Here is a 144,179-nt window from a genome sequence, read left to right on the forward strand (position 1 = left end):
AATCTGCACTATTCATTAATGTGTTTGCATTTTCGAGTTGGTGTACATGATAAATATAGCCATTTGCGTTGATATATGCAATGCAATGGACTATTGTCAATTTGACGTGTTTAATTTCCATACCGTTGTGCGTCTATGATAGAAATCATACCTTCCGCATTTTACTATTTTTCAGCCACTTGAGCGAGGCATGATCTGTCCGTAAAAAGAAATGTTTGACCATACAAATAATGTCTAAAAATCACGACCGCTAGCAATTCACGTTTAGTAGTACAATAATGGCCTGTTTCCTTGTTTAAAATTGGCTAGAATATGCTATGACATGTTCTTCACCATTTTTAATTTGCGAAAGTACATATCGTTCCCCTGTTTGACTAGCATAAGTATCTAGTATGCAAGTGTTATCTTGGCATGGGAACGAATGCGTCAATGCAGTTGTTTAGCATTCCTCAAATGTTTAAAATTCCATTCCACATTCATCGGCCGAAATAAATTAGTAATTAAGCTGTGTCAAAGGATAAGCAATTGTTGTGAAATATGGTATGAAACGCCGGTAATAACCCGTATACCCTTAAATAACTTCACAATTCTTTTACATTTTGGATCGAGTATAACAATTCTGAACCGATTGTATCTTTAAAATGGCCGCACTTACTATGATCCGCAGAGATAAATTATATGTCCCAATTCGACATCTGTTTGCAAAAAATAGCATTTATTCGATTTCAGTTTAAGTTTCGCTTCTCTAAGCACTGAAATACTGTTATCAATTAAACTGATCATAGATACCAGGATTCACATTTTATATTGACGCCAGATGCGCGTTTCTTCTACATAACACTCATCAGTGATGCTCGAATCAAAAAATGTTTAAAGGCCAAATAAAGTACGAACTTCAAGTTGAAGAGCATTGAGGACCAAAAATTCCTAAAAGTTTTGTCAAATACAGCTAAGGTTATCTATTCCTGAGGTAGAAAAGCCTTAGTTTTTCAAAAATTCAAAGTTTTGTTAACAGTTAATTTTATAATTATGAACATGATGATAACTCAAGTCAACACAGAAGTGCTGACTACTGGGCTGGTGATACCCTCGGGGAAATATTACAAAATATTTTCCGTAGATTATGACGTCATCTAGATAGCAAAGCCAGTGGTGCCATTGTAAACTACTAATACATACTAGTTCATAACATTATTCATGGGTCGGCTTACACAGGCAAAATTTGCTCACATTAATTTCACATGAATCTCACATGAATCTCACATGAAATTCACATGAAAAATTTCACGTGAGATTCACCTCAAACGAGCTTATACATGAAACTCACGTGAAAATTTTCATGTGAATTTCACGTGAATTGAGATTCACACGATTCTGATGTGAATTTTTTCACATGAATTTCACATGAAATTTAAAACAAAAAATTTTGATATTTTTCATGATTTTAATTCAATTTGAAAATTAAGATGTTACTTGAAAAACTCTATTTATAAAAATCATGTGAATTTCACATGAACAAATTTATGTGATTTTCATGTGAATTTCACATGAGTTTCACATGAGATTCATGTGAAACTCACAAAAACTGATTTCACGTGAGTTTCACGTTTAAGCTCGTTTGAGGTGAAATTGATGTGAATTTCACGTGAGATTCACATGAATTCAATTTCACGTGAAATTGATGTGAGTGAAATTTGCCTGTGTAATGTAGCTGGATAGTTGCATGAACCCATAGGCATTACCAGAAACTGATACAAACCTTTGCATGTCGAAAAGGCAGTTTTGTGTTTGTCTTCTTCGGTAACCTCTACTTGAAAATAAACGGCTAGATCACCGCATGAAAACCAATTTCCGCCGCTCAAGGTATCAATATACGGCAAAGAAAAGGCCTCTTTTACTGTTCTTTCATTAATTTTCTAAAGTCAACACAAAAACAAATTGAATTATTACTTTTCTTCACATTGCCCAAGAACTACAGCTGGGTTCGATTCAATTGTAGTCAATCATTCGTTTTTAATTCTCCTCAAGAACAATCTTTTGTTTCAAAGCTACCCTTCGTTGTAATATCTTTATATGTTTTGCATCACTTGTATCTATATGTTTAGTGTTTTTACTCTATCAGTTCGCCCAAGGGAACCATCAGGACAGACAAATATATAAGTATTCATTTTGTTAAGATATACCTTTTTTCACTTGTTTTGTCTTTTGGAAAATAAAAGGTTTTTATTATTGAGAATAAGGCGACTGGATGGTTTTCGCAATAATAAGAACTCGCATTCTGATAGCTTAAACATTGATTTGTATGCAGGTTTTTTTTTCGAAATCGTGAAAATTAAACTCGCATTGTTGTCCATTCTTGAAAAATCGCAATAATAAATGCACGCAATAATTTCTGAATTTACAGTACCCATTTATAAAGACGGTTTTATCTTCTTTTCATCTTTTAAGTCTGATGATACTTTATCTAACATTGATTTCCTGGATAATACTCAGGCATGTCAATGTCTCTTAAAGTATTAACTTCTTCTGTCATCAGATTTTGAATATATTTGCGACTCATCATTTAAAAGTCATTTCAATTGTCATCAGCATGATCAGGTGTGTAATCTTTTCACCTTGTTTCAGTTTAACTGGTTTAAAAATAAAATTCATGATAGTACCTGCATGGGTATATTTTAATTTTATCAACTAGGCCACCAAAAGACCATTACTTTTCGTACAGTCTAATAGTTCGATAATGTCAAAATCATCTACAAATAAATCTCTCTTATAAGCCTCAATATTCATTTCAGTATTTGCAAGAATGTGTATAACTATCTGAATTCTTGAACTCTGGGGAATATTCTCTTTTAATAAAAGGATACTCTTACCTCTAACACTAAAACATTGACTTGACATTGACTTTTAATTGAAATATCAATTGCATTTTGTTCCAAGAAATTCATCTTTTTGATCCCAGATGATCTTTTTATATCAGCTGCAATAACATATTGTTGAACTAATAAACAGGAACCTATTTATATATTCAAACTGTTTTTGTCTTTAACGCTCAATTAAAGCATTGCCATTGGCACATGTGGCAGTTTAAAGCATTGTCATTGGTAGTTGTTAATATACTATCGAGGCTAATCAACTAAGAACTTAATTTTATGTCTTATAAATATCATATATAATATCTTAAGAAATCAGGGAAACTGGTGATCATGCAAGTATCAACAAGAAAATTAACATCAATTTTGATTTACTAAAAAGAAATCTGTAAAACTGGTGATCAAGTATCACCAAAACAATTAACCATGTTAACATCAATTTTAATTTACTAAATTTATCTGAATTATCTCTTATATGGATTTGATATGAAACCAGCAATTTTTTGTATGTGGCCTTCCTAAAAGAATTTGCTAGTATATAAACAACTCGGGAGGAGCACTTAATTCATAAATACAAGACAAGACTGGGACGTGCTGTAGGGATAGGTAACATTTTCCAGCTTCAAAATATTTAATTAGTTATGGAAAACTATCAGAAATATATATGAAAAGATAATTTTTTCCGTCTTTCGTCTTTCTTTGTGTTCCCGGTTGTGTTAACATTCACAAATTTTCCCTCGTTTAATTGACACTTTAGTATTAATTAAGGTCTTTCCCCTACGTGAGGAAAGACCTTATTGTTTTTCTAATGTTTTTTTTTCTTTTTTTTTTCCTTCCAGCATTTTTTTTGGCGCGCCCTCCAACCGCTTCTATTGGAGTTATCAATACCAAATTTAAACCATCGATAGACCTTATTATGAACTTTAACCAGATGAACTTTTGTAGGATTTCATTATCCCCTTTAGAAGCTATCTCCCTTTTATTGATTTTTTTCAACATGGCCCCCTCGTTGTTTTTAAAGATATCATGACCTTATTTTGACAATAGGTAGGTCTCATCATGATATATTACCATATGAGGCTGAATAGGATTTCATTGTCCTCTATCAGAGTTATATCCCCTTGAATCAATTTTTTTCTTTTGCATTTTTCTCAAAAAGTATTTGAGATATAATTGATTTGAAAACGGCAACATTTACAGGACCAGATGGCAATGTTAATGAACATATACAATCATTTTGTTATTAACCCTTATAAGGAGTTATTCCCCTTGAAAAAATATACACAATTTTTGAAAAATTGTATTTCGAGACCCGGAAGTCGTAGAGACTTGGGACCTACACCAACAATCTTAAGTTCATGTGACCTTCAATTTGCACCCAAGGTCAAAGGTCACCGAGTGCAAAACAAATTACGCTGCAATTTCAAGCTTGCATATTAAGAAAACGATAAGAGTTTGCTGCATACATACTGCGTATGAAATGTTCCTCTAGACGAGCTCTACATTTTATCCATTAAGCTAAAAAATGTTCGAACGTCTTTAAAAATAATACGACGCGATGATTCTTAAAAGTGTAGAATTGTGGGTATATCTTTTTAATGGAAACAGATATCAACCTACTATAAACTGTAAAGATGATCAGTAACTCAAGACCTTCAATTTGATGTCAATGTCGGGTCATGATGAAATTTTACCTTGACCTTCAAAATATACTGTGACCTTGACCTTGTGATATGTGAAAGGTCAAGTGTTCCTGAATTGAATGGTGGTAGTCCTATGTCTCTACGACTTCCGGTTCTCAAGTTTGGTAATGCATCATATATTTGATGATTCATTGTGACCTTGATGGACTTCTGAATTGTCCCAAATATCTGCTGTAGTTTTAGAGATAACTCTGTTTGAAGTTTTGTGAGTGGAGGCATGTAATTTTGAATCAACAACAGGTTACCACCTAAAATGTTTTAGAAATTGAAGAGTTTAACATGGTTATATGATTGACCAAATACCAAAAACATTCAATGAAAAAAACAAACGAAAAAATCAGTTTGAAATTTTTATGTTTTGCATTGACTTTGTGAGTTGCATAAGTTCTATTTGTATAATTAATATTGCATCATTTTTGGCACTTTCCCAAATGGGGTCATTTGATATATCAAATTAAACATGTTAAAGGTCTTAATGAGCTCTACTTAAAAATAAAAAATTCAAAGCCCTTTTTCATCCCAGGGGGAAGGGTGGGGTCATTTAGTGCAAAAATTCAAACTTCTCAGATGGTTAGGTTGTCGCATCAAATGAAAGTCCACCAAGTGTACATTTCAAATATCAAATTGACGTCCCCAAGGTTTGGTGGGGTCATTAAGTGCAAAAATTAAATTTTCTTTTAAGGTAAGGTTGTTGTACATCAAATGAAAGGCCACACCGTGTGCATTTCAAATATCAAATGCCTGTCCTCAAAAAATTAGTTGGTTTGAGGTTATTAAGTGCAAAAATAAAACTTTCTAGAACACAGCATTGTCGCATATCAAACGAAAGATCATCAAGTCAACGTTACATATATCGTACTTCTGATCTCGAAAATGTAAGATGATGGGGTCATTATGTGTAAAAAGAAAAAAAGTTTCAGAAGGTATGCTTGTCTTATATCAGACGAAAGGTCGTACAAATTACATTACGAAAACATCTTTTTTAAAGGAAAGACATTTCAATTGTTTTACAAAACAATTGAGATACTAGTTAGCCTACACTTTTCCACGCAATATATGGGAAAAGGATACATTTTTATTCACACAATATATATGACAAGGTAGACATTTTTAAAATCTACATCATATTAAAAGGGTGGGGTAGCACAGCATACGACTGTGTCAATGGCACATGGGCAGTCGGAGATCACCCCCAGTTTTTGGTGTGGTTCGTGTTGATTAGTCTTTAGTTTTCTATGTTGTGTCTTGTGTTCTATTATTTGTCTGTTGGTCTTTTTCTTTTTAAACCATGGCGTTGTCAGTTTATTTTCGATCTATGAGTTTGACTGTCCCTTTGGTATCTTTCTCACCTTCTCTATATATACATACAAATATATTAAAGAAAGTCCCTGGGTAGCCGAACTTAAGCAACACACCTTATAGTTTAAATGTTAATGGTTATCTTTATAGAATTTTGAAATCAATTAATGGAAATGACAGACTGTGTGTAAGGGTTGATGATAAAATAACAGAGTTTTAAACATCTGAGGTTGGAGTAAGACAAGGCTATATTCTAAGCCCTAGTCTTTTAAAGATATTTCTAAATTATCACCCCACCATTATTAATCATAAAACAGATTCAGTCACTTTGGATTGCGAAAAGATTCCTTGCCTTTTATATGCAGATGATCTGTTATTATTTTCAGACACCAAAAAAGGTCTTCAACAAAAGCTAGATATTTTAGATAACTATTGTACTGAATGGTATATAAAAGTTAAGGTTTATGACCCTTTCTGTAGCCATTTTTGTACGAACTTTTCAAACTGCAATTGTATAAAAACTACAGATATAATGAATAATGGAGATATGCCATTTTCTACATATACCAAGGGGAAACTTGATGCAAAGCATTATAATTTACATTACATTATATTTGTGTGAGCATGTTAGATGTGTGCTCTTGTATAGGGTCACAAATATAATTATTAAGACTAATAGTGTTTTTATTTTATAATCCTTTCCCTTTTTATTTGATACGGGTTCAGTTTAGCGTGGATATAAGCCCACACTGACTAGCTAATGTGTGTGTTGTTCCTTTGGTTATGGATTCAGTAAAAGAGCAAGATGATACAAATCCTAAAACTATACTGGTATTAAACGTCAACTTCCAGTCAATAAGAAGGTGGACTGATAAATCTTATTGAAAGCACAAAGCCAGAAGATATTATATATACAGGAATGACAGGAACTAAAGTGGAGGGGGTACTCATAGCCGTGAATGACGCATACATCAAATGATCATCAGTACCAGAACTGCAAACCGACTGTGAGATTGTTTGGTGCAAGATGGAGATTATTGGGCACAAAACCGTCTATCTCTTCAGTTATTACAACTCTAAAACATCAAACGAAAAGGGATATACTGAATATGGAATAAGCATTGAAAGAGCTAGCAAAATAAGAAATGCTTTTATCATCTCAGCTAGTGATTTCAACCTACCAGGCTGGGACTGGTCTAGCAAAGAAATAAAGTTGCACACTCAATGCGTTGCAAATCACGAAAAGTTTGCTGACATATTGGATGATAATGGCATGGCACAACTTGTAAACAAGCCTACTAGAGGACCAAAGTCACCAGACCTTGTTGTAACAAATCATCCAGATAGCTTCATGAGAGTTGAAACCTTACCCTGACTTTCTGACCATGATATCGTTTTTGCAGAAGTGAATCTTAATCCCTGGAAATGTATCCAAAACCCGAGGATTATACCATTATACAGGAAGGCAAATTTGGAAAATATGAAAGTTGACCTTAATAACCTACATAAAGGTATCATCTCAATGAATGAAAAGAAAAAGGGAGTAAATGCACTGTGGACACTCTTTCGAACTAAATTGGAAGAAAGCATAGGTAAAAATGTACCAAAAAATACCGATAGAAAGAAGGATGATAGTCCCTGGATTACAACTGACATTAAACACCTAATAAGAAAGAGGGATAGATGGTATACGAGAATGAAAAAATCTGGAAATGGAGGCGACAAAAACAAATTCAAAGAACTAAAACATCGCACACAGAGAGAAATCAGGAAAGCTTACTGGAATTACATCGACAGTATAGTCTCACCACCAGACCTGAATAAACCACAAGAAAAACCAAACTGCATGAAGAGATTCTGGACCTTTATAGAGTACAATACCACCCCTAAAATATAATGGAACTCTACACTCAGAACCAACAGAAAAAGCAGATATACTCAACGGACAATTTCAGAAAGCCTTTTCAGACAAAACCAACATATCAAACCAAGAATTCCAAAAGCAGTGTAATATGTCTGGTAACTTTCAAAACATCTCTGACATCAATATAACAGAAAATGGTGTGAACAAACTTCTGAAAAACCTAATTCCAAATAAAGCAGCTGGACCAGATAACATAACACCTCGAGTCCTTAAGGTTCATGTGCTATGCCTTAAATTTTATACAGATGCACAGGTTTGTCTGTACTCAGAGTAAATTTTGAGGTGAAAAAACGGACATTTTAGCCAAAGGGTCCACATGAACCTTAAACATATCTTACAGGGGAAGTGCCAAGTACTTGGAAATCAGCTAACATCTGTCCAGTGTATAAGAAAGGGAAGAAATACGATCCAATTAATTATAGACCAGTTCCACTCGCCTGTATATCATGCAAACTAATGGCCAGGAGCATATTGTAACTAGTCACATTATGTCTCATGCTGATGCACAAAACATCATGTATCCACTACAACAGGCCTATCATGTGAGTCACAACTAATTGACTTTATCGATGACATAACTGGCTTCTTAGATCAAGGTAAACAAACAGATTGTCTCATAATGGACTTCTCAAAGGCATTTGATAAGGTTAGTCATAGCCTTCTCATCCACAAACTAAATCATTATGGGATAACAGGTAAAACAAATCAGTGGATAAAAAACTTCCTCAGTAACAGAACACAGTCAGTAGTGGTGGAGGGAGAAAAATCAACCTCAATACCTGTGGAGTCTGGCGTACTCTAAGGATCTGTCCTTGGACCAAGTATTTTCCTGTTCTATATAAATGACATGCCCCAGAAGGGTCCGATCAACTGTACGACTGTTTGCCGATGACACAATTGCGTATATGTCACAATCTCATCCGATGCAGATTCAGCAAATTGGAGCAGTATACCAATCCGTATGGTGATAGACAGAAATATGCTATCCTTATTGATGAACATAAAAAGAAACAATAACTCAGTAGAATATCAAATCCTGGAACGCCAAGTTGCAATGAAAAATGAAAAAAGCAACATATTTATAAATAGAGTAGAGGAAGCTCTGACAAGTACGGGATGGAACCGGTCGAGAATCTAATGAAACACCCTAAATCAAAGGAAAAATGGAAAAGGATAGTTAGATACCATCAAAATAAATGCTGGCATGAAATATGCCTTGAAGACCAATCCAATAAAAAGACATTGGCATATCTTCAAATACAGGAAACCCCATCATTTATGCTGCATAATATCTGGCAGCGTACAGGAAACAACCCTACAAATGTGAACAGGAGAAAAAAAGAGTAGACTAATAACACAAACGTATATGCTACATGAAGAGACATGTATTGTCGAAATGCGCATCTGGTGCAAGAAAATTGGTACCGTTAATTTTTTTACTACAGACAGTTAGGTCTAGACACAATAAGAATATATTCCCAATATGTACATTGTGAAGAACAGCAAATGAAGACATAGAACACTTCATACTCTCATGCAATAGACATGCGCATACGAATATTATCTAATCAAAATTAACCATAATCTGCTTGGCTGTTTACCTACATGCATTGTTAATTTGGCCATTTTACAACATAGTGCTTTGACATTCTAGTTTCCTACATAATCATTTACAGCATATAGTGCTTTAGTGTACCTAAATTTCAAATATATCTACATATTCTGCAGATGAACGCATATATCAAATATTAACAGCATGTTCAAAATATAAGACAGTAAATTTAGTGCTTACCTATAGACTGCTATAAAGCTAATGTATATAACATATTTTTAAAATGAGCAAATACAATATGTTACAAGTATCCTTTTTTCAAATGAAGAGTAAGCATGGACTAATCCAATTGTTCAAAATATTTGAAAAATTAAACAAAAGCTCTCGGTTATTAGACTTTTGACGATGCGAATTTAGGCATGGATGCAATTAATTTAGGTGCTCCTCATTTCCGAATCATTGATGGTTTGGAGGTCAGTTTAGACCAATTTTTCTATGATTCCATATGGATTCAAAATTAAATTGGTGAAACCATATAATAAATAATGATACATCTACAAAATAAACATATAATGAAAACCTTTGTCTGAAGTATAAATAAATGTAGGTTAAAAACTGTCAAATTAGGTGCAATTTGGGTACCCTGACGTTATTCGCACACTTAGCATAAATTAGCAACTAGTATTTTAGGGACTTATCAATTTTTATCTGGGAGGGTGGGCTGGTCAAAATGTAGGGGGGTCAAATTTTTTTCTGTGTGTGGAAAAGGGGGGTTCAATTTTTTTTTTATAAATTCCAAAAATTCAATATTTTTTGCACATGGAAAAAATTAAGTATAGTTAAGATACATCATGAGACAAAATGTCAAGAAGAACATAACAAAAGTCAAATCGAAATATATGGTTAACACCAATCATATAAAATTAAGTTAGACATCACAAGACTTTGGTGATGAAGGAAGCTGCCTTTTTGTGTCATATAAAATGCATAGGTGCTTCATAACCCGAATACTTCAGTCTTTATATTTCTTTCACTTGGATCACTAAATAAGCATTACTGCCAAGTTTTTTTTTAATCAGCTTAATAGTTTGAGAGAAATTAATTAAGTATAAAATAAAACGAAATCAACAGCAATTTGTGCAAAATTTCAGCCAAAAATTCAAAATACGTTGCATCATGAGAGAATATAGTACAGAGCAATAAATTCTCCAATAATTGATTAAATATTTATCTATTCTAGAATCATTCTACATACGATACAAAAGATGAAAGATGATTCCGTGATGAAAAACACCACTAATGTACTTTTTTGTTTTCATTACAAGATCCCGCTGGGTCCTTTATACCCCTCATTCCCTCAAAGTTTGTACTTTTAAGGCAAATAAAAATTTTGAGGTTACTATCACACATTTATTAATTAAATGTGACAATAAATGAGTAATTGAATTATTCAAGCTGAAAGTATGAACTACACCATATAAAAGTTTACCGACTCAATAAGGCCTAACATTAAACGTTTAGTTTTATGGAGCATTCAAGAGAGCCTGAGCCGGGAAATATGTAATAGATCCCTCTCAGTAAATAATGTGTAGTTACTGTTTCAAAAAGTTAATTTACTTTCTAATGCTTATTTTTTTCAGAGTTACTAAGAATCAAGTTTTTTTTTATAGTCCAGTATACAGGAAATCAGAAAAAAAAAAGTCAGAAAAAGTTCAAAGCACTGGCTTGCTCTGCATGCCTACTTATATTCATGGAAGAGCCATATATTTCAAGGCAAAATATGTTTTTGGACTCAATCCACTGAGAATATTTCATGTTTGCACTATTTTTGTGAAATAACATAAGTATTTTGCATGTTACAATTTTGGTATGTTTAACTTAGAGGGGGGATCAAATTTTTTAAATGTTTTTAAGGGAGGGTCAAATAAAAAAAGCGAAGTTTTATGGGGGGGGGGGGGCTTTTTTATTTGAATCTAGATAAATAGCAGCAAATATTGAAACATTGTAATTTACAACTGTAAGTGATTTATATTTTTTTTCTTGACGCCAAAGTATTCCTGTCGTTATATTTTTTCTTCTTGTCTCTTTTTGGCCCTACTTGTCTCAAAATTATTGACAAGAGTTTTAGTGCACTAGTTTTGATGACGAATCTAAAAGCGGGAAATTCGTCCTGTGGGTCAGATTTTTCCTGACCAAAAATAAACCCTGTGGACGTAAACAGCATATCTATACGTTATCTGTATGTAAGAAAAATACCTTACATAGTTTTTTGTCGTGCAGTTTATATCCACATTTCGATTTTAGTAAGTTTTTGTTGTTTCATTGTAAAACATTTTCTGTTGACTATCTACGGATTTGGCGGAGGAAGTTAGTTAAAGTCGCCCCAGTTCGCACTCGCCCCCAGCTGTGGAACCGAAGCCTTTAGATCCTTGTGATATTTTTTGACAATTTGCTGTCCGAAAATTGTCAAAAAATTTATCATGAGTACCTAAGAGCTATATGCCTATGGTTGCGCTGCTCACTTGCTCGATGATCCACACAATCGCCCCCCCTGATTTTCCCATTTTTCCCATTTTTCAGGTTTTAAGGTCACCTGTCCCTGTCAGTAGTCCAAATAATTATGACTTCTTGAAAGGCTATTATATTTTTTTCTTTGACGCCTTACAAGTTGACTGATTGACTGTTCCAGTTGTTTTCATACATTTGTCATATAAGGTCAGAGTTGTTTTTATGTAGAAGGTCTTAGTTGCCTCTAGTCCAAATAAATATGACATCTTGAAAGGCTTGAACCGCTCAGACAGTCCAGGAACATGCAAACACTCTCATACCAAATTCCATCCTGCAGAACACAAATAAGACAACAATCATTTTTCCCACGCACAATTAAAATCTGGAACAGCCTTCCCTAGTCCAAATAATTATGACGTTTGGCAAGGCTATTTTTAATTTTTTTCTGGGACGCCCCATAATTATTTGGGGTACTGAGAAATGCTTGCAAACTTTTTGTTTAAATTTTACTATTTCACATTTTTGAAAGACTTAGTTTTCATATGATTTGATCTTATAATCGTTCTATCCGGATTGAGGAGAATTATGATATCGAAATAAATATCATCAAGTGAAAATAATAAAGAAGAAATAAGAAGAGAAACACACCCAAGCCATTTCTCAATTTTATACATCGACCTTCCCTACGGAAACGAAATATTTTTTTTTTTTTAAATACGGTAAAAATGTTGATTTTTTAACCCCCTCCCCCCAAGTGTACGTTTTGTACACTTTGGAAAATGGTTGACAATTATGGATGACCCCTTTTAAATCTATAGATTGCATGTATTATTTCGTGAATAACCGCTAGAAAAATCTGTTTATATAATTCTTTTAATTCTCCAAACCAACATTTGTCATTTTCAATTTACATGTTTTTCTCGTATTAAGCTACCGTCAAATCCAAAGTTGACATTTCGTAACTAAGGAGCCACCATGTTGACTTGCTGGAATCAGTAATATGAGAATAACGCAATACAATAGGAAATTAAACAAAACCTAGTACCTCAAAAATCAATTTAAATACAATATTATACGAATTTGGATGGCTCACGTAACAGAAAATTTTCAACCCTAGCGTTTTCATTTGTATGACGTCATGTTTTGAAATGACTTAAATGCGCCAAAATAAGTAATAGACATTCACAGAATTTTTATTTTGTTGATTTCTTTGAGCTCTTGTGCATTACTTCTTTTTATTATGCATCCGAATAAGAATACAAGTTTTTTTTCTTATTTTAAAAACAATAAAATCGGCAAAGAGTTTGCAAATAGGTTCCAATACATTACGATTTACAACTTTACGTGGGAAGTATATTGTAACAGCCATTATTATGTATCTCTCTGAGTCTGCGCTAAGTATAGATATATCGAGAATTTTATCAAGGTGTTGTTTACAATGCGAAAGAAGCACGTCATATTAGAATAATTAATAATCATTTATATGGTTTAAATCCTCTTTTAATTCTTTGGCTGAATTTCCATTATAGACTCTCAGGAGTTGACTTATTGACAGTCTGAGTTGTCTTATCTGTCAGTTTGACTTCCCTTGGCCAAGTTGTACCATATTTGTCCTCATTTGTTAAAATGGCTGACATGGCTAAACATAGAATACAGGGGTAAAATGGAAGTTTTGTCTATTATTTTGAAAATCACACCAAATAGAGTAAATCTGAAAGGGGCAAAAATATTCAAAAAGTTTACCAATTGTTCTTATTATACTTCACGTTAAAATGCCATATTTTGATTGGCTAATACGAGGGTGTCATTTTACTCTATCACATAGCTGAGAGGGTGACAATTTTTTTGAATGTTACCCTCTCGTCTTAACCAATCAAAAATCGACAATTTAAAGGACAATGGATTGAATTTACATCAAGTAGTTGAATACAATGCTTAAGTTTTACGTTTTGGATCAAATTTTATTATTTAACTGTCAAAATAAAAAAAAAACATCTTGTTGTTTATTTCTAACACTCGTAACGTTGTTATGTACGTGACGTCATAGAAAATCCTTTTGAAATAAAATTAATCTGAAAAAGACAAAAATGGTAGGACGTTCAGTATAATAAATTAAATGACACATAGCTTAGAGGGTGATAGAGCAGATTGGTACCCCTTGAAAAAGCATTGTCAACCTTGGCTTCGCCGCGGTTGACAATGTTTTCTCGGGGTACCAATCTGCTCTATCACCCTCTCAGCTATGTGTTATTTATATAATATACCATTGTATACATGATATATAAATATCAAACTGTCAGACCACTTCTTTTAAGAGTAATTGCCCTTAATTGACAAATTTTATGTTTTTGGTTATTGCGTAAAGCTATTATCTTGAAAACTATATTGGATAGGGAGAAACTTTCAATTGCAAAAAAAAAAGGATCAGCAAAACAAGTTCTACAATTAAATAAGTATGCCTGGTCAAAACTTTTAGTTGACTCCTTATTAGATTTGTTGTCCTTTCATGACAAATTTTTCCAAACTTTTGCCATTTTGCCTTATATCTTAAAAATTATAATAGATAGTATAAGTTGTCTTTATATAAATAACCAGTGTAACCAGTAAATTGCAAATCTGTCTCCAAATTTGTAGATTTGGGCAAAGAACTAGACCGATTTTTTACTGTGAATGTAAAATTCAAGATTGGGGTATGCCCCTGAAATACCTTTTAAAGCTGACCGTGCAAGGTCTGTATAGCCAGTTAAGGTCGTTAAAAACTTCCTTTGTGTTGAAATACCTTAATGTGGATGTTTATGCCACTGTCGTAGCAGAGGGGGCATTCAGTTTTACACTTGTCCGTATGTCCCAAAGTTGGTTTCTGTTCTCTAAGGCCAAAATAAAAAGATTGTATGTTTGCCCAAACGCGACCGACCCAAAATAAACCTGCCGACTCAAATTCTTTTTTTGACGTTTTAAGAAGATTTTTTTTTTTTTGTGGATTCTTTTCGTGTCCGCTCCGTCATTGTATAAAACTTAATGTTTGTCGTCTTTACGTTTGAAAGTAACTGTGAATAAGATTAAAAGAAAGCGAATAAGAGACGCATTTAATCGATCTTCGATGTTCTCTGTTTTTATCTTCTGATTTAACGAACGAAAAGAAGTGAAACATGTGAAGTGGCAGTTTTTTTTACGCTGTTATTGTCTGTACTAACAAACCCTTACCTATATGCTCAATGTTAATTTCATCGTGTAATCGAATATCTGATAAGAATATTCAGGTAGATTTGTTCAAAACCATGTGCAATCGAATATTTTCAATGTTACTCTGACAGGAAATGGATCTGGAAGTTGCGAATTTACAGTCTTGCAAAAAGATTTTGTTTTTACTGAATAAAAAGGAATTACTTCTTGAAAAATTGTTGTCTTTAATTATAATCTTCCTTTATCATGTGAATTAGATGCCCTTCTATTCAAATAGTTCAAATTTACAAGTCTCAGTTGACAAGATCAGTACGTTGCTGTTTGGGAGAATTTGATTAAACTATAATTGCTCACAGAATCAGAAATATAGTCTTAACTGAATGTAACTCTTTCTGAATAATTTAGAGCAATGTAAATCCCCTTTGACAAGAAAAATCTGGCTTTTGTCAGAAATATTTTTTTCACATGTGCAAAAGTAAACACATGTTATGGTTGGATTTTTATACAAATTTGTGAGGAAGCCTCAAAACCATGACCTAAAAATAGTCTTCAAGTTCAGAAAACGTTAACTTTATGCAATTATATTTTATCAATATTGATTATTTAAAAAAATAAAATTATAACAAATACGCTTTTAGTTTGGAGATTCTACAGAACATGTTTTGATCTATTTATAGCCAAATTAGTTTACCTGTGTGATAATGTAAATATAAAAATTTGTTTTCAAAACATAAAAAGACAGAAAATATTTTAGGACATTTAATCTATTTTAAAAGATATATAGGATTTAAAAACTGCAAACAAATTAAATCATTACATAGTCAGCTGATATTTTTTTTACACAAAGATCTTGTTGATGTAACTGTTGAAAAATTAATCACTTCATAAATCCACCAGCCCTTTCACACATTTAGCAATTGTCAGGGTTATAAACATCTCAGGATACAAATCATAAAGTAGACTAATTTATTTATAGAGGTTTTAAATTCATGGCTTTTGGTTGACTCTACAAAGGTTTGACGGGGAAAAAAGATGTACTGTTTTAAGATCTGTTAATATTTTCATGCAAATTCTGAAGAAAAAAAAAAGAAATTGCCTACCTACCTACCCACACCCAGTCATCTTGGGTCGGGTTTGGGCAAAGTGAAATATTTTTAATTGTGGCCTAACTTTAGTTTACCCCATATGCAACCATATGTTATGAAACTTATACTCAATGCTTATTACCACAAAATACAGATCAAGTTGGAATTTTGATGGTATCACTATTACTGTTGTAGAGATATTCCGCTTTACTAATGGAAACAGTGGCGTAGCTAGTTTTTTTTTTACGTGTACGCCCGAACTTCGGCGAGGGGTTCTGATGGTCCCAAGCGGGTCTATTTCATAGCATTGACCCTGGGAATTTTAACGAGTTATTGGGAATGAAATACCATTCCTATCATTAAAAACTTTATTAAGGTGCAATATGAGAGTTCGTTAAGGGTTTTGCAATCCGGCATTTATGAGTTCTTTACAGGATTTAAAAAAAATAAAACATTTTCTTTCGATATTCTTTCTTGAGCTGTAATGTTTACTTTTGCCAAAGTTTCATGAAAATCAACATTATCAATAAAGATTTAAAAAAAAAAAAATGTAAAAAAAACACAAACTGTTTGTTTATTTCTGTCAATATAATACTGTTGGTTTTTGTTTTCTGCTTCAGACATAAATCATAAAAAAGCTTCTGCCCAAACTTTCATAAAAGTTTTGACAAAGAAATTGATGCATTACAACTAACCCCTCTTTGTATCCACTAGGTCTTAAAGAAATTCATTTTATCTGTAAAATTCGGGAAAAGTTAACATATAATCAATGATAATTTTATCATTATTCTCTGGATATTCTTTTGATAAAAAAAAAAACAGTTTCTGTCCAACTATGGTATAATTTCATGAAGGTTTGACAAAGTTATTGATACTAGTATTTAATTTTTTAACCGTATTCCGAACCCTATTATTTACATCGCCAGCGAAATTTAGGATCTCTGTCCTGTTTTTGCAACTCAAATGTCACAGACTGGAAAAAATGCAAGACCCATATTGAAATTCAGCAGATAATGTATGATAATTTAAAGTAAAGGAAAGTGAGAAAAATTTTCTGTAGATTCAGACTTTGACAGAAAATATACAAATATAACTTGATACTATTTGATTAAAAAGGTAAATTTCGTCACTTTTATTCAAAATTTACAAGTCACTAAAAGAAGAATTGCCAGGCTAAAAAAATATGCTTTTAACCAGTTCTTTTTATTTTCTTCAGATCAAATTTTTATTTTATCAAAATTCAAGTGTACGCCCGGGCGTTTTGACGTAAACGTAGCTACGCGCCCGATTACTGAATTATTTGTTTCTGTTCTCTAACTTAAGTGCTCAACCAAATGTTATGAAACTTTATACATATTACCTCAAAACTCAGATCAAGTACAAATTTGGGTAGAGTCACTTTTACCGTTTATCAGCTATGTACCCATATAACTTTATATGATATGCAAGCAGGGGCATCATATGTGTCAAATGAACACATTCACCATTTATTTCATCATTGTTTGCACTAAATACTTTTTGGACTAAACACTACTATGCTTTGTTTTATCTTGTTTTGTGGGAATTTAGCAACTATTATACAAATTACAGTCCCTTATTTTACTATTTAACTAACTTTTATTTCAACTCTGAATTATTTTAAATATTGGAATTTGCATTTTTAATAAGTTCCATGTTTATTCTGTATTATAATGTTTTGAACGGCGCAATGAATTTTGTATAGATAGTGTTGTTTGCGGCACAGTACATTCTATTGAAAATGTGCTATCTTTTTGTAACTAGTTGGTGTTGATAATGGTACCTACTGTTTAACTTGATATCAAGATTTAGACACAGGATATATTTTTAACAAGCATTGGCATACAATTTTGTTTGATCCTATTATGTTTGATTATATTATGTGTAACAATTATTATTATGTTATATTTTTATTTACTTCATTCCAACTTTGCAGTCTAATTTGTACTTCTTTCAACAACATTCTTTAATATTAATAATATTTATATAATTAAATATATATTTCAGATGTAAAAGGTATGATTACAGAAAAAAGAAGTATGAAGATTTTTTAAGACAGTCCAACATTCCAAAAGGTAAAATATTGTTTTTAGACTAACAAATATAATCCCTTTAATGTTTGTAGGTAATTCAGCTGATCTGTATAAATTCCATCTGCATGCCTTATACAATGTTATATATAATGTATAGTTTTACAATGCTAGATAAAAACTGTTGAGGAAATATAGCACCCAGCCACCGAAAGCTTTATAATTGTAGAGCCTAAGGTTGTGGAATGGTCTTGTGCGTCCGGCATAGTGCAAGGCATTTTGGTGCCAAGATATCTCAGTAGCATGAGTTCTAATCTAGACCAGGGAAGAAAAAAAGATTTGATTCCACAAATTTACAGATTTAACATTTTTGGGCTGTTATTTAAACAATTTTAATAACAGAATGTGTTTTCAGCCTTATATCACCCTCACTGGTGAGCCAATTGATAAAATCTGTCATAGAGTTCAGTTGTCACTGGTTAAGACGTACTTATAATATGATCATTTCTGTGACTGTATCCTACATTAATTTGTAATATCCTCTTAGTACGATAGATAATTCAGCTAATCTGTAAAAATTCCATCTTCATGCCTTTTATATCATGTACTGTGTTACAACACTAGATTAAAACTAACCAGGAAAGGTAACCCCAGGCCACCAAAGGCTTTATTATTGTAGAGCCTAGGTGGTCTAGTGATCTAGAGCATAGTACAAGGTGATTTGGTGCCACGATATCTCAGTGGCACGAGATTGAATCCCAGCCAGGGAAGTAGAAAAATTTGCATCAGCAAATTTACAGATCTAACATTGTTTGGTTAATATTCATAATATATATATATATACAAGTACGTCTGAACCAGTGACAACTCTATGGCAGATTTTATCCATCAGATCACCAGTGATGGTGAAAGAAGGCTGAAAACACATTCAGTATAATAATTTGTCTATATATCAGCCCAGCAATGTTAAATCTATAAATTTGCAGTTGCAAAGTTTGTTCTTCCCTGGTTTGGACTCGAACTCATGCTACTGAGATCTTGTGGCACCAAATCGCCTTGCAAGCACTATGCCCGACGCACTAGACCACTTAACCACCTAGGCTCTACAATAATAAAGACTTTGGTGGCTGGTTGTTACCTTTCCTTGTCAAATTATATACATCGGACTAGGCAGAGGCGGATATTTTTTTCCTTAAGGGGGAGGGTTCTTATGGAGCTACATTTATAATAAATGCATTGAGTCTATTTGTTACAAGTATCACTCCAAAAGTTGGCTTGCCAGGGCCCCCCACCCCCTGTAACAAAATCTTGGATCTTCATACATAGTTCAGGAACTAAGTGGCCTTAAGAAAGTAACTGTGGGCACTATGACTTCAAGTATATAGGTATGGAATTTCCTATATCACAATGCTTATAAATATCATCATTATGCCAGAGAAGAACCAATTGTTTGATGAAGTTGTTTACGCAGCTGAGTGATTGACCTTGGGTCGACCAATGTAACTTATTGAGTAAACTTATTCTTTAAAAAACAACTTGCATACTCAAACAATATAATAGAGGGCTCAGGAAGAGAATTTTACACAAGATATAGAAAACCATTATGATTTACAGTCCAAAATTGAAACGTAATAGTTCAATGTGGCTCCGAAATGGTCAAATCTCATCTGTGACTTCTGGGGTATGGCAGACAACCTCCTAACCTCATGTCTCATTTATAATTACCTGTGACCTTTAGAAATGTTCAAAACCAACTTGCAAAATTACTATAATTCCAGATGTCAATAAAAAAATAAACTTGGTGTTTCAGGAAGTGGAAGATTTTATGATGCATTGTAATCCATGCAGCAGACGGGATGTGGAATCCAAGTCCACAAGTTGGTGCATTGATTGTGAAGAGGGTCTGTGCAGTAAATGTTTGGAGGATCACCAAGCAATTAAACTTACTGGAAGCCATCATGTTATAGACATGAAGGAACAAATATCCCCTGAATATTATGAAATGTTGTCCACATCTAATTGCAAATGGCATCACGACCTACAGCAAGATGTCGTCTGCAAAGATCATGATGTGATCTGTTGTCGTCAATGCTTCCAAACTAGTCATAAGTCTTGTAAAAATGTCTGTCATCTAAACAGGGCAGCAAAGGGAATCAAGCAATCTGATTGGCTCAAAAAATTAGGCCATGATTTGAAAGAAATGGCAAAAGTCAGTCACAAAATTATTGAGGAAAGAAGGGTGTCGAAAGAAGAGTTAAAAAATCAAATAAAGAAAATAAAGAAGGCAGTATCCAATATCAAGTCCAAGTTTATTCAGCATATAGATGATTTAGAAAAAGATTTGTTGAGTGAACTAGCAACTGTGGATAAAGATGGAGAAGAAGAGTCAGGAAAGGAGAAACAAGAGTTGATGAATATGGAGAAGGAAGTACAAGCTGATCAGACTGCCTTAGAGTTTGTAACCGCCAATGGTTCTGAAAGTCAGATATACTCATTTGTTCAAAATCAGTCAGAAAAACTAAAAGAAAGAGTGAAAAAGCTGCAGAAAATACCACCGAATTCAAAAGTTAATATTGAATTGCATGAAGCCAGTCATGAAATAGAGGGTATTAAATCATTAGGATACTTGTCTGTCAACTATGAAAAAGTTACTAATCCCTTAAGTGTAGAAAGCTTGATTGATAATGATGAGAGCTTATCTAGAACTGAAAGCAAAGATTTTCCAAATCTTACATTAGAAAAAGAAAAATGGATCGATCCTAAAGACTTCCTTGCAGAAAATGAAAGAGTAGATGATATGGATTTAAATGTACAATGTGCCACAGTTACAGATGATAATTATATACTGGTAGCTGGCATACTAGGATTGGTTATCAATGGAAAGTACAAAACAGTCTTACAGCTTGTTAAATATGATGAACACATGAAATATTTGCAGCAGTACCGTTTCTTTTCACTTGATAGAATCATGTATGATGATGCTAAGATATACGGTATATCATCTATTCAGAATTCAGATAGAGTAGTAATTGTCTATCAGAAAATCTTGAATAGGGAAATGTTATTTGCAAGCAAAGCAACAATGAAAAAGACAGGGTCTATAAATCTTGACAATTATGGTTATACTTCTTACAGAAATAAAGTGATATTAGATTCTAACAGCAAAAGGATTTTTCTATATACTGAAGAAAATGCAGAGAAAATTTGCTTATTTGTGTTTGATGTTCTTGGTTGCTGTGTTCAGGAATTGGATTTCGACTTGCAATTTGATTCCTTCATTGCACAACCTAACAACACATTTTGGGGATTGTTCAATAACACACTGTATGTTTCAAAAGAAGATGGCACCGAAAGCATGTCATATAGCCCGTATGGTTTGAGTGCTGTGACAATCGATCACCATGGTAACCTGTTCATGGTGATGGAGGATGGTATCCAAGTTATGCATCCAAAGAAGAAGTGTGTTCATCTGGCATTTACTGAACCACTTGTTTATAAGGATGATAAGAGTGAGGTTATTGGGTTTCATAGCTTCAATAAAAGTCAAACAAAACTGTTGTTAGTGACAATAATCAGCCCAAAAGATCATAAATTCAGAAATTTTGGAAAAGGAAATGAACGTGTACCGAATAAAGCTTTTCATGTGAAATTGATCTCTGAGGGTGATAAATGAATCGACAAGTTGAAGTACTGCAGTGTTATACTCTTAGGATTTTTTTATTGAAAATTGTTTAAATGGTGGACTAATTAATAAGTGTATAACTCTATCATGATGAGTATCACCAGAGTACATAAATTAATAACTTGATCATGTTGATGGGATTCAGTAGTATTATAGTTTTAACAAGTTTTTAGTGTTATAAAACTTTTTACACTTAAATATCTAAACAAAATAATTTAAATAAGGCACTGGTTTGAGGTTTTTAGATCATCTTGCCCAATCTGAGGTACTAGTTGCTATTATTTAAAGGTTTTTCAACCCATGACCATATATGGTATTTTAAAAAAAAATCTAAACCTTTTATACAAGTCATGTATGTTGATCTAAACTTTTTAGTTGAAAAATTGTCCCCAAATACCACCCATCATATTTTATAGCCTAATTTTATTTGAAATGGATAAAATTTTAACTAAAATGACTGATGAAACAGTGTGTTTCAAAAAATATTCCGACTGAATATCATGGAAAAGTCCTTATTATTGTCATTATGACTCTTCCAACTTTGGTAATCTTCCTTATATCATTAAAATTGAGTAAATTAGACCCCCAAACTAAAGTGAAATGTTGTGTTTGTTGTCTGCCTTCAAGTTGGCTATTTCAATATTCCAATTCCCAGTACACCAGTTTCAATAAACAGTACACTACCAGTAATTCTGGTATAGAGGAATACACAGTTTCCATGGTTGTTTAAATGTATGTTGTTCTTACTTTATTTTCAGATTGTCAGGCAAATTATTGTAGTGTTTTTAAGATTTCTTTGTTGATATTAGTTTACCTGTCAGAGTTACTGAACATCTGTATTTTTTACTGCACTATTAGTGATAGTAGCATTGTAAATAACCAGCAAAGGGAGGCTATTATATAATCACAATAAACATGATAGTGTATAAGATTTTGCTCTGAAACCTTCAATATAACTTCACGGTTCTCAGTAATGTTCTGGGAAATTTTTAGCTTTGAGAAGAAGACATTTTATTGCTGTTTAATTTATCATTCAGTTTCCATGACAATATAGAACAAGACCATGACATAATATTGAGATTAATTTTTTAGCTTTTTCTATATAATGAAATGTTTGCTAAGTGGATACAACATTTTCCGATCTAGGGCTCATGATCTTGCCTTAATGAGAACCTAAACTTTAAAATGAAGAACAGCAATAACACTTTTCCTTATGTTTTGTCAAGCTAATGAAAAATTTTGTGTCATGAATTTAAACACTGTTTTATTAAACTTGCGCTAGATCTCTATTGTGGTTTTTATCACTCTAAGAATTCTTTTGAAACTTTAAATGCGGATGTGCTTATTAAAAGGACATCTTGATCTCTTGTCAGACCCTAAAGTTATGCAAATTTAACCTTAGTTTTTGCATGTTTTGTTTTATACTATATGGGTGCCATGAGTGCTACAGTATGCTTCATCATGTTCATCAGATGTCATTAAACTAAATGTAGATTGTAAGATACTAACATAACGATGGCCATAAAAGTAGGACATCTTGGTCTGTTGACAAATCCAAATGTAATGCTCTATTGCACATAGAAAATTTGGTACTATTCTGAAATTTTTAAATTGGAATAGATTACAATAAATACTCATTACATTCCTGTAATTACTGTTAATATAAGTGTAATAAAACAATAAAGATAGCTTATAATAATCCTATCTCTTCAACTGGCATCCATCTTTTTTGTAAACTTTATAAAAAAGGAAAAAAAAGATTTTTGAAACTGCTGGACCAATTTCAATCAAACTTGAGTTTTAAGTATTTATAAGGTATCTAGTATGAAAGTTGTGTATTTGTTCCTGTCATAGCTCAAAATAGACTTTCCAAAAAAAATGCTCAGAATGTGGTCAATCTATCGATACTTCCCATTTTTACCAAAGTTCCCATATGAGTACTGCAATGTAGTATTTGCTATAAAATTACAATTTTTTTTAACATTCATGTTATTTTATTATTAAGCAACCTGTGACATAGCAACAATGAGTTTTATTCATGTATTTTATATTTATGTTTTGATCCGGTTTTTTTTTTTTTAAATTTTGGGGAGTTCTCAATTTTTTATGCACTTTTTGTTTTTTGGTTACTGCCTTACTGGTAAAGAAATTACCTCATTTGTTAAAAATGATGTTATTTGTTATAATGTTATTTGTTATAATGTTATTTGTTATTATACAAATGTTATACTGATGGATATAAAGTTATGTTTTTGTTGATCGTTTTGAAATGCTTCTTTTATGCTTATGCCCAATTACTTCAGTAAAGAACGACTGCTTCACAAAAAGGTATCATTTTGAGTTACAGACACAAAATAGAATACTGTAAATTCAGAAATTTTTGCTAGCATTTATAAATGCAAATTTGATAGAACCAACCCAAATTTAAGATAAATTTGTATAACGATTTCAGGAAAAACTGCATACAGATATGTGTATCAGATATCATAATGCTGCATGGTTCTTATTATTGGGATACTCTCCAAGTTGCATTATTTACATTTATAAATACCTAGCAATGATTTCTGAATTTACAGTATACATTACGATACTGATATAGTTACGATACTGTTGTCAGGTCATTAAAGATTGCATATTTTGGCGTTAATATTGATTCACTTATAGGGTCTTTGCATCAGAACTAAACAGATTTATTCAAAAACCAGTTGTTGGCATGACACAGGTTATGTTTTTCTCATATATATATATATATACTAGAACACACCCGTGATATCACGGGTCCGTGACTGAATTAAAGTATATAACTATGCGCAAGCCTTATTTTAGTATTAGTATTGTCATCTGATAAAGTCATGTCGATTATAAGATACACAGTTTTTCTCTGCTTTCAAGTCTTTCTGTTTGAACCCGTTGAACTGGAACTTATCAGTTATTGGTAATATTGATTATTTAGAAAACAAAAGGTCCTGGAATGGAGTATTTTTTAATCAACAGCATTGTCCTATATAAGTTATAAATAAAGTTGAATTCTTTGCTTTGCTGTTTTACGTCATGCCAACTACTGAACAAATTGAAAACTGTACCGGCTATACGCCTTATTTTTAGTCAAGATTTTTAGTATTCGTATCGTTATCTTAGAAAGTCTTACTGATTAAAATACTACAATAGGTAACAATTTGACAATTTAGTAGTGTCAACCCTGTGGTTATGACCGGTGTATATAGCATATTAGTCCTGAATACAACGTTTGGTGGTGCGCCTGTCAGATGCGGAACGTACAGATAAGGTAATAGGTAACAGGTGAATATACTATTGGTATCGGTAGCGGACTCGACCCGGAACTTCTTAATTATTGGCAATATTAATTACGTGGAAAACAAAAGGGCCTGGAGTGGTGTAATTTTTAATCTACACCTTTGTACTATATTAGTTATATATAAAGTTGAATTCTATGATTCGTCGTTTTTACGTGATGACGGCTGACAAATTGGACCTCGTAATTTTAGTATTATAGATGTTATGATGGTATGATACTAAACCCCTAACGGGAAGGATTGTGCCTGATGTTCATATGATGAAATCATAATCTTTTAGTCAGTTTAATTGAAGTCTGGAGCTGGCATGTCAGTTAACTGCTAGTAGTCTGTTGTTATTTATGTATTATTGTCATTTTGTTTATTTTCTTTGGTTACATCTTCTGACATCAGACTCGGACTTCTCTTGAACTGAATTTTAATGTGCGTATTGTTATGCGTTTACTTTTCTTCATTGGCTAGAGGTATAGGGGGAGGGTTGAGATCTCACAAACATGTTTAACCCCGCTGCATTTTTGCACCTGTCCCAAGTCAGGAGCCTCTGGCCTTTGTTAGTCTTGTATTATTTTAATTTTAGTTTCTTGTGTACAATTTGGAAATTAGTATGGCGTTCATAATCACTGAACTAGTATATATTTGTTTAGGGGCCAGCTGAAGGACGCCTCTGGGTGCGGGAATTTTTCGCTACATTGAAGACCTGTTGGTGACCTTCTGCTGTTGTTTTTTTCTATGGTCGGGTTGTTGTCTCTTTGGCACATTCCCCATTTCCATTCTCAATTTTATTACAAATGACTTAAAATAACAAACCAACAGTCAATCCCAAATTGTTGAACAGCAGAGGCATATATTAGAAGTAGTAATTCATCTGGATTTATTTGATAGAGGATTGCTGCTTAAAGAAACCACTTAAATATAGTCCCTGTCAACTAGTCAAATGGCTCTGTATCACCAATAGAAACCACAGGCTATTAATAAATAAGAGCCCTGTTAAATAGTCTATCTGCTTTGTGTGGATCAGCCTGACCAGTGTCTGCCTCACACAAAAATATACAAGCATGTCTCCTGTTGACATATCAGTTTACTTATGGTTAAGCTAAAGTAATATCTTGGGAATTTTTGGTGGAAATATCATCATGATCATTCTGTTTTGGTTGATTTGAAAATATTTGGCTGATATGACAATGAGACAGCAGCTCATTAACACAAAAGACATCTAAAAATCAGCATACTATCTTCAACAACAACTGTTATGCAGACTGCATGTGCAATATGCAAAGACCTAAATTTCTTGCATAGATATAAGAAAATGTGGTATGAGGTGCCAATAATACAACTCTCAATCCAATTCACAATGTGTAAAAAGATAGATAAAGTTGGAATTCCCTGATTTTCACATTTACTGTTTATAGAGTTGTCAACTGCTTACTTTTTATCCAGAAATTAATGTGTTCATTTTTAGCTCACCTGGCCAGAAGGGCCAAGTGAGCTTTTCTCATCACTTGGCGTCCGTCGTCCATCGTCCGTCGTCGTCGTCGTCCGTCGTTAGCTTGTACAAAAATCTTCTCCTCTGAAACTACTGGGCCAATTTTTACCAAACTTGGCCACAATCATCATTGGGGTATCTAGTTTAAAAATTGTGTCCAGTGTTCCGGCCAACCAACCAAGATGGCCGCCATGGGGTAAAATGCAGTTTATGGCTTATAACTCAAAAACCAAAGCATTTAGAGCAAATCTGACATGGGGTAAACTTGTAAATCAGGTCAAGATCTATCTGCCCTGAAATTTTGAGATGAATCGGACAACCCGTTGATAGGTTGCTGCCCCTGAATTGGTAATTTTAAGGAAATTTTGCTGTTTTTGGTTATTATCTTGAATATTATTATGATAGAGATAAACTGTAACAGCAAAAATGTTCAGCAAAGTAAGATCTACAAATAAGTCAACATGACCGAAATGGTCTTTTGACCCCTTTAGGAGTTATTGCCCTTTATAGTCAATTTTTAACCATTTTTCGTAAATCTTAGTTATCTTTTACAAAAATCTTCTCCTCTGAAACGACTGGACCAAATTAAACCAAACTTGGCCACAATCATCATTCGGGTATCTAGTTTAAAAATTGTGTCCGGTGACCTGGCCAACTAACCAAGATGGCTGCCATGGCTAAAAATAGAACATAGGGGGTAAAATGCAGTTTTTGGCTTATCACTCAAAAACCAAAGCATTTAGAGGAAATCTGACATGGGGGTAAAATTGTTTATCAGGTCAAGATCTATCTGCCCTGAAATTTTGAGATGAATCGGACAACCCGTTGATAGGTTGCTGCCCCTGAATTGGTAATTTTAAGGAAATTTGCTGTTTTTGGTTATTATCTTGAATATTATTATAGATAGAGATAAATTGTAAACAGCAAAAATGTTCAGCAAAGTAAGATCTACAAATAAGTCAACATGACCAAAATGGTCTGTTGACTCCTTTAGGAGTTATTGCCCTTTATAGTCAATTTTTAACCATTTTTCGTAAATCTTAGTTATCTTTTACAAAAATCTTCTCCTCTGAAACTAATGGGCCAAATTAAACCAAACTTGGCCACAAGCATCATTCGGGTATATAGTTTAAAAATTGTGTCCGATGACCTGCCCAACCAACCAAGATGGCTGCCATGGCTAAAAATAGAACATAGGTGTAAAATGCAGTTTTTGGCTTATCACTCAAAAACCAAAGCATTTAGAGCAAATCTGACATGTGGTAAAATTGTTTATCAGGTCAAAATCTATCTGCAACAACAAAAGAGAGTTTTTAACGACCTCAGCTGGCTATACAACCCTTGCACAATCAACTGAATTTTGCAGAAATCATTAATAGGATAGATTGCCCTTATATGATAATTTTTTATTACCTTTTTGGTTTTTTTGGCAAAGGGGGAGCAGGGGGTTGCGCAACAACAAAACAACTTCACAACTTTCTCATTACTTTGCATTTCTCGTTAGATAAATTTTACAAAATTCTCCCTTGAAACAACTCAAATTTAAACAAACTTGGTTTAAATCACCACTAGGATATCCAGGGACCACTGTGTATGATGACCCTGCCTGCCCACATGGCTGAAATAAAACAGGTTTCAAATGCACTTTTTAGTATTATATCTCTGAAACTAAACGAAAGTACAACAGTTGCATTTATCATGCATCAATTGTAAATAAAAATATCAGGTGAGCGACACAGGGTCCTTGGACCCTCTAATTTTTAATCTGGTGACCCTACACTATTTTCATAAACATTTTTTTTTTCGCATTATCAATCTCTTTTCAGGATCTCCACTTGAAAAATTTAGTTACTGTGGATTCATTTAATTTTGTGGATACCAATTTTTCATGGATTGAAAAAACATTATTTTTTCCTGGATATTTGAAATTGTCAGGTTTTTCCGAAGTCTGCCTGTTTTGAACCTTACATAAAAAAGGGTGCTTCAATAAAATTTAAACATTTAAATTTGTGGTTTATCTGTAACCACAAAATCTACAAAAATTGGTATCCCACAAATAATAATGAGTCCATAAGTACATATTCATATTTATTTCCAGTAATAAGAAATGCAGTCCCAGAGAACTTTGAGCACCTTTCCCATAGCTCCTGTACATAAGACAAAGTTGTGTGCTGCAGGATTCTTAACAGTAGAAGATCTTAAAGACATCAAGCCTTCTAGTCTGTCTAAAGGTAATGTAGTTATAACAGTAGAAGATCTTAAAGACATCAAGCCTTCTGGTCTGTCTAAAGGTAATGTAGTTATAACAGTAGAAGATCTTAAAGACATCAAGCCTTCTGGTCCGTCTAAAGGTAATGCAGTGATAGCAGGTAAGTCTCATTGGGGTCTAAGCGTGACACAGGATTGCCGATTTTTTGTAATTGTGACACGTGAAAGTCAAATTATTGTGCCGTGAAAACTGGAAATGAAGTCTAGCAGGACACGGGAAATTACAAAAAAAATGAGAATTGCTTGCGCACATAGTGTTAGCTAGATACGGGAATCTGACAAAACAGTAACCGGGATCAGAACCCCCTAATGAGACTCCCTAGCAGTGCCTCAGATCAAAACTAGGAGTGCATGAAAAATCTTCAAACAAGAAAAATCTTTATGACCCTTTGATATATTTAAGCTTTTCTAGAAGAATTATGTCACGTTAGTATATTCCAGATAAGATTTTTACTTTTGAAAGAAAAATTTATTTGCTGTTAAAAAAAATTATAGATACCAGTGACTGATCAGTTACTGATTTGTTCATGACTGTACGATTAACTTTAGTCGTAATATTGTATGGGAAACTGATCGTATGACAGATGCAAATTTGTCTATAAAACTCATCAGTTTAAAAGTCAATTACTGTAGTAATTAATATGTTTATTTGTGAATATTTAAGCCTCTAACTTAAAAATATTAAGTTCAATTAAATTGCTCTTATAATTGGTCGACTTGAAATCAATGTGACTTAAAAAGAAGGGAACAATTTTACAGTTGACATCAAGATTGGTCCACTTGAAATAAATATTCAACTTTACCTAAGATTACTTTTTCATTTGTAGAAACTGGCATAGGCTTGGAGGAATGTTTGGAAATCATAAAACTTGTTAACGATGACACTACAAAGAAGTCTACAGTAAAATCAGCATTTGATATCTTACAACAGGAGCAGACACTACCACCTATCATCACATTCTCTGAACAGATTGATGCTATGTTAGGTGGAGGAGTACCACTGTGTAAGATTACAGAGTTCTGTGGTGCTCCTGGCATAGGAAAGACACAAATGTGGTAACTATAGACACGAAATATCTTCAAAACAAAATCAGTTTTAGTTTATGTTGTATATAAATGTAGGCTTAGTTTTATTCAAGTATTTTCTAGACCTAGACACTGAGTTATAATAAAACCATTTACTAACTGAATAACAAACATGCTTCACAAAATTTAATATGTTGTTAATAATGACAAAATTGAACATTTCCCTTTTATAGTTCAGGAGTTACGGTTCTTGATTCCTTAAAAAATAGCACATTATGTCATTTCAGTGCAAGAACTTGTGAACCATTCAACAAAACAGATATCAAATTTTAATGTGTTGTAACTGATTACAAAATTGAGATCAAGGTTGATACGGATGATTTTCACTTTTGACCTTCAGGAGTTATGGCCCTTCATTGCCTATACAATGACACAAATAAATATTGTGAAAACCTGGTTTGCTATTATTTTGACAGCCTCTTGTTATGTCATAATTTAACTTCTGTAGTTTTTATACGACCCCAAAAAAATTTTGGGTTCGTATATTTGTATGATGTCGTCGTCTGCATCGTCGTCGTCCAAACACTTTGGATTCCGGAAAATAACTTTAGTTTAAATGAATAGATCTTAATGAAATTTCTTCAGAAGGTTCAATACCACAAAAGGAAGGTTGGGATTTATTTTGGTGATGATGGTCCGAACCGTTTAGGAATAAGGGGCCCAAAAGGGGCCAAAACAAGCATTTTTCTAGTTTCAGGATAATAACTAATAACTTGTTTACCAGTATTTCAATTGCTCTGAAAGTATACTGCAATGTTTTAAATCACAAGTAGAAGGTTTGGATTCATTTAAGGGGTTATGGGGCCAAAGTTTAGGAATTAAGGGCCAAAAAGGGGCCAAAACAAGCATTTTTCTAGTTTCCAGACAATACCTTGTGTGTAATTGCATGGATCTCTCTGAAATTGTACCACAATGTGCCATATAACAAAGGGGAGGCTGGGATTAAGTTTTGGGTTAATTGCCCAAAATATGTAGGAATTAAAGGCCAAAAAAGGGCCAAAAAGAAGCATGTTTCTAGTTTCCAAACAATCATGACAATAACTTGTGTTAAAGTGTATGGATCTCTCTGAAATCGTACTACAAGGTTCAATATTACAAAGGAAAGCATGGGATTGAGTTTAAGGGTTACTGCTCCAAGGGGGGGTTTCAATAAATTGGGGGGGGGGGGGTCTCAGTTTACCATTTTTTTAAGGGATTTTTTTTTTTTTTCAACATTTTTCAAATTTCAAATTTTGAAAAGTTTCAATAAGAAATATTGAATTGCACAGTATTGTGCAATAGATGCGTTAGATCTTTAACCACATTAATTTTGTGGCAAAAACCTATATTATGTCAAAAATTTGATCACAATCAAAGTTCAGACGGTATCAAGCTTGAATATTGTGACCAAATTTGCCCCAACTGTTCAGGGTTCGACCACTGGGGTCGTATAAAGCTGCGCCCTGCGGAGCACCTGGTTGTATTTTTGTATGTCCTTCTAGCATGCAGTTAGCAGTAGATGTACAGATACCAGAATGTTTTGGAGGTTTGGATGGTGAAGTGGTGTACCTTGATACAGAGGGGAGTTTAATTGTGGAGAGATTAGTAGATATCACCACGGCAACCATACAACATTGTCAACAAATTTCTCAGATGGAATCAGATGAAGGTCAGTTTAGACTATAGGCTACTGTAAATTCGGAAAATTACTGCCATCCTTTATTATTGCGATTTTTGAAGAATGGAAATAAAATACAAGATTTTATATGCATCTTCAAGAAAATCTGCAAACATATAAATGTACCTGATATCAAAATGTGAGTTCTAACTATTGTGATATTAACCCAGTCATTATTCGCAATAATGAAAACCTCGCAGTTTTTGCGTTTTCAATATATAGAATGTTAAATTAATTACAAAATTGAAGGATTCCAATTTTCACAGGTTGTTGAAAAATCATTAGATCAATGAAATTTTGATACCCCATTATGAAGATTGGTACACACAGACTTATATATAAATCTTTTTCAAAGTATTGTACAAAATTGGCTAAAATTTAAACCTAAAAAAATTGAGACAAGGTAAAAACGAAATAATTTGTTGTCAATAAATAGAAGTTTTCTTTGGCTATTTCTCCAAACAAATGCTTATGGAGGTGGAGTAAATCTTAAATGAATGTTGATGTCACCATAAATAAACATCATGTACTTCAGTAAGGTGCCAGCACTTAAAAGACAACTATACACAAAAAAGGCCAATATATTGATAGCTCTAGAACTTTACTCTTTTAATAAGTAAACAAACAAACATTTTTTCATAATTATTAAGAGTACTGTTGAAAAAAATGTTAAAACTGTTATTTTTCAGAAACTAAATCCAGTATGTCAGAGTTTACAACAGAGAAAGTATTATCCAGGATACACTACTATAGATGTCATGACTATGTGGAGTTGTTAGCTACAGTTCATCTTCTACCAGATTTTATCAAGGATCATCCTAAGGTTTGTTTTCTCTTTCTACAGTTTTATTTAAGGATTATAGTTAGTAGTAAACACAGGATCATCATATGTCGGGAAAAAAATCAGGAATCCCTTTATAGACACCATCAAAGATCTACCATCATAACCAAATTCTCAAATAAAAAAACAAAACAGAATAGATATGAACTTATGAAGGTTTCAATATCGAGTGAATATTAAGTAAAATAAAAATGCAAATATATTGCCAATTATATACACAATAATTATAATTGTTTGACAAAGTATTAATTTAGTGATTATCTGTCCATTATATACAGGTTAAGCTGGTTGTAGTAGACAGTATAGCTTTCCACTTCAGACATGACTTTGATGATTTTTCATTGAGGACAAGACTGTTAACATCAATGGCACAGAGCTTTATTAAACTGGCAACAGAATATAAAATAGCTGTAAGTATTTGATTAATGTTGTACATTATGGTTCACTGATATGATATGTCTTAGTACTTTTTTATAAGCATGCAGACCTCTCATGTGGGAGGAATGAAATTGTTATTGACCTGCTTTGTAGTCAATCCAACGACCAACATTGCTTTTTAATGCTTTTCTGCATAGCTGACAGCCTTTCCAAGTAAGATTTGTCTCTTTTCTGCATATCAGGCAGCCTTTCAAAGTAAGAGCATAATGTATGCAATTGCCAGGATGTTGGTAGTGTCAAAAGATTGAAAATGATATACGGCCAGATTAAAACAATGTAACCATCACCTGGCCTTTGCTTAAGAAATGCGAAATTTCATCGATTTGAAATTTATTTGTTTCCATAGATCTCTATACATTGTCATTCAAGAAGAAACCTATTAAGAGACATTCTAATATGACGTCCTTAATACGCTTTGTAAACAAAGCCGTGTTCTAATGAGCACAAAAATATATTTGACACATGCGCACAAACTTACTGTTTATATTAACTTTATTTCCATCATTATCCTTTAAAATATATATATTTAAGCAGCTAACATAAACTTGTATTATATATTTTTATGAAACAACATATATTTACCCTGCTCGTAGTTTTTAAACTTATCAAATATGAACTGCAATGCACAGACTCCTTGAGGAGGAAACGGGAACAGCCAAACGTTTTTACGGTTATTTCACACGCTTCGACCTATAAAAATACTGTATTTGTCCTATTAGAATCGAAATAATTCCTTCATGTCATGCTAACGCTCAGTGTAAAATATCGACAAATATAATGCCTACCCATGTTAAAATGAGCATAGAGCATGACATGAAGGAATTATTTCTTAATTTTGACTTATATCAAGCATCTCACTATTACAGTTGATTATCAATGGTTAAGAAATTCTTGAAATATGCATTGAAACAGAACAAATAATAAATGAAGGAGTTAACCAAAACAAAAATTTTTTTTAACTTGATAAATAAAAAAAAAATAGTACCTATAAGAATTCAGTATTCATTCATTTTGTTAATAACAATTTCCAACTTTTAAAATGAAAAAAAAGAGAGAATTTTGAGATACATTTGTAATCATTTAAAATTGCATAGAAATTAATATTTAAAGATTTGCTACTGAAAGACTGTCAGAGTAAAACAGTTCTTGAAGAGAAAGATTTACAGTGGAAGATTCCAGTGTTTAAAATGAAAAATAATGGGAGGCTCCTATTGATATCAACAATATATGATTACAACAGAACACCTTTAGAAAAGGGGAGATAAGTCACCATTATTATTATTGTAGGTTGTACTAACTAACCAAATGACTACAAAAGTAAAACATGGAGAGAGTTCACAGTTAGTACCTGCTCTAGGAGAAAGTTGGGGACATGCCAGTACAGTGAGAGTCATTTTATACTGGGAAGGCCAACAAAGATATGCTTGGTTGTATAAATCTCCATCCAAAAAAGAGTCTACAGTTCCTTACCAAGTCACAGTAAGTCTGAAAGGAGGTTATCAGTTGAATCCTTCAACTTAATTTTTTTGAAGAAGAAAAATATATTTGTGAATTTTATACAATCGTCGTTTATTTGTGCTGGTAAATAAATCATTAGTGGCTTCATGATTTTGTATATTATTTTTATTAGGCTTCAAAGGAGAGGTGTATACTTGTTTATGTGTTTGTGTTTCTGTTCATCTTTCTGACAAATAAAATTGTTGTTGTACTCAGGGACAGCAAATCAAGGGTTTCTGAAATTTAGTATTAAGCTTCATGTCAGTATGTTTGCATGTTATACTGTGTGATGGGTTTTCACTTCCATCGCTGATCAAATTCATATTTACCAAAAACTAAGCCATTCATTAATAAACAAAAGCTCTCAGTTCAACATGTTTTCATTATTTTTAAGGATTATGGGGATCTTATGAAATTTGAAAATTTAATTTTATTTGCAAGGAAAATCTAATTCTCAGAGATAAAAAAATGTTTGTTATTGCATAAAAGTATTTTTTCTTGTTACAGATGGGTGGAATTCGAGATATAGTAGAAAGTCAGGAATGTGATAAGAGTGAACACAATCTCCAACAGCCAGCTAAACGACAGAGGGTCACATGATAAAAATGCGTTTAAATGTCTCAATTGAAATGTCAAATGTCAATTATGCCATCCTACTTTATTGTGAAGGTGCGTCTTCACTTGGCCAAAGAAAGGAGATTTTTACAATTATGAACCTAAAGTTTACTACTGCAGTGTAATTACTGTTTGTTTATTATGGTGCAAGTTCAGTTATCAACTATATACTGTATTAATGACTAGGTCACTATGTTAAGTCCCATTGTAAATACTGTTTATTTTATGGTGTGTGTTCAGTAATGAAGTAAGTACTAGGCTTATGACCAATGTTAGACATTACTATTAAGAATACTAAATGTTAATTACATTTTGTTGATTATTAAAATCTGTTGAACAATTTTTCTTTTTGTTTAATTTTTATGCCCCACCTACGATAGTAGAGGGGCATTATGTTTTCTGGTCTGTGCGTCCGTTCGTTCGTTCGTCCGTCCGTTCGTTCGTCCGTCTGTCCCGCTTCAGGTTAAAGTTTTTGGTCAAGGTAGTTTTTGATGAAGTTGAAGTCCAATCGACTTCAAACTTAGTATACATGTTCCCTACGATGTGATCTTTTTAATTTTAATGCCAAATTAGAGGGTTTACCCCAATTTCACGGTCCACTGAACATAGAAAATGATAGTGCGAGTGGGGCATTCGTGTACTGTGGACACATTCTTGTTTATTAATCTATTGAAGCTAAAGTATGAAAAAGGGATATAAGTAAAAGTTTTGTGTATTATTACCCCCCCCCCCCCCTGCTTTGAAAAAAGGGGGGGGGGGGTATACTGTTTTACCTCTGTCTGTCCATCAGTCCGTGCAATGAATATATTTCATTGCATTTTTCTCAGGAACTACAATATAAGGATTTCTGAAATTTGGTCTCAGGGTTTATATAAGTCTGCTATACTGTTTGATGTCTTTTCAGATTCATCACTCGACAACTTCCTGTTTACCGAACACTTGTATTATTTTACACATGATGATAACCAAGTTGAAAATTTTCGTCACATTTTTCTCAGGAACTACAATACAAGGATTTCTGAAAGGAGTTGGTCCAGTAAGACCCCTTTTTGGCCCCAAAATATAGCGGTTTTACAAAATTGTTAAAATGTATACTTTTCGTTATTTATTGGACAGTAGAATGCTTCTGCTACATAAATATGGGCTGTTTTTGATAATACTATGTTCATATATCGAGTACTAGCACCATTAAATCATGCTAAATTACTGAAATCTTCACAATTCTAGCATTTTGGTTAAATTTTAGACGGTTTCCGTGTAAAACGAAAGTGGCCGCATTCCTGTTCATCCAAAATATTTAAATGCAAGTTGTATTTGATGATAATACATAACAAAAAATAAGGTTCAGGATGAACGTGGATGCGGCCACTTTCATTTTTGACAAAAACCATCTTAAAAGTGACATTTTTTGGCATATTTGGTAGATTTTTCATATTTGAGCTTGAATGGGAGCAATTTTAATGACTAAATTACTTAAAATCTTTCACATAAATTAATTGAATCAAATTAAATAGACACTTAAGTGATTAAAAAGTGGTCAACATCTTTCGTCAGATAAACCTGAAATTTGAGGCCAAAATCAGTCCTTACCGGAACTTCTCCTTTGGTTTCCGGTTTCAGTCAGCTATACAGTGTGATGCATTTTCAGATTTATCCTTAAGCCTCACACATTATAAAATATGCATTAACCTTTATATGTAAATGCTTCAGTTTAGCAGTTTCTGTTGCTCTTTTTTCCCTGACTACATACCCAGCTACCATCAGATGAAATTATGTTAGCCTTAATTATGTCCATACTATTTTCAACACTAAAACCAAATAAACTGTGGATTATTTATTAGTCAAGGGATACCCTTTTCTTGGTTTTGTGGGTACCGGTAAATCATGAATTTTAATGTTCAAAGATGTACATTATATTCTACTCTTGTGTGCAGACTTTGGCAAAACTACGAAATAAAATAACCTCAAACGTACATTTTTCCTCAAATGCACAAAAAGCTATCCATAAAAATAAATTGACAGTATTTTACCTTCATACTGAATTAATATTTCACACAAAATACTGCAAGGTTCTGAACAACACTTAGTTTTGAGGATAGACAAAATAATTCTCATCAATATCTTATTTTATATAACAGTCAAAATTCTTATATACTTAATATAATTTTATTTCATTATATGGACAAATAAAAATACAAAATTCAACAAATATAAATAAGTCATTGATAGTCCGCTATTTCTTTTTCCCCTTTGGTGAGCCTCTAGCACCTTTTCCAGATTTTGTCCCTTCTGTAACCTCTAACTTTTTATTGAGACTATCTTCTGTGCTTTTGATTTGTTCTTCAACAGAAGTTTTCATTTTCTTAATTTCGTCAGATAAGTATGTCTGTATCATTGTACGTAACTCTTTCCTCGCTTGTGATTCTTCTGCAATGTAAAATATTTTTGTGGTGTCAATTCATTTTGAAGTATTTTCTTACAAAATTGATGTTTTTTCATGGTATAATTGCAATATTTTTTTAATGTAAATAATGGGTCTGGGCAATTTAAATAATAAGTATATATATACATATATATTTGTATGCAGATTTTCCAAAAATCCCAATAAACAATCTTTCATTTTTGTCTCCCTTCAAAAATTGCAATACATGTTGTAATTATGAACACAATAACTTCTGAATTTACAATAGACTTTAAGAGTTTTTTCATAATTTGGAATGTATAAAACTGTAACACCTAAAGCATTGCATGGACATTTAATGGTCAAAATTAATTTAACACCATGTCTGATATTAGCTCAAATACATGTAGATTTCAAATATAATTTATAAATTACGAAAATCAAAATTGTTGTCATGTGAAAGATCTTGTCTTCCTTTGATTACAAAATTTTCGATTCAAACTCCTCATAATTCATGGAGGCAAAACAGTATATGTGCAGTATACATCAATGAAATGAGACAGCTACCAACATTATTCACAAACAAGATAGAAGTTGATAATTGGCTATAAACTATGTCAAGCTACAGAGCAAAAAGTAGGATTTTGATTTTAGAACTAAATCCCAATCACACTTTTATATTTCAAATCTGATCTTTATGGTAGAATAGTGAATATCAAAAAAGAAAACTTTCAAAACATTGAACACTAATTTATCAAAGCGACTGGCCAGAGTTAGCTACATTTACTTGTATATAAACACAAAATAAGACTACATGTACTATGACCTATACATGTAACATAGACCAATCAGCAACAATGTTAGATATTTGATTACCTGGTTCAGGAGTTTTTTGTTGTTCTGTAGTTGTCTCCCCTTCTGTTGGTTCAGTGGTCTGTTCAGGGGAAACCTCATCTTCTGGTGGGCTGGTTTCATCAGCTGTAAATGTATATAAATATAAACCTTTGTGTTTAAATTTGAATCAACACACTATCAAATAACACATGTAAATTATGTTCTGGTATTACCATTTTTTTTTAGGTTTGATCAAACAAAAGTAGTTTCATGTATTGCCATAATTTGTATTCAAACCTATATTAAATTTGTAGCTTTCTGAAAATTCAAGTTCATGGTTTTTGTATACTAATGCACGAAATCTATAAAAAGTGGTATTATATAAATAATAGTGAATCCAGTTTATTAACTGCAAAATTGCAAAACATTTAAAATTGTCCTGAATATGCATAAAATAATTTCCACTGGACATTAAACAATAAATCAATCTATTAAAGAGTAGGTTACATTTTCTTTGAAATTAGTAGAACTGTATGAGTTCTCTAAGTTTCCATCAATTAAAAAAAATGTTACCATTATAAATTGCAGTATGAATTATAATACTCTGTCAAAGACAAAAATAAATAAATGCTTGGGGGAACAATTTTATACTTGCCGGTCTGTTAAAGTGAAAGCTCTGGACTTCAATACAATACATATTTGTGAATATGTGATTTTCTACTGTTAATATTATAATTCAATTTGGTACTTTATTTAGGGGATTACTGGATATTAAGGGGAAAATCAGTAATAATACAAAAAAAAATATGTAAATATATGAATATGATGCAAGATATTGGTTTTGGACTTGGACTTGATGTGATAAGCCCTTCCCAAGCTTATAAGCCACATAAAAATTAGTTAATAATTTTTTTAACATTACATCCACGTGGATTTATTCTAACAGGGGTTAATAACCGAATATGATACAAAATAGGTTATTTTCTACATTTTCCAATTTTGTCATGTAGGAAAAATTAAGAGTTTCACTCAGTGGGACACAAAGCAGTGAATTCTAACTTTAGCATTATCACAAATTAAGATTTTATATTTCAGTATAATCAAACAAATATTTTTATGAAAATGAAATCAGATCTGAAATTCCAAGGAACAATTTGTATACAGTTCAGAAGACTAACCATACATTTGTTTTTAGGAGACTGCTTTAAAAAAAATCAACAAAAATTTACTTTTTTTGAGAAAAAAACAAAAAAAATATTGTTTATTCATCAATAAAATTGAGAATGGAAATGGGGAATATGTCAAAGAGGCAACAACTGGACTAAATAGCAGACAACAGTGGAAGGCCACCAATGGGTCTTCAATGTAGCATACTGTACTTCTTACAAAAAAAGGGTAAAAAAATTACTATAATTTCTGCGGAAATACTGGCTCCTTGCATGCAAATGTTCAACACGCTCTAAGAAACTTTTTTTTTAAACTATCTACTCCATAATAATATCTAGCAAAACTCTATATTTCCTAGAAGCTATTTCATTCTATACCTGTACCATTGGCAGTATATAAAATAATATCTTCATCACCATCATCATCAGCTAAAATGTTTATAATATTGTTCTAACCATCACTTTCATCTTACGAAGCTTCTCATTCCAATATTTTTTCCTCTCATTAAATAAGACTTTTGACTCTGGAGAATATAACTTTTGAACCAGTAACAGAACTTAAATGCCCAAAACTAGTACATTTAAGATTTTGGTGCTGACTTGTTAGCAACTGCAAATTCTGGTACTCAGTCTAGTAAGAAACCTAACAGAAGTCAAATTAGGCTTGTGTTCACTGCAATTTGGGTAAAATTAACATTTTTCAAAGATTTTGTTGTGAATAAAATTCAAACTGATTTTTTTCCCCAAATTGCACTGATTGCAAGTATATTTTACTTCTTTCAGTTGCTTCTACTTGACCAAGTTTAAAATTGCCTATTTTTTTCAAAAATTAAAAGGGGCAGTATTAAGCAGAATCGAGATGAGAAACTAAATATTTTTCTTACCCATGGTAAAAAACACAGACATGTTAATACAACTATCAACATACACATATATCCACTATTCATGCAGGAAAAAAATCTACTAATGAGTTAGATTACATTAATTCATGCATTATTACTATTATACTTTGAGAATTTAGATCATTACAACAAATTTCAAAGAAATTCAAACCCCTCCACATGTTTCTGTAATAACCTCTTCTGGTATGCTTGATACAAAGTTTTGGAGGCAAACTATATGTAAATTAATCTTATGATCCAATACACATTTAATAATGTCTCAATAGGTAATCTGGAGTCGATTTCACAAAAAAACTTAAAACTAAGATTGGTCTTAAAAGTCATGAACAAATCAGTATACTTACGATCAATCTTAGTCATAAGTTTTTTTGTGAAATCGACTCATGGCCCCTTGGTCATAAAACTTTAATCCTTATTCAGAGTACAAAATTTATGCTCATAACACCAAATTCAACATTTTAATTCGTTGATTTCTGAGTCTCAGTACAATAATTGAGCATTGAAGTTATATGACTGCCAGGCATTGTCTACTTATCCAGGCTTTACCCAATGGAGCTGAAAATAATTTTTGTTTTGCTACATAATTTGCCACCTTAAATTGAATGGTAAATATTAGTGCCCGTTTTTTTTACATGTAACGGGAACAGTCCACCAGCTGTGATGTCAAGTTCAGTCTTTATGATGAGTAAATATATTTTACAAATTTCTATATGATAATCATAGCTGAAACCCCCCCCCCCCTTTTGTGAGAAAAATTGTGGTTTATTATATATGAAAAAAACGGACACATGACTAGAGCGGACAGTCAGTGGGGCCCCCTTTTAAAAATATCTGGATCCACCCCTGAATGTATAAATTGACTGCACAACTAGCACACCTGCAGTATAAGGACCTTCATTTGAGAAAAGTTATCAAGGGAAGCAACTCTGCATATGACGGCTTACCTTCAGATGGTGGTGGTGTGACAGGTAATCCAACATAAGATAGAGAAAGGTCTAATCTCACCTGTAAATAAAAAGTAACATGTGAGCTGTGTTGGATAGAAATCGACCTTATACAAATTAATATCAATACAAGTATCTGTTAACTTATTTTGGGTTGACAATTGACAAAATCTGTACACAAAGTCTGAAACTATTAGAAAATTTAGAAGTTATAAGAACACTATAAAATAGAACCAAATTCGTCTTTTATAAGGTATTGGAATGTTCCAAAATCCATCGACGTCTCATCAGGACGTCGTGATTGGGTGTTTTTAAGCTCGGGATTTCGGGATGGATCGGGGAATTCTTTTTTCAAATTTCGGGAAGTCCGGATTTAAATTTCTTAAAATTCGGGACCTCAGGATTTCATATCTTTATGCCTGGGATTTCGGGATCAGGACCCCTCCGACCCCCCCTCCCTATATAAGGTTGATTTCTATCAGATGCTGCTCATAGTATTATTAAAATTGAAAATGGAAATGGAGATGATGTCAAAGAGAAGATACAATGCTTTAAATTTAAAAAGACATTATCGTATTACATGTTAAACTTCTCATTTGGAATGTCCTATGACTGCAACAGAAACAAATCTTTATAGATATTTTCAAATGACACCTATTCAATATAAAATTATTATGAATAGATTTTAAAAAATTATCTGACACCTCCTAGAACGCCATTGAAGACACATTTAAGAAATTTCAAAGATTTATATAAATAACTTCTTAATTACAATTTTTTTTCTCTCCATAAATTTATGATAATCAAAATTTTAATAATCTATGCAGATATAAAGAATTCAGAAATTATCACAAAAAAATGTGCATGTATCAAAATCATAATAATAAACTTTTGCAATTCATAATTTCAGTACTAAGTGATTTTCCTTCCTAAATTTTTTACAATAGCCTTAAGGTGGTACCCAGCACTTTCACTAAAATTAATTTGGCTCGTTTAAATTTCTTAAAATTTTGACAAAGTATGTATATATCATGTATATACTTTGTCCCTTTGACAAAAATATAAAAATTTCAAATAATTTGAACCAACCGTTTTTTTTCAGAAAAATTACACTGGTTATATATCAGTTTGACAAATACTAATTTTGATCATTTAGAAGCTTAATATTCCCTTAACAACATAACGTAATTAAAACATTTAGCTGATTTTACAGAGTTATCTCCCTGTAGTGTTAGGTACCACCTTAATTACATTTCCCTTCCATGTAGTCCAGGATTCTCAATAACAAATATCGTACTGAAGATGCATGAAATATTTGCCACTGGATTTTAAGCAACCAACAATCAATAAATAATAAATGCATGCCATTTTCCAAGCTGTTGCTTTCTTTTTGTATATTATATTATTGTCCAACTGAGTGAACATTACAAAAGGATAATAAAGTGTATACTTACCAGTGGTGTAAAGGCATATTTGTACATTTTGAAATGTCTGAAGTATGTATTGACTGTATATTCTGTGATTTTTCTGACTTCATCTGCATTAAATAACTCAATACTGTGGGGTGGTCTCTGTAAACAAATGAATAGTTGGTTGTAGGTATAAACTCCTTTAACTTACTATTGTTATTGTTTATATTATGTAATTTATGTATGGTGGTCTCTCTCTATATATAGGGTCCTATATATCTTTGTCTGGAACATCAATTAAGTATTTCCTATTACTTTTATCAACTTATAAAAATGTATTGTAAATTTCAACAAGATAAAAAGGTTATAGTAAAATGAAAACACATTATTAATATTAAAGCTCTATATTGACCAGTCTTGTCAAGTTAGGAATAGGTTGAATATAGATAGCATAAACTTTATCTTTGTATGACATTTAGTAAGCTGTCTTATTGAATATTTTTTATTAAACATGTGTATATATCCTTTTTTAAGCTAACCTGGCCCAAAGGGCCAAGTGAGCTTTTCTCATCACTTGGCGTCCGTAGTTAACTTTTACAAAGATTCTCTTCTCTGAAAGTACTGGGCCAAATTTAACCAAACTTGGCCACAATCATCATTGGGGTATCTATCTAGTTTCAAAAATGTGTCCGATGACCCCAGCCAAGATCTATCTGCCCTGAAATTTTCAGATGAATTGGACAACCGGTTGTTGGGTTGCTGCCCCTGAATTGGTAATTTTAAGGAAATTTTGCAATTTTTGGTTATTATCTTGAATATTACTAAAGATAGAGATAAACTGTAAACAGCAATAATGTTCAGCAAAGTCAGATCTACAAATAATTCTATACGACCAAAATGGTCAGTTGACCCCTTATGGAGTTATTGCCATTTATAGTCAATTTTTAACAATTTTCAATTTTCATTAATTTTGTAAATTTTAACAAAATATTTTCCTCTGTAACTAAAGGGCCAAGTTTATTATAGATAGAGACAATTGTAAGTAGAAAGAATGTTCAGTAAAGTAAGATCACCAAAACACTATTTTGTCATGAATCCATCTGTGTTGTTTGTTTAATATGCACATACACCAAGGTGAGCGACACAGGCTCTTAAAGAGCCTCTAGTTGTGTCTTATAAGAATATATTATTTATTTGTTATTAAATTTTATTTGCTCAAGATATACAATATTGTCCTATCTATTTTTCCAAAAATAACAGGATGATTTTCAACAGAAATAAAACTTACGTTGACAGCATGACACAGAACCATTTCTTTAAAATAGTTAAATGTCTGGTCTACATTTCCAAATGGAGTCTCTGAAAAATTACAATTGTAAATATCACTATCTTCAATGCATACCCGTAGCCAGGGGGGTTTGAGGGGTTCGGACGAACCCCCCCTTGAAAACAAATAAGCACTGTTAAAGTCAATGTTCTGTTCGAATTGTGACTGTTAAAGTCGAGTTTGTGAGTCCAAGGAACCTCCCCTTAAAAATTCCTGGCTACGGGCTGCAATGCATGTCAAATACAACAATTTCTCTAAGATGGAAATGTTTTCAATTACTGCACTTTTCGTTTAACTATTAAAACAACATCATTGCCATGAAAAAAGTGACTCTGTGTCATAGTAAAGGGGGTTGTAATAATGGGGAAATAAAAATTTTGTCACACACGGGGCAACATTTTTTCTCTGATTGTTTACAAAACAAAAAAGTTTAATCAAACAGAAGGGGGTGAGGGATCTAAAAATGTATGAAATTTTACAGCTACAGATATTTCTGACGTGGGAAATTATTAATAAAAATTTAGAAACTAATAGTAAGGTTGTTCAGTTGGCCAACTTATTAAGAGAAGACAAATAGTAATTTATTTAATTATACATGTATCTAGAAACAGAACCTTCATAATATAATTTATTGCTATGTGTACAAAAAAGTTGTCTTATTTGTAAACACAAAATTAAGAAAACTCAATGGAAGGCGAGATAATTTAGCTCTTTTAGCTAATAAAAATCTTAGAATTATAAAAAATCATGTGCTCTAAACTAAAATCTATAATCCGCAATTATCCAGTCAAATATCTTTAAGTCTGAAGGAAATTAATAAAAAATTTGCCTCCAAGAAATACTGTATATAAAAAAGAAGATGTGGTATGATTGCTAATGAGATAACTATCCACAAAAGATCAAAATGACACAGACATTAACAACTATAGGTCACCGTACGGCCTTCAACAATGAGCAAAGCCCATACCGCATAGTCAGCTATAATAGGCCCCAATAAGACAATGTAAAACAATTCAAACGAGAAAACTAACGGCCTTATTTATGTAAAAAAATTGAACGAAAAACAAATATGTAACACATAAACAAACGACAACCACTGAATTACAGGTTATTTTCGTGGGTGTAAAATTATGTGATTTTCATTAAATAAGATATCAAATTTATTCGTTCATAGTGTGTTAATTTACGTTTTTTGATTGAGTTAAGCCTTCCAATTGATATTTTATCGTGTGTTTTTCTATGTTGTGATGTTATGCTATTATTTCAGAAAAAGGGAGAAGGTTAGGTACCACTAAAACTTTTAATCCCGCTGCAAATGTTTGCACCTGTCTTAAGTCAGGAATCTGATGTACAGTTGTTGTCGTTTGTTTATGTAATTTATACATGTTTCTCGTTTTTGATATAGATTAGACCATTGGTTTTCCCATTTGAATGATTTTACACTAGTAATTTTGGGGTCCTTTATAGCTTGTTGTTCGGTGTGAGCCAAGGCTCTATGTTGAAGGCCATATATTGATTTATAATGGTTTACTTTTATAAATTGTTATTTGGATGGAGAGTTGTCTCATTGGCACTCACACCACATTTTCCTATATCTATATATACGAAATAATTTGGAGGTTATTATCTTGACGGATTCAAAACTTTTATCAATACCTTTGTATGTTCACTTTTAATTTAGCGGAATTTATTTTGGTGATTTTGTTCTATCGGTGAAAATCTAAACCCCACGAAAATTACCTGCAATACGGTATCTTTTACATGTTGATTTTGAATGGCATCAATTCCATAAGAAAATAGATAAACATACCAATACAAACTTCATGGGTCTTCTTCACAATAGAGAACACAGCAGAAGTTTTCTCTCTGTTAAAATTATTTTCTCTGGCAAACATGATTGTATAAAAATACAGATCCATAACAATCCCTGTCTTTATATTGATCCTAAAGTCGTCCAGGTGGAATATGTCAGCTAGAACTCTGGAAAAACAAGAAGAAATATAGGTAAAACTTTATATTGGTCCTACAGTCATCCAGGTGGAATATGTCAGCTAGAACTCTGGAAAACAAGAAGAAATATAGGTATAACTTTATATTGGTCCTAAAGTCGTCCAGGTGGAATATGTCAGCTAAAACTCTGGAAAAACAAGAAGAAATATAGGTATAACTTTATATTGGTCCTAAAGTCGTCCAGGTGGAATATGTCAGCTAGAACTCTGGAAAAACAAGAAGAAATATAGGTATAACTTTATATTGGTCCTAAAGTCGTCCAGGTGGAATATGTCAGCTAGAACTCTGGAAAAACAAGAAGAAATGTAGGTATAACTTTATATTGGTCCTAAAGTCGTCCAGGTGGAATATGTCAGCTAAAACTCTGGAAAAACAAGAAGAAATATAGGTATAACTTTATATTGGTCCTAAAGTCGTCCAGGTGGAATATGTCAGCTAGAACTCTGGAAAAACAAGAAGAAATGTAGGTATAACTTTATATTGGTCCTAAAGTCATCCAGGTGGAATATGTCAGCTAAAACTCTGGAAAAACAAGAAGAAATGTAGGTATTATTAGTTACATAGTGTGCTAGTGACCTAATACGGTATATATGGGGTCAGTAAATTCCATATGGGGTGAGAGCGAAGCTCGAATCCCCATATGGAATTTACTGACCCCATATATACCGTATTAGGTTACTAGCACACTATGTAACGAATTTATCTTACCGACTATCTTTACGTGTGAAATTTAGACCTATCAAAATGAGCAAGTCCTCAATACTGTTAGCATTAAGAAACTACTTCCATTGATCCAACAAAAACAGATACTAACAATAACAACTTGTGAGGGTTAAATGTGTTATATGAATTTATTTCAATCTTAATCATCAATTTTTTCGTCTGTTGAAACCTTTACGATTTTTTTCTCAGTACCGTTTTGTTTTTATAAAGGGACGTAACACCACTACTAACCGTGTATGAAATAAGCCCCGCCTCCCTACTACCTTATATGGAATATAAAGGGACGTAACTCCACTACTAACCGTGTATGAGATAAGCCCCGCCTCCCTACTAACCTAATATCAAATATACACGGTCTCCACGAGGGCGCTTTTAACCAATCACATTCCTAGAAATGTATAGGAGGTAAGATAAAACTTTATATTGGTCCTATTAAAGTCATCCAGGTGGAATATGTCAGCTAAAACTCTGGAAAAACAAGAAGAAATATAGGTATAACTTTAAGTTATAGATTTTCATTGTGGAATCAATGAATTAGTTTTTACAAAGGAACCTTTAGGAGATAACTGTATTGTATTTTAAGCTCCAACGGCATCAATTGGGGATTTGATGGTCGCAAATTAAGTTTACTGGCAACGTTTTAGCGGAGACAGTAAACATGTATTTGCGACCATCAAATCCCCAATTGATGCTATCGGAACTTAATATACAATATTGTTATCTCCATTCTAATGAAACTGATAGAAAACAATGTTAAAACATGTATTTAAAATCTGTCATATGCTGTCTGCGCTTGCGCGTACGTCCGATAGCATCAATTGTCAATTGATGCCATGTAAATAAGTGACGTTATCCAATCAAAATGAATTTTACAAACGTTGTTGCATTAGAATTTGGAATATGTGTTCCTTAAATATGTTAATACATGATAATAAGATATAAATTGCCACCAAACACTCAATATTTTTCAGTTTGAATATGGGAATCTAGAAAGTGGGTTCCTGAAATGTGTTAGTAACCTTTATAGTGTTTCTTTAAATTAACTTGCATTACATGTATGTAACCAATGGAGTCAAATCTCAAATCCTGAGTATACAATGATAATGTTATTTTTATGAACACTAAAAGTACAAATAGTTTAAAATAAATAAGGAGATCAACACATACCAGTAAGTACATTTTAAAGTCATATGAAACGAGTGCCTGGTGAAAAATAATGTTTATCCAATTCTGGAACCAATGCATGTATATATCATAAACTTAAGTCTTCTATGCACAATTTATATTTTTTTAAGCATCCATATCGTATAATTGTCAAAAAAATATTCTCTTGGCTGTTATGATGTGAAAATATGGTAGCTAATTAATTGACGTGTTTTAAGCTGTTTACTCGAAGCAAACAATTAATTAACAAGAAAAATGAATTTGGAACAAACAAACTTTAACATGATATATCAGAAGTAGGATATAGTTATTAATGTTACCTGATGTCATATATTGTTATTTTTCAAATAAACTTACAGGTGATTGTTTTATCACTTAAATTACATAAAGTACACTTGACTGAAACCAACTAAGGGAGGAAAATGCATAAATGCTTAGTTACAATATTTAAGTGATGTAAATCTGAGAAAATACTTATTTCAAGGCTTGTGTTTCAATATCTTGAAGATGTGTTTCTTTTATATGGACAGTTCTTCAAATATTTTCTATAATAATACATGACAAAATTGAGAAACACTTTCTGTATAAGCAATGTACTTACTGCCTAACATGGTCAGAGTTCAATGATTCACTGATGCGATCCACATCATCAACAGTTAAGTCTGCCCTGTAAAATAACAAATAAAAAATGTATCATGGAAAATGTCAAACTTTTTGTCCCTGGTCAGTTTTAACTGAATCAACAGACTAGATAATTCAATAGACATGCAAACCGGTAATTATCTCCCTTTAGCAACAATTTCTCTGCCATGGTATAGAAATGGGAAATTGTGAAGTTGAATTTTGTTTGAACCAATTTTATTTTAAGGCAATTTTGAACAAGTTGTATATTCTGTAAAAAATGATATGTTAAAACAAAAGAAATTAAAAGTTTTCTCAAGACTGATTCATTGTATATAATTTATATATATAGTTGACTGACTATAGTACACCATAATATGTTTCATCTATGTATGACAGGCTTATAAAAGTTGTACCTACCATACACAAACTTTAGCTCTGTGGTCTCTTGGCTGGAAAAATAAAAATAAAGATCAATATACAATGTTTTATAATTCACAATTTTGAAATTACAATATCTTTTTGTGTTAACCTGATATGGCCCTTTTCAAGGTGTTGTTGACTGTTTTCCGAGGTCAATTTAAGCTGTTAACTGTTTTCAACCCTCTTTTTTAACTGTTATCAGCATTTTTGCATTTTTTGTTAACTGTTTTTGCTAACATCAAGGTGTTGTTAACTTGTTAACGGACCCCCTACTGCACCCCCCCCCTCATACAAGGTGCACAGCATGTAGTAATTTAAGGAGTTCTAGTGTAGGTATTTTTTTACCAGTACACAAGGAAAATGATTATTCGTCTTCAAATATTATAGTAACGTTGAACTGTTTATTCTATTCTATAAATAATTATGACATTACATTGGAATTACAAAAATTACTGGTGCTTTAAAATAAACTTCACCAAAAAAAAAAAATTCTCCTGATAACCAAGTGCATTTCATGGACCGCTTTGAGGAACATTTCAAATTTCTGAACTTGACTGTCAATGTCTTAATATCAGTATATTGTGTTTTTATTTTGTATTTTTTTGTCTTTTGTAAAAGCTCACAAGAGGTAATATGTTATTAAATATAATATTTTGTAATAATTGTTATGACGTGACATGATGTCTTTAAATAAAACTCTCTGCATCTACATGTCGTCACTCTAAAAGAGTACATCGACCAATCACTCAAGTATAGAATTTTACTTTGACATCTTCCAACATGACTTTGTAAAATAACAATTAATAAAAATAGTTCCAAATTGTGCTCATTTATGTACAGGTGCTGGTTAAAAACATCATCTATCTTTTGAATGTGCTCGTTAGCCACTGCAGAGGAGCTTGGTGAGTTTGGTCTTGAATTCCTCACTGCTCTCAATCTCTAATACTAAGCTCGTCTGGTAGTTTATTCCAGTCTCTGATGGCCCGAGGAAAAAAGCTGTGCTTGTAAATATCTTTGTTTGGCCTGATTTGTACATATCTTTTAGTGTTTGGTTGATGGAGTCTTGAAGTTCTTCTTGGTTTTAAAATGTGCGATGGAATTGGAATAGCAACCTTTTCACGGATGGCTTTACGAAAGAGTAATATACGTGCTATTTTTCTTCTTGTTTCTAAAGGTGTCAGGTTCAATTCTTCTAGAAGAGTTGTAACTGTTCCAGGCTCTCTTGAGTATTAGTTGCTTTTGATAAAGCGTGCTGCACAACGCTGGACCATCTCAATCTGATATATATGTTTTTGTAGGTGAGGGTCCAATGTGCTGCAAGCGTATTCAAGGTGAGGTCTGACAAGGACAAGATAGGCTTGTTTCTTGACTTTCTCCGGACAGGATCCAACATTTCTTCGTATAAAGCCTAGTGCTCTGTTTCCTATTAATAGTGACAACTTTATTAACTTGTTTGTCCCATGACATTGTGTTGGTAAGTTCAGCTCCTAGGTATGGGTTTGATGATACTGATTCTAGGATATGTCCATTGATGTTGTAGTTGATGGCTTGTCTCTTTTTGGTTATTGTACAAATGGGGTAAGGACATAACATTTTGACGGATTGAAAATCATTTGCCAAGTTTTGGTCCACTTTACCATTTTGTCAAGGTCTTCTTGTAGATGTCTTTTGTTAAATTGCTAGTTAAAGTAAGCTATCGTCTGCGAATAGGCGAATCTTTGATGTTATGTCGTTCCCGATGTCATTTATGTATAGAAGGAACAGCAATGGTCCTAAAACTGTTCCCTGTGATACGCCGGATGTTACTTTAGCAGTACTTGAACTTTCTCCTTCCAGTGTGACTTGTTGTTCTCTTTGTGTCAACCATGCTACTAACCAGGCAAGTATGTTTCCGTCAATACCGTATGATTCAAGTTTTTTCAACAACTGCTGGTGTGGTACTGTGTCGAATGCTTTACTGAAGTCTAATAGAAGCATGTCAACCTGTTGGTTATTATCCAGATTTCTAGTAATGTCCTCTGATGTTATGACAAGTTGTGACTCACACAATCTTTTTTGACTTGTCAATTAAAGGACTCAAGCTACACATGAAATTACAGGTCAGTATCATACATGTACACTTATACTATTTTCTAAAGTTTAATACGGTGTATCTTTGGGAATTTTAGGCATTTCAGCACATGGTTAGCTCTGCATCTAATCAAATCAGTTAGTTATATTCAATTCAGAAAAATTAACATTCTACTCAGTCTTCACAACAAACTTTTAAATCTACAGGCCCGGAGCTCAATTTTTGAAAATTTTTAGTTAGATTCTGTTGGCCTGTAGATATGATTTTTACAGGCCTGAGAGCAATTTTACTAACCTGGGCTGCCACTCAGCATGAAGACTGTATACTTTGCAAGAATTGTGGAGACTACGTATTTTTTTGATATTGTTTTTTTTAATAATATGGGTATGAAGTACCCTATCACAGTAGAAAATTCAATAAAAAAAAAAAGTCGGGGAAAATTTCCCAAATTTTTCATTGTTCTAATGAACTTAGAATCGGTCAAAATTTTTTGTCACGTTTTTGAATTTCTGGATCTGCGCAGAAATTTACGTCCGTTCCGGTCTTGTTTGCATGAGACTTTGAATAAAATGTATATTTATCAGTCTAAATACGGAACTTAATACTTATTCATTTTAAGAAATTGTTTTTTTATAAAAAAAAGAAATGTTATCTGATGACAGCGTTTCTTTGTTTACATTGAATATGACGTCATAACATTAACTTAATTAACATCACAAGTAAAATCCTGAACAACAAAACCAAAGTCAGAAACGTTACGGTATTTCCGTTTCTCTTTTTAACACGTTTGATATAAAAAAAAAAATCATATATGATACAGACTTCGTCCCCATTCACAGGTAATGCCTGCCTCATATTATCATAATCACTCATGACAGGAACATATATATTGTTAGATATATACTGTTCCCAGCTCATGACAAGTCAGCTTATGCTTCTTGTGCATAACAGATGTTTCAATTCTGTTCCTAATTTTTTGTACGGGTGTGTAAGTATTCAGTGAACCCCACATTGTCATTGACAAAGATAAGTGTTTGTGTATAAACAGCAGCAAATTTTATTCATTTGCATTTTATCTGGATTAGTGAGTAGATGAGGAAACAGTCATGTACCTGTATAAGTTTAGGGATTTCTTGGCCCTGCATTTCTTGAGATTCAAGAAGCATTTTGTAAAAGTTTTTTTGTCAGATGTCGGAAGTGCAGTTGCTAGGAGAATGAAAACTTCCGGTATACAATAATAACTGACACAATTCCGGGAAATCGTTCATTCCGGAGTTGTAATGATAACGTAAAACCGCACAGGACACCTGTTCACTTATCGATACACATTCGGTGTGCTGATTTAGTTTATTCTGACGGGCATTCATGTTTAGAAAGAGGGGCGTATTTCTTTTAATAAATTGTTAATTCTAAATTTCTTTGTTTTCAAAATTCCAATAGGGAACATTTATATAATTGTAAACGTCTCAAAAAAATTGGTTTATTCAAGGATTTGTATAGTACTATACAAATCCTTGGTTTATTGATACAATAATGACAATAATGAGGGAGAGGACAGGGATGTACCCTTCTTCTCCTTTCTCCTTTTCCCCATTAGAATAAAACATCTCCTTTTGAGATATTTTTTCTTGAAATATTAGATCATTTTTTCAAAGGAGAGATATTTTATTTTTTCTCCTGTCTCCAACTTTTTCTCCTTTCTCCTACCCCCTTTCTCCCTGTATCCCTTACCCCTGTCCTCCCCCTCAATAATGAATTATATAATTCTAAATTTCTTCAATGCATTTAAAAACAATATTGTTCATTGCAATGTTATACTGGGACTATATTACAGTAGTATAATAGTCCGAGGTTAAATTGATATGCTAAAAAAAATCTTTGTCCGGAGAGCAAAAAATGATGCATGCACTTAGACACATATGAGACTACTATAATTTTGTTAAAGAAGTCTCAACTGAAAATCTACAATAAAATGTCACGTTTTCCTATATTTGGACTTCATTTGTTCAAGGATTTGCTTAAGGTAGCAAATACAAAGATTTTTCATCCCCAATCAGACATCTCTAAACTGATGTAATTCCACTCATCCTTCTTTATATTTTATATATGAGGTACCAAAAGAAAAAAGAATGATTAATCTTTTAAATTGTGATAATTTCTTTATGACATAAATTATTACATAATTAATTGTTATGCAATTAGTTGCTATATTGTGATGTCCATACTTGAATGAGTTTCGCTTCTTTGTTATTCATAGCATCCTGATTTTTTTTTATAGATTCTTGCACAACACAGTTTGACCTCCTAATACCAATTATCATTAACTTCCCACTAGTGATATACAGTCACCTTATCACAAACTAAAATATGAACCAGGTGCTCCGCAGGGCGCAGCTTTATACGACCGCAGAGGTCGAACCCTGAACAGTTTGGGCAAGTATGGACACAACATTCAAGCTTGATACAGTTCTGAATATGGGTTTCCTACACAAAATAAATGTCAAATATATTGCAAAATATTGTGCCATTCAAGATTTCTTCTTAAAACTTTTCAAAAATTTGAAATTTGAAAAAATAAAAATTGAAAACTACTACCCCCCCCCTTTTTTGCAATTAGTTCAAATAGTTATCAAAGGTACCAGGATTATAATTTAGGACACCAGATGCGCGTTTCGTCTACATAAGACTCATCAGTGACGCTCATATCAAAATATTTATAAATTCAAACAAGTACAAACCCGACTTTCCTTTAAACATATAAGTAGTGAAAGGGAGGTAAATCCAAACATTGTATGTTAAATGTTTTTGAATTACCTCCCTTACACTGCTTCTAAATGGTCTTAATTGTCCATGGACGAGAAAAAAATTAGTCCCCCCCCTATTCCAAAAATGTTTAGCTGTAACCCCCCAAAGTCAACATTTACTATCTTTCATGGTATAGAAACTGGTGGTATGATTTCAAAGAGATTCATAACACAAGTTATTGTTTGAAAACTACAAAAATGCTTATTTTGGGCCCCCTTTTTGGCCTCTAATTACAAAACTAATGGGACGATAATCCCCAAAATGAATCCCAACCTTCCTGTGGTATTGAACTTTCTGGTAAACATTTTAAAGATCCATTCACTTAAAATAAAGTTATCTCGCTACATTGAAGACCCATTGGTTGCCTTCGGCTGTTGTTTGCTCTATGGTCGGGTGGTTGTCGCTTTGACATATTCACCATTTCCTTTCTCAATTTTATTATTGTCCAGAAAAAGAATGCCTCTTCAGACGACATGAAAGCATTGTCAACGCAAATATTTTTTTTCCGGTCGTATAAAATTATTTAAAATTTCAAAGTCAATAGACCATAATTGAGGGGGCGGGGCAAAATAATCTCTGTGGAAATGAGATGTGCCAATGCTAATACAACTGCATACCAAATATCATTGACCTACAACTAGCGGTTCACCATAAACTGACCTAATCACAAGCTTATACATCGAAACTAAGCAAAAATTTTAGTCAATAACCCTAATTGAGGGGGCATGGCCAAATAATATCCATGGAAATGAGATATGCCAATGATTAAGCAACTGCATACCAATTATAATTAACTTACCACTAGTGGTTCCTTATAGTGACCTAATCACAAACTAATACATGAAAAATAATTTAAGTTTCAAAGTCAATAGACCACAACTGAGGGGGCGGGGCCAAATAATCTCCATGGTAATGACATGTGCCAATACTTTTACAACTGCATACCAAACATCTTTGACCTTACACTAGTGGTTCTTCATAAACTAGACCGAATCACAAACTAATACCTTGTTGACACTGTTACTGGAAACAGCACACCAATGTCTCGCTTTTTGACTCAAGCGAGACAAAAACTACCTCTACCAAAATCTTCAACCTGAAGCGGGACAGACAGACGGACAGACCAGAAAATATAATGCCCATAAATGGGGTATAAATATGTGGAAATATTTAAAATTGGGGTATAAATATGTGGAAATATTTAAAATTTAGACAGATACAACCAGATGCTCCGCAGGGCGTAGCTTTATACGACCGCAGAGGTTGAACCCTGAACGGTTGGGGCAAGTATGGACACAACATTCAAGCTGGATTCAGCTCTAAATTTGGATTGTGATTAAATAGTTGACACAGCATAGGTTTCTGACACAGAATGAATGTGTTCTAATGAACTTAAAATTTTTGTTTTCTCTTAGAGCAATTCACTATGCTGTTGAATATTAATCCTCTCAAAAAAATGTTTGAAGAAATTTTCTTTTTTATTTATGAAATTTCAAATGAGAAAAATTGAACCCAATTTTTTTAATCACATCCCCCTTTCCCTTATTCCAAAACTAATCTCAATTAAAATTTCTAATGGAGTTTGCAACAATAACTACTCATTTAAATACATCATAAAATATTAAGATGTAAAAAAACTGCTTGTTATCACTGAATGGTAAAGATTATTTTAATTTTATCAGTTGGTAGTAAAAGTGAATATACATTGTATATTGTATATAACAAAGATTTAAGTTGATTCTGGACAAAGAAAGATAACTCCAATTAAAAAAAAATCTTGCTATTGCACAATATTTTGCAATTAGATATTTCTTGCTTACAATTCTGGACAAAGAAAGATAACTCTAATTAAAAAAAAAAATTGCTATTTCACAATATTGTGCAATTAGATATTTCTTGCCATTGCGCAATACTGTGCAATTGAAAAGACTTGCTATTGCACAATACTTAATATAATAATTTTAGATCCTAATTTGGACCAACTTGAAAACTGGGCCCATAATAAACCAGGTGCTCCGCAGGGCGCAGCTTTATACAACCGCAGAGGTCGAACCCTGAACAGTTGGGGCAAGTATGGACAAAACATTCAAGCGTGATACAGCTCTGAATTTGGATTGTGATCAAATTTTTGACATTACATGGTTTTTTTTTACACAAAACAAATGTCAAGATTTTACAAATCAATTAAAAATTTCTTCTTCAAACTTTTTAAATCTAAAATTAAATAGTTGACACAGCATAGGTTTCTGACACAGAATGAATGTGGTTTAATGAACTTAAAAGTTTTTTTTGCCTTTGAGCAATTCACTATGCTGTTGAATATTAATCCTCTCAAAAAAATGTTTGAAGAAATTTTCTTTTTATTTATGAAATCTGAAATGACAAAAATTAAACCCCCCCTCCTTTTTTTCACATCCCCGTTTCCCTTTTTCCAAAACTGATATCAATTCAAATTTCTAATGGAGTTTGCAACAATAACTACTCTTTTAAATACATCATAAAATATTAAAATGTAAAATAAAGTGCTTGTTATCACTGAATGGTAAAGATTGGTTGGTAGTAAAAGTGAATATACATTGTTTATTGTATAAAACAATAAAAAAAACTTCATCAGCAACATTTTATATTGGCAAATTTCCAATGAAGTTATTTACATAAAGTTATTGGCAAATAAAAATAGAAAATGACATCATAGTCATGTCTGGCAAATGTCCAACATACATTATCTAAAAACATTTTAGATAAGATAAGGAAAAAAAGCTTCATCAGCAACATTTCATATTGGCAAATTTCCAATGAAGTTATTTACATAAAGTTATTGGCAAATGAAAATATGAAATGACATCATAGTCATGTCTGGCAAATTTCCAACATATATTATCAACTACTATTCTATACAAAGAAAGATAACTCCAATTGAAAATTAATTGCTATTGCACAATATTGTGCAATTAGATATTTCTTGCTATTGTGCAATACTGTGCAATTGAAAATTTCTTGCTATTGCACAATACTTGATTTGGAATCCTGATTTGGACCAACTTGAAAACTGGGCCCATAATCAAAAATCAAAGTACATATTTAGATAAAGCATATCAAATAAGCCCAAGAATTTAATTTTTCTTAAAATCAAACTTAGTTTAATTTTGGACCCTTTGGACCTTAATGTAGACCAATTTGAAAACTGGACCAAAAATTAAGAATCTACATACACAGTTAGATTTGGCATATCAAAGAACCCATTTATTCAATTTTTGATGAAATCAAACAAAGTTTAATTTTGGACCCCCATTTGGACCAACTTGAAAACTAGGCCAATAATTAAAAATCTAAGTACATTTTTAAATTCAGCATATCAAAGAACCCCAAGGATTCAATTTTTGTTAAAATCAAACTAAGTTTAATTTTGGACCCTTTGGACCTTAATGTAGACCAATTTGAAAACGGGACCAAAAATTAAGAATCTACATACATAGTTAGATTCGGCATATCAAAGAACCCCAATTATTCAATTTTTGATGAAATCACACAAAGTTCAATTTTGGACCCTTTGGGCCCCTTATTCCTAAACTGTTGGGACCTAAACTCCCAAAATCAATACCAACCTTCCTTTTGTAGTCATTAACATTGTGTTTAAATTTCATTGATTTCTATTTACTTAAACTAAAGTTATTGTGCGAAAACCAAGAATAATGCTAATTTGGGCCCTTTTTTGGCCCCTAATTCCTAAACTGTTGAAACCAAAACTCCCAAAATCAATCCCAACCGTTCTTTTGTGGTCATAAACCTTGTGTCAAAATTTCATAGATTTCTATTAACTTAAACTAAAGTTATAGTGCGAAAACCAAGAAAATGCTTATTTGGGCCCTTTTTGGCACCTAATTCCTAAAATGTTGGGACCAAAACTCCCAAAATCAATACCAAACTCCCAAAATCAATACCAATCTTCCTTTTGTGGTCATAAACCTTGTGTTAAAATTTCATAGATTTCCATTCACTTTTACTAAAGTTAGAGTGCGAAAACTAAAAGTATTCGGACGCAGGACGACGACGACGACGACGACGCCAACGTGATAGCAATATACGACGAAAAATTTTTCAAATTTTGCGGTTGTATAAAAATTTTTGGATTCAGCATATCAAAGAACCCCAAGATTTCAATTTTTGTTAAAATCAGACTAAGTTTAATTTTGGACCCTTTGGACTTTAGTGTAGACCAATTTGAAAACAGGACCAAAAATGAAGAATCTTCATACACAGTTAGATTTGGTATATCAAAGAACCCCATTTATTCAATTTTTGATGAAATCAAACAAAGTTTAATTTTGGACCTTGATTTGGACCAACTTGAAAACTGGGCCAATAATCAAGAATCTAAGTACATTTTTAGATTCAGCATATCAAAGAACCTAACTGATTCCTTTTTTGTCAAAATCAAACTAAGTTTAATTTTGGACCCTTTGGACCTTAATGTAGACCAATTTGAAAACGGGACCAAAAGTTAAGAATCTACATACACAGTTAGATTCGGCATATCAAAGAACCCCAATTATTCAATTTTGATGAAATCACACAAAGTTTAATTTTGGACCCTTTGGGCCCCTTATTCTGTTGGAACCAAAACTCCCAAAATCAATACCAACCTTCCTTTTATGGTCATAAACCTTGTGTTTAAATATCATAGATTTCTATTTACTTATACTAACGTTATGGTGCGAAAACCAAGAATAATGCTTATTTGGGCCCTTTTTTGGCCCCTAATTCCTAAACTGTTGAAACCAAAACTCCCAAAATCAATCCCAACCATTCTTTTGTGGTCATAAACCTTGTGTCAAAATTTCATAGATTTCTATTAACTTAAACTAAAGTTATAGTGTGAAAACCAAGAAAATGCTTTTTGGGCCCTTTTTGGCCCCTAATTCCTAAAATGTTGGGACCAAAACTCCCAAAATCAATACCAACCTTCCTTTTGTGGTCATAAACCTTGTGTTAAAATTTCATAGATTTCCATTCACTTTTACTAAAGTTAGAGTGCGAAAACTAAAAGTATTCGGACGACAACGACGCCAACGTGATAGCAATATACGACGAAAATTTTTTCAAATTTTGCGGTCGTATAAAAATTAAGGGATATATAATTTGCAGAGAAAAAAGTAGGAGAGTTAAAAATAAATTTTCAATGTCTCAGAAACCTAATAATAATAAACATTAGCATAAACATAAGCATTATGTGGTTGGTTCCATGAATTTTGTGTGAGAGTAACAAAGACAGTGTTTCACTCTCGTAGCTAAGAAACCCAAAAGGTTGACTGGAATATACTAAAATGGTCATCCTTTGGTCTTCTTTCTATAGACATCGTTCAGCGGTTTGATAAGTTTTTTTGTGTTTTGGTCTTGTTTTACTTTTCCAGTATGCAATGAATACCATATTTAATGCATGGAACAATTGTAAGGTGCAGTGCACCATCTGATCTTGACCTCATTTTCTTAGTTTAGTGGTTAAAGTTGTTTAGGTTTTGGTCGGTTGTTCTAATACTATATGCAATAGCCAATAGGTTAACTATATTTGGTGTTTGAAAATAATTAAAGATTTATGTCATGTTTAACTTGAACTTATTTTACAGTTCATTGCTCAATGTTATCTTTTTAATTTTTTGGTCTGTTTTTGGGATACGATTGCACTCAATTTTTGCAGTCGTATAAAAATAAAACACAATAGGCCTAAGTACATTTTTCATACACTTTTAACCGTGATTGGTTATTTTGTAACTATGCAGATTACTTAAATTACATTGTACATGTGCAGTTGAATTAGTTTTGAAAATAATATTATCCAGCTACATGTATACATGTGTAAATGAAAACAATGATTCTTATTCTAATTGCAAAAGGTAAACTGTATGGAATGATTGTAACGTGTGTCTGTCAGACTATTATAATCAGACCATGACATCATCATTGGTCAAACAAGCTTTCCAGGTAGAAGTTTGTTTCTAAGATTCATACAATATGCAAAAGGTCAACTTTATTTAAAGAATGTAAAGAACTGTCTAGCTGGGTTTATCTGACCTTGGTCTCATTTTCCTGGTTAGATTTAGTTCTCGTCTTTGATGTGCTATAAGGTCAGCTATTTTCACAGCATATTTGGTGTATGGAATGATTGTAAGGTGTACTTTGTATTTCATGTTTGGTTTATCAGACCTCGACTTCATTTTTATTGGATCATATAAATTGATGTGATAGTTTTTGTATTGCTTTATACTTAAGACTACCAACATAACATCAATGGTATAAAGTGAAGAAAGTTGAGTGCACTTTTGTCTTCCTACTGGGTTTCAACATAGAAATTAATGCTTTTTTTTTTAAATTATGAATTAGCATAAGTACTAGCTGATTGAAGATTGTTTATGTAATGCAAATATTACATGTTTATTTAGAATTGTCGCCAAGACAAGCTGATAAAAAAGATGGCAAATATATATACAAAAGCTTTAATACATTTCTAATCTTCTTCTTGGCATTTATATACATGTATATATGAAACACAATTTGTTGACATGATTAAACAACAGGATGGAAATATGTCCCACTGACATGGAGGGAAACCCTTAATGAGTTATGTCAATTTATCAATGTAAACCGTTTCATTTTCATATATATTAATACTTCCTTTGGAAAACAGATTACATGAGAACATTATCTGTTGTTCTAGTGGGTATCGCTAAATCAGTTCTTCATGTCAACATAAATCAACCTATTGCAGATCTATCAGTCCGATTATAACCAATGCTTTGCAAGGGGTTAAACTTTAAAAATTTAATATCTGTAATCATTTGTATGAGATGTCTAATGTTGGTTTCAAATTTTGACATATGTGATGAGTAGCACAATAAACCTTGAAGAGGCCTTTCTAGTTAGGGTTGCTGTCTATTTGGTGTTAACTCGCACGTCTTCTAGTATGTTTAATCCAAACCCTTCAAGTTCTTCATTTCTGACACCCATAAGTGTTAGTAGTAGAACAAAGAACATTCAACAAGTATACAATATAAAAGTTTTACTCATGATATCTTTAGTATAACTGAATGATGTTTTAATGACAATGGCTGGCAAATCTTCATGATGATAAAAAAAAAACATAGTAAAAGAGATAAAATGTGGACAACAATAAAAGTCATGTCTAAGTCAATGTCTAACGATTTAGTATGGCTTTGGTCTTCTGTCACCTCTATCACCACCAGGTCTGAAAAATAAAAATATTTTATCAGTAAATTTAAGCTATTCAGGGTATACAAGCATTTTATATTTATAACCAATAATAAAGTATTTGTTGTGTATATTTTCTCTGGATAAGGCCAAAAAAAAATATGTCGGTTTCCTGCTGCCCAGGCAAATAAATCAGGGTTGTCGGTAGGTTGGGATTTTTTATTTTTTTTTATTTTTGCACTCCGTCAGATTTGCAGTTGGTTAAATGTCATGTTTGGTTAGGGTCCTGTACCCCAAAATGATTTAATCCCTTTAAATCCTTGCTTTAATTGAATAATCCTCCCAGTGCCAACATTTTTTAAACCTTAATTGTAGCACATTTGTGCTGGGAGCAGCCATTTTGATTGTTTGGGCATAGTAAGATACAGATCTGGATTGGACTGGATACAATTTTTTTCCAGGTTTAAATAAAAAGATCTAGGGTCGGGGGGTTTGAGTCAGGGTTGGCCGGGAAACAGGAAACAGACATATATTTTTTTTGGCCTAATAGCAATTTGAATATGCTTTATACATTTGAGCTGCATACTAATTTTATTATTCGTAATTATTTCTTGACAATTTTTGTTAAATATAAATCTTCCAAAATTTAAATAATGTCAAATTTCTGTGTGTGCTCCAAGATTTTATATCCCACTTTTTTCATGCTATAACACCAAACCAGAAAATAGTTTCATGTATATTAATATTCAAATCAAAATACATAAATTTGTACATGTGCTTTAATTATTCATTTCTATGCCAGTATAGAGCAGTTGAAGCCTAAATTAATGTCTAACCTGTCTCGTCCACCTCCACGGTCTCTTCCTCCTCCAAATCCACCGCCTCCTCTGCCTCCACCACCACGTCCACCTCTATCTCCTCCATATCCACCACCCCCTCTGCCACCACCGAATCCTCCACGGCCACCTCTATCACCACCAAATCCACCTCTTCCTCGTCCTCTATCTCCCCCTCTACCACCACCGAACCCTCCTCTACCCCGTCCCCGACTACCACCATCTCCACCTCCCATTCCTTCTGGTCTGGCTGTGTTACATCGGTTACAACTATCTCTCCAGGCAAAATTGTTGTTACCACAATCACTGAAAAATAATCACAAAATTATTTCAACATTATCTCATGCCTTTGTAACTGAACAAGTTTTAATTTCAATGAAACAATTTGTGCATAAAATTTTCCAGTTTGGCTTTTGACATCATTGTAAGTAAATGAATATTTCAACTTATACTTCCAACAATATAGATTTGGTTATGTAATCACAAAAATTCTCTGCCGGGAACAATTTCTTGTTTTTAAATAAACTGACATTATGCATTTTATGGACCACAGCTGCTCCTGCATGTACAAATTATCAGGTTGTCTGCGTATTGATTTAGTAAAATACCAGCTGCATGTCACAAAATGAAGCTGCTTGTTGAGTGAGTGCAGTGACCAAGTTCAAAAAGGTTTTATATTGGGTCGATTATATTGTATACAATATCAATATGCAGATAACCAGATAATCGTATCTTATTTGTGTATTTTGCATGATAGAAACAATATGTTTTTTGTTTTCTTCACCAGCAAACCAGTTCAATCTATTCAACATCGCTGACATGTCCAGGTCAACATTTTTGATTTCACAAAGCCGTGATATACAATTTTATTAAGAGCAGAGCAGAATGATAGTCAGTGGGACGACATAAAAATAAATAACATCTTACCCGTTGGGACATGTCCAGTCACCATCTCTGGAAGGTCCACCACTGCCGCCACCTCCTCGGTCACTACCACCACCACCACCACCACCTAAAATATAAACAAATCAAAGGTTTTAACATGACCATTCATATTTGTAAAGCAACTTTTGGTTAAAGCATATATATAGAAAACTGTGTTTCATAAAACCTGTATGCAACTTGTAGACCAAATAACCACCATTCAATCAGAGGAATCTAACAGTATGAAATTATCGCAAATGTCATGTAATCAAGTTAAAATCCTATAATATATCGTCTCTGGTAAGGCAACTTCCAAATAATCCTATAAAACAATCAAATGTAGAAATTGAGGATTAATCATTTGTCTTTAGATACAAATTATTGTGGATTTCCCAGTATAAACAAAATTCTTGAATTAAAAGTATCAGAAGTATAATTTTTATTCAAATCGGCAAAACCACCAAATCAATATTCACTACAATACAATTTTTCTTCCATCCACAGAAGAATAATAAAATTGAGAATGGAAATGGGGAATGTGTCAAAGAGACAACAACCCGACCAAATAAAAAACAACAGCAGAGGGTCACCAACAGGTCTTCAATGTAGCGAGAAATTCCCGCACCCAGAGGCGTCCTTCAGCTGGCCCCTAAACAAATATATACTAGTCCAGTGATAATGAACGCCATACTAATTTCCAAATTGTACACAAGAAACTAAAATTAAAATAATACAAGACTAACAAAGGCCAGAGGCTCCTGACTTGGGACAGGCGCAAAAATGCAGTGGGGTTAAACATGTTTGTGAGATCTCAACCCTCCCCCTATACCTCTAACCAATGTAGTAAAGTAAACGCATAACAATACGCACATTAAAATTCAGTTCAAGAGAAATCCGAGTCTGATGTCATAAGATGTAACCAAAGAAAATAAACAAAATGACAATAATACATAAATAACAACAGACTACTAGCAGTTAACTGACATGCCAGCTCCAGACTTCAATTAAGGCAGAGAAAAAAAAAATCAATGTTTCCGGTAACCCGACCGACCCTGTTTTTTAGCCCCCGACCCTAACTTTTTTATTGGATCTTCAAAAAAAAAAAAAAAAAATTGTATCAACCGACCCTGTTTTTGACACAGGCTTCTGATAGATGACATAATATTTTTTCTCTCTTGCTTCTACTTGCATAGAAAGCCAGTAAAACATTTTATTAATGTCAAAAGGTATTCCAAATAGGTTAAAATCCAAGAAATTTGCACAGCAGGTGCTTCAAAAACATTGCAAATGGCACACTTTCGGTTTTTGAAACTAACTACGGATCCGGACTTGGAAAAACCATGATAATTTTTCGGATTTCATTTACGATGTCAAAAAAAAAAAAAAAAAAAAAAAAAAAAAGAATTCCGACCTACCGACCCTATTTTTCAAAATGATGTTACCGGAAACACATATCTTTTTTTTTTAGGCCTAAACTGACTGAAAGATTATGATGTTCATCATATGAACATCAGGCACAATCCTTCCCGTTAGGGGTTTAGTATCATACCATCATAACATATATGAGAAGAACATAACAGTATCCCAGTAGTTTTACCCTAGGCACATGTTTTGATCACTTTAACACCTGTAAACAAATGACAATATTTCTGTCATACTTTACCCTTACCTCTTCCTCCTCCATATCCTCCGCCTCCTCCTCGGCCACCACCTCCTGTAAATGCACATATGTCTAGCATGAGGTCTAATTATACGCAATAATAACAGGATGTAACTACCACTAGAAGTGATTAATGAAGTAAAACCCCTAAAATCATGTTAAAACAAATAATCACTTGCTTGCCTCAACTCTCGAAAGAAAAAATTGGGTTCATCTACATGAATTACCACAAGTGATTAATGAGTTCTAATTATACTTAATATTTCACAACAGGACTTGAGTACCACAAGAAAGTGATTTAAAATGTAAAATCCCTAAAATCAAGTTAAAATAAAGTATCACTTGCTTGCCCTTAACTCTCGAAAGCAAAAAAAATAGGGTTCATCTTACATGATCAGCCTGTAAGGCAGGTCTTTGACACTAAAATTTTGGTATGACCTTATTTTCTTTTGAAACTACAATCTGCCCTAACATGTATAATCTGTATCTAAAACCCTTTCTTTGTCAGTCAATTTACCCCTTATGCTTTCCATTTAATGTCCCTAAACTAGTTTTCAGAAATTATAAAAGTTTTTACTTTGTAGACTTCCCATATATGTTTCACTGCAGATTTCAGCAACCCTTAATGATGAATTTTCAGAAGGAAATATAGAAACTATTTCTTCCTTTGATTCTAGGACGTTTTTTACCGAACATCCAGCATAAAATATTTGGGCGGGAACAACTTCCGGTGCTTTTATTGATCTTAAATGTTCCTACCTCTTCCTCCACCTCCTCGGCCTCCCCCTCTGGTATCAAAGCTCTTCTGTACTCTTCTAGCTATCTCAACCTTGATAATACCACCATCAAAATCTTTTTCTATAAAAGAACAATATTCATTTCAAAATATGATTCTAGAAAAGGCTATTAATTGGTTTGGTGAATAAATAAAAATACTTTTTAGCAAGACATTTTTTTTGGCATAACCAGTCGCTTATTTATTCGATTGAAATGAATGTGAGGTTAGAAACCAAACAATTCTTTTTTTTTATCATGGGTTGTGACCATTTGATGTATGCAACATATCTCAATTTTAAAGTATGTTAGTTGACAGGGTATATTTTGTAAGTCCCTTCCTAACCTTCTACAGAGACTGTTTGAGAATTAACTCAAGAGTACATTGGAGGTCCAATTTTTTTCAAGTATATTCTTGTAAACTCGCAAGTTTTTTAAAATGCAACAACCCATATTTAATTAGAGTGCCTCTCATCTATCAAGGATTTATTTCTTGACTGTCAATAACAATTGTTCTTTAAATCCTTTTCTATATTCTTAAGTCAAAGATCTGCTTAACATCTTTGCTATTCAGTGAGATTGTTTTTCTAGTGCCATCAGAAGATATTAGGGATAAATCTTATAAGAAACCTACCATTGAACCAGTTGATAGCTGCCTGTGCTGTAGCAGAATCATCATATGTGATGGTTGCCTCTCCTTTTGGTTTACCAGACATTTTATCTTTGTAGATCCATACCTTTGGTTTACCAGTTCTTTTGTCCATCTACCAAAAAAAAAACCATCAGTAGATTATAAATTTTTATAGTTACATACAAAGTACCATACAACTTGAAACTTATGTTGTTATGAATCATAGAAATGTATGGATGTATTAGAACATTCAACACTCGCATGGTTCCTGATGAATATAAAATGACATTTTCATAAATGATCTCTTTTTGATACAAGTAGAATGTGTAAAATCAACAGAATTTGGACTAAATATATTTTTTTTCCTGTGCTGTTTTTCTTTTTTTCAAGATACTAGGATATCAGAACTTCAATATTTGGCAGGGGAAAGATGTATTGATTTGACATTGTTTTTTTGGTGTCTCAATGATTTGTGGTCAGTGCCTATGTAATTTTGTATTCATAGGTTAAAGTTCGGTGAAAACTTTTTAAATCTTTATGTACTTTTTATTATATACATGTATATTCAAAAGCAGTATATATATATATATGTACCTTGATGACACCAATACTTCCAAAATGGTTTACAAGAGCATCTTCAGTGATGGCTTCATTCAATCCAGTAACAAAGATAGTATCTATCATTTCTGTCATTTCACCAGCACCTGGAATGTAAATTATTAGTATGTTAAGTTGTTTTTCTATCAGCTGATGTAGTAAAGAGAAGCGAAACATTTCCAATAAGCATTTGAAAATCAGCGTAAATAGCAAATAAAGCAAGGCCAAAATTTGACCGGGTCAAAAATAAGCGCCCAGGGCAAAAAATTATATTCCTGGTCTGTTTGCAAAGGGTAGACCCGGGGATGTGAAACAGACATTCTGTTTAATATGGCCTAAGAAGCAAACTTACACTTGCAATTAAAAGTATTGGCAAACAAGAAGCAGGTGTCCAATAAATCAACCAAGAGAAAATTTGATGGATATATTACTTTTTACCGTTTTGCACAATCAAAATCTGTTAGACTTCTTTTTAAACATGTGAAACATTACAGTAAGATATATATTTATATATATACTAACCTCCTCTATCTCCACCTCTGTCTCCTGAAAAACAGGTAGGATTTGATTAGCATTTTAGAATCAACTTCATTAAAACCAATATCAATATGCAATATTCACAAGTACTTTTTTCTTCCTCTTTAACATATAAGTAAAACATGTCCATAAAGACTTATTTTGGAATTCTGATATAAAGAATTAAAAAAAAAATTATTTCTAAATTGAAACTAACAAGTGTGTCTTCAAGTGTGTCTTGCATATTAAGATTGGTAATTGGTACCAATATGATTGTAATACAAATCCTGTGTCCAAGCTTTGATAACAAGAACCTGACAACACTATTTTAATTTTTTGTTCTTATTATTGCAACAGCAGCCAATCAATACTCCTACATCAACATTTTTAAATGTGTCGGCAATTTTAACATAACTCAGAATCAGGAAAGGTCTGTTAAACACACTGTACAATTAAGCCTCGTCAGATTCTTGAAAGCAAAGCCTGGACACATGACCTGTATTTTTATCAGATTGATTTTGTACATACATTTGTTAGCAAGATTGAACATACCAAATAAAATCTACCAAAAATATTGACAACATTCATCAAGTGATAACACAAAAGTTCTATCTGGAATTATCGTTACTATGATACATAACAACCTTTCATGTACAAGATACATAACTCAACAAAAATGTTTTATGTATGTATATGTAGCAACTGGTCGTCAACTTGAAGGTCTTTTTGAAAGTTTGGTGAAAACATGGTATACATTTGTAAATGTACGATTTTAATATAGAAACATTACAAGAGGCTGAATCCCTGTAACTCACTAGAAATGTTTAATTTTTCAAGGTTAAGAAATTTGAAGACAATACTGAAAGTACATGTAACAAATAGGTTTTGTTGGTACAAAAAATACCCAATCTAATACTGGTTTTATTTTCATTGAACAATATGAAATCAGAACTAATTATCCTGGGAATACCAGATTAGCTTTACACTATGGAGGTGAGTTACAGGGTATCCACATATCTAAACAACCCTCTACAAGTCTCATTAGTTAAGTAAATTCTATAAACACGGAAGTTATCTATTAATGATCCATACTATACTAGCACTGAGTTTCTACACCATCACACTTTTGTCAAATAAAAACAGTTTATTAATAATATATATAATTTGTAACATAAAAATTGCTAAGTACTGTGGGTTTTTTTATTATTCATTGGATGCCAATTTTCGTAGATTTCGCGGGTAGAGGTGAACCAGGAAATTATATGTTCAATGATTAACAATTCTCTGTAGGTTTGATATTAACCTTCTGAAAACAAAGAAATAAAATATCCACAAACTTGTAGGCTCTTTTTAACCATGAGAATTGGTACCAACGAAAATAAAAGAATCCACAGCATTAGTATAATAATGGATCAGTAATTGCATTTTTTACAGCTAGTTTTTAATTGAAAAAGAAGTTTAATTTTGGTATGTTCATTGTTATGTAAAAAAGTACTTATATATATATATATATATATATAGCAACTTAATAGTAATTCCAATTAATTTGTCAGATGAAAAGTCTGACCCTTATATTGTAAAACTAATGATTTTTTTCAATCAGAAAGCAAGGTAAAATAGAATAACAAATTAAGTACTTTTTCATGTTAACTTATTTATAATAATATATAGATAATACACATGTTTTTATATGGATTTCATGTACAACAGGAGCCAATAACTTAAGAACACATTAGTACTCAACGGTCACACCAATACTTAACCATCTTCCACACTTTTTTAGGTGGATTTATTTCATTCAAAGTTATATCAAACCTGTTCGCTCGTTTATATATCAAACCTGTTTAGGATGGAGTTTTGACCATTTATTATTAAATCTGCCATTTTCCTATCGCTTTATGTTTAATTAATACCAGGTTTAACCTCATACACATTTTCCCTGTTCATATTGTAGGGCCGACATATATATCCAGATTGTACTATAGATTGCGGAGAGATTTAATATTTCCTGACACATATTACTCATACCATATTTTATCATTTCTTATTTTTTTCCCATGACACTTCTCGAGTAAGAACTATGTGTTTTATGACAGTCGATGGTATCACCAACTGATATAGTCCTTTTATATCTACATTTACATTGACAACACTTTATATCATATATATATAGACGCCCATCTTATTTTCACAGAGCTGATATTTGTTTCAATGTTGCGCTCTGTAAGTGATATTTCTAAATTTCTACTGGCTTCAACAGGCCACACTTTATGATTTTTCTTAGTAGTAACATTTGTCTTAACAACTTCAATCTTGATATCTATATCCCATATTATTTTATAACTGCACTTGTCTATATCAACCTTTTGACAAGAACATTATCAACACATCAATTTTCCCTGATTCATATATTTTTATCATGATTCATCAATAATAACTTGCACTATCTTTTCTATTCCTATTTTTTGCATAGCTTTGTGATAATTATCACTTCAAGACCTCATTATACCAGTACTTCTAATTTGTACTCATGATTAATATTCCACTAAATTCAAAGGAATGCTAATCATCTTTCATATAATCTTAAATTGTTCTCCAGTTATAGAATGTACATTATTGTAGTCAGTTCATCACATTTTGTATCTGTAATTGTTTAAATGTCAGTCATCACTTTATCCTCCTCTGAATAAACTTCTGTAGTCTATTTCAATCTATTGATGATTTTCATCACTTGATTCCTCTAGTACTTTAATGTCTAGAATCACTTTAAATTGTAGCAGGCAGGTCCACATTACTCCAGAATTTTCCAACGTTGTTTTGACACAAGAAGCTTTATATTCCATCTTCCAACCTTCATTACTCTACTTCTTCATCCATCATTTATAGTACCAAAATTCAAATTTGTATAATTTAACATAGCCATAAGCAGTTTATTTCAATTTATAATATAAAAGTGGTTTGTTTCTTTTTATGGCAGTGAAATCTTTCGAAGTTTTGAATGTTGGTACATAAATCTCTCTTTCACAAAATTAAGTATAAACAACATAAATACACTATGTATAAAATATTGAGTGAATAAACTTAGCTTTTTTAAAATGAAATCAGAAAATTTTACTCAATTTTTATTTCTCAATTAGATAAAGATAAACCCCTTTCTATTTAACCAGTGTATTCACTCAGTTACTTCCCCTGCCCAATAAATATTAACATATCCAACAAAACTACATTAATTATCAAGTAAACAGATGAAGCAATGCAAATGCAGCATCCATTTCTTTTAAGATAGTTGCATGTAATTGCAACACTAAGAGAAAACTTGGAATAATGGTCAGTGACAAAAGCTTGACCTTTGAACTTACCACCACCAAAACCTCTGCTGTACCCTCCACGACTACCACTGAAATATATTGATGGGGTCAGTATCGATCACGCCCACAAGATGTGGACGGATGATACTGCCATATCCTTGTAGATCCAAACAAGGTCTTCTTTTGGTTTTGATGCTAAATACTAAATGTAGACTGTTGCAAAACACTCCCAACCTATCTATTTTCAGACTCCAAATATGACTATTCTATTTTTAGTCCAAATATGACTTTTTTATTATTTCTCAAAATATGACCTTTTTATTATTTGTGTCAACTTCATTTTCATGTTTATCTGAAATAATTAACCTCCATACACTTTAAAATAATATTCTTGTTCATACCCTTTTCAGTGGCTCTGGTATAGGGGAAATAATGTATTATGATATAATTTATTACTTTTATAATATTTAACGAACCCTTTTATGTTGTACTTAACATAAAAGATTGTATATTTTACGTAACCACCTTTAGTATTTTTCAGATAACTGTCATTATTCTCCAATGATTTATACACATTATATGGTATCAACTAAGGGCTATTCCAGAAAAAAATGTATGGGGGGGTTGGAAGGCACATTATATTAATAATACATGGGTGATGGGTATCAGAGCAACTTTTCACACTATAATTCTCAATTACAATTGTCTGGGTGGCGGGTGCTGACAAAAACTGCCTTCCAACCCCCCCATACATTTTGTTCTGGAATAGCCCTAAGACTTTATATCTCAAGTCTTTTTCTTTCAACTCATTCTCTGACCTATCTAATGATCAAGGTGTGAAACCTTTAAAAAAAAAAACCTGCACAATAGTTAAACCTTCAATTCTTAGATATGTAATCTCTTTTCATTTTAACCCAATTTAGTTTACAAATCAGGAAAAAAATAATTTATCAATTTAAAAGAAAATAAAATTCTTTAAGACCTACAAAAGGAACAATCAAAAGGTTAATCGATGATTTTACCAACATAAACAAAATAAATGACTTTCTCCAAACCTGACAAAAACCCTGTTACTGTTAGTTTTTATCTGATATGCGTGTCCCTGCACATTTTCCAAAAGCATTAATGAGAGGCTTAGTTTGGCATCTTCCTAAATGACCCTTTATTCACAAGACGATATTCTATTCAAAAGAATATCTGCATGCATAAAAAAGAAACATGCCTACATAATGTACCCCAAGAAAAACAAATTCCACAAATACTGTTCTACAATGGAGATTAACCCAACAAGTGCTGTGGATTATTTTAAACATGTTAAACAATTCAATTGTATATTAAAAGTTTGAAAGTTTTTTTTTTATTTCTGAGGTAAAATTTAAGTGGCCTCCTAATTTCAGGGTCACTTTCATAGTAAAAACCCTCTTTTCAATTTTCTTAATCTATTGCTCCTAATTTCCAAATGTTTTGGTAGGAGTCAGTTTATATGGAATTCCCCTAATTAAAAGACTTTAAATAACACCAATATTACCACCAACACTATTATCAAACTGACACTTTGTAGTTTTATTTAATTCGTATGTACCAGAGCCACTTTTATATAACCTGGAATTTTTTGTTATTTTTACACCTGAATGGACTCGCTGGAAATGCTAACTACACCTCTTAATAACCTTTATATAAATATATAACATTTAATCTCAGCTTTATACATTTGTACCAATTAAATAGACAATTTCATGTTTTTCAAGATCTTACAGAATATGTTTATTTCTGCTTTAAAGGGTGGTTTTTAAGAATTTCATTTATGAAACTGGCTTTGACTTTGATTTTACAGAGGATAGCTGATTGACCCGTAATTGACTGATTTAGAAATTCAAGAATTCATTACAGGTTCAGACATAAAACTACCAATAAAATTGGAAAGAAAATGAAAAAATTTAAAGTGGGTTTTGAGAGAGAACACGTAATCTTTTTCAGTGACTGCTACTTTTCAATAAAAATTATACATTTACAAAATTCCAGAGTCAACTAAACCTTTTTCTTCTATAAACATTGGTTATTTCCTCTGAAAATAAACCCATAGTTTTTTTATATAGTAAATTGATGCATATTATAATATTTTGAGTACGAATAGAACATTGAGATGTAAAAAAAAAACCTGAACACCAGGACAATGATCAGAATAAAGTTTTGTTACTTGTTAGCTCCAGCGAGTCCTTCTAATTTCATTCACAATACTAATTTGATACCCCCTACATTCTATGCATTTTGCAACAAAGTACACCGTTTATACAACCTTCTATGGTAAACCTGTTGAAAAAATCTTAGGAAATGGCAGAGTTATAGCATGTTTATAAATTATTTTATACATATATATGTGTATGTGTGCAATAACCTGATAATTTAACCCTTGTGATGTTTCAAGATGTATCACAGAACAACCTTTGTAAATCATAATTTTATACCCGAATTCTAATTTGTACTTGCTATGTTTCTAACCAATTCAACCAATTATCACTATCAGATACTATTACCCAGGGTGGCTTTTTAAACTAAGTTACCATATAAAGGAATTACCTTTATAAATATATGGATTGTTCACCCCTAACTTAATAATATAACTATCGCTATAGTAACCAATTCTTCAACCAATAATCACACAAGTGTGGAAAGTATTATACTAATATTTTTTTTAATGCAAGTTACATATTAGTAACATTCTACTCCTTATTTTTCTATTGTTTAAAACCAATAGTAGCTGTACTGCATACCTCATCAAGCTCATAGGACTCAGAATTTTGTATTTTCCCCCGAATAGTTTTGTTGTTGTTGATCTTAATGATAATATAAGAAACCTACCCTCCACCTCCGTATCCTCCTCCTCCTCCGCCATCTCGGCCACCACCTCCACCGCCTCCTCTTCCTGTAAAAATAAGTCCAAAACATAAATCTCATCTCACGCTTGTCAACACAAAAAAGTATTACAAAAAGAACAAAATTTGTGCAAGATAGTGGTTCAAAACAATGATAATCAATAACAGAACAGAGATTATTTGAAACTATTAACATGTTTCAATATTTCAGCAAATTTTATATGCCAGATGAAAGATTCTTAATTATTTTACCTAAATCTTCATTAAACGAGTTACTTTTTAAAGATTTTATATATTCAGTCTCATTATTGATCAAAGTGGATTTTTCTGTGAAAAAAATATTTATTTGCAGCTACTTGTAAGATGGAAGCTGTAATTTTGTTGTCTACCAAGAATGATCTGTATAATGACAAGACCTACCTCTGCCTCCACCGTAACCCCCTCCTCCCCCACCACTTCCGTAGGATCCACCAGAACCCCCGTATCCACCTGATCCTCCCCCACTGCCGTAAGAGCTACCACCTCCTTGTGACCCGTAGTCACCACCACTGCCACCTCCTCCACTACCACCACTGTAGCCACCAGTCTGGCCCCCGTAACCACCAGACTGTTGTTCATAGCCAGTGGTAGTGGTAGCCTGTCCACCGTAACCTCCTGAAGAGCCATATGATGAGGTATTTTGTTGGTACCCTGAAACAAGATTTGATATTTTAGCTTTGGTTCACAGTGTGACTAACCTTCCTCCAGAGGAACTAGGGCAACAACAATACATTTGACTTAATTGTGTAGTTGACATATATATACATGATTATTGTGGTCTCACATATAAAATACATAACAAAGATAACTACACAGCTCTCAGATATATTATTTATAACCTTTTGTTGAAATTCATTCTATAAAAGTACTAAGCCATACTTGATTCAAAGAAATAGATTTTATATCTGATTTAAATACCTGGTAAAGTATCAATTTATCAATGTTATTACCTTGCTGACCATACTGTGCAGCACCATCTTGTGGCTGTGTTACTCCGTATGCAGATTGATCTACAACGTACAAGATACATACATAACAAAATCACAATATCAAATGTCCATGTCAACAAACGTTTTTTATTTCTCAATTATATTATAAACATTCAAGTGCACAATAAATTTGTTTTATGCAAGGTTCGACATTTGTTGTTTTTAATATGACCATGAAAATAGACATCATTTCCTCCTGAAAATAAGGAAGAGGCTAGATTGAGTATATTTGGATATCACATATTCACAATAGAAAGATTTCTAATTATCAATTTTCTATCTCAATGATCAGGGATAACAAAATAATGTCGACTCTTGTATAACTTTAATTACTAAACACAACACACAATACAATACAATGTCCACCATGTTTGGTTTTACACAACATACACTACATGTCCACCATGTTTGGTTTTTACCAGTCAGTTAACTCCTGCTTTTCACATAATAGCTTTTTATTACCTGTGGTTGCATACTGTTGTTGTCCATACCCTGCAACTCCATAAGCCTGACCACCTCCTTGTGATGCTTGAGCTAAAACATTAATGAATACCCAGTCATTTTTATTTCTAACATTGTTGTTTACCTATTGTGTACATGTAGGTTACCTCAGCTACAAGTTAGGATGACTTTCTGAAAAGTTATGTATATGATGCTTACAAAAATACATTTCATAGGATATCAGTTCTAGCTTTGTGGTCATACAATTTCTACTACAATATATATATTAAAGAAAAAACTTCAGCACTAAAAATAACCAATATTATGTTTAAAGAAACAAACAAAGTCAGATATCCTTGTTGCAAATAAAATTCAGAATTATTTTGAAAATTGAACTTTGATCTATGCTAATGATATATTTTGTTTAATGCAAAAATTAAAATTTAAGAAGCTCAGATTATATTGAACAGTGAATTTACTTTTGTTTAGTAAGATTGGAAGAGCTTAAGAAAATAAGAACAGTCACCTAGAACTTTACGAAATGGATGTCAAGTTTCCTATGAAAATGTATTTTCAAAAAAACAAATACTTTAGTGTGAAGACAAAATTAGTTTTGTAATATGACTGTTACTAGATCTGTACAAAAGGTAAGTCAAAAACAAATGTGCAGAAATCAAAAAAGAATATTTTCCAATTTAAACAATTCACCATCTTTTATATATTAAGGTTTAAAAAAAAGCAAAAATACAACAAAATTGGAAGGCAAAAACAGCAGAAATATACATGTAGTTACAGAAAAAAGCATCAAGATTTGGAAAGAAGGTAGTGATAGTTTATAGGAATGTATTGTATGTTAATAAAGTTAATTATATGAAGATTGCAATTTGACTCATGAATTTTTAGACACTTTTGTTGCTTGTTCTATATTAACCACAAAAAAATATCACAGAAAGCAAACAATAATGCTATAGCAATTAATAAAAGGAGACATATTGCAACCCTTAAAGAGAGAACAGATTTAGCGGTGAAAATCTAATTAAAAGGAGACAAGCACAAGCCAAGATGGTGAATATTTACCAGTTGTTTGTCCGTAAGTAGCTGCCTGTCCATAACCAGCTGCCTGAGTAGCTGCTGGTTGTGCTGTCTGTCCATAAGCACTAGCATCATAACCTGTGTAACCTGCAGGCTGCTGGTAGCCAGCCTGAAATGTACAACAAAAGGGTCATAAAGTTACAGTTTCCACTGTTAGTCACCAGTCACATGCCCCATGCAAGTAAAATTTTATTCGAACTTTCTGACACATAAGAAAAAGGTCTGAATATTGGTTTTCTGATGCAGCAGCTTTTTTGGACGTCTAGAAGTGTACAATGTATGATTGGAAGAGCAACACTACAATTAAAAAAAACACATGTTTGGAAATTGTGACTTTTTCCAGTTTCAGAAAAACTGTTCAATTAGTCTATTATTTTTAAAAATTAAAGTGGGTTTTTTTTTGCAATATTTTTTATTTAAAGCTTGGGCCTACTTCTATTCGTCAAGCTCGGGTAGGTAGAGTTTGTTGAATCTATTGAATGACAACCGAACCTCCGGTTCAGTACACAAAAATAATTAACTTTTCTTGTGATAGTCAACTCGATGGAAGAGTTTTTACTTCGATTCGGAAAGGTTGCTGGCATGCGCATAATCTGACACTGATATTTTATCTCTAGTCAACCCGAATTGGACGAATCAAAGTAGGCCTTGCTGAGTTTGCTCGTCTTAATATAATCACTGGACTAAAATAGATTTGAGAATTATGCAATACCAGTCTTTTCTGATGTTCATTGCCATGATGCAGAGTTCTTGAAATCTTTTTTCCCCTGGTAGTCCTCACTATTATTTCTATTGTACATTGTGTTGGTCCTTTGAAAATTGGTGGTCAACTCTTTAGGACTACAACTTTTCAAGAACTCTGGCCATGTTTCTAATCACAAAACATTTACATACCGGTTGTGTTGGTGGTTGTTGTGTCTGACCATACTGTTGGTATGTAGCTGTTGAGTCAGCTGCTGTTGCTCCATAACTACCATAGTTGTAGCTGTAAAACAAAACAAAATCTTAACTATTGTAAAATGTTTTTGACAAGAAGATTGTATACACAATTCAGAATAGATGTTTTGTTCCTATACACAGCCATCTTTAAATATTTGGTGACCACCCTAAACCCCTTTTCTACATTAAGTATTAATGCATTGCAAACCAGATGCTCCGCAGGGCGTAGCTTTATACGACCGCAGAGGTTGAACCCTGAACGGTTGGGGCAAGTATGGACACAACATTCAAGCTGGATTCAGCTCTAAATTTGGATTGTGATTAAATAGTTGACACAGCATAGGTTTCTGACACAGAATGAATGTGTTCTAATGAACTTAAAATTTTTGTTTTCTCTTAGAGCAATTCACTATGCTGTTGAATATTAATCCTCTCAAAAAAATGTTTGAAGAAATTTTCTTTTTTATTTATGAAATTTCAAATGAGAAAAATTGAACCCAATTTTTTTAATCACATCCCCCTTTCCCTTATTCCAAAACTAATCTCAATTAAAATTTCTAATGGAGTTTGCAACAATAACTACTCATTTAAATACATCATAAAATATTAAGATGTAAAAAAACTGCTTGTTATCACTGAATGGTAAAGATTATTTTAATTTATCAGTTGGTAGTAAAAAGTGAATATACATTGTATATTGTATATAACAAAGATTAAAGTTGATTCTGGACAAAGAAAGATAACTCTAATTAAAAAAAAATCTTGCTATTGCACAATATTTTGCAATTAGATATTTCTTGCTTACTATTCTGGACAAAGAAAGATAACTCTAATTAAAAAAAAAATTGCTATTTCACAATATTGTGCAATTAGATATTTCTTGCCATTGCGCAATACTGTGCAATTGAAAAGACTTGCTATTGCACAATACTTAATATAATAATTTTAGATCCTGATTTGGACCAACTTGAAAACTGGGCCCATAATAAAAAATCTAAGTACATTTTTGGATTCAGCATATCAAAGAACCCCAAGATTTCAATTTTTGTTAAAATCAGACTAAGTTTTATTTTGGACCCTTTGGACTTAAGTGTAGACCAATTTGAAAACAGGAAAAAAAATGAAGAATCTACATACACAAGATTTGGTATATCAAAGAACCCCATTTATTCAATTTTTGATGAAATCAAACAAAGTTTAATTTTGGACCCCGATTTGGACCAACTTGAAAACTGGGCCAATAATCAAGAATCTAAGTACATTTTTAGATTCAGCATATCAAACAACCTAACTGATTCATTTTTTGTCAAAATCAAACTAAGTTTAATTTTGGACCCTTTGGACCTTAATGTAGACCAATTTGAAAACGGGACCAAAAGTTAAGAATCTACATACACAGTCATGACAGTTAGATTCGGCATATCAAAGAACCCCAATTATTCAATTTTGATGAAATCAAACAAAGTTTAATTTTGGACCCTTTGGGCCCCTTATTCTGTTGGAACCAAAACTCCCAAAATCAATACCAACCTTCCTTTTATGGTCATAAACCTTGTGTTTAAATTTCATAGATTTCTATTTACTTATACTAATGTTATGGTGCGAAAACCAAGAAAAATGCTTATTTGGGTCCCTTTTTGGCCCCCAATTCCTAAACTGTTGGGACCTAAACTCCCAAAATCAATACCAACCTTCCTTTTGTAGTCCTTAACATTGTGTTTAAATTTCATTGATTTCTATTTACTTAAACTAAAGTTATTGTGCGAAAACCAAGAATAATGCTTATTTGGGCCCTTTTTTGGCCCCTAATTCCTAAACTGTTGAAACCAAAACTCCCAAAATCAATCCCAACCGTTCTTTTGTGGTCATAAACCTTGTCAAAATTTCATAGATTTCTATTAACTTAAACTAAAGTTATAGTGCGAAAACCAAGAAAATGCTTATTTGGGCCCTTTTTGGCCCCTAATTCCTAAAATGTTGGGACCAAAACTCCCAAAATCAATACCAACCTTCCTTTTGTGGTCATAAACCTTGTGTTAAAATTTCATAGATTTCCATTCACTTTTACTAAAGTTAGAGTGCGAAAACTAAAAGTATTCGGACGACAACGACGCCAACGTGATAGCAATATACGACGAAATTTTTTTCAAATTTTGCGGTCGTATAAAAATGAAACAAATGTTGCCATTGCAAATTCTCAAAGAGAAAATTGCTATTGCAATGGATACTAAACACATTGAAATTGATGTTAAGCAAAACTTACTTTGGTGCCCCTCCAGCTGAATAATTATATTCTGCAAATAGAAATAAATACATATATACATATATTTAAATGAATACAAAATCATAACTTTCTCTGACTTTACTACAAGCCAAATGTAGACATGTTTTTTTAAATCTTCAATGTCAAATGCAACATATAACCCTAAATATCAACATTTTTTCTCAACTTAGTTAACTTCCTTGGTATGGCATTGTTCTGTAGACTTTAAAAGTGTGGAAGTTAGATTTTTTCCTTTTTTTGTGAAAGACCATGCTTGACCCAGGGTCAATCAGCATATATGATCCATCTACATGTAATACTCCCACTGACCCAGTGTAATCTGTGGGCAACCGATCAAAACAACGCAAGATTGTGAACCCCAAATTCAGCTTTTTTAATGCTGTGATTGTAACATTTCTTTTTGCGAAATGATGGTATACTCTCAGAGGAATATAATGGTCTGAATGCCTTATTTCTAACTGAACTTGTTTATTCATTTCATGACTGAACCAGATGCTCCGCAGGGCGTAGCTTTATACGACCGCAGAGGTTGAACCCTGAACGGTTAGGGCAAGTATGGACACAACATTCAAGCTGGATTCAGCTCTAAATTTGGATTGTGATTAAATAGTTGACACAGCATAGGTTTCTGACACAGAATGAATGTGTTCTAATGAACTTAAAATTTTTGTTTCTCTTAGAGCAATTCACTATGCTGTTGAATATTAATCCTCTCAAAAAAATGTTTGAAGAAATTTTCTTTTTTATTTATGAAATTTCAAATGAGAAAAATTGAACCCAATTTTTTTAATCACATCCCCCTTTCCCTTATTCCAAAACTAATCTCAATTAAAATTTCTAATAGAGTTTGCAACAATAACTACTCATTTAAATACATCATAAAATATTAAGATGTAAAAAAACTGCTTGTTATCACTGAATGGTAAAGATTATTTTAATTTATCAGTGGTAGTAAAAAGTGAATATACATTGTATATTGTATATAACAAAGATTTAAGTTGATTCTGGACAAAGAAAGATAACTCCAATTAAAAAAAAATCTTGCTATTGCACAATATTTTGCAATTAGATATTTCTTGCTTACTATTCTGGACAAAGAAAGATAACTCTAATTAATTTTTTTTTTGATATTTCACAATATTGTGCAATTAGATATTTCTTGCCATTGCGCAATACTGTGCAATTGAAAAGACTTGCTATTGCACAATACTTAATATAATAATTTTAGATCCTGATTTGGACCAACTTGAAAACTGGGCCCATAATAAAAAATCTAAGTACATTTTTGAATTCAGCATATCAAAGAACTTCAAGATTTCAATTTTTGTTAAAATCAGACTAAGTTTAATTTTGGACCCTTTGGACTTTAGTGTAGACCAATTTGAAAACAGGACCAAAAATGAAGAATCTACATACACAGTTAGATTTGGTATATCAAAGAACCCCATTTATTCAATTTTTGATGAAATCAAACAAAGTTTAATTTTGGACCCCGATTTGGACCAACTTGAAAACTGGGCCAATAATCAAGAATCTAAGTACATTTTTAGATTCAGCATATCAAAGAACCTAACTGATTCATTTTTTGTCAAAATCAAACTAAGTTTAATTTTGGACCCTTTGGACCTTAATGTAGACCAATTTGAAAACGGGACCAAAAGTTAAGAATCTACATACACAGTCATGACAGTTAGATTCAGCATATCAAAGAACCCCAATTATTCAATTTTGATGAAATCAAACAAAAGTTTAATTTTGGACCCTTTGGGCCCCTTATTATGTTGGGACCAAAACTCCCAAAATCAAACCCAACCTTTCTTTTATGGTCATAAACCTTGTGTTTAAATTTCATAGATTTCTATTTACTTATACTAACGATATGGTGCGAAAACCAAGAAAAATGCTTATTTGGGTCCCTTTTTGGCCCCTAATTCCTAAACTGTTGGGACCTAAACTCCCAAAATCAATACCAACCTTCCTTTTGTAGTCATTAACATTGTGTTTAAATTTCATTGATTTCTATTTACTTAAACTAATGTTATTGTGCGAAAACCAAGAATAATGCTTATTTGGGCCCTTTTTTGGCCCCTAATTCCTAAACTGTTGAGACCAAAACTCCCAAAATCAATCCCAACCGTTCTTTTGTGGTCATAAACCTTGTGTCAAAATTTCATAGATTTCTATTAACTTAAACTAAAGTTATAGTACGAAAACCAAGAAAATGCTTATTTGGGCCCTTTTTGGCCCCTAATTCCTAAAATGTTGGGACCAAAACTCCCAAAATCAATACCAACCTTCCTTTTGTGGTCATAAACCTTGTGTTAAAATTTCATAGATTTCCATTCACTTTTACTAAAGTTAGAGTGCGAAAACTAAAAGTATTCGGACGCCGGACGACGACGACGACGACGACGCCGACGCCAACGTGATAGCAATATACGACGAAAATTTTTTCAAAATTTGCGGTCGTATAAAAAGCATTGTTTGGTTTGGTGTGAAAAAAATGTGTTACTAAACATTACAATAATTTCTTGATGTCACCAAGACTATTCTCTGACATCCAAAGCTGGGGCCGTGGTATGTCTGAGCTTGTCCAATGTCAAAAAGTTGATGTTACCCTGTTCAAAATACATGCACTGCTTCCTAGATTCTGGTCTCAATTTGTTCATTATTGAATATTCATTTATCACTTAATTTATGCAAGTTTCGAATCGTCTATCTGCCACCCTTTATTTTCAAATTTGGACACTTATCACAGTGCCCCATCATTTTTGCTTGTTATTAATTTGAACAATTTTAAATTTAAACTGAGCCAATGACTGACTTTTGATAGTCAGATATGGACAATATTACCTTCAACTTAACTTAACCATAACTTATAAGCACGATTTAATACTAGTTCTAGTTGGACTTTATTCATTATTATTTTATTTTATTCAACCCCATCATCCATGCTGGTAATGAAATTCAACTAATCAGAAGTGCGATATTAAAGATATTGAAACACCTCACACCAACAAGGATTTTCTAGTTGAATAATTCCAGACTAATATCAAATGGACGTCAAGTTACTAAGAGTTCGTGGCCTCAAGACTCAAAATATGCAAATATTTATATTTTTTAACCTCCTTTAAAGGAAATAGATGTTTAACATTTAGTAACCAGCCATGATTCTTCACCTCCTTTACAGGAGATCGGTATTAAGCATTTAGTTCCGACCATGTTACAGTCGGAAGCTCTCGGACATTTAGATAACTTGCATCGTAAATGAACGAAGTGTTACATTATGGTCATTTGCATAAATCATCACTGTTTTCACGTGGTCATGTGATAATCTTTGAAAATGAAAGGCAAAATGAGGAAATCAATGGGTCACTGAAAACTATAATTATGAGAAAATAAAGGTTGGCAGGTAGGTGAAACTTACATAAATGAAGATATAAATGAAAAATGAACAGATTGATGCCTGATTTATATAATTCCAAGGCCATTAGTCGGCACCAGACGTGACAAGCAGCGCATTTATTTTGGGTGGGCAAATATCCACTTTTTGATATGGGACAAGCTCTGACGTCCCATGGCCCCAGCAAAACAGCCGTTGGACGTCAGAGTAATCTCGGACTAAGACTTAATGTCAGCTCGTTTTTTTTCCTTACATTTTTTTTTAATTTCAGGAAACTTTTCAATTGATTTTATAATACATTTAGACCGGCTTTCTAGTTTAACATCTCGATTGAGGTCCATCAATGCATCATCTTTTTCATAATGCAAGTTAATTAATTTGTAAGTGCTGCGTCTTAACATAACATTGTGTTTCAATTGGCTTCATTAACGCCCGGTGCGATGCCGGCATTTTTGTGCGAAATGTTGACTTGTTACGGCAATTTACCATGATTTGAGCTAAATACTGGTATCGCCCAATACAATTATATCTATCATCGTCTAACAACATAAATATAGGACACAGGGATGACTTTACAAAGCATTTCTTGAGCTAAAACAATAATTTAAGGGTAAAAAGAGTGTTTTCTTACGACTTGCATCCGCCATTGTCTGTTCGTTTTTGTGCAAGAGTCACGTGGTATAGACCGCGTGTGTTTAAGGAACCATGTGACCATACAATTTTTTTAAGAACTTTTAGATTTTGTGAGAAATATATAGATTTTACATATCAATTGGTAAATATTTAACTTGTGTTCTTCAATACTTAAATTTCTATAATTTATTGCATTAATAATCAATTAATGCGACAACGGAAACTTATCAGTTCGACATTTATCTTTTCATTATCCTGTCGCAAACCTCAATTTCTTTTTGTGAGCATGCGCAACTAGTTTCTAATCAAATTATGAGCAACACACCATAGGGGGAAAAATCAGTTTTAAACAGGGGTGTCATAGGGGACATGTGGTGAAGCGTGTTAGTACGAATTCATGTGCTTATCCATTATTTCGTAGATCTTAGAAGACTTTCTAAAAATAAATATAAAAAAACAAGTAAACAATTGTCATTATTGACATCAAAAACAAAATTCTCTTTTTTAATTTCCGAATGCCTTGTCCGATTAGCTACGTTTTAGCAAGAATTAAGACGGTAAACTGACCAGTGGCGTAGCTGGGTCATTTTTACGTGTACGCCCGAAACTTGGCGAGGGAGATGAGGGGTGACAACCACTCAATGTTAAAGCACCTGCTGGTAGTGGGTTCGAAAGGGACGAAGCCCCCGACAGCTATCGAGAATGAGATACCATACTTTTGAATCTAAATGGTTTGTTTGTTTTTGTTAAATTTTGTAATATGTTAACCTATTCATCGTGTTAAACTGGAAGCAACCCTAATGGTCATTGGTTTCAGAGAAAACAAAAAATATTTCTAAGAGGTGCAATATAAAAAAAATCTGGAACACCTAGGATTTCTTCCCACAAAAAGTAAATCAATTTATCATTCATTTAAACATGTTAAAGGGATTTAAAAAATAAACTAAAATTTTCTTTTGATATTTTTTTCTTGATCTGGAATATTTCATGACAATCTATGAAGGTTTATAAATTGAGCATGTAAAACAATTAATTGCGTAACATTCGTAAAGAAGAGTCCGGCTATCTGTCTATCAAAAAAGAACAGAAAAATGATCGAAAACTTATAAAGTGCAGAAAGAAATACGTTTTGTCCTTATGTAAAATAGTAATTTGCACGTCAATATTTTTGAGTGAAATTGTAAACTATTTTGTTTTGTAATAATGTTTTAAGGTTATAGTTTTATATATATAAATATAAATAAATTGTTTCAATTATATGTGTAGTAGGTTAAAGTGTACAATCATATATGATAAGATTTTTGTGGAAGATATCATGTATTAGCTTCACGGGATTAGCTCCACTGTAAACAAACAAATTTTATGGTGTATGCAAGTTTTAATTGCTTTAGCATGTGTAGATTAGGGAATATGAGACTTGCAGACGATTTTCCAGAATTAGAACGGATGCATTATAGTAAATTAAATATTTATAAAATTATTATTTTTTGTTGTACACTTAAAGTAACCTTTTGATAAAAAGAGATTATTAATTATGAAATTCAAATTCATTTTTATTTTAATTGTTTCATTAAATAATTTTCCCGGGAAAACATCACGTGGTTAAAGTATAATTTTTCTTGCATTTGGACCTTTGCGGCACACGCACGCTGACCACTGTATTATACAGACGTATAATTGTCAGCAGGATAAATTCATATAAAAAGGTCAGTTTGAGTATTTTTGTATTTTACTTTGTCATTTTAGTATATTAAGAGTTTACATAGTGTTTTATGATCTCTTAAATTATGTTTTAGAAATTGTATATTATTTGTTAAATTTATTAGAAACAATGTTTTTGAAGTCTTATAATTAATTGTTATGTAAATTTCATTTTTAGAATATGTTTCTAAAAACTAGTGAATTATATTGTACTTTACTTTGCTCAAATAGTTAACAGTAAAATTGGAAATTTCATTTATATAGATCAATGAGTTTTTTATAGTAATTAATCAATTTTAATTACTTTTAATTAAGTGTATTGCCAATTAAGCGAAATCGATTATTTTCACATCTTAACGTTACAAGGATAGGTATTATCTCCCGATGTTCAATAATTATTCTGCATCTTTATTGTTTCTCACGACCGCGTGTTTGTAATGATGAGGCTTGTTTAGGGGGGGTATCAATATCCCATATCCCATTAAGTTTTTATCCCAATATCCCGTATACCTATAATGTTTACCCCTAATATCCCAATAATTATTTTTTACAAATATCCCATATCCCTAAAACTATTTTGAAATATCCCAAAAAATCATTATAAATTCATTCCTAAGCCCATTTTTTTCCTCATCATCACAACGTCAACAATTTTGACTCTGGGAAAACAAACTGTGTTAAAGGAAATTTAGTGCATACTTCTAGTGTTAAATAAGAATATACAATGTATGTGTCCAAAAGAAGAAGTGTTCCATCTTAGAGCCGTGTATAACAATCTCTTTTATGTGATGTTAAACGATAAATTTAGTGTAAGGGGTCTAATTGCAGACTTTTTTTTAAATGTTCAAACCGTGATGCATATGACTGTAAAATATAATTTTGATAGCATTCTTCTTTCATTGATAAGAAACTTCATCCTACACGTTAACCTATGTTGGAAAGAACAGAAGGACGCAACCCTGTCTCTTGTCCAAGATTGCTCTGACATCCAACGGCTGTTTTGCCAGACAAGCTGAGACTGTGGGACGTCAGAGCACGTCTATATCAAAAAGTGGATATTTAGCATGCAAGTTCAATAACTCAAAATTTAACACAAGAAAGCTTTCTGTTAATGTACCTACATTACACTTAACTGTTGCAATATTTTTACAGCAGGCAAAATTTGCACAGCCCTTGTTTTGCAAAGAAATAACACAACATTTGACTCTGTGATCTTGAACTTTATGAATTACATAGATCCCAATATTTTTGTTACTTTTTTTTTAAATCTCCTTCCTCACAACACCAGTAATAGAAAGAAAATATATTAATTTACATTGATTATTTAGTAATTATTCGTTATTAACATAGTTTATACAACGAAATATCTACTTTTTGATATGGGACGTGCTCTGACGTCCCTCGGCCCAGCTTGTCTGGCAAAACAGCCGTTGCACATCAGAACAATCTGTAAAACGTGGAGACCTCTGAAGATCCTCGTCACACCACGTAAAAAATAAGAGGTAAAACACTATAAAATATCCTGTAATCATATTAAGCATCAAAACAAATGAAAACGTTGACAACAATAAGGCTTAACTCATCAGATGGATACATCTAACAAAAATCTATGATTATTTCAAGAAAATTATCAATGCATATGAGCATATAATATAAAAAAAAGATGTGGTATGATTGCCAATGAGACAACTCTTCACAAGAGACCACGTAACACAGAAATTAACAACTATAGGTCACCGTACGACCTTCAACAATGAGCAAAGCCCATACCTCATAGTTAGCTATAAAAAGACCCGAAATGACAAATGTAGAACAATTCTAACGAGAAAACTATGAAAAAATGAACAAAAACAAATATATAACACAGCAACAAAGGACAACCACTGAATTAAAGACTCCTGACTTTGGACAGGCACATACATACAGAATGTGGCGAGGCTAAACATGTTAGCGGGATCCCAACCCTCCCCTTAACCTGGGACAGCGGTGCAACATAAGAACGAACTATACAAATCAGTTGAAAAAGGCTTAACTCATCAGATGGATACAAATAGAAATACATCTAACAAAAACAGAGAGTGGACGTGACCGAGTACTTGTACATCCCATCAACAAAAAGACACTAAGTACAGATCTGAGAGTACTTGCAGTTACTGACAGCTAGTTCAAAGCCAATTACAACTAATAAAAATTTATAAGGGTTCCGCGGAACCCAGTGTCTCGCCTACTTTTGCTGTTAATCACACACTCATCAAAAATGATGAAAAAAATCAATAAAATTATTCCTCTCGATACTATCTTTTGATTGTGAGAAGCTTCTGTCCAAGTTTGGTAAAAACCCAGGCTAATTTAAGAATCTTAAAAATGTTTTAAATACTTTAACTGCAGACTGTATGTAATGTTAACTGGAAGAAAAACTAAGTCCATTTATAAGTAAACTACGGGAAAAATGGAATTTTATTTTTACAAAATTTACTTCTGGATACTATCTCCTGATCATAAACAAGCTTCTGGCCAAGTTTCTTACAATTCCAGGATAGTTTAAGAAAGTTATTAAAATTTTAAAAACTTTAACCACAGAGTGAATGTAATGTTTCCTGGCAGAAAAAACTAAGTCCATTTATAAGTAAAATACGGAAAAAATGGAATTTTATTTTTACAAAATTTACTCTGGATACTATCTCCTGATCATAACTGATCATAAACATTTCCGTCCAAGTTTTGTACATTTCCAGGATAGTTTAAGAAAGTTATTAAAATTTTAAAAACTTTAACCACAGAGTGAATGTAATGTTTCCTGGCAGAAAAAACTAAGTCCATTTATAAGTAAAATACGGAAAAAAATGGAATTTTATTTTTATAAAATTTACTTCTGGATACTATCTCCTGATCATAAACAAGCTTCTGGCCAAGTTTTGTACATTTCCAGGATAGTTTAAGAAAGTTATTAAAATTTTAAAAACTTTAACCACAGAGTGAATGTAATGTTTCCTGGCAGAAAAAACTAAGTCCATTTATAAGTAAAATACGGAAAAAATGGAATTTTGTTTTTACAAAATTTACTTCTGGATACTATCTTATGAACATAAACAAGCTTCTGTCCAAGTTTCGTACAATTCAAGGATAGTTTAAGAAAGTTATTAGAATTTCAAAACCTTTAACCACAGAGTGAATATTTGTGGACGCCGCCGACGACGACGCCGACGTAGACGGAATGTAGGATCGCTATGTCTCGCTTTTTCGACTAAAGTCGAAGGCTCGACAAAAAGTAATGCATCTGAGACTAAATTATCAATCATTACCCATCCAACATCCAATGGCACGGTAAACAACATCTCCGTAAAAATGAGGATGTGCTATCCCGTTTGAAATAAATTTTTAGGTAGAACCAAACTTCAAAACCAAATCTAGAATTTAGTAAAGATTTTAAGTGATTTGTGGTAACTAAATCCCTGACTTAATATTATTTACCAGTAATACATAGATTTCGTTCATTAAAATCCAAAACGTTACAACAGACACGGGCATAGCGGAGGTGTTGTGATATACAAACACTGTAAGATAGTGCCAAAGGAACATCCCCATCCAAAAAAGGAAAATTAACAATAAGGAACGAAGTATGGAAAGCAAAACAAATACTTTTAAAATTATCAGTACACATGAGCATATAAATATCGAAAATAGATCAATACTTTTTGCTTGGGTTTGAATGACTTTTAAATAAAACGACCATTAACTCAATTAAAATCAACAAAGCACTAAAATGACCTTTAATATTAAACTTTTTGGGGCAATTTTATCAAGTGAGATGTAAATGTTTCTGCACTTAACTTTTAAATTCAACTTATTTTTTTTCATGTTATAAATTCAATATCCTTATAAATGCATCAATATCCCATATTCCATTTACTTTTAGGACAAATATCCCGTATCCCTAAAATTAAAATGGCAAATATCCCGTATCCCAATATACCCTATACAAGCCTCAATGATTAATGTAATCCGATTTCATGCGCACAGCATGTGATAACACTGAAACCTTCTCTGAACTCTGGTATGTTAGGAATGTGATACGTCACGATGGCTGTGACGTGCATCAGCTGATTGTTGTAAACATCCGGTAACTTGTAAATAAACGCACGTGCGTTTGTTGTTAGGAATTTTTATGGAAGTTTAAAGATTTCTATTGTATTATTTTATCAGCTATGTAATTTAGTTGGAATAAGTTATGTTTAGTTTATTAAGATTTGTTTTAATTATTTAAACAGGAAAGAGTTTTTAAGTTATGTAAGGAGACCAGGAATCAGTTAAAACAACAATTGTATCATACGCTGAGGGTATGTTTTGTGTTTAACATATTGGTTATATCACTTATGTTGTAGTTTTATTTCATGATTTTATGATAACTATGAAGTTGAGTAATTGAAATAGGAAAAATTACTTTTATTCAAATTAAACAAATAATGTGTGTTTGTTTATATTTTTCGTATTTTATGAGTTAAGAAATGGATGGTATTATGTACTTGATATTAACAATGATTTCTTAAGTTTATAGTTAGTTTAGTTTAATTTTAGTTAGAAACAAAATATTTTATGTTGAAACCGTTAATTATATCGATGATTATTTCACGCTAATTGATAGTTGTTTATTGACGCATATGTAATGTTTATATTATTTGCTACATGTAATTTTGATACTTTCATTTCATGTAATTCTATTTTATATTATTGCTATTGTGTCTTTGTAGGACTTTTCTTATTTACGACTCGAATAAATGATGTCAGCATAAACGGAGTTGTATAACTGCCATGATAAAACCCACCTTCACATTTGGCGTCGTCGACAGGATTGGCAGAAGTCCCTTAGCAGTAACAACTTGTATGGTACCGTTCCGGATAGATGTCAGATACCAGATCTATTGAGATGGCCAGGATGAGTTGGTAAAGATAACTGTGATATAATCAAGTGACAATGACAGTGAACTTTTGTTGATTTTAACCTGTATTACGAATTTTTTTTCTATGTACATGTATTGATATTAGGTAATATAAATTTGAAAGGTAAACATGGTTAAAGATTTGAATTAATTTCGAGATGTTCAAAAAGTTAATTGTTAAATTTTAATCAATAATTTTTGAAAGATGGATTAATTCAATTGAAAAAAATATAAAATAAAAAGAATGGCTGACGCGGAGGACTTAAAGGCTCTGGGCGAAGAGGTTGAAAGATTACGCATTGCGATGAAAGAGCAAAAAGAATATATACAGAAGCAAGAGCAGTCTTGGAAGGAGGCAGAACCAAGACCTGTTGTTATGATGAGCGGCAGGAGATTGGATAGGTTTAGGGATCGATCAACATCATCATCTGAGCCATCTATAACCGAATGGGTTTCAGACATGCGAAGCCAGGCGAAATCCAGAAAGTTAACCGCCCCTGCATTTTCGGTTTTCCTGTTAGACAACTTAGCAGGAAAAGCAAGACAAGAAATTTTAGGGAGAGGAGAGGCTCTACACCAGGATCCGGAGGGCATAATTAAAATACTGTTCAAGGTTTTTGGTGATGGGGACAGTTTACCGATCTTACAGCAACGGTTTTATGCATATAAGCAGAAGGAGGAAGACTTGATTACCTGTTCTTTGAATATGGTAGAACTTTATGACAAAATTGTACAACTGGACCAGTCTTTCGCTGCCTGTAGGGACGCTTCCTTAAAGGGAAGATTTGCTGAAACCGTTAAAGACGAGGGCCTTAGACGAGAACTTAGACGATTGAACATCGAGACGCCTACCCTAGAATTCTTTGAATTGAGAGATAGAGCAGTGCACTGGATGGGCAGAGAGTTTGAAAGAAAATCAGCTATTAACCAAGAGATAAAGATTGATAAAAAGGAATCTGATTTACTAGAAGTGGTTAAACGCCAGGAGTCTCTTATAGAAAGACAACAAGAACAGATAAATCAGATGTTGCTGTCAAGACCGGAAGCGGAAGTAAGAAGACCTCGAAAGTGTTGGAATTGCGGATCATCTCAACACCTTAAATACAACTGCCCTAAACCAGTTAAAGACCGGCATCAAGGCAGTTCGTTTAACGGGTAGTGCCTGCCGTGGAGAGCCACACTGCAGGGAGCAATAACATAGGCTCATGCTTAACTAAAGCAGTAGGTGTTTGTCCAGAGGCCATGATTGCATTAAATGATATCGAAATAAGATGTTTGTTGGATACGGGGGCACAAGTATCAACAATTACGGAGTCCTTTTATAGGCGCCATGCATCGATCTTGGGGAATTTTGTAGATATCACCGATATATTGAGAGTATCAGCTGCAAATGGTGGGAACATACCTTATATTGGGTACATTGAATGCGACCTGCGGGCTCTTGAACATACTTTTAAAGATATGGGATTCCTGATCGTAAAAGACCCTGATGATACTACATTGAAACAACGAAAAAGGAAGGTACCAGGCGTTATTGGTTCCAATATCTTTAGAGGTATGCGAGACGTTTGTAGTAGTATAAAAAAGTTACCAGAAAAATGGGGACATATCTTGACCTTGTATGAAGAGATGAATGCCACTGAAATTTCATACAAAAGCAACATTAGAATTCCGAATGATCAAACAGTTATAATACCAGCAGGTACTATTAAGATGATAGAAGCTCAAGCAAGGCCAGCACCAAAGGGGCACGTTCTAGATTGTATTGTAGAGGAAAATACTACACTTACAATGCCGAATGGTTTTCAGTTAGCATCGGCTGTCGTTTCGGTAAGACAAGATGGCAGAATTCCTGTCCAGATTTGCAACTATAGCAACACAAACATCAAATTAAAACCCAAAACAATGATTGGATGTGCAATGACCCAAAACGACTCCGCACATGACAAAGAGACAGCAGAAGTTAACAGTCAAACAGTGTGTCCGGTTACCAACAATGATTATTTGGGAAAGATGGATGTCGGATCTTTAACAAGCGAACAGCAACTGCAATTGAAAGACGTAATATCAAAATACAGCGACACATTAAGTAAAGGCGAAGATGATATAGGATTTTGTAATAAAATAGAACATCAAATACCAACGGCAGATGACGTACCAATCAGAGTACCGCATAGACGGATTCCTCCGAATCAGTGGTCGGAAGTCCGAGAATACCTACAGAATGCACTGAAAATGGGAGTAATTCGCGAGTCATCCAGTCCGTATGCAGCACCTGTTGTTATAGTCCCAAAGAAGAATGGAAAGTTAAGAATTTGCGTAGACTACCGAGGCCTCAATGCTAAAACTAGAAAAGACGCCTATCCGTTGCCAAGAATTGAGGAAGCTCTTGATGCTCTGAATGCTGCAAAGTACTTTTGTAGTTTGGACCTTGCCCATGGATATTATCAGTTGCCTATGGCTGCGAAAGATGTAGAGAAGACAGCGTTCCGAGTAGGAACAGGAGGACTGTATGAATATCTTCGGATGCCATTTGGACTTACCGGAAGCCCAGGAACGTTTATGCGACTGATGGACAAGATTTTTGGAGATCAAAACTTCCAAACCATACTGACTTATTTGGACGATATTTTGGTATTTGGCAGAACATTTGAGGAGACACTTGAACGTCTAGAGATGGTTTTATCAAGACTTCGAGAGAATAACCTTAAAGTTAAACCTGAAAAATGTCAGTTATTTAAGGAAAAGCTACGATACCTTGGTCATTTGATTTCTGCCGATGGTATGTCACCAGACGATGAGAAGATCAAGGCTGTCACGAACTGGCCAAAACCCAATACAGATACAGAATTGAGGGGATTTTTAGGATTAGCAGGATATTATCGTCGGTTTATTGCAAATTTCGCCAAAATAACCGGTCCTCTTCATGCGTTGTTAAAAGGGAAAGGCAAGTCGAAAAAGGGAAAGCGCAGAAAGAAACATAATCCGTTAGGTATCGGAGCATGGGATGAGACATGTGATAAAGCCTTTGAGGAGCTGAAGGCTAAACTAACCACTACACCCGTACTAGGACATCCAGATTTCAGCAAACCTTATATCTTGGAAATTGATGCAAGTTTTAACGGGCTTGGAGCAATCCTATCACAAGACCAAGAGAATGGTAGAGTAGTACTATGTTATTCAAGCCGATCATTGCGGGAAAATGAACAAAATATGAACAATTACAGCAGTATGAAGTTAGAATTGTTAGCACTGAAATGGGCCATAACCGAGAAATTCCGAGACCTTTTGATAGGATCTGAATGTATTGTCTTCACCGACAACAATCCATTAAGCTACATAAATTCCACTGCCAAGTTAGGAGCTACAGAAACAAGATGGGTAGCGGAGCTAGCACAATTCAAATTCACAATGAAATATCGTTCTGGTCGCACGAACGTTAATGCGGATGCTCTTAGTCGTAAAACCAACCACACTATAGAGACAGTCAGACTTGAAACAGTGGATGTTCAACTTTTTGAAAGTCCCAGCACATTATTTCCAGTTGAGCTACAAACTGCTGTCCTAAACGAGCACAGAGTTGATGAGGAGCAGCCTGACGTGTCATTGCTGCGATGTCCACCGTTAATCGCCTCATCATTGCCAACTTTTGACCCAGTTGAAATGGCAGAATTGCAAAAGGCTGACCCAACTATAAAACGACATCGATCATGCTTTATCTCAATGGTGACCAAACAGCAACAAAAAAACAATTCGCTAGAGAAACTAAGGAAGTCCGAAAATTGGTTAATATTACGAAATATTTGAAAAAGGAGAATGGAATATTATACAAGGTAAATAGAAACGCTAAACAGCTGTTACTACCAAATGCATTGAAACAAAAAGTACTAAATACTGCGCATGATGGAATGGGACACCAGTGTTTTGAAAGAACATTTGATATTATCAGAGGAAAATGTTATTGGCCGTATATGTATACTGAGATAGCAGACTACTGCGATACTTGCGAGAGATGCAAAGTTGGAAAATAAGCCAGGACAGTTAAAACTACTTTTAAATCCGTACTTGCAAAGAGACCACTTGAAATAGTAGCTATTGATTTTACCGTTTTGGAACGAGGAGTTGGTGGATTAGAAAATGTATTGGTAATAACCGACATATTTACAAAGTATACTCAAGCGATTCCGACTAGAGATCAGAAGGCAAAAACAGTTGCAAGGATCTTATTGAAGGAATGGATAATCCGATTTGGGGCTCCACAACGCTTGCATAGTGACCAGGGCAGAAGTTTCGAAAACGAGATTATACACGAACTTTGCAAAATTTATGGTGTGAAGAAAACCATTGCCGTATTATCCAGAGGGAAATAGCGTTTGTGAACGTTTTAATCGAACCATGCATAATTTACTACGAACCACCGACAAGAAAAGCAGATGGCCAGAACTACTTCCAGAGTTAGTTTATGCATATAATTGTACACCCCATTCAACAACTGGTTATTCACCGTATTTTTTATTCTTCGGAAGAGAGCCAACAATTCCATTAGATCAACTTCTAGGAACAGAGCAAGAAGTAACTTTTGAGAAGGAAGAATGGATAACTGAACATTTTAACAATCTAAAACAAGCATTTGAATTGGCAGCTGACAGAACTGAGAAGCAAGCATTATCGAGGCAGACCACTTTGAATAAAAAGGTCGATAATAAAGAACTTCCGGTTGGAAGCAGAGTTTTTCTGAGAAATCATCCGAAGGGAAGGGCCAAAATTCAGGATGCGTGGAACAGCAAGCCTTTCCGCATTATTGAGAAACATGAAAACATATACAAAGTTGAACCTTTACTTGGGCGTGGCGAACCGAAGAATGTTCATCGAAGGGAAATGTTAGATGCCAGATATCTAGTCAGGAAAGATAATCCACTCATAGAACCTCCGCAGGATATTCGTCGTGGTACATGTAATGATAAACGTTTAATAAACGGTGAACAGGAGGATGACGAGTACTACGTGGTCGTCATGCAGATACCTCCAGTAGAAGACTTAGCTAGTGAAAATGTTACAGAAGACGACGATGAGGTGGAGCCACCAGAAACAGAGAACCCATTACCGGGACCTGTTGTCATGGAGGATAATGATGAGAATTTTCTGGATGATATCAGCATTGGTATGGATGATGATGTGGAAGGTCAACCTGAAACAACGGACGTGGTTGAAGAACCTCCTATATTACGCAAAAGTACAAGGATAACAGCAGGGAAACATTTAAATCCGCTTAATTTGCCTAGATCCGTCCTGCAAAACGAAATTTCGATAGATCCCACAACAGTCATTGATAAAAACGTTATTGCAAATTTTTGTCAATCACAATTGCTTTTGGCTCATATTTTGGCGAATTCTTTACCAAAGTAATATGTAAATCGTTTTTATGTAAAATGAAGTTTCAGTAAAGATTTCAATTTTTTTTTATTTTTGGTCAATCGTTTGTATTTAATTGATATTGGAAACCATATCTTGGTGTTAATGAGTATTATTATTTTTGTCAGACGCGTTGTCGTGGACGTCAACACAAAGTGGGGGAGTGTAAAATAGTAATTTGCACGTCAATATTTTTGAGTGAAATTGTAAACTATTTTGTTTTGTAATAATGTTTTAAGGTTATAGTTTTATATATATAAATATAAATAAATTGTTTCAATTATATGTGTAGTAGGTTAAAGTGTACAATCATATATGATAAGATTTTTGTGGAAGATATCATGTATTAGCTTCACGGGATTAGCTCCACTGTAAACAAACAAATTTTATGGTGTATGCAAGTTTTAATTGCTTTAGCATGTGTAGATTAGGGAATGTGAGACTTGCAGACGATTTTCCAGAATTAGAACGGATGCATTATAGTAAATGAAATATTTATAAAATTATTATTTTTTGTTGTACACTTAAAGTAACCTTTTGATAAAAAGAGATTATTAATTATGAAATTCAAATTCATTTTTATTTTAATTGTTTCATTAAATAATTTTCCCGGGAAAACATCACGTGGTTAAAGTATAATTTTTCTTGCATTTGGACCTTTGCGGCACACGCACGCTGACCACTGTATTATACAGACGTATAATTGTCAGCAGGATAAATTCATATAAAAAGGTCAGTTTGAGTATTTTTGTATTTTACTTTGTCATTTTAGTATATTAAGAGTTTACATAGTGTTTTATGATCTCTTAAATTATGTTTTAGAAATTGTATATTATTTGTTAAATTTATAGAAACAATGTTTTTGAAGTCTTATAATTAATTGTTATGTAAATTTCATTTTTAGAATATGTTTCTAAAAACTAGTGAATTATATTGTACTTTACTTTGCTCAAATAGTTAACAGTAAAATTGGAAATTTCATTTATATAGATCAATGAGTTTTTTATAGTAATTAATCAATTTTAATTACTTTTAATTAAGTGTATTGCCAATTAAGCGAAATCGATTATTTTCACGTCCTAACGTTACAAGGATAGGTATTATCTCCCGATGTTCAATAATTATTCTGCATCTTTATTGTTTCTCACGACCGCGTGTTTGTAATGATTAATGTAATCCGATTTCATGCGCACAGCATGTGATAACACTGAAACCTTCTCTGAACTCTGGTATGTTAGGAATGTGATACGTCACGATGGCTGTGACGTGCATCAGCTGATTGTTGTAAACATCCGGTAACTTGTAAATAAACGCACGTGCGTTTGTTGTTAGGAATTTTTATGGAAGTTTAAAGATTTCTATTGTATTATTTTATCAGCTATGTAATTTAGTTGGAATAAATTATGTTTAGTTTATTAAGATTTGTTTTAATTATTTAAACAGGAAAGAGTTTTTAAGTTATGTAAGGAGACCAGGAATCAGTTAAAACAACAATTGTACCATACGCTGAGGGTATGTTTTGTGTTTAACATATTGGTTATATCACTTATGTTGTAGTTTTATTTCATGATTTTATGATAACTATGAAGTTGAGTAATTGAAATAGGAAGAATTACTTTTATTCAAATTAAACAAATAATGTGTGTTTGTTTATATTTTTCGTATTTTGTGAGTTAAGAAATGGATGGTATTATGTACTTGATATTAACAATGATTTCTTAAGTTTATAGTTAGTTTAGTTTAATTTTAGTTAGAAACAAAATATTTTATGTTGACTCAAGGAACAGATAAACCGTTAATTATATCGATGATTATTTCACGCTAATTGATAGTTGTTTATTGACGTCCGAATACTTAGTTTTCGCACTCTAACTTTAGTAAAAGTGAATAGAAATCTATGAAATTTTAACACAAGGTTTATGACCACAAAAGGAAGGTTGGGATTGATTTTGGGAGTTTTAGTCCCAACATTTTAGGAATTAGGGGCCAAAAAGGGCCCAAATAAGCGTTTTCTTGGTTTTCGCACTATAACTTTAGTTTAAGTAAATAGAAATCTATGAAATTTTGACATAAGGTTTATGACCACAAAAGAAAGGTTGGGATTGATTTTGGGAGTTTTGGTTCCAACAGTTTAGGAATTAGGGGCCAAAAAAGGGCCCAAAATAAGCATTATTCTTGGTTTTCGCACAATAACTTTAGTTTAAGTAAATAGAAATCAATGAAATTTAAACACAATGTTTATGACCACAAAAGGAAGGTTGGTATTGATTTTGGGAGTTTAGGTCCCAACATTTTAGGAATTAGGGGCCAAAAAGGGACCCAAATAAGCATTTTTCTTGGTTTTCGCACCATAACTTTAGTATAAGTAAATAGAAATCTATGAAATTTAAACACAAGGTTTATGACCATAAAAGGAAGGTTGGTTTTGATTTTGGGAGTTTTGGTCCCAACAGTTTAGGAATAAAGGGCCCAAAGGGTCCAGATTTAAACTTTGTTTGATTTTATCAAAAATTGAAAAATTGGGGTTCTTTGATATGCCGAATCTAACTGTGTATGTAGATTCTTAATTTTTGGTCCCGTTTTCAAATTGGTCTACATTAAGGTCCAAAGGGTCCAAAATTAAACTTAGTTTGATTTTAACAAAAATTGAATCCTTGGGGTTCTTTGATATGCTGAATCTAAAAATGTACTTAGATTTTTTATTATTGGCCCAGTTTTCAAGTTGGTCCAAATCGGGGTCCAAAATTAAACTTTGTTTGATTTCATCAAAAATTGAATAATTGGGGTTCTTTGATATGCCAAATCTAACTGTGTATGTAGATTCTTAATTTTTGGTCCCGTTTTAAAATTGGTTTACATTAACATCCAAAGGGTCCAAAATTAAACTAAGTTTGATTTTAACAAAAATTGAATTCTTGGGCCTCTTTGATATGCTGAATCTAAACATGTACTTAGATTTTTGATTATGGGCCCAGTTTTCAAGTTGGTCCAAATCAGGATCCAAAATTATTATATTAAGTATTGTGCAATAGCAAGAAATTTTCAATTGCACAGTATTCAGCAATAGCAAGAAATCTTCAATTGCACAGTATTGTGCAATAGCAAGAAATCTTCAATTGCACAGTATTGTGCAATAGCAAATATTTTCAATTGCACAGTATTGCACAATAGCAAGAAATATCTAATGCACAATATTGTGCAATAGCAAGAAATTCCAATTGGATTTCAATTGGAGTTATCTTTCTTTGTCCAGAATAGTAGTTGAATCAACTTAAATCATTGTTTTATACAATATACAATGTATATTCACTTTTACTACCAACTGATAGATTATGGGCCCAGTTTTCAAGTTGGTCCAAATCAGGATTCCATATCAAGTATTGTGCAATAGCAAGAAATTTTCAATTGCACAGTATTGCACAATAGCAAGAAATATCTAATTGCACAATATTGTGCAATAGCAATCAATTTTCAATTGGAGTTATCTTTCTTTGTATAGAATAGTAGTTGATAATATATGTTGGAAATTTGCCAGACATGACTATGATGTCATTTTCTATTTTTATTTGCCAATAACTTTATGTAAATAACTTCATTGGAAATTTGCCAATATAAAATGTTGCTGATGAAGTTTTTTTTATTGTTTTATACAATAAACAATGTATATTCACTTTTACTACCAACCAATCTTTACCATTCAGTGATAACAAACACTTTATTTTACATTTTAATATTTTATGATGTATTTAAAAGAGTAGTTATTGTTGCAAACTCCATTAGAAATTTGAATTGATATCAGTTTTGGAAAAAGGGAAGCGGGGATGTGAAAAAAAGGGGGGGGGGTTAAATTTTTCTCATTTCAGATTTCATAAATAAAAAGAAAATTTCTTCAAACATTTTTTTGAGAGGATTAATATTCAACAGCATAGTGAATTGCTCAAAGGCAAAAAAAACAAACTTTTAAGTTCATTAGACCACATTCATTCTGTGTCAGAAACCTATGCTGTGTCAACTATTTAATTTTAGATTTAAAAAGTTTGAAGAAGAAATCTTTAATTGATTTGTAAAATCTTGACATTTGTTTTGTGTAAAAAAAAAACCATGTAATGTCAAAAATTTGATCACAATCCAAATTTAGAGCTGTATCACGCTTGAATGTTTTGTCCATACTTGCCCCAACTGTTCAGGGTTCGACCTCTGCGGTCGTATAAAGCTGCGCCCTGCGGAGCACCTGGTCTTATTTACGACTCGAATAAATGATGTCAGCATAAACGGAGTTGTATAACTGCCATGATAAAACCCACCTTCACACTTATATAAACTCATCATAGATACCAGGACTAAATTTTGTATATATGCCAGACGCGCGTTTCGTCTACAAAAGACTAGATGAATCAGTGACGCTCGGATCCAAAAAAGTTAAAAATGCCAAATAAAGTACGAAGTTGAAGATCATTGTCTGAGCACTAAAATGCGGGAAAATTAAAGATATAATTGAATTATTATATTGCTCTGAATACTCTTTTGATCATTAACAGTTTCTGTCAAACTTTCGTAAAATTTCACGGAGAGTCATTCAAAAGACTTTATCCACATTCGGAACCTAAATATTGACGCCGCTTTGTCTCGCTTTTGGGACATAAATCACAGGCTCGACAAAAATACAAACAGCATATCGAATCTGAGCAGATAGTGAATTGCTTTAAATATAAGAAAAGTACGTAGAATTCATAGTAGATTCAGACTTATACAAAAGATTCTAACAAATATATTAAATGATTTATTTGAGTAAATTTAGTCCTTTTTTATTCAAAATTACAATCCATTGAAAAAAGAAGCACAAGGCTGATGTGCTTTTGACCAGTTTTTATTATTCTATGACAACTATTTGTTTTATTTTCAAAATTCAAGTGTAATCCCGGTCGTTTTGACGTAAACGTAGCTACGCGCATGTAAACGGGAAGAAAGTCACAGGAAATAAAAGTCAGAAATTTGATAGGACAAAAATTCAAAAATTCGCAATTTATTTGTTGACCATTGTTTGAATGTATAAGATAAAGATCTTGCAATGTTTTCTTTTCATTACATATATTCATTTTAAGTCTCAGAAATTGTTCATAAGTCTTGATAAATGAAAATTTATTAAATTTTAATCATTCAAAAGATATATTTCTTGTTCTTAATGGGGGCTCGCTGGTGTTAATCTTTTATTATTTAAATATAGGATTTCGCATATATTTTTTTTTCTATAAATGGACTTTTGCATACATACTTAATAGAATTATAAAAAGTTTTCATTATACAACTTATGTACATATTCTTTTTTCTGAGGAAAATTCTTTAATTTGTCCACATTTAGAAGAAGTTTACTTATTTTGAATTGCTTGCTTCCAGTAAGCAATTCGCCGACATATTTTCCGTATGCATAGTGACCTGAGCGTAAACCTCCTCGTAAAAATCCGGTGACCGCAATACGCATGGATCTGTCACTAAAATAAACAATTATCTGATTGTACATGTTATGCACGTGTTCAATATCCATGTGTTTTTGTTGATTATCAACTTTAAGGTGACAATCGGTAAATAGTTATCGAAGGTACCAGGATTATAATTTAATACGCCAGACTCGCGTTTCGTCTACATAAAAGTCATCAGTGACGCTCAGATCAAAACAGTTAAAAAGCCAAACAAATACAAAGTTAGAAGAGCATTGAGAATCCAAAATTCCAAAAAGTTGTGTTAAATACGGCTAAGGTAATCTACTCCTGGGGGTAAGAAAATCCTTAGTTTTTTTAAAAATTCAATTTTGTAAACGGGAAATTTATAAAAATGACCATATAATTGATATTCATGTCAACACTAAAGTGCTGACTACTGGGCTGGTGATACCCTAGGGGACGAAACGTCCACCAGCAGTGGAATCGACCCAGTGGTGTAAATAGTTATCAAAGGTACCAGGATTATATTTTAATACACCAGACGCGCGTTTCGTCTACATAAGACTCACCAGTGACGCTCAGATCAAAACCGTAACAGATAGAAAACTCAGGGTCAAAATTCATAGAACAGAAAAGGGGCAGTGGCAAATATTTCATGTATATTTTGAACACCGAGAGAATTACCCCGGCACCCTTTGCCAAAAAAAACCTTTCTTTTTTCTTATTTGTGCCTTCGGATTTTATGTTTTGAATTGTAGTTTCACTTTCCATATTCGGCATTTATTTAAATGTAAGCTCCACGTGGTAAAAATCACGTGATGCAGGAATATAGTATTTTGGAGTTGGGCTATTTCTTTCTTTTCGGGAAGGGACTCCAAGCAAACAACATGCATGTGTATAACGACACTGTAGATTTTCGTATTAAATAAAGAAAGTTGCCGGTCCGGTACATGAATAGATTGGTTAGAAAGCAAGGTTTTAATTTTTAATTGGAAAGCTTAATTCGAGGGTTAAACATAGAGAGCACAAAAAAGGGGGGGGGGGAGGTGTTCCACAGGGAATATTTTTTATCTTATGAACTGTACATTTGAAAGGTTTATTATTTTTTTTATTTAATTAAAAAAGAGAAAAACAAATATAAGACAAATTGTGAATGGTCTTTCTTCCTTTCTCCCTTGCCAAGAAATTGCCTCCGTTGAAATACTGCAAACACCCCATAGAGCAAATTACATGGATGATTAATTTTGACCATTTGGTATACGACCGTGTTCTAAGCGACACGTACATGAAGGTCATACATTAATTTCTTGAATGAAATCAAATCTTTAGCTACTAATGACTGCCGTAGGGGGTCGACCGGAATTTTTAGCGAGGATTTCTTGGCATGTTTAAAAAGCCAAACAAATACAAAGTTGGAAGAGCATTGAGGACCCAAATTCCCAAAAAGTTGTGCCAAATACGGCTAAGGTAATCTACTCCTGGGGATAAGAAAATTCTTAGTTTTTCGAAAAATTCTAAGTTATGTAAACAGGAAATTTATAAAAAATGACCATATAATTGATATTCATGTCAAAACCGAAGTGCTGACTGCTGGGCTGGTGATACCGGTAACTACGGCTTCAAAACACGACGATGGGGTTCGTGATCTTTATTTTTTAGTTTTGTATGTTGTGTCATGTGTACTATTGTTTGTCTGTTTGTCTTTTTCATTTTTAGCCATGGCGTTGTCAGTTAATTTTAGATTTCTGAGTTTGACTGTCCCTTTGGTATCTTTCGTCCCTCTTTTAACGAGCTGCCATATTTTCTCATTATAACAGACAGAGCGAACAAAAAATGACGATTATACGATGTAGATGAGCAAACAATGATAAAATCGTGCACAGTAGACTACGTTTATGATATATACATGCATCGGTTCACGAATTGGATAAGCATTATTTTTGACCAGTCACTCGATTCATATGACTTTAAGAAATGTCACCTAGAACCAAACTGATTTGATATGAATATATGTTCTAGCTGATGAAATTTACTTTGGAATTTTTATAATGGATATGGGATCACTCCTAGTAGATTTTTTTATTAAATATTTCTAACAATGTTTATTGTAATAAAACATACTTTACACAATTTAAATAATCTTTCTAAAATAAAGATAATAAATAATACTGATCATTTAAAATTTTATATTCTATGGAAAATTGGTACCAATAGTCAGTGTTGTTTCTTCAAAGTAAATTTTTAGCTCAATCCTATGTTTCTTTGTTGAACAGTACTGCACTGCCTAGAACATATCCTACAGAAAAAGGATAAGTTTACCAAAACTATTGACAGAACGTCTTCAATTTTAAAATCATTATTCTTGTAAAATTCGATTATTAGATTAGCTAGCACTGCTTGTAGCCCTTGCCAAATTTCTCAGGGTTATATAGTTTATAGATTATGGAAGTAAACATTTTGAAAAAATAAAATGAGGCTTCTAATCTTCATATTGCTGTTTTAGCTGGTATATTTGTTACAGTGAATTTGTATAATCAGGGATGATGTTGAATCCCTAAAATTTTCAGGGAGTATGTATAATCACTAGAAAAACGTCAGGGATTATACAGAATAACTGAAATGATACTTAAATATATAACACATGAAATATATTAAAAACTAACCGTAATACATTAAAATAATAACCTTAATATTATAATGTAAAACGTTAGACATAATATATTAATATAAAAGACACAAAAATATTAAAATGTTAAACACAATATAATTAAATGATAAGCACAATATAATTAAATGATAAGCAAAATATATATAAAATAATCAAGATTTTGTTTTTAATACTGACTTGATCAGTAATAATATCTAGCGAGCCCTTTTTGATACTGACTGTATCAGTATTAATAATATCAAGCGATCCCACAAGAGCGGGTTGATGAAGTCAGTATGAAAATATTAAATGGCATAATAATTATTCTTTTTATCGTATTGTTTTAGCAATTATTTGTAGGTCGAGAATATGAAATAAAATAAAATTGTCATTAAAACTATTATTATGCGTACAAAAGGTTTGATAAATGTTAATGTTATACACAATATTTTAAAGATAAACATTTTATTTACAAAATCAATTTGGATGGCACCGACTATTACACATTTCCCTGCTTTTCTACAGGCATATCTATCAAATTCACATCTGTTTTTACCACAATATCAACATTTAACAAAAACCGTGTCCTCCATATCGAATAAGTATTTATGGCACGTCTGAGAGAAATAGAGTTTTCAGCATAAACATCTGAAGGTACAAATGAAGGGAAATCAGCAACCTCAAACTGATTTCTTGTATTAAAGATCCAAGCAAGGATGTTATGCTTTATGGCAAGGCGATATCCTTCTAATCTTCAGTCTTTTCTTGAATAATGACCATTAGTCTTTTGGGATCTCCTTTTCCTGGCACCACTGGTGGAATTGGTTAGAGATATGCATATGTTGCATTTGTTTTTCCTCTGCAATTTGAATTAACTTTTGAGCATACGTTTTCTTCAACCAAAGAAACATCTGTGCCTGTGCTGAGTTAACTTGTTAGAGACATAATGAGGTTCAACACTTAAATAAAATATAAATCACTTCCGATTCACATCACATAGATCAGGATTGAAAACTGTTTACTTAAAGTTTGAAGGAATAAGAAAAAAATGATAATTTGTCTATGTTAATTTGTTTCATCATCGTTGCAGCTTTTTATCATTGATAATCCCTGTAATCATATTAATTATATAGGGAATTTGTAGAATAATAATTAAAATTATTAAAATAATTATGTAAAATCACTGGTCATTTTCAGGGAATCTAATGATTTTAGTGATTCTACATAATCCTTGAAAAATCAGGTATTCTACATAATCCCTTATTATACAAATTCACTGTAACATATATTCATATTTATTATATACTTAGAAGTAAATACAGATAAATTGCATGTGTAATACATCGATGGCAAGCGAGCTGTATCAGCCACCCGTGATGATATCGATATCAGCACGGTTGCAAAAGCTTTATCACACCTGTAATCTGTATGACGTCACGTCATCGATTGCAGTCATGTCAAACCTCTTTATCTGTATGACGTCACGTCATCGATTGCAGTCATGTCAAACCTATTTATCTGTATGACGTCATGTCACATAAAAACATCTACTTGAGATATATATATATAATAAAGTGTATATGATATGGCTTTTTCAATACCACACACCGTATCAACCCTCAACCAATATAATCCCTCGAGCAGAGCTCTTGGGATTATATTGGTGTCTCGGGTTGATACGGATGCGATATTGAAAAAGCCATATGATATTCTCTATTTATTAACAAAGTATTGTATATTTAACCTTGCGAATTGGATATTTATATCACAAATGTCAGTTGGTTGGACAAATCTTGTACCTTTAAGTTTTACTCAATAATTTAAAAATTTGCCAGGAATTTGCCAATTGAATAAGTTCATTGTTTTTAAGAAAACATCTATGAATGTATTTTCTTGTTTGACTAGCTAGTTTTTGCACTTATTACTGAAGCTTATTAATTAAAGAGACAATCAAATAAGGGTTTTAACTTATATAATTAACTGATCTTCAATTGCTTTTTCATATGGTTTTCCTCCAGAAAATCTCATTACAATGCATTTTCTCTTGCTTTTATTTGTGTTTCGTCCATATGTAGGCTATTCATGATTTGTCAGATTAAGAAAGTCGTTTAGCTATGCGTCACCGTCCGATCGTGTTGATTGAACGTGTTCGGCTCATCTGGACAAATGTTCGTTCCACTGGGACTGATAGTAATATACTTAAATTATCTAAATGACATTTATACATGTATAATGAAGCCGAAACATAATTTAGGTAAATAAAATTCAGAGTCAAAGAGTGCAGGGCTATCTCAGCGCCCTTAGTATACTTCAGACCCAGTAAAATGATGAAGAAACGTCTACAAAATCATCACATATAATTTCCTTAAATTACTGGATAATTTGTAGAAGATAGTCATCAAAGGTAACAGGATTTTAATTTAGTACGTCAGACGCGCGTTTCGTCTACATATGACTCATCAGCTACTTTGCCATTCTTATAGAGGAATTATACCTTATAAGATGTACCTTTGAAAAAGAGTAGAGTTATAACAGAAACATTTTGTATTGGGACCGACCGTGCAAGTGCTGTATAGACAGTCAAGGTCGTTAAAAACTTCCTTCAGCATTGTACTGGCTCTGAACAAAGTCTTTTTCAAAATATTCAGTAAGTTGAAGAAACGTATACAAAATCATCATCATATAATTACATTTTGATATTCAATTCATTATTCTACTCTCGCACAGTGATATTTGTTCATTTTGCATCGTCTAATATTCTTGACACGGGAGATTATTTCAGCATCTCCGTTACATTCTTCCCTTCTTAAATCTCAAATTACAGCGATGTTGAATTAGGTTAAGTTTTCGAAATAATCTCGCTCTGTCTTTCATCACATCGATTTTTACACATTTATTTAAGTCTGTAGCATGATGAACTGCTTTCACTTGTATGTAGGAAACGTTTGATCCCCATGACATGTAAGATGTGAATATGAAAATGTTTGGCAAATACATTTGCTGAAAGTAGAAAACTATATAGTTGATAGTCAGTTCAAACAAAATGTACACATAACGTTCATACTGCTAAATTTTTGCACAGTGATTGAAAATATTCACACAGCTAACCTAGGAACCGGTTCTATTTTCCCAAAAGGCCTATTAGTGGTATTCACCAGTTATAAACACTTACTTTTACCTAGTTTTAGTTTATAATAATCTTCAATGATGTCAAGTAATTACAAATACTACTTAAAAAATCAATAAACGAAAGCGTAAGCACATAGGAACTCAGATTAGTTAATAAATACACCTTATCGCTCATCCCGGCTGACCCGGCCGCTTGAACTTCTGACGCATACAACAATCATTTTTCCATTATGGCGTCAGATATTTTGTTTTATGACGTCAAAATTTTACGGGAACCCGTGTGATATCCAGTAATGGCGGACATATAGCGATAAGGTGTATGGCATGCCACACAAGTTTAGGAAATTGGAAAACACATGTCTATATTATTTGAGAAAAAAAAACTTTATTGAAAATGGGGGAATATCAATGTGAGACAGCGTGATATTTAAAGGAATTTCATATGACTAAAGTCCGGTTAAGGGCACACATTTGATTTTATAAGTCTTTCTAGAAACTAAACTTGATATAAAAAAGCATTCATGTGATATATTGTAATGAGTAGAGAGTTTCGAAATAAATTGTGGATGACCGTTACAAATTTTGTAAGAAGTTGCAAATGTTGGTAACGTGCATATACTGGTATTTATAGACCATTCATCAATTTCTGCTTGAAATTCCTATCCTGTTTAATTACCAGACCAATTATTTTGTGATTATTTGATAGTTTAAGACTGTAATTTTGATTATTTGATTATCTTGTTTAAAATAAAATAATTAATGATTATATTGGGGGGGGGGGGGGTGATTATATGATGATTTGGACACTCCCATGAGGGTGCCTCTCTAATGACTCACGAAATTAATTAATAAAAATCATTTACTATCACCTGTTTTAAAATGATTTGTGTTGTGCAGAAAATTTATGCAGAATAATTATTCACTTGTTCGAAAGTGAAGGAGTACCATAGATTTACTTCACTTAGTAATTTAGTAGATGCCCTTAAAAAAGTATGAAAATCAACCTTTTGTGTATCTATTGATCCAAAGAAGGCATATGATACAATAAAAAGGATATATGCAGCTTGATGTCAAATTGTGTATAGCTATTAAGCCTATTAGTACGGGCTCATGTAATAGATCAGAGTTAACAGTTTCAACGCAGATTGGTTCACCGTCAACTTTACTATTTGATATTTTCATAAATGAATTAGAAATTTAGTTTTAAAAAATCTTTTGAATTTGTATTTGTGTTGACAAAGGAGGCTGGTGATATTGTTGTACTGCATATACAGACAAATGAGTAACGAAACCTCTAAGATGAGTTATATCATTGGCGTATTGACAATACCATTACTATTAATGTATGTAAGAATAATGTCCATTTCAGACCGACTTCGTTGAAACGAACAAATCCAGAAAAAAAGTAAAATCACAAAAATACTGAACTCCAAGGAAAATTCAAAAAGAAAAGTCCCCAATCAAATGGCAAAATCAAAAGTTCAAACACATCACAGCACAATTCAATGTGTTTTTGGAATCAGAAAACCATTTATTAACAAATGCGGACATTTACCATTTTTTGAGAATGAGACAATCTGCTGGAAATATGTTTATTTCACTAATATATTAAATGTTAAATTTTCTTTGAAAGAAATAAGGGCTGATAAAAAATAACATTAAAACAGGTATTTTATCAAAGCACACATCATATACAAAGGTATATATCATGCTGAAACACCAGTCATGTAAAGAAAAATTTCTTCACTATATCTTTTGGAATGGTTTACATGTGAAAGAAAACGACACGGACCTCCTGAGTATTAATTGGTAATATCATCATGTTTAATGAGGAAAACTATTGTATTCACGTGCGTCTTTCGTGCCCAGATAAATATTTCGAGGCCACATTGACATTGCCAAATTCAGCAGTAGCTTATTTAGAGTCCGCAATAGCAGTAGAAGTGACACTTGTGAACGGTTTCATGTTATATATATTTCTACAAAAGGAGAATCGAACACCCTTCACTTTACTCCTTTCAGCTCTGGCTATATCTGATACTACTGCTGCAATCTTGATGTCAATTTCAAAATGTATCGCCTATCAGATATATGGTAACCAGATTAATTACAGAGGAATAATGCCTGCATGGTATATTTTTGACTATCCACAATGTATAATGTATTTATTCCTTTATGACTTGAGGTATACCTTCCACTTTGTATCAGTTTTAATAACAACACTTTTATGTCTACAGATAACTGCTGCTCTTCTATTTCCAATGTGGAGCAAACGCCATTTGAGTAATACTGTGAGTGTAGTATGTTCAGTTTGTATAGTTATCTTTTGTTTTGTTTTTTTCCCCCCTATTCTGTATCATTCATTTTTAATGGAAGAGATCAAATGCAGTTGTTGTCTCAAATCGCCAGGTAAACCTCGAGAATTATACACTTACACTTACTTGTATACAATAGTTTACGGGTGTTCCATTCTAGCATGTTTAATTGTAATCGTCTGTACAGTTTACATAGGATGCAAGTTAACAATTTGTAGAAGAAATCTTCCATGGACTGATACTTTAGCTGTTCAGAAAAGAAACCGAAATTCAGCATTAACCGTAGTTTTCATTTATACTAGAACACACCCGTGATATCACGGGTCCGTGACTGAATTAAAGTATACAACTATGCGCAAGCCTTATTTTAGTATTAGTATTGTCATCTGATAAAGTCATGTCGATTATAAGATACACAGTTTTTCTCTGCTTTCAATTAAGTCTTTCTGTTTGATCCAGTTGAACTGGAACTTATCAGTTATTGAAAACAAAAGGTCCTGGAATGGAGTATTTTTTAATCAACAGCATTGTCCTCTTTGCTTTGCTGGTTTACGTCATGCCCACTAACAAATTGAAAACTGTACCTATACGCCTTATTTTTAGTCCAGATTTTTAGTATTCGTATTGTTATCTTAGAAAGTCTTACTGATTAAAATACTACAATAGGTAACAATTTGACAATTTAGTAGTGTCAACCCTGTGGTTCATGTGGTTATGACCCGTGTATATAGCATATTAGTCCTGAATACAACGTTTGGTGGTGCGCCTGTCAGCCGCGGAACGTACAGATAAGGTAATAGGTAACAGGTGAATATACTATTGGTATCCGTAGCGGACTCGACCCGGAACTTCTTAATTATTGGCAATATTAATTACGTGGAAAACAAAAGGGCCTGGAGTGGTGTAATTTTTAATCTACACCTTTGTACTATATTAGTTATATATAAAGTTGAATTCTGTGATTCGTCGTTTTTACGTGATGACGGCTGATAAATTGGACCTCGTAATTTTAGTATTATAGATTATATTTGTTGTATCAGAGTCAATGTTTATTATTACAGTTTTACTTTTTACATTGAACATTTTTGACTTAAACATTGCATTGCCATTGTATTTCAATATCAAACAATACGCAGACCTCAGTGTAATAGTTGGATTGTCTTTCAACTTTATAATCTATATTGTAATGAGTAGAGAGTTTCGAAATAAATTGTGGAAGAACCGTTACAAATTTTGTGGAGACGATGCAAATGTTGGTGACATTGGTATTATGATATTTCAGACCCTCCGTCAATTTCTGCTTGTAATTCTTGTCCTCCAATGAGCCTTCTAATGGTTTGTTTTAATATGTGATAAATTGGCCGCATTTCTTTAAGGTTATTTGATTACCAGACCAATTATTTCATGATTATTGATAATTTAGAACTGTAATTTTGATTATTTGATTATCTTGTGCCAAACAATTATTTACTGATTATATAAAGGAAAATGTGATTATGTGATTAATTCGACACCCCATGAGAACTAGATTGATAAACATGGAGCCAGATCATATTTACCGGGAAATATGTATATGGGCAGATGAAGTCAGTCTGAAACATAAAATTGTCAAAAATTAAAACTTCAGAGTTAACAGTTCACTTGATTTGAGTTGGTTGAATTTTGTAATACAAACACGTATATAAATAAAAATCTTTTTTTATGGTAGTCATGTAAGGAATGTTTGATAAATATATTGGAAAATCATTATTAACTCATTCAGACAGAGAAATGGGCGAAACTAGTTGAGAACATATATACTATTTTTTAAGCAGGATTATGTTGTTGAAAACTTCCAAAAACTGTTGATGCCTTTTAGAGAAAGAAGTGCATTTTAGATGCAGGTTGGCTGCTTTTAGGCAGGAAACTATGACATATGAAAATTTGCTAAAGAGAGATGTTTTTTTAACGTTATTGAATGTTTTATTGTCATACAAGTCGACAGAACACTTTTTTGGAGTAAATGAGCTGTAATTTTAATTGATCGTACCAAAATAAAAAATAGATTTTGGGTTTTTATGTCTGCTTTTAAATGAGTAACATACTTTAAAAAAAATTATTGATGCTTTTATAGGAGAATTTAATCTTTAAAGACTGTTGGTTGGAGACCGAAAAGTCTAACTTAGTGCTACCCTAATACTGCTTAAGATGAATATAATGTTATTTTACTGAATCTCTAAAATTTATTAACATTTACAGACTGTAAACATCGGTCATTTTATATCCGAATCCAAATATCTTTAAGTTATGTGACTAAACCTGTAATTTTATTTCGAAAAAGACGCCGAGAAGTTTTACATTGTAAATAAATATAACAATTATGCTATATATTTTTACCATTCATGTTCACCATTTATATTTATTAATGTATATAAATGTTGTTTAAATTGTTATCGTTCCTCGCAAATTTGTACAAATTGAGTCATGTATATATAAAAAATGAATCTTTTATACCTGAGGATATTATGATCTCAGTAGTCAGTGCGTCGGTATTAGTATGAATTTTAAAAGTTTTCTCTTTTATTCTCCTTTGGAAAATTAAGGTAATGTTTGCGATCACAGGGAGATTCAGAACCGAAATTCACAAACGAATGAACAGCCATCGAATGAAGTGACTATGAATACAAGCCAGACCTTCCTCTCAGTCGACATTCAAAATCCCCTGGCCGCACTAAGGCAGATCTCAATCGATTGACCATTGCAATCATAGACCAAAACTCTGCCTGATCTAGGGAGGATAGACTAAATCGGGAAAGAATTTGGATAAGAAAATTAAAAACGTTGGCATCAAATGGGAAAAATATTTATTGGGGATGTTTGAATACACAGCCTCTGTTGTAATTACTGTATCGTTGTCAAATTTGAAATATTATACCAGCGTAGCTTCTCTGTGTTCGGTTTTTACTGTTTTATTGTATACATTTAAAAATTCTTATAGTTTAGATATAATAGATTTATATGATTCATTTTACATCATAATCATACTGATGAAGGATATCTGTTGTCCGATATATTTATAGATAATTACAATTAATGTTTCCTTTTTTATTATTTGTGTTGTTTTGTAAACTTTTTAAGCGTTTATATATAAATATGTGTGTGTGGGGGGTGAGTGTGTGTTTGAGATTGGGAGGTACTCGTGTAGCAAAGAGCTTTTAATGACTCAATGGTGCTTCTCATTTAATATGTGGTTTATTTCGAACGCTAATTTATTTGTAGCAATATTTCAAATCATTTATTTTTGTTAAAATTTATGGACAACGACCAAGAATGGCGATGACCCTGGTGTCCAGATTATCTCCAATTATATGAGAAAACGAAAGATTCCCGATAAGAAACACTATACTCAACAGAGTTGGAAACAGACATGTATATAGATGTCATTTAATAGAGGTACTATTTAACGCGTTGTCATTTTTCAGGCGTAGTTACATTCCACAATCTTCAACTTTTTTGAAAAAATCCACGTTATTTAATTTTCAGCTTTCAAAATTTTTTCGAAGGCTGCCATTTTAAAATTGTCGCGAAAATACACAAACATTCAAAGTGCTAGGAATCTAACGAAATTTAATATCTGTCTTCGGAATTGAATTTTGGGAAATTTTTAATAAGTGACAAACTTCCCATATTTTGAAACATCTTTAAAACATTCCCAAAATATTTTAAGTACTAATTGTGGATGTACTCGCCTTTATGGGTGTATTTTTTTTATAGTTGAATAACCATTTCGCTTATATCACATAACGTTTTGCTTTTTGCAGATATATATATTAATTATTTGTTTCCGTGCCTCACAAAAATGTGTAAAAATTGCTTAACTGTTAGTTTTAAACACTATATATTACCTTATATGTGATTTACATTATAAAATTGAGAATGGAAATGGGGAATATGCCAAAGAGACGACAACCCGACCATAGAAAAAAACAACAGCACAAGGTCACCAACATGTTTGTTACAAATTTATTAATATTTTTTTAAATAAAATCGTGAATATTTAAATTGTTATTACTTTTAAAACATTTTACTCCATTGAAAAGAGGTTATCGTCAGTATCGTCGAGAATTTTAAGGCAATTTCTGTGCACCTGTAGAAAACACCCATCGGTCACCATATTAAACATAATACTATAGGGTTATTGCATGAATATTGGGGAATAGTGTCCCGAGTAGAATTTTATATTCTCTACGATATATTTTCTACGAGGGACAATATTCCCCAATATTCATGAAATAACCCTTTTATTGTATAGCAATATAATATTTGAAAGTAAAAATTAGTTTAAACTAAGATTTTAACGTTGATGACGTCATGAATTTTGAAGATTTATTGCACTACTGCAATATTAGAATTTATTGTAGGCTAACTTTTGGTTACGTTCTGTGGGAAATATTATATTGCTATACAATAAAGAGTGTTATTCAATTATACTTACTTAACTTACTCACTGCCCTTGTACGCCGTTGGCGTGTAGGGCATTAACGAAGATTTTCCACTTGTGTAGGTCGTTGGCAGTTTTCTGTAGTGTGCGCCATGTCTGTTGATATGTATAAGCCTCTGCCTCTATAGGTTTTTTGCATGTCATTTTGGTTCTTCCGCTCTTTCTTTTACTTTCTGGGGTCCAATGGAGTGCTGTCGTTGTGATATCCTCCTGCTCTTTCCGTAGGACATGCCCATTCCACCTCCAGCGTCTTCTCATTATAGTTGTGGCTATATCTTGGTGTTAGCCTCTGATGAAAAGGTTCTCGTTTGATTTTTTTGTGGCCAAAAGATTAACAGAATCATTCTCAGACTTTTGGTATAGAATACCGACAGCTGATTTTGGGTCATGTTCTGTCATCCTCCATCCTCTAACATTCTGAACCATACAAAAGTACAGGCAAGACACAGCTGCTGTAAAGTTTAAGTTTGGTCCGGATGGTATATTTATCAGATCTCCATACAGCCTTTAGGTTGTAAAGAGCGGACCTTGCCTTTGATAGTCAAGTGCTGCCAAGGTATGTGGTAATTTTTTTTCCATCCAGTAATACTGACCCTGGGTTGTTTACATTTAGTGTCATGACCTCAGTCTTCCTTATGTTGATTTTCAGCCACATCTGTCCTAAATACTTTTTGTAGATCTGAGATCTTATCGTAAATATGTTGTTGTGTGTGAGACATTAATGCATAGCCGTCAAAATGTAGGTCTTTCAAAGTGTTGAAGGCGCCCCATCTTATGCTTCTTGGTGTATTACCAGTTGTGTGTCTCATTATCCAGTCTATGACTACAATGAAGAGTGTTGATGACATGACACACTCTTGTCTTACGCCTAATTTCTCTTGGAAGTATACATCACTGTATCAAACCTTGCACCGGAATCTCTTGTAGAATGTTTTTATGAGGTTAATAAGATGTTGTAGAATGCCATATGATCGCAATGTTCTCCAAAGACTTTCCCTGTGGATGCTGTCAAACGCTTTCTCGAAGTCGACAAAGTTTATATATAGCTGCGTTGCCATTCTGTGCATTGTTTTATAATATTTCTTAATGTGAATATTTGGTCGATGCAACCTCTCCCCAGTCGAAAACCTGCTTGTTCATTTTGCAGTAGATCATCAATGGAGTTTGCAATTCGTTTTATTATGATTGTTGTCATGAACTTACTTGGAATGGAAAGTAGTGTAATGCCACGCCAGTTGTTGCAATCATTAAGTGCTCCCTTTTTTGGTATTTTGATTATAGTGCCATAATCCAGATGCATGGTATCTGTGTTTTATTCCAGATGTCTTTAAAGATGTTATAAAGAAGGATGGCAGATAAGCCTGGGTCTATTTTAAAAAGTTCAGTATTCAGATTGTCGTTTCCAGGTGGCATTTCCATTTTTTTAGGGCTTTTGATTGCAGATATTATCTCTTGCATTTCTTGTGGTTCTATGCTGATTTCAAGTTCGTTGCTATTTTCTGCTATAATAGGGAGTTCTGATGGAGTTGGTCTATTGAGTAGCTCACATAAATGTTCTGTCCGTCTTTGTTCTTGTTCATCGTCAGATGTTAACAAATTCCCTAGCATGTCTTTTACAGGTATATTACACGATGCTGTGTTTTTGCCACAAATAATTTTGGTGATTTCATATAGGGTGTCTTGCTCGCTTTTGTTAGCTACTTCTTCTGCCTTTTCAGCTAGAATATCCATGTATGCTCTCTGGTCATTTCGTACCATTTTATTTATATCTCTGTGTATTTGACTATATTCAAGTTGGTATCTTTCATTAAGACGTTGTGATTTTGCCTCGTTCAATTTTTTCTGTGCATTTCTCCTGATAATAATAGTGTCCCATGTTCTAGGTGTGATCCAATCTTTATCTTTCTGTTTTTCTTTAAATCCAATAGATTCTTCTGCACTTTTAGTAAATATCTCAGAGATTTTTCCTCATTTATCATCAATTGTTTCTGTGTCTTCTTCATCATTAAAAAATTCTGTATCTATTTCTTATCAGGGTTGTATATTCTTTTCTTACGTTGCTTTCTTTAAACTTTTCATTATCAAACTGTTTCTAAGATCTTGAGCTCTTTCCATTAGAACTGAATTTGAGTTTAATGTCAGCTGTTACCAAATGGTGATCACTCCCAACATCAGCTTCTCTCTTTACTTTAACATCCAACAGGAAACGTTTCGACATTCCATTTATCATTATGTGATCTATTTGGTTCTTGTCTCGTTGGTTAGATGAGCACCATGTCAATTTATGAATGTTTCGATGAGGAAAAATTGTCCCTCCTATTACATAGTTGTTAGTGATACATAGTTCTGATAGTGTTTCCCCATTCTCATTCATATTACCACACCCAAGATTTCCCATAGCTCTTTCAAAGTAGGTGTTACTTGATCTAACTTTGCATTCATATCTTCCATGGTGATTTTGATGTTTTGTTTTGGGGTTTTGTCTATTTCATGTTGGAGTTGATAATTAAATGCTTCTTTGTTCTCCTCGCTGGAATCATGTGTTTGAGCGCAACATTGCAGTATAGTCAAGTTGGCTTGTTCCCCTTTTAGCCTTTCCATAATCAGCCTACTATTTATTGGTTTCCATTCCATTAGATATTTCGCCATTCATTTCTTCAAAATAATTACTACCCCTTCATGATTTGCCCATGAACTCTTCAAGAGTAGAGTGCAGTTTCTCCAGTGTGTGTTGTTATTCTCCCAGAGTCTGTGCATCTGCCTTCACTGAAATATGAAGTGTGTAACGTTTCATTTCAGATGTTATTTCTGCACGTTTCCCAGCAAAGTACATTGTATGGACATTCCAGAACCCAATTCTAGTTTAAGTTTTGTCTGTGTTAAGGGGTTTCCGATTCTTGTCGGTAGTTTCCTCTTGGCTTTTACTGCGAACAGTCATACTTCCTTCACTGTTGCTTTGGAGGCTCTTCTCCACAATTGTAGAAAAAAATTCTTCGTTACTGTTTCTGTAACATGATCATTTTTTTTAACAAGTTAGGGTTGTTAGCCCTAAGCTCAATTAACCTCTTTACGTGAAGGGTCTGGTTTTTCTGTCAGGATGTTCCTTACCTTAGACGATTGCTGTTACTGAGCTAACGAGCTCCAGCTACCCAGATTTTCTGTTTGGATTATTTTCCATAGCCTTTGACCTTTACTAGGTCACCACAAGGCAGTGAAGATATTTATTTTATAGCTGGGGGCTAGGTTTGCAAGCATCAGGGCGTGTCCACACACCGGTGGGCCTGCATGTCGTGCATCTACGGGCATAGTCGCCTGTGTACATTGACCCATCTAACATATAAAAGACCTCACAGCCTTGACCTATTCGAAAAAAAGTACTAATATTTACGTTTTCTTTGTCACGTTTTTTTTTTGGCAAGAATATTTAACTTTAATGTTCCCGCAGGCGTTGTTGGTCACATCTCAGATTTTTATTTGTTAATTTGACGATTGAATCACTGCCGATGTGAAATGCTATCCATAATGTTATTAAAGGATCGTCATAAAAGATAAACATAAGGCATGCACTGAAATGTGATAAAAAAAAGTCAACTTTGATGAGAATCAGGCGAGAAAGAAGATAAATGATACCCCTACAAAACCAGGAATCCTAACAAATGAATTAGTTGAGAACTGGTGGCAAGTTGGACATAATTTTGATATTTGGAGGACAAGACCGAAGTTTGCAGGCCCCAAAACACCACCATCATATGACGATAAGAAACAAAAAGAGTATGCTAATGTTGTAGAATTGACCAATGGGGAAAATCTTTCGAATATCGATAATAAAAATGGAACACACAGAAAACATTCAACTGAAATATTTAAAGAATGTGCTCTCAAAATATTTGTTATTATAGTTTGTGAAGAAGATGGTACACAAATGCGTAATATTTTTAAATGACAGATGGGTGACAAATGTGTTTCTTTCGAAAAGTACATTACTGTATATACAAGAAACCCAGAAGAATTGTACGTAGCTGTTAAAAAACGGGCTATTGAAAAAGGGGAAGTAGACTACGAGGAAAATGTATTGTATCATGTATCGATAAACAACAATTAAGTCAGCTTTTTAAAAGATTTCTTGATAATTTAATAAGAAAAGAAGAAGAAAAGACAAAATCATCATCGAACAAGTCCAGACTGCGGATATAGATAAGCCTTTAGATGATACCCTTGACACGAAAAGAGCCGAGGAGGAAAATATAGTTTTGCCACAAGTCCAAACTGGGAGCTTTTATAAAGATATAGGCGGTACAGATAAACGTGGTTATGAGAAGAAAATTAATACAAGCTTTGACATAATTTTAAAAAAAACCAAAGTAACGAATGTCTAAACCCAAACTCTCCTCCGAAAAAAGAAAACCCGCCAATCTGATGCTCAACGTCACTATTTACCAGATTTGTTATCACACAAGGTAGCAATACACAGTAAGGAGTTTAGTTTCGCATTTTGGACCCTGTGGATTTTTCAAATAGGAAAGTTATTGTGTAATAAAATTCATTTTTAGACAGATAAGTGCTAATCTAGCCTTCAAAGATGGTTTATAAGTGGATCAAGATTATTTTTTACATGTTTTATGGGCTGTTTTCTGTTTGACAATCCGTATTTTCATAGCTAGACCGGCCTTCGGTCCAGAAATTAATGTACTGTTTACAAACACTCTTTTTCTACACGAAGTTTTTGACGCAATTTTACAAAAAAAATGAGACGAAAGACATATGATTTTCATTGGATTTGCTGAATGATATATGTACACAGTTTCAGAAAAGGTATTACTTCAAGCGATTGAAATTCTACTTTTAGCCAAATTTTGGGGAAATATGTGACATCTTCCCCCCCCCTTTTTTCAATATTTTATAACAAATAAATGCAGATTGTTGCCATGGATACACCAAAAAAAATTATATTTTACCATTTTATATACTGGATATAAAATCTATGGAAGATTCTGATTACATACATATGCCCATATATGACACAAACAGTAAGCTTGATATTGCAAGAAAGCAATGAAAAGGGGATGGTAAAATTCATCAGGGCAAATTTTAGTATTTTTTCCTAACTGTTTGTTGCTACCTAAGCAACTCGACGGGTGCCGCATGTGGAGCAGGATCTGCTTACCCTATCGGAGCACCTGAGATCACCCCTAGTTTTTTGGTGGGGTTCGTGTTGTTTATTCTTTAGTTTTCTATGTTGTGTCGTGTGTGCTGTTGTTTGTTTGTCTTTTTCATTTTTAGCCATGGCGTTGTCAGTTTGTTTTAGATTTATGAGTTTGACTGTCCCTTTGGTATCTTTCGTCCCTCTTTCAAAGACCAGAAAATAAAGAGCTACGCAAGCATAGAAGATGTCAAACGTGAGGAAAAGAAAAGTATCAGTTTTGACATTATGTTTGAAACTCCAAAAAACAAAGGTCTTAACCAAAACTCTCCTCCGAAAAAAGAAACACATTCAATCTGATGTCTAACTTCACAGACCAGAACATAAAGAGCCATGAAAGCAAAGGAGATGTCAAACTTGAGAAAAAGCATTATGTTTGAAACTCCAAAGAAACAAAGGTCTAAACCGAAATTCACTTCTTGTAAAACAAAGGCACAGTTTTAATCGAAACATTCCATTGATGGAAAGAAAGATAAAAATAATGGACAAGAACACAAAGAGGAGAACCAAACAACTGCTAACAATAAGATTGCCGATTAACATCTTGATGGTGCACACAACGAAGAGCAGGTATTGAAGAAAAATGTAAATTTTGATGTCTTTTGATAGTCCCAAGAATCTGAAGTCTTCATCAAAGCTGAGCTTTTACGATAGAAATTAGGAAAACGTAACAATAAACAGCATTTGTGATAACGGGGTCCAAACAAAAAAAAGAAGCATGAGAAATCGCATATAGTACCGAGTAAAACACCCGAGGTAAACCTTCTAAATGAAAGAAAACTCGAAGGAAAGTTGGCAAATGACGTCAAAAGGAAAGATGACAATGAAATCAGGTTTAGATTTTTATTCCTTCATGGTACTACAACCTACCAAAGCAGAATCCCTGGTATGGTTAGGAGATTTAATGCAGAAAACACGTCTTTAAAAAGACTTAATAATGAAATATAAAAAAGATGTGGTATGATTGCCAATGAGACAACTATCCACAAAAGACCAAAATGACACAGACATTAACAACTATAGGTCACCGTACGGCCTTCAACAATGAGCAAAGCCCATACCGCATAGTCAGCTATAAAAGGCCCCGATAAGACAATGTAAAACAATTCAAACGAGAAAACTAACGGCCTTATTATGTAAAAAAAATGAACGAAAAATAAATTTGTAACACATAAACAAACGACAACCACTGAAATAGTACACATGACACAACATAGAAAACTAAAGAATAAACAACACGAGCCCCACCAAAAACTAGGGGTGATCTCAGGTGCTCTGGAAGGGTAAGCAGATCCTGCTCCACATGTGGCACCCGTCGTGTTGCTTATGTGATTACAAATCCGGTAAATAGTATAATTCGGTAGGTCACATTCATGAAGGGGAAGGGGATTGTAGTTACGAAGTAAGGAACATATCCGATATCATTTATGAAACGGTTATTCCATAACGGTCAACCAAATCGTGATGGCGTCCGTAAAATTTACGAAGGAATGATTTCAACTTCACCATTTGGAACTCTTGATTTAATAGCTTCCTTGTGAGCAGTTACCCTCTATCAAGAAAATCATGATAGGAAATGAAAGCACGGGAATATCGTATCAATTGGAAGATATATACCCCGTATGCAGGTGCTGCTGGAATGTTGCTACTTAGAAATGGAAAGTTCACAATTGGAAAGCTGAAATCATCTCTTTTGTCGTAAAGTTTTGTTTTCAACCGACCCTCATTGTCAATTTCTAGATGTAAGTCAAGATATAAAGCCGACTTAACTGTATCTGTAGTATCCTTTATCTCCAATTCGATGGGATAGATGCGTTCCACATAGTCACCAAATTTTGAATTGTTTAGTGAAAGAACATCATCTATATAGCGGAAAGTAGAGTTAAAGGATATTGCTAACTTCTTATCTTTCTTCCTAAGAAGTTCCTGCATGAAGTCAGCCTCATAATAATAAAGAAACAAGTCGGCAAGTAGAGGGGCACAGTTTGTTCCCATTGGGATGCCGACAGTCTGTTGAAAAACACGTCCTCCGAACGTTACAAATATGTTGTCAATCAAGAAATCAAGCATCTTGATAATATCAGTTTCAGAGAATTTTTTGTTTGAATCAGAGTGATTCTTTACAAAGTATGATTTATCCCTCCCTTAGACAAAATACTTGTATCTACGTTGGCCATTCTTTTTTATGAAGCAAAGTAATACCAACTCTTTCAATTTGTCTTTTAGTTTGGAATGTGGAATACTTGTGTAAAGAGTAGAAAAGTCAAATGTTTTAATACTGTTACAAGATGAAAGAGAGTTAGATTGTATGTACTCTAAAAGATCTTTGGAATTTTTAAGTATCCACATCTGATTCACGCCAGCTCTAGAATAGGCAGTTTCACAATAACTTTGAAGCCCGTCTTTGATTGCTGATAAAATAGATGTTAATAATTTAGAAAGAGGTTTCGTGGAGCACTTGGAAGACCCAGCAATATACCGTTGTTTGTAAGGACACTTATGTAGTTTAGGTATCCAATACAGTGATGGAAGATCCAGTTCTTCATATTTGGTTGAAATACCAAAGGAACAAAGAACAGACCTATGATTATCCAGGATTTTCTCTTTGGTAAGTGTTGTGAGGGTATATGTTGAGTTTCCAAGTGAATTGTCTATACCTAATTCATTTATCAAGCAATTAATGTAGTGACTTTTACAGACAAAAACGATGTTATTTGGGGCTTTGTCTGCGGGGACAACAACATATTTATCATTGAGGTCGGATAAGTGTTTAGCAACATTTGGGTCTTTAAAGATTGACGTAGCATGGGCATTGATGGACCCATTCAGTTTCTTAATTCTGATTTGTATTAACGACCTCACTGCCTTAATCCATTCGGATAGAGTGTCTACGTCTTCCTTTTCACGTTTAGCCCATTACCTGGCATAATCTTCGACTGAGTCCATCAAAATTTTAAAGTTGTATTTCCAATTGATGGATTTAGGCTCACGATATTTCGGACCTTTCGATAACACATTTCGTAGAGAAGTGTTATTAACAATGTTAAGGTCACCGGTAATAACGTGGCCAGCAGGATTATATGTGAATTGGGAACTAGCACAAGTGCAATCAGGAGGTTTAGACTTGAAGCCGTCAATATCGAGATTCTGCAAAGCGCGTTTGTAATTGAAAATTTTAGTTGCAATAGGTTTGGTATAGGTATAAGAAATCATTGGTACAGACTGGTCTTTGAAATAAGGAGGTATTTTCGATTGAACTAATAGATGATGAAGGATATTGCCTAGGTTGACGCCATCGAGACCGAAAAGATCTTTTCTCTTTTTCATCTTTTCCAATGCGAACTGGCTTGAAAAGTCTGTGACTTGCAATATCCGAAATTATAGCTTGAAGTTTGTATTGGTTTGAATGAGGGTTTGTAACAGTGGATTTCAAACATAAATTGAACAGAGAATGAAGTTTTGAAAGGGATAATGAATAAAGTTTCGTGCGAATGTGATGAGACATCATGCAGAGAAGGTGATGTATAATGACGATGGCCATGGCTGCGTCTACGTCGAGGAGTCGAGTTGAAAATATTCATCACATTCACCGAGTTACACGAAGGACTAGATAGAATACCTATACCATCAATTTTGTCATTGCAGCCATACGGTGTTGCAGCCCCTAATTGTCTAATCCAGTAGTCTTCTTTTGGCCCGCTGGATGATAGATCTTTCCCGGAGATCAAGATATCATTAAGACGAGAACCTAATCTCAAAATCTATAGCACAAGAAATACTAAAATTCCGAACGGTGATAATAGGAGATCGCCTAGAAAGAGAAAGAGAGGATCAAAATTGCCAAGAATCACAATGAAATCTGGAATACCGGTCAGAATAAGAGGTTATGTTTGGAATACTGAAAACAGTGAAAGATGTGAAGAAAAGCGAACAATAGAAGAAACTAGACGCTTACTTGACCCTTTAAGCAAAATTCAAATCTCGAAAAAATAAGATACGTCGACTGCATGATAACTAGGCTCGATCCCAACGAACATTTACCACAAATATATCAGAGCTTTACAAATGGAGAAGATCAAGCTAAGAATTCGCAAGCAAATCAGAAGCCTGTTTCGCCTATTCTTGTGACAATAAGCAAGAAAACGAGAAAAAATTTGTCCAGACTTGTCCAGTGTTAGCATCAGAATTCAAGCAGTTACCGCCTACTAAAAATGCGATGAAAAAACCAACCCATCCTTCAACCTCTGGATTAACTCGTCTTACGCCGCAGAAAAACGGAAAAATGCATCCTTAGATGAAAATAGAATAGTAGCAACGTTACCACCAATAGACAACAGGAGAGACACTTATATTAACCGACCCTTGTCAGTCTCTGAATTCAGAAAACATCCGCCAATAAATAACACAATCAAATCAACAATGGAGCGACCGTTGTTGTCTACTCGGTTATTTTCTTTGTTTATTGCAAATGAGAATACAACAAACCGACCAGCCTCTGCCTCTGGATCACCAAGACTTTTACCAATCAAAGATGGAAATACATTCGAAATGTATCGGCCTTCGTCATCATTATCTGGGTATTCGCTACTCCCATCTATACCAAGTTGTACGCGAGATTCAGTTGAAGGATCCAGTCGAGAAAAATATAATTTAACACCGAACAGTGGAGAATAGTTATGACATTTTTGTTTTTGTTTTTATTTGAAAATTAAAATAAAGATTATTTTTTTATATACCGAGTAGCGTTTTTATATGTGAAAATAAAAAAAATGTAGTTTGTAAAACTAATAGAGAAGTTAAACATTTAAAAAGACAGGTGAAATGGGAACTGAAATTGGTATCTACCATTTATGAGGGTCTTCATGGCAAGCGAATAGTGTCTCCACAAGGTTTACGATGCAGTCTCCTCCTCTTTATTGGATCGTAACCCTTGGCTAGCGAAGATGGAAAGACGGTACACAAAAAAATTGGAAAATACACTTTATTGTTATTTCAACCGACAACATGACTGCTTATACAATAGAAAGACGTTGTAAATACAGTTTGCTGGTCTATGTGCACGTCGTCTTGACTGGAACGGGAAATACATTTCCCGCCAATTTTGATCCATGACGATCCTTTGATAACGTTATGGATAGCATCTCCGACCATCGGCTGTGATCAATCGTTCAATTAACAAATGAAAAATCTGAGATGTAACCAATAGCGACTGCGTGAACATTAAAGTTAAATATTCTTGCCAAAAAACGTGACAAAAAAAGCGTAAATACTAGTACTTTTTTCGAATAGGTCAAGGCTGTGAGATCTTTTTATAGGTTAGATAATACTTGGTCATGTTTTATGAATTTTTAAAAGCCCGCGGCATAGCCGAACAGAACAGAATATAGAAAAATGATACTGCACGGTTATTTTTAGAATATCTTACACCATCGAGACAACCAATCACATGAACTCGTTCTATACTTCCGGCTTACTGGCAATAATAATATAACACTTGTAGGTAGGCTATAATTTGATAAAACTCTGTATTGTGTATTGTGTTAAATATGGTGGCCGATATGGGTATTTTCTACAGGTGCACAGAAATTGACTTAAAATTCTCGACGATACCCAAGACTTTAACCTCTTTTTAATGGAGTAAAATGTTTAGAAACAAGTAATAACAATTTAACATATTCATGATTTTATTTTAAAAAATATTAATAAATTTGCAACACACATAAAGTTAAATTACCAAAGACATATAGTATGTAAAACCGACATTTCAGCAATTTTTACACGTTCTTGTGAGACCCAGAAACAAATAATTAATATATATGCAAAAAGCAAAACATGTGATATAAGCGAAATATTAAAGTTTAGTGCCTACTGAAATACGTTCAATTAAATAACAATGTATTAATCTGTAATTTATGAATTTGATATCATGTGAACTAACGAACTATGAAAAAAATACACCCATAAAGGCGAAATTAAATTACGTGAATTTTCTCAGGAAAGTTGAAGATCGCCGGTGCGGAGCGTAACTACGCCTGAAAAATGACAACGCGTTAAATAGTACTTCTATTGACATCTATTTCTTTGGAAAACATGTTTGTTTGCAACTGTGTTGGGTCCAGTTTTTCTTATCGGGAATCTTTCGTTTTCTCATATAATTGGAAATAATCTAGACACCAGGGTCATCCTCATTCTTGGTCGTAGTCCATAAATTTAAACAAATATATTGAAATCTGAAGCTGCTTGGACATTTGGAACCAAATTTTGTCACAGTCATCATTTAGCATTTAGTTAATTGCAGACAACTCCTTATGAAGTGATGACATTTTTGACAAACATTTACTTTGGTCGGATTGTTGTCTCTTTGATACATTCCAAATTTCCATTCTCAATTTTTGTTTTGAAATTCAATGAAGAAATATGTATACATGAACAAATGTTGAGCAAAACAATAACACTACAATTTTTCGTGCACCAGACCATAAATGTTTCTTCAGTGATGCTCGAGACCAACAGATTTGGCTTAATTTGAAATAGTTGCCGAAATTTTGTAACAGGTAACAATAGGTTTCTATTATAATATAGTTTTCAAGATTATAGGCCAAATGTTAAAAATGATAGAATAATTTGAAAGAGAGTCGTCTGTAAAAAAATATTCAGAATGAAAATCAGGTCATAAAATGAACAATCCTTAACATATTAGATTTTCTACATTATAACCATTCTGCTCCACTTCGGAAATCTTAATGTTTCTTGTAAAACAAGGAAAAGATATTTGTTAAATCCAAGCAACATGAGATTTTTTATAGAGTTTTGGCAGTTATTTCTACATGGAAGGTCAGCGAATAATTTGTAACACATGCAAAAACAAATTGATTACAATATTTTCGTTTAGATCTTGCTGGAACAGATTTTCTTAAAATTTGTGATGATTAACAAAAACTAATTATTCACGAATTATTTCAGGGTTTCAAAAAATAACAATCATATGTACATCTACATAATTGAATTCCAGTCCTACTTATAATTTTGGAGGGTTTGTGTCCGTGAAATGTATTTCTCAAAACTTTTTTTTTTACCGGAATTTATTTCCCAGTTTTCAAGAAAAATAATGTCATTCATTTGTACATATTCTATAATCTGATTCCTACCTATACTTGCAAGTTTTGTGTTAATAACATGTGTAAATGGTCACACGCCATTCGGCAATCCTCGGGTGAATTCGTTACTCTACGGAATCGGCCGAGTTGTGACGAATGGGTCACACGCGTAGAGAGTTTAAAGTGAAAACAATAAAGTCTCCGCTTTCCTCGACGAGGGAACCTAATAATAAAAACTTCTTTTAATTTCAACTTCTTTGAACACAAGGATTTATTCACGTGTATTGAACATTAAAATATCAAAACGGAAAAAAGTAATATATATATAAAAATAAAAACACTGATACAAATCTAGTACATGTATAAACATAAGCGATAATCCTTATTCATTCATCATGTTTATGATTTGAAATATTGCTTCAAATAATTTAGCGTTCGTCATAAACCACATATCAAATGAGAAGCACCATTGAGCCATTAAAAGCTCGTTGCTACATGTGTAACTTCCAATCTCAAACACACACACGCACCAACCATACCAATATATATATATTCTAATTGATCCACGTCTAGATAGACAGGATGAATGTTGATTGCTACTTTTCACAACCACACATACACGCGCACATACACGCGCACATACACGCGCACACATCATTTCCAAAATCTCCCTCACTTAAAAGGAGAAAAAAGCACTTTATTTATTTTGTGCGTGCGGAACCAGTAACGCTCATAAAAGAAAGCCAAGAATGCCGGTATCAGGCCAAAACACACGACGAGGGATATGACAAAAGAACCCCACCGAAAGGTACCGGTATAATAGGCAAATTAATCTGAAGTCAACCTTGCATGAAGAAGTAAGACTTTTAGTTTCTTAAAAATGTCTTAAGGATTTTTTAGACTGAAATTTAATGGTTTTATTTAGTTCTTAACATTTTGCAAAATGTTAAGAACTAAATAAAACCATTAAATTTCATTCTAAAAAATCAGTAGAATGATTGCAAATTAAGTTTGCATCAACACGGTAATTTCGCTGATTTCAAACGCTTAAATGAATCGACGACATTCCACGATTTTAATACGAGTTATCTCCCTGTGACTGCCAACCTTACCTTCCGCGGAGAATAAACGAGAAGTTTATTATAAATCATAATAATACCGACGCACCGACTATTGAGCTCATCATGTCCTCAGGTATAAAAGATACATTTTTTTTATATACACAAGTCAATTTGTACAGACTTATAAGGGACGATAGCAACTTTAAAAACAACGTTTTTATACATTAATAAATATTTAACATGAATGGTGAACATGAATGGTAAAAATATACAGCATAATTGTTATAATATTTACAATATAAAACTTATCGGCGTCTTTTCAAATAAAATTACAGGTTTTGTCTCATAATTATACTAAAAATATTTTGATTCGGAAATAAAATTACCATTTTTTTTGGCAGTCTGTAAATGTTCATTAATTTTTACAGATTCAGTAAAAAGATCATTATAAAAAGGACAATGTTAAATAACATTATATTCATCTTAAACAGTATTAAGGTAGCACTTAAGTCATTAAAAAATTCAGATCATTAATTGCCAAAACGTGTTCTCCCGATTTGTATGAAAATAGCACATTTAGTAACGTTTAAAAAACATCTCTCTTTGGCTAATTTTCATATCTTCCAGTTTCCAGCCTAATGAGAGTTAACCCACATCTAAATCTTGCAAATTCAATTCTTTCACTAAAAGGCTTCAACAGTTTACGTTAGTTTTTTACAACCTAATCTTACTTTAAAATCAACTTGTTTCGCCCTTTTGCATGCCTGAAAGATTTGATAATGAGTTTCCATTCAACAATATATCTATCAAACATTCCTAACATAACAGTATAATCAAACAGATTGTTATTAACATAAGTGTTGGTATTGCAAATTTTAACCTAATTAAATCCAGTTAACTGTTAACCTTTAAAATTCAAATTTTAAAAATTTCATGTTTCAGACTGACCTCATCTGCCCATATCAATATTTTCCCATAAATACGATCTGGCTCCATGTTTATTAATTTTTTCCTCATGGGGTGTCCAAGTAATCATTTAATCACATTTTCCTCCAATATACTCAGTTTTTTTTGTTTGTTTTTTTGAAAAGATAATCAATTAATCAAAATTACGGTCCTAAATTATCAAATAATTATGAAATAATTGGTCTGGTAATCAAATAATTACAATAAATACGGCCAAGTAATCATATAATCAAAAAACCCATGAGGAGGCTCATTAGAGGACAAGAATTACAAGCAGAAATTGACGAATGGTCTGAAATACCAGAATATCCACGTCACCAACATTTGCAACGTCTTACAAAATTTGTAACGGTAATCCTTAATTTATTTCGAAACTCTCTACTCATTACAATATAAATTATAAAGTTGAAAGAGAATCCAATTATAAGACTGAGATCTCTATATTGTTTGATATTTAGAAACAATGGCCATGCATTGATTATGTTGAAAGTGCTCAGTGCAAAAAGTAAAACCGAAACAATAAACATTGACTCTGATAAAACAAATAAAATACAAATGAAAACTACTGTTAATGCTGAATTTCGGTTTCTTTTCTGAACAGCCAAACTATCAGTCCATGGAAGATTTCTTCTACAAATTGTTAACTTACATCCTATGTAAACTGTACAGACGATTACAATTAAACATGCTAGAATAGAACACCCGTTAACTATTGTATACAAGTAAGTGTATATTTCATTAAAAATACCTGACCTTTCTAAAACACAACAACTGCCTTGGATCTCTTCCATTAAATATGAATGATACAAAATAGGTGTAAAAATACCAAAACAAAAGATAACTATACAAACTGAACATACTACACTCACAGTATTACTCAAATGGCGTTTGCTCCACATTGGAAATAGAAGAGCAGCAGTTTTCTGTAGACATAAAAGTGTCGTTATTAAAACTGATACAAAGTGGAAGGTATACTTCAAGTCATCAAGTAAAAAATACATAATACATTGTGGATAGTCAAAATTATACCACTGAGCCAATATTCCACTGTAATCAATCTGGTTACCATATATCTGATAGGCAATAAATGTTAGAATTGTCATCAGGATTGCAGCAGTAGCATCAGATATAGCCAGAGCTGAAAGGAGTAAAGTGACGGGTGTTCGATTCTCCTTTTGTAGAAATATATATAACATGAAACCGTTTACAAGTGTCACTTCTACTGCTATTGCGGTTTCTAAATAAGCTACTGCTAAATTTGGTAATTCCAGTACGGGGTGGTAATAACTATCTGGGCACTGAAAACGGACCTGAAAACAACTGTTTTCCTGATTAAACGTGATGATATTACCAATACCCAGAAGATACGTGTCGTTTTCTTTCACATGTAAACCATTCCAATAGATGTAATGAAGAAATTTTTCTTTACATGATTGGTATTTCAGTATCACAAATACCACTGCATATGATGTGTGCGTTGATAAATTACCTGTTTTTAAGTTATTTCTATCATCACTTATTTCTTTCAACGAAAATTCAACATTTAATAGATAAGTGAAATAAACATATTTCCAGCAGACTGTCTCATTCGTAAGGAAATGGTAGATGTCCGCATTTGTTAATAGATGGTTTTCTGATTCCAAAAAAACATTGAATTGTGCTGTACAATGGTCAAACGTATCGGTAAAATATATCTGTACATTGGAAAAGTGTGGAAAAACGTCTTTGATGTAGCTAACATTGTAGGCCAGGGAAGAGTCACAAAACATGTTTTGAATGAATGTTCCATCCGGGCATTTTGTTAGAAAGTCTTGTAAATATGCTAGATCTATAATTGTATCGAGAAACATATGTAATGCGAGGCTAACACAATTCTTGCTGATGGTAAGTGAAAGATAGTTAAAGTCATCAAACCGTATCAGAATCGACTGACCTGATTTATTGACAGGGTACGCCATTCCCGAAGCTGACGGCAATACATTATCCGTCAAATCAATAATTTCGCATTTCATCCGATTAGTATATTCTGAAATAGAGAAAAAGTGTTCCATCATACCATGCAAATATGTATAACAAATATCATATTACTTGATGGTTTAAAAAAAACAAATAAAAGAGTACTTGTTAAGCGACTGTGTGTTACTAATTTGATACTCTCTCTTGGCATCCAGACATATAATCTAATTTTTTGATAAACTAATCCTTTTTCTGTAGGATATTTTCTAGGTAGTACAGTACTGTTCAACAAAGAAACATATGATTGAGCTAAAAGACTTTTTTACTAATTCTGACTCTTGGTCCCACTTTTCTATAGAATATAAAATTTAAATGATCAGTATTATTTATTATTTTTATTTCAGAAAGATTATTTGAATTGTGTAACGTATGTTTTATTGCATTAATTATTGTTAGAAACATTTAAAAAAAAAGTGATCCCATATCCCATTATAAAAAATTACAAAGTAAGTTTCATCAGTCAGAACATATTTATATAAATTCAGTTTTGTTTCTAGGTGACATTTATGAATTTTTACCAATTTTTTGTCTTAATAAGTTTTTACCTCCATTCCTTCTCTGAAAAGTAGGAAAGTATTTGTTCTTAATATTATGATAACATACTTGTAAACCGAGTTTTATTTATGTTCTTCTTGATTTTTGTAAATTAAACTCCTTTTTATTTATTTTGCTGGGTTTTTTATTTTTAAATTTATGACCGGTAATACAAAGGGAGATAACCACGTGCACAAATCGGCAAAATATAAACCACCGCTTCGTGTTGAAAATAACTTGACGTTTGCGTATCGAAAACTCTATTGCCTAGATATCGATATCGAGTGTTTGTCTTAATAAGGTGCTTTATTGAATTTAAATTCAGTCCATCATTTTTTGTTTCCTCGAAAATATTTAGATTTTTCGATCAGAAGACTCGACAATTTTCACACTAACTCCGAACCGACCGTGCGGGGCTATATATCTAGTCAAGGTCGTTAAAAACTCCCATCTCATAACTTGCAAGTTTGAAGAAAAAATGAATAATAGTTGCTTATAGATGTGGGGTCAAACCGTGACCTGCTTTCCAACTGATATTGGGAAAAGGTGCATTTTTCTAGTGATGTTGATCATTAGCTTGAAAAAAAGTACCAGGACTCCTCTTTTTTAAAATGAGATTTAACTTGATATTGATGAGTTTTTTTTTTATTGGATGAATATACAGCGTAAAATTCCATTTTTTAAAAATTCTAAAATAATGAAAATTAATGAAAATGAATTATTTCCGAAGAATGATTACACACATTAAGAGTAAAAGATATATTCAAAATCTTTGTACAAAAATCCGAATGTGTCTATCTTTTAAAAGAATAAAAGTTAAGTATGACACTGTCTGATAATAGGATAGAAATGTCCAAGAAAAAGAAATTTTAAGTAAATGTCTAAATTTTTTACCCTATTTACACATGTATCTCTAATTCAAGCACACGAAAGAATTTTTCATATTACATATTTGAATTGTCTAGGTGAAAAATAGCTTGTATGCAAAAACAATTTCTTAAAATAAATCACCATGGGATCAAAACTATATCGGAGGCCCTTAAATCGTTGGTACTCTATGAAAATAAAAGAAAAATCAATGAAGGACTTGCTCTGTAGTAAATTAATAAATCATTGAATGATCTTCAAATATTACTTAAAATTACATGCAAATGATTGTACAAGGCAATTACAAATCGCGTATTTCAACAATTTCATTCGAAAGCACTACTAGAAAAGTAGTTAATTCAAAAGATATCATACTCAATGTTTCAATACAAACTAAAGTGTGATCAAAACGACAATCTACATTCAAAATATAACACAAATTACATTAAAAGAAACCAATAAACGGTTTTGATCCTTTATAAGCCAACCTGTATCGTACGAAAAACACAAGGAGTCCGAACAGCTGGCAAAAAGTCCTTAAACCTGAGATGACTATATCCTTAAGAAAAATGTCAAAGAAACACACAGAAATGTATGCAGTCTCCAACACATCTTAAAAATTCTAAAGAACGTCTGGATAATTTTAAATCTCGGTCTTTTTCTGAAATTAGTTCGGAAGCGTATTAGCGCCTCACACTTTATTTTAATTTTTCTTCCTATCTTTGCATTATAACGGAAACCTTTGCGTGATAACGCAAACATTTGCGAAATAACGCAAACCTTTGCGATATAACGCAAACATTTGCATTATAACGCAAACCATTGCGATATAACGCAAACCTTTTGCTTTCTGACGCATACATTTGCGAAATAACGAAAACCGTTGTGATATAAGGCAAATATCTTGATTTTAATTATTCATTAAGTTTTGTATATTATATGTTCGTCTGTCATTCATTTCGGTTGTGATTTACTAGTAGATAAAAAAAGAAACATACATTCAAGACCAAATCATTATAATAAATATGCATAGGAATAATAGAATACTTGAAGTGCAATTATACATAAATTAAGACTGATTTGTGCATCAGAAAAGTATATAATTTAACAAGAAAATAGATATAGTATAGTATTTAACCATATTTAAATTGAAAAATCAAAAATAATGTCATACAATTGTGAATCTTCCAAGTCAAATAGACAAAATGATCTTTCTGGTTTAAAATGAATTATTAATAAGAAAAAATATTTTTTTATTTTGAGGGTAGAAATCATTTTTTTTTAAATCTCAGAATATGATAAAAATTCTTTGATAGAAAGTCCTTGAATTTTCATTTCAATATAGTGAAGTATTTTTAAGATACTTGAGTAGCAATTTTAATGGAGAGAACATAATTTTATTAATAAAACATCTTCATTCTATACAATCATTTATTGCCAAAGAGTAGCTTGTTTGAATCTGACCAAATTTACACAGTTCTCAAACGAGAGCTTACTTTGGAATTATATTTACATTCGGTTATATCTATATTAGCAGGGTTGATTTTTTTCTTCGGTATAACCTCAATTTACCCAATTTTCTTTGAAGAAGAACTGGTCCCCGGAACTTCAGATGTACCAAAACAGGTACTTCAGATCTGACAAACAAATAAAATGTACCCTATTTTTAAAATTTGAAGCAGTTATTTTAATATTCATAATTAAAAGCCAAAAAGTGTTCTGCAATGATCAGCAGTCCTTCAGGTTTTATTTGATACCAAAAATACATAAATATTCTACATATTTTGGAAGTTACACTCATGCGTAGGAACTATTTAGTGTTAAATATGTAATACTTTCTGGTATGTGCTCTCTGGCCGGGCCCTAATTAGTGGTGTTACACCTATAACAGAACCAAACTTGCTATATTGACTTCAGCTTTACTTTTTTTCATTCTATTATCTATTTCAAGCAATAAAAAACATATCAAGCTTTAGTCCAAATACCATTTTACTCATTTCAAGCTCAAATTGGATAGGTAGTAACATTTAAGTTATTCAAAGCAAACTGCATATGGATATTATGAATGGCCAATATACTTTTTTTATTCTCAATATCATTGTTTTATTAATTAATTTCTATTCGGAAAGCTATGCGTTGATCATTATTAATATTTTAATCAGAGATTCTTCATTTAATGAAAATATATTAGTTCAAACTTGGAGCATAATTGAGAATATTGTCCCCCCTTTTTTCTTCAGATTGGAAAAGAGCCTTTTTTTGTATAAACCATACTTCTGTGGAATAACGTACATTATTAAGAGCAATTTATATATCCTTCAGCTAAATAACTTGCTGGTTCAAAATTGCATGTACAGTGATATTCTGGAATTCTTATATGAGTATATACCATTTGCTTGGATTGTAAAAGGCTACCATAACAAAACCAAGATGAGATTGTGACACAGTGATGACTGCTGTACCCATTTTTTTGACAATTTTACCTATTGTGTCTGTTTTGTTCACGCGTCGTTGTAAATGTGATGGAATTTGACGTGATTGTCATACAGGTGAGAGGTTTAGCGCTATAAAACCAGGTTCAATACACCATTTTCTACATTTGAAAATACCTGTACTAAGTCAGGAATATGACAGTTGTTGTCCATTCGTTTGATGTGTTTTATCATTTGATTTTGCCATTTGATTAGGGACTATAGTATTTTTGTGATTTTACCTTTTATATTTGAAAAAAAATATGTCACTTAAGGTAGACAAGGTAATTAAATAATGAATAGATATTTTTCATCCTTTGCCAAATTTAGTATATTTATCATGTTATTTAAAAAAAATATGCTCAAAAGTATGGGTCACGGAGCTTATTTCAAGCTACAGTTTGTACAAAGATATTAGATTTTGTAAAAATTTTACCTGGAAAAATAATGTGCTTGATTAGAAAAAAAATTAAACGATAGAGCTTTAAAATAAAACGAGGAACTAGGAAAAATTTCAGTGCATATAATAAATTCTACTTGACTATCTAACCTACTGTACATCAACGTAATCACAGTTTATGAAGACGACGACAAACCCATAGAGTACACTTACTATATTTTAGATCTTTTAAAAAATGCGTCGCTAAGATTTTCTTATTCTTTTAATTGTTTCTAGTAAGTGATACATTAATTTGCAACTAGAACAGTCACAAACAGAGTACAAAATTTACGATATCATATATAGTTGCCAAGCGTAAAAATTCAAGCAGAAAACTTGATGACGTCGTAATTGTCCAATGAAAAATAAGTATGAAAAAGTACGGGAAATATGTTGAAAAAACTATTAACCGGGGTAATAGTCTTTGAAACAATTGACTGGCAAATAGTTTGTGGAATGAAATATCACAAATATTCCATTACTTTTTGTTTAAAAAAACATACTGAGGTATAATAAAAAATTCTATTTCAGACGGGTCAATATAACTCACAACACGTCAACACAGTGCAATAAAAAAAGTGTTAAAATTCCATCTATGGGAGAATGAAAAATAAAAATATTTGCATTATATTTAAGATTTGAACATGTGTGATCGTCCTTGCTTTTGAATAAACTAACAAACAGCAAAGGATCGAAGAAACTATAACAAGAGGGAAACAGAAGAAGCGCATAGCTTGCTCCCATTCTGAGAAAAATGGAAACAGAAGAAGCGCATAGCATGCTCCCGTTCTAAAAAAGAGAGAAACAGAAGAAGCGTATATCTTGTTCCCGTTTTAAGAAAAAGGGAAACAGAAGAAGCGCATAGCTTGCTCCCGTTCTAAGAAAGTGGAAAACAAAAGAAGCGCATAGCTTGCTCCCGTTTTAGGAAAGAGGGAAACAGAAGAAGTGCATAGCTTGCTCCCGTTCTAAGAAAGAGGGAACCAGAATAAGCGCATAGCTTGCTCCCGGTCTAAGAATCGTCGTAGGACAAGTACTTTATATTTATTTTCGTTGTTTAGAATTATGTCAAACACACACTTATGTTCTTAGAACAGTGGCGGATGCAGGAATTTTCGAAAGGGGGGGGGGTGCTAGCCCAGGGCAAAAGGGGGGGTGCAAAGGTGCAAAACATATGTCCCGATTCAAATGCATTGATCGGCCAAAATAAAGGGGGAGTGCGCACCCCCGGAACCCCCCCCCCCCCTGGATCCGCCACTGCAGAATAATGATATTTGAATAATTTTTTTATACCAAGTATGACAGAGTTAATTTGTATTCTGATGATTAATTTGACAAGGTTTTTTTGAATTTTTATAGAAGTCTTTGAATATAATTACTGCAAAATAAGTCGTGCTGTTTCTGTTTCTTTTTTTCAAAAATGTGATGGGAAATATAAAGGATGACTGAACATCGTTTCAAAATACACAGTTTATTTGTACAATGCTTAGAAAGTCAGTCAAACAGATAGCATGCAAAGCCTTGTCAACCATTTCTTCCTGTGTGGAGACGAATTAAATATAGTTTGTATTTTTAGATAATGTATGGTCGTTCTACTTATACTGAAACTTTTAAAACTGTTCCAAACGAATATTTTTCCAATAGGTAAAAACCATCATTTAAATTTAACGCGGGCGACGTCAGATGTTTACGGAAACCTGTATTCGTAATAAATGGCAATGATATAACTCCAAGAAAACGCTTCAACGTCAAACACAATGCATAATACCGTATGCATATAAACTCATAGTAGATACCAGGCTTAAGATTTTGTACACCAGACGCGCGTTCCGACAACGAAAGACTCATCAAGTAATAAAACACCAAATAAAGTAAATAAAGTTGAAGAGCAATGAAGACTCGAGATTTCGAAAGATTTTGTCAAACACAGCTAAGGTACAGAAGTCTATCCGTTGTGTAAAAATCATAAGCATTTCGAAACAATAAAAGTTTAGTTACCAGTTAATTTATAATTATGACCATATCAATACCGAAGTGATGAAATGTCTGTATATTATGTTTATACGTTAAATGCAGTTTGACTGCACAAAAAGTATATATAGAATAGCTAAACATTTTCTTGAAATATAAAGTTTATATGTTTAAGGCTTAGAAACAAGTAAAATAAAAAAAAGTGTAACAAAAATACCAAACTCCAAGGTAACAAAATGGGAAGTCCATATAAACAGACAAATCTTAACGATATCAGCCAACAGTGAAAAACAACTGTCATATTCCTGACGTGGTACAGAATGCGAGGCTGCCCCAGCCGTTACGGATCTGACTCCAAATAAATTTCATATTTCGAGACAATGCATAGTTATTCTTTCATGCTGATACTCTAACAACAGTTCCAGATGGAATATTTTGAATTTGGAGCGGGAAACGTAAAAAATTATGCGAAGCTGTAGTCGGTTTCACAAAAGACTTCAACTACTTAGTCGTAAATATTTAGTGAAACCGACTCCTGTATTATTCATTGATGTTATAAATTAAGCCATATACGATTAAACTCTGTGTATCACATATAAATATATATGGTCAATGCAATTTGACTGCAAAAATAGCACAGTTGAAGAATAAAAAGAAAAGAAATATTCTTTTACCGAAATAATTTGTTTGAAATTGAGTCCTAGAACAATCTGCATTAATATGATGCATTATATGTGTTTTTTTAAATTGATGTTGATCAAAGAACAAATGAGCAGTTCAATGAAACGCCAGGGGCGGATGCAGGAATTTTCGAAAGGGGGGTGCTAACCCAGGTAACCCAGGGCAAAGGGGGGGTGCAAAACATATGTCCCGATACAAATGCATTGATCCGCAAAAATAAAGGGGGGTGCACACGCCCGGAACCCCCCCCCCCCCCTGGATACGCCACTGAACGCTAATGCAGAATTTATAGTCGCCCCAAGTTTTTTCTATTGTATTTGTCTCTTGATGAAAGAAAAACAGAAATTAACTAGCTGGATGGTAAAACCTATACGTTGTACTAGCTTTAAATTGACATTTAGTGATACAGAAATATATTTGAAGTAAATGCACGAGCACAACACAAAATGTATCAAACAACAGTGTAAAATAGACCAAAGGAAACTATGAAACAACATTTGTTTAATTAGTTGGTTTTAGAAAAAAATCTAATACTTACTTATTTTTTCCACAGAATTAATTTCTACATCTGTCTTCAATGATACACCATAGTTATACATGTAGTTTGTAGTCTGCTCTGAAGATACGTTATCATCATCTATGTATGTCGTGGTCTGCTCTGAAACTACACCATAGTCATCCGTGAATTTTGTGGTCTGCTCTGAAGATACACCACCATGATCTATATATGTCGTTGTCTGTTCTGAAAATATACCACCATTATGTATGTATGTCGTGGTCTGCTCTGAAGATACATCACCATCATCTAAGTATGTCGTGGTCTGCTCTGAAGATACACCACCATCATCTATGTATGTCGTGATCGGCTTTGAAGAAACACCATCATCATCTATGTATGTCGTGGTTTGCTCTGAAGATACACCACCATTATCTATGTATGTCGTGGTCTGCTCTGAAGATACACCACCATCATCTATGTATGTCGTGGTCTGATCTGAAGATACACCACCATCATCTATGTATGTCGTGGTCTGCTTTGAAGATACACCACCATCATCTATGTATGTCGTGGTCTGCTCTGAAGATACACCACCATCATCTATGTATGTCGTGGTCGGCTTTGAAGATACACCATAGTCATTCCTGTATGTAGTGTTCTGCTCTATATATACTGCACATGTGGTTCCAAACTCAGATAAACAAGAAAAACTGACAAAGAGAAGGACTGAGAACATTTTTGCCATGACTTAAAATGAAATTCGTTCGACTGGTGGACTGAGAAACACAATGTGACAGATCCAACAGTTATGTGGTATATAATAAACCTGGATGAAAATGATCAATTTTTTATAAAATAACATTTGTTTTCTAATGTCACCAATACATTTATGCCTTTTTAAAATATCAGTGAAATATTTCCTAATTTGATGATGAGATTACCAAAACAGATAAGTTAGTTTTGGATATGCCTCGTCCCATAAGTATTAATCAGTATTAAACAGTATATTGACTGGATCTTTACAATTAAAATTTTTAAAATCAGCTGTTGTGTAACAGACTGACTGCCATATTTGTAAATACCTCAAGTACCGTTTCACATACATATACGTTAAGACAAAAAAAAACACATCTTTTTCCCCTAACGTGCTGAACAAAAATAGTATAGGCAATATCATTTTATTTTACAAACATTATTTTGCTGGTTACTACTAGGGAATCAGTCTGACTTTAACAGTGCTTGTTCCAAAATGGCATAAAACGTTTTAGAGAAGACACTAAAAATTAGGGTAGGTAGGGTTAGCGGAAACATATGTATTTTTTTTGGCCTTAGTTTAAGATCAAACAATGTTTTAACAACTTGATGTAAAATCTTTATGATAACATTTAGTGGTAATAATAAATGAAAATAACACAGATATAAATTTCGTGCGTCAGAGGCGCTTTTTTAAGGATCACTGGAACCTAAACATTAGAAAGCCAGAGATGTAAAAAAACCCATCGAAACATTCTTAAAACATGAAATTATTTTTAAGCATATAGTAGCAATACAACTTTGCACTGGATCTGTTGTTTTCTGCTTAGAGTTGACTTTGATAAATGTGTAAAAGCGATGTGATAAAAGACAATGTCAGATTATTTCGAAATCTCACTCAAATAAAACTTAACTGTAATTCGAAATTTAAGAAAGAAGGAATGTAACAGAGATGCTGAAATTATCTCCTTTGTCAAGAATATTAGATGACACAAAATGAACAATACAACTGTGCAAGAGCGGAATATTAAATGAGACCAAGACAGATATTCAGATTTATATCAATTCAGTTGGGTTTCTAGGTGACATTTCTTAATTTTTATCAAATTTTTTGTCTTTATAAATTTTTACCTCTAATCTTTCTCTGAAAAGTAGTCAAGTATTTGTTCTTAATATTATAATAACATACTTGTTAATCGAGTTTTATTCATTTTCTTCTTGTTTTTGTAAATTAAAGGTGTAATTCCACCATTGATTTTCCCCTATTAGTCTTTGTTAAATTGGCACTTTTAAAAAAATTGTACAGTATTTACCTTTATTTCAACCAAAGAAATACTTTGCATGAATAAAGTTTAATCCTTTCCAGTGCTACAGTGAAAATTTCACACTACATTTCATTGCATATAAGAAAGTAACAAACACCGGAAGTAAACAACCCAATTTTTACACTGTTATTTACTGGTTACCTGCTTTGGTAACTATGTAACCTTAACTTTCCAAAATATTTTATAAGACCATCAAATAAAAAAAGAATGATGCTTTCAGACACCCAACATACATGTTTATGACTCAGAAAAATTTAAGTGCATTGAAATGCAGGGTTATTTTTCTACAACTGTCAAATTCAAGGGAATATTTTTTTAGACCTACTTTCGTATGCAACCGGATGTGACGTACCATGATTTGGTGGTATTACACCTAAACTCCTTTTTATTCATTTTATTCATTTTGCTGTTTTCTTTTATTTTTGAATGGTACTACAAAGGGAGATTAGCACGTGCACAAATCGGCAAAAAAAACCCAAAAAAACACCGCTTCGTGTTGAAAATAACTTGACGTTTTCGTATCGAAAACTCTATTGCCTAGATATCCATATCGAGTGTTTGTCTTAATGAGGTGCTTTATTAAATTTAAATTCAGTCCATCATTTTTTGTTTCCTTGAAAATATTTAGATTTTTCGATCAGAAGACTCGACAATTTTCCCACTAACTTCGAACCGACCGTGCGGGGCTATATAGCAAATGAAGGTCGCTAAAAACTCCCATCTCATGACTTGCAAGTTTGAAGAAAAAATGAATAATAGTTGCTTATAGATGTGGGGTCAAACCGTGACCTGCTTTCAAACTGATATTGGGAAAAGGTGCATTTTTCTAGTGATGTTGATCATAAGCTTGAAAAAAAATACCAGGACTCCTCTTTTTTAAGATGAGATTTAACTTGATATTGAATGAAGATTATTTATTCCGAACTATATGAAGAAATCCCCGATGAGTGTTTTTTTTTAATTGGGTGAATATACAGCGTAAAATTCCATTTATTTAAAATTATAAAATAATGAAAATTAATGAAAATGAATTATTTCCGAAGAATGATTACACATATTAAGAGTAAAAGTTATATTCAAAATCTTTGTACAAAAATCCGAATGTGTTTATCTTTTAAAAAATAAAAGTTAAGTATGACACTGTCTGATAATAGGATAGAAATGTCCAAGAAAAAGAAATTTTAAGTAAATGTCTAAATTTTTTACCCTATTTACACATGTATCTCTAATTCAAGCACACGAAAGAATTTTTCATATTACATATTTGAATTGTCTAGGTGAAAAATAGCTTGTATGCAAAAACAATTTCTTAAAATAAATCATCATGGGATCAAAACTATATCGGAGGCCCTTAAAAATATAAAATAAATTAGAATAAAATAGAAAAAAATCAATGAAGGACTTGCTCTGTGGTAAATTAATAAATCATTGAATGATCTTCAAATATTACTTAAAATTACATGAAAATAATTGTACAAGGCAATTACAAATCTAGTATTTCAACAATTTCATTCGAAAGCACTACTAGAAAGAAGTTAATTCAAAAGATATCAAGCTCAATGTTTCAATACAAACTAACGTGTGATAAAAACGACAATCTTCATTCAAAATATAACACAAATTACATTAAATGAAACCAATAAACGGTTTTGATCCTTAATATGGCACCCTGTAGCGTAAGAAAAACACAAGGAGTCCGAACAGCTGGCAAAAAGTCCCTAAACCTGACATGACTATATCCTTAAGAAAAATGTCAAAGAAACACGCAGAAATGTATGCAGTCTTCAACACATCTGTTATATTTGAAAGAAAAATCAGTCACTTAAGGTAGACAAGGAAGTTAAATTATAAATAGATTTTTTCATCCTTTGCCAAATTTAGTATATTGATCATGTTATTTTCACAAATATGTTAATAAGTATTGGTCACGGAGCTTATTTCAAGCTACAGTTTGTACAAAGATATTAGATTTTGTAAAAATTATACATTGAAATATAAGGTGCATGATAGGAAAAAAATTTAAACAAATGAATAGAGCTTTAAAATAAAACGAGGAAATAGCTCTCATGATGTGCTTAGAGGAAATAAAAATAGAAACGGGACTCGTTTTTTTTTGCTACAAAACAAAATAGGTAAATTTATAAAATCTTTTGATGCTGAAAAGTTTTAAAAAAAGGAATCAAGCAAAACAAATTATGTATTCATAAAAGAAACTGTCGTAAGAAGACGATATAAAAACATGATTTTCTTCATTTAGATGAAAAGTCTTACAAATGAATTTCATATCTCACTCAAAATACATTTACATAAATGATCTAGACCAATTGATTGCAACCCAAAAAGGTGGAAGAAATCCGACATTCATTAAATTTTATACGCACCCATCACATTGGTCCCCCGTATTTTTCAAAAATCAAAGAATTTCAAAATGACCTTTTACATATCTGGCGAGTTATTTGTCGACAGAAAGAGAGAAACCATGATAATCTGTCCATTCGGTCCGTAAAATTTAATAGTTTTAGTATGGAAATTCATGTAAAATGTATTTTCTATGTTCTGTTGAAATATCCCTCAATGGATAACGCTTATTTTGTAATATATAGCGTTTCCGAAATTAGAAAATACTATTTCTGACGGGTCAATGTAACTCACAAAAAATCAACACAGTGCAATTCGCGGTCTAACTTTTTTATATTAAAAAAAAATTCTACCGATTGTGCTTTTGTGAATCCATTTAAGTGATCACTTTTGTGTATCCATAATGTTCTTTTAACCTTTTTTTTATCAAAAGAGCGTTAAAATTCCATCTATGGGAGTATAAAAAGTGTAAATATTTGCATTAAATTTAAGATTTAAACATCTGTGATTGTCTTTGCTTTTGGAATAAACTACAAACAGCCAAGGATCAAACCAACAAACAGCCAAAGATTGAAAAAAACTATAACAAGTGGGAAACAGAAGAAGCATATAGCTGGCTCGCGTTCTAATAAAGAGGGAAACAGAAGAAGCGTAGAGTTTGCTCCCGTTTTAAGAAAGAGTGAAACAGAAGTAGCACATAGCTTGCTCCCGTTCTAAGAAAGAGGGAAACAGAAGAAGTGCATAGCCTGTTCCCGTTCTAAAAAGAGGGAAACAGAAGAAGCACATAGCTGGCTCGCGTTCTAATAAAGAGGGAAACAGAAGAAGCGTATAGTTTGCTCCGGGTTTAAGAAAGAGGGAAACAGAAGAAGCACATAACTTGCTCCCGTTCTAATAAAGAGGGAAACAGAAGAAGCGTATAGCTTGCTCCCGTTCTAAGAAAGAGGGAAACAGAAGAAGCACATAACTTGCTCCCGTTCATAGAAAGAGGGAAACAGAAGAAGCACATAGCTGGCTCCAGTTCTAAGAAAGAGGGAAACAGAAGAAGCACACAGCTGGCTCCAGTTCTAAGAAAGAGGGAAACAGAAGAAGCAAATAGCTTGCTCCCGTTCTAAGAGAGAGGGAAACAGAAGATGCACATAGCTTGCTCCAGTTCTAAGACTCGTCGTAGGACAAGTACTTTATGTTTATTTTCGTTCTTTAGAATTATGGCAAACACACGTTTTTGTTCTTAGAATAATGATTATGGAAATAATTTTTTATATCATAGTTCAGTTGTATTCTAATGTTAAATTTGATTTGACCAAGGGTTTATTTAATTTTTATAGAAGTATTTGAATATAATAACTGACAAAGAGAAGGACTGTGAAAATTCTTTGCCATGACTAAAAATGAAACTCGTTCGACTGAGGGACTGAGAAACACGATGTGACAGTTATCCGGTATATAATAAACTTGAATGGAAATGATAAATAAAATATAAAATAACATTTTCTAATGTCACCAATTCATTTACGCCTTTTTGAAATATCATTGAAATATTTCCTAATGTGATGACGAGATTTCCAAAACAGATAAGTAAGTTTTGTTTCGTCCAATAAGTATTAAACAGTATATTGACTGGATCTCTACAAATATAAAAGGGGGGAATTTCTGAGTTCAAATTTGCAGAAATGGGATTTTATACAACTTTGAAAGCCCATAAATTTACATGTTTTTTAATAGGTTGACTTTTAACTCCCTCAGGTAAAGTCAATCTCTGATGAATTAAGGGTATCACCATCTCAGTGGTCAGTGAAGGGTATCGTCATTTCAGTGGTCAGTGAAGGGTTTCCCCATCTCAGTGGTCAGTGAAGGATATCGTCATCTCAGTCGTAAGAGTAGGATTTCACCATCTCAGTGATCAGTGAAGGATATCATCATCTCGGTGGTCAGTGAAGGGTATCACCATCTCAGTGCATGGTAAGTGAAGGGTATCAGAATCTCAGTGGTCAGTGAAGGGTATCAGAATCTCAGTGGTCAGTGAAGGGTATCACCATTGCAGTGGTCAGTGAAGGGTATCATCATCTCAGTGATCAGTGAAGGGTATCACCATCTCAGTGGTCAGTGAAGGGTAATACCATCTCAGTGGTCAGTGAAGGGTATAACCATCTTAGTGGTCAATGAAGGGTATCACCATCTCAGTGGTCAGTGAAGGGTATTACCATCTCAGTGGTCAGTGAAGGGTATAACCATCTTAGTGGTCAATGAAGGGTATCACCATCTCAGTAGTCAGTAAAGGGTATCAAATTCTCAGTGGTCAGTGAAGGATATCATCATCTCAATGGTCAGTGAAGGGTATCATCATCTCAGTCGTCAGTGAAGGGTATCACCATCTCAGTAGTCAGTGAAGGGTATAACCATCTCAGTGGTCAGTGAAGGGTATTACCATCTCAGTGATCAGTGAAGGCTATCACCAACTCAGTGGTCAGTGAATGATATCACCATCTCAGTGTTCAGTGAAGGGTAACATCATTTCAGTGGTTAGTGAAGGGTATCACCATCTCAGTGGTCAGAGAAGAGTATCACCATCTCAGTGGTCAGTGAAGGGTATTACCATTTCAGTGATCAGTGAATGGTATCACCATCTCAGTGGTCAGTGAAGGGTATAACCATCTCAGTAGTCAGTGAAGGGTATCATCATCTCAGTGATCAGTGAAGGGTATAGCCATCTCAGTAGTCAGTGGAGGGTATCATCATCTCAGTGATAAGTGAAGGATATAACCATCTCAGTAGTCAGTGGAGGGTATCATCATCTCAGTGATAAGTGAAGGGTATCTTCATTCAGTAATCATTGATTCTGCACTGACATGATTTATAACATATATGTCTGAAATTTTCTTTGATTAAATTA

At 32.9% G+C, this 144,179-nt stretch overlaps 3 protein-coding genes across 12 annotated transcripts; 1 reads left to right on the forward strand and 2 right to left on the reverse strand.

Annotated features, from left to right (window-relative positions):
• Positions 1-11,513: 11,513 nt before the first annotated feature.
• LOC143076716 (DNA repair protein RAD51 homolog 3-like) lies at positions 11,514-35,395 on the forward strand. 3 transcript variants are annotated; one of them, XM_076252564.1, is made up of 9 exons: positions 11,570-11,587; positions 18,150-18,217; positions 28,750-28,882; positions 29,747-29,975; positions 31,487-31,653; positions 32,352-32,485; positions 32,782-32,913; positions 34,229-34,420; positions 34,946-35,395. In XM_076252564.1, exons 3-9 carry the CDS (start codon positions 28,759-28,761, stop codon positions 35,036-35,038), a joined length of 1,071 nt encoding a protein of 356 aa, XP_076108679.1. In that variant the 5' UTR covers positions 11,570-11,587; positions 18,150-18,217; positions 28,750-28,758; the 3' UTR covers positions 35,039-35,395. The 3 variants fall into 3 exon arrangements, with proteins under 3 accessions (XP_076108678.1, XP_076108679.1, XP_076108680.1); XM_076252565.1 differs by lacking the exons at positions 11,570-11,587; positions 18,150-18,217; positions 28,750-28,882 and adding an exon at positions 28,898-28,942; XM_076252563.1 differs by lacking the exons at positions 28,750-28,882; positions 29,747-29,975; positions 31,487-31,653; ... (2 more) ...; positions 34,229-34,420; positions 34,946-35,395 and adding an exon at positions 19,983-24,111 and having other exon boundaries at positions 11,514-11,587.
• Positions 35,396-37,197: 1,802 nt separating this feature from the next.
• Positions 37,198-52,292, reverse strand: LOC143076724 (cilia- and flagella-associated protein 119-like). Of its 2 annotated transcripts, XM_076252584.1 has the most exons (10): positions 52,161-52,292; positions 48,975-49,006; positions 48,535-48,600; positions 45,847-46,016; positions 43,998-44,068; positions 42,755-42,871; positions 41,301-41,361; positions 39,833-39,883; positions 38,331-38,432; positions 37,198-37,480 (listed from the first exon to the last, which is right to left on the reverse strand). In XM_076252584.1, exons 1-10 carry the CDS (start codon positions 52,212-52,214, stop codon positions 37,287-37,289), a joined length of 918 nt encoding a protein of 305 aa, XP_076108699.1. In that variant the 5' UTR covers positions 52,215-52,292; the 3' UTR covers positions 37,198-37,286. The 2 variants fall into 2 exon arrangements, with proteins under 2 accessions (XP_076108699.1, XP_076108700.1); XM_076252585.1 differs by lacking the exon at positions 39,833-39,883.
• An 8,600-nt stretch (positions 52,293-60,892) lies between these two features.
• On the reverse strand, positions 60,893-83,082 carry LOC143076719 (uncharacterized). Of its 7 annotated transcripts, none has more exons than XM_076252569.1 (17): positions 82,994-83,082; positions 78,939-78,969; positions 76,631-76,721; positions 75,722-75,845; positions 74,666-74,737; positions 74,165-74,224; positions 73,596-73,865; positions 73,162-73,225; positions 70,354-70,391; positions 67,001-67,024; positions 66,476-66,585; positions 65,885-66,014; positions 65,236-65,334; positions 64,486-64,530; positions 62,820-62,904; positions 61,893-62,198; positions 60,893-61,093 (listed from the first exon to the last, which is right to left on the reverse strand). In XM_076252569.1, the coding sequence occupies exons 1-17, from the start codon at positions 83,007-83,009 to the stop codon at positions 61,051-61,053; spliced, it is 1,608 nt and encodes a 535-aa protein (XP_076108684.1). In that variant the 5' UTR covers positions 83,010-83,082; the 3' UTR covers positions 60,893-61,050. The 7 variants fall into 7 exon arrangements, with proteins under 7 accessions (XP_076108684.1, XP_076108685.1, XP_076108688.1 ...); XM_076252570.1 differs by having other exon boundaries at positions 62,820-62,899; positions 64,484-64,530; XM_076252573.1 differs by lacking the exon at positions 74,666-74,737.
• Between the last annotated feature and the right edge of the window lie 61,097 nt (positions 83,083-144,179).

Source organism: Mytilus galloprovincialis, chromosome 5 (assembly GCF_965363235.1).
Source record: "Mytilus galloprovincialis chromosome 5, xbMytGall1.hap1.1, whole genome shotgun sequence".
Classification (NCBI taxonomy): Eukaryota; Metazoa; Mollusca; class Bivalvia; order Mytilida; family Mytilidae; genus Mytilus; species Mytilus galloprovincialis.

What these genes read in the sequence shown, in the direction of transcription:
- LOC143076724 (XM_076252584.1), bottom strand. Translation starts at nt 52,214, where the DNA reads ATGCTTCTTGAATCTCAAGAAATGCAGGGCCAAGAAATCCCTAAACTT. An exon ending in AACTCTGACCATGTTAGGCA is followed by an intron (nt 46,017 to 48,534) that starts GTAAGTACATTG and finishes TTGTTTTTCCAG; the next exon opens with AGTTCTAGCTGACATATTCC. An exon ending in GACCCATGAAGTTTGTATTG is followed by an intron (nt 44,069 to 45,846) that starts GTATGTTTATCT and finishes GTAATTTTTCAG; the next exon opens with AGACTCCATTTGGAAATGTA.
- LOC143076719 (XM_076252569.1), bottom strand. An exon ending in TACTTACGGACAAACAACTG is followed by an intron (nt 74,738 to 75,721) that starts GTAAATATTCAC and finishes TTAATGTTTTAG; the next exon opens with CTCAAGCATCACAAGGAGGT. An exon ending in TGCACAGTATGGTCAGCAAG is followed by an intron (nt 73,866 to 74,164) that starts GTAATAACATTG and finishes ATCTTGTTTCAG; the next exon opens with GGTACCAACAAAATACCTCA.
- LOC143076716 (XM_076252563.1), top strand. Translation starts at nt 19,998, where the DNA reads ATGATGCATTGTAATCCATGCAGCAGACGGGATGTGGAATCCAAGTCC.